The 144179-nt window shown below is 45.6% G+C and overlaps 1 protein-coding gene across 1 annotated transcript; it reads right to left on the bottom strand.

The window, feature by feature from the left end:
- Positions 1–52182: 52182 nt before the first annotated feature.
- Positions 52183–143965, bottom strand: cdh17 (cadherin 17, LI cadherin (liver-intestine)). The gene is made up of 18 exons (XM_078398495.1): positions 143855–143965; positions 121747–121816; positions 107636–107737; positions 107251–107385; positions 102937–103075; positions 101654–101809; positions 95235–95425; positions 88762–88899; positions 87323–87473; positions 86670–86900; positions 83726–83802; positions 80659–80850; positions 78989–79233; positions 73855–73985; positions 70619–70849; positions 68077–68196; positions 56199–56315; positions 52183–54463 (listed from the first exon to the last, which is right to left on the bottom strand). The coding sequence occupies exons 2-18, from the start codon at positions 121801–121803 to the stop codon at positions 54351–54353; spliced, it is 2526 nt and encodes an 841-aa protein (XP_078254621.1). The 5' UTR covers positions 121804–121816; positions 143855–143965; the 3' UTR covers positions 52183–54350.
- Between the last annotated feature and the right edge of the window lie 214 nt (positions 143966–144179).

Raw genomic sequence — 144179 nt, 5'->3', positions numbered from 1 at the left:
ACGGGGGGTTGAATGCATCCTGGTACATGATAATACTATAATTAGTTAATATTCAGAATAAAGAATATTTGATAATTTTTGTATTTGGTGGTGGGTGTTTTCGTATTCCTTTTGTAAATATTATTATAGACAATAGACAATAGCCAATAGGAGAATAAGGAGTAGGCCATTCGGCCCTTCGAGCCAGCACCGCCATTCACTGTGATCATGGCTGATCATCCACAATCAGTACCCCGTTCCTGTCTTCTCCCCATATCCCTTGACTCCGCTATCTTGAAGAGCTCTATCTAACTCTCTCTTGAAAGCATCCAGTGAATCGGCCTCCACTGCCTTCTGTGGCAGAGAATTCCACAGATTTACAACTCTCTGGGTGAGAACGTTTTTCCTCGTCTCCATTCTAAATGACCTACCCCTTATTCTTATTGTTGTAAATTAATTAATTTTTGGAAAAAAAACAATTATAGCACGGACATAGAACGTCATGTTCTTGATAAAAGGCTGGCCTACTGGTAACATCACTGCAGGAATTTAAAATCTTCACGCCCATATTTAATGTTTCTTGGATAAGTATCTTAGACCTTGACCACGAGCTGAGAGCATAATGAAGATTCAAACCATACAGCTGGAACGTAAAGGCCGTCGTAGACATTAGATTTGCCAAAAAAAGAGTTATTCAATTTTCCACAGCAACTTAAAAACAAATCATTTCCATCACTCCCACATTCACTGCTTGATAGATTGATGTGATCTGTAGATTGTACTCCTGCAGGGTATGCTTGAGCTTGTAAACTCTATCGTGTCATTGAGCCTTACATTGTGGAAACAGGCCCTTCGGCCCAACTTGCCCACACCGGCCAACAACGTCCCAGCTACACTAGTCCCACTTGCCCGCGTTTGGCCCTTATCCCTCTAAACCTGTCCAATCCATGTACCTGCCTAACTGTTTCTTAAATGTTGGGATAATCCCTGCCTCAACTACTTCCTCTGGCAGCTTGTTCCATGCACCCACCAAACTTTGTGTGAAAATGTTACCCCTCTGATTTCTATTAAATCTTTTCGATTTCACCTGAAAACGGTGTCCTCTGGTCCTTGATTCACCTATTCTGGGCAAGAGACTCTGTGCATCTACCCGATCTATTCCTCTCATGATTTTATATACCTCTATAAGATCACACCCTATCCTCCTGCGCACTAATGAATAGAGTGTCAGGCTACTCAACCTATAGTCCTGGCAACATCCAGCTCAGACCCTCTGGTCCTGGCAACATCCTCGTAAATCTTCTCTGTACCCTTTCCAGCTTGACAACATCTTTCCTATAATATGGTGCCCACAACTGAACAAAGTACTCTAAAAGTGGCCTCACCAACGTCTTATACAACTGCAACATGACCTCCCAACTTCTATACTCAATACTCTGACTGATGAAGGCCAATGTGCCAAAAGCCTTTTTGACCTCCCTATCTACCTGCGACTCCACCTTTAAGGAATCATGCACCTGCACTTCTAGATCCCTCTGCTTTTCAACACTCCCCAGAGACCTACCATTCACTGTGTAGGTCCTGCCCATGTTAAACTACCCAAAACCTCCCATTTCTCTGTATTAAATTCCATCAACCATTCCTCAGCCCACCTGGTCAACCGATCCAGATCCTGCTGCAATTTTTCACAAACATCTTCACTATCTGCAAAACCACCCACTTTTGTATCACCCTCTATTGTTAGAATGTCCGCCTGGGCCCTGAATATCCCAGATACCGGCCTGCAAAGTCGGCCGTGGAAGTCGGATATGGGAATGGATCTGCTGGCTCCGGCCGGGCTGGAGTTCCAGAGCCCTGGCCGCAGGGGGTCAAATTCAACCCACCCGACCTCCGAGGGAGGATTTCAAGTGCGTGCTCGTAATTTTGTCCGGATTCAAGGAGGTGTCGGATGACCAGTTGCTGGATAATCAGTGGTGGGACTGTATTATGTAATTATATTTCAGAGAGCGGAGAACTGCAAGTAATTGATGATCCTTTAAATAGCAATGTGAGCCACATGCACTGTATGGTCTGAATCATCAGGTCAGGCAGCATCTCTGGAGAACATGGATAGATGACATCTCGGGTCAGACCCGAAATGTCACCCTTCCATGTTTTCCAGAAATGCTGTCTGATCCGCAGAGTTACCTGGTCAATGGTCATTGGTCAAATGCTCTTTATCATCATATGTACAGTGAAATTCCTTTTTTTGCATTCAGTTCAGTAAAATATTGCCATACTTAAGCACAATCCATGATTAGTACAAAGTGCATAAAAATAGTCAACTGAGACAGCATGCAAGAGTCGCCAGGTTTTGGCGCCATTTTTGGTGGCAGGTCCGGTCCGCGCACTGGGTCTCCTGGAGCGGGGCCCGATCCAGGCGAGCCCCAGGCTGCTGCAGGGCCTCCAGCTGTCGCCTCCGTCTGGATCGTCCAGTGAGCCGTTGTCCCTCTCCTCGCCCGGCCACCGTCAGCCTACGTGCCCCGGGGTGCCTCCCACAGCCGACCTTGAGGGTGAGGAAGGAAGGTAAGAGCCCAGTTCACTCTCTTACCGGCCCTTGCTTATGAGTCCAACATCGCTGGCTCCTTCCATCTGCCTCAAGTCCCTGGAGGAGCGAAGTTGTTGGTTTACCCCATGCGTGAACCAGCATCTGCAGTTCCTTGTTTCTACCTACTACATTCTACCTATTTTCTACCTACTTTCTACTACCTACCTTGTTTCGACCTACTTTCTTTCGGGCTACACGGTGGCGCAGCGGTAGAGTTGCTGCCTTACTGCGTTTACAGCGCCAGAGACTCGGGTTCGACCCTGGCTACTACAGGTGCTGTCTTTCCAGAGTTTGTACGTTCTTCCCGTGACCCGCGTGGGTTTTCTCCAAGAACTTCGGTTTCCTCCCACACTCCAAAGATGTACAGGTTTGTAGGCTTTGGTTTGGTATAAATGTAAAGATCGTCCCGAGTGTAGGATAATGTGCGGGGGTTGCTGAGGAAAGGCAAGTTGCTTCATCTGATGAATGTGAATCACCCTGTCTGTGCCGAGAAGGATTTAGAAGCAGGACAGTTAACAAATTGATATTTGGAAGAAGCAATTATGAAGCTATAATTAAAAAAGATTCAAAAGAGACATTAGGACGATTGAGGCAATGGAAAATTGTGTAACTCCTTTTGTTGCCTGAAGCTGTGTTTTGGCATTTGGTGGGCTGGGATGTAGCCATTAGGCTTTTCTCCAAGAAGATGATACATCAGGGGCCAAGACATTTCTGTTGGAAGAAATTTCCATCAGAAATTGATATCTTTTGCTGGTTTGCGAATAGTTCCATTGAAAATGCAGTCGACTGCAAAGTCTTTCTTTTGTCACGCAAACACCGACAGTAATTAGGTGCAGGAAGGAACTGCAGATGCTGGTTTCAACCGAAGATAGGCACAAAAAGCTGGAGTAACTCAGCGGGACAGGCGGCAACTCTGGAGAAAAGGAATGGGTGACATTTCAGGTCGTGAACCCTTCTTCAGACTGTTAAATGTCCTCTGGACCTTCTAAATAGTTGCTCTTCATATTCCCTTCCCAATGGCTTTATAATCCTTTGTCTGCAGAGGTTGATTCTTACACACACACAGGGGATCATATTTCCATTCTAACTGGCCAATCCATTTGTTAACAATAATATTTTTTGCTGTATGAGCTTATTCGGAAAAAAATGCCCACGAGCAGTTTCTGTACAAATCCTTTTTTTCTCAGCTTTTAGTTGTGTGACTTGATCTGTGTTGACAAGTTAAAATTGAGGCATTGAACCTTATCAATGTTTGCATTATGGAAAGTTGAGAACTAAGTGTTTATAAAAAGAATTCCAGATCCCAAAACATCTTGCATTTAACGTACGGAAAATGTTTCCAATAACGTCTTCCTGCCCATCAGTCTTATTTTTAGAAGATAGACACAAAATGCTGGAGTAACTCAGCGCTGACAGGCAGCATCTCAGGAGAGAAGGAATGGGTGACATTTTGAGTCGAGCCCCTTCTTCAGACTGAGAGTCAGGGGAGAGCGAGACACAGAGATATGGAAACATAGAAACATAGAAGATAGGTGCAGGAGTAGGCCATTCGGCCTTTCGAGTCAGCACTGCCATTCAATATAATCATGGCTGATCATCCAAAATCAGTACCCCGTTCCTGCCTCCTCCACACATCCCTTGATTCCGTAAGGCCTAAGAGCTCTATCTAACTCTCTCTTGAAAAACATCGAGTGAATTGGCCTCCACTGCCTTCTGTGGCATTGAATTCCACAGATCCACATTTCTCTGGGTGAAAAAGTTTTTCCTCATCTCAGTTCTAAATGGCCTACCCCTTATTCTTACACTGTGACCCCCCTGGTTCTGGACTCCCCTTCCAATGGAAGGGCAAGGTGTGACAACGAGAGATCAAAGGGCACGAGGATCAAGGAAAATGTAGACTAGATCATTGTTAGCTGGGGGGAAGATGACAACGAGGCATACAAAGATACAATTTAGTCAGGAGGTCAGTCAAACTTGTCGGAGAACTAGGGTGAGGGAGGGATGTAGAGAGAGGGAAAGCAAGCATTATTTGAAGTTAGAGAAGTCAATATTCATACTACTATTTTTGGCATTTTGTCCATACACTGAAATCTTTCAAAGTATTTTTTTCCATTTGCACCGAAGATATTCATTAATTGCTTTGAAGATAACAGTTTTGCGGTCAGCAGATGTCTTTTCTGCCTTTGCTGGTTCAAATGAATGCTAATCACAAGCACATCGGAAGCCTTCTTTAATCATAAAGCATAAATTCTTTAAAGCATAAATTCTTTAATCAGAAAGTTTGACATTGCACGAAGTACAAGTTAAAACTTGTCTATTTATGGCCATCTGTTCTAAACAATAGACTATTTCTGAAAACAGGAAATTCTTGGCCAGGAGACACAATGAACTGCAGATGCTGGTTTGCAAAACAAACAAAAGGTGCTGGAGTAACTCGACGGGTCAGCCAACATGTGTAAGAAGGAACTGCAGATGCTGGTTTACACCGAAGACAGACACAAAATGTTGGAGTAACTCAGCGGGACAGGCAGCATCTCTGGAGAGAAGGAATGGGTGGCGTTTCGGGCTGGGATCTTTCATCAGACTGAGAATTTGGCAACATCTCTGGAGAACATGGATAGGTGACGTTTTGGTTCAGAAAACTTCTTCAGACTCCTTCAAAGAACATTCTCTTCTTCAGGCGATATGTTTTGCTTGTTAGTGACAACAAAATAACCCTTATGGCAATTATTAAGGATATTCTTTTAAAAAGTTGGCAGTGGTCTATTTTAGTTTAGTTTTGTTTAGTTTAAGTTTGTTTTAGTTTAGTTTAGTTCATTGTCACATGTACCGAGGTACAATGAAAAGCTTTTTGTTGCATGCTAACCAGTCAGCAGAAAGACAATACATGATTCCAATCAAGCCATCCAGAGTGTACAGATAGATGATGAAGGGAGTAATGTGAATAGTGCAAGATAAAGTCCAGCAAAGTCTGATCAGGGATAGTCCGAGAGTCTCCAATGAGTTTGAGAATAGCTCAGGACTGCAAGTTTAGGGATAAAGGGAACAAGTCCAAGCTGATGAGAAGATTACAGTGTGTGACTAACGGGCCAGCACGGTGGCGCAGCGGTAGAGTTGCTGCCCTCCAGTGCCCGAGACCCGGGTTCGATCCTGACTATGGGGGCTGTCCGTACGGAGTTTGTACGTTCTCCCCGTGACCTGCGTGGGTTTTCTCCCGCTGATCCGGTTTCCTCCCACACTCCAAAGACGTACAGGTTTGTAGGTTCATTGGCTTTGGTAAATTTGTAAAATTGTCCCTGGTGTGTAGGGTAGTGCTAATGGTTCAATGGTGCTTTATTTGACACATGTGCAACTGCACAGTGGAATTCTTTTTGCTTAAATTACACAAGTGGGCGCCGCCATGTTTTGGCGCCATTATTCAAAGTCCAAAGTCCGATCGGCCTGCGTGCTCGATGTACTGGGACAGTTCCCGCCAACCGGCGTCCCTTTCCTCTCCACTCCTCGCCCGGCCATCTTTGTGTCCCACGACACCTCCTGCAGCCGACCTTGAAGGCGCTGGAGACATTGCCCCAGTTCAGGCCCTTGCTCCGTTCGTCCATCGTCTCCAGCTCCCCCCCGGTTAGGCCAATGAGCCTTCGACGGGTTCCTGGTCCCGACCACCGATGAACCTGGCTCGTGCTGGGTCGTGTGGTGCTGGCTCGAAGGGCCAAATGGCCTACTCCTGCACCTATTGTCTATGTAACCTTTGGGATGTAAGGGGTGATCGCTGTTTGGTGTGGACTCGGTGAGCCACAGGGCCCGTTTCTGCGCTGTATATATAAAGGCTCTAAAATCTGAAAGATCTCTAGTCTACATCTGTTCCCTGGAATTCATGCTTCCTTATAATTAGGTAGAGGTTCACCTGCACCTCCTCCAACCTCATCTACTGTATCCGTTGTTCAGGATGTGGACTCTTATACATCGACGCGACCAAACGCTGACGGGGCGATCGTTTCACGGAACTCAGCCCACCTGAACCTACCTGATCTCCCGGTTGCCGAACACTTTAATTCTCCTTCCCATTCCTACACAGACCTTTCTGTCCTAGGCCTCCTCCATTGTCAGAGTGAGGCTAAACACAAATTGGAGGAACAGCATCTCATATTTTGCTTGTGCAGCTTACAGCCCAGTGGTATGATCTTGATTTCTCTCACTTCAGGTAACCCCAGCATTCCCTCTCTCTCTATCCCTCCCCCACCCAAGTCGCACTAGCTTCTCATTTTCATCCTACAAACAGCTAACAATGGCCTGTTTCCTTTATCATCGTTACTTTTTTGCATATCTTTCATTCATTGTTCTTTATCTCTCCACATCACTGTCTATATATCTCCTTTCCCTTATCCCTCACCAGTCTGAAGAAGGGTCTCGGCCTGAAACGTCACCCATTCCTTCTCTCCAGAGATGCTGCCTGTCCCGCTGAGTTACTCCAGCATTTTGTGTGCATCTTCGTTATAAGAAGCTGTGCTGCACCCAGTTACTGCAAAATGCTTTGCTCCTTGTCTTGAACCAGAGGCCAACAGCTTATTTATTTAGCTTATTTAGCAGCTGTGGCTCGCCTGCAGTCCGTTTGTCTTTTGTATTTTTTGTTGTTTTGTCTTGATTGTAGTGTTTAGATATGATGTAGTGTTATGTAGGGGGGGGGGGGGGACTGTAAAATTGTCTCTTCCGAACGTAGACCCGACCTTTGTTTTCTGGGTCATGTCTCCATTCCCGCTGCGGCCTACCATCGGCCAAACACCTGGAGCTGGCGGCCTCCAGCTGGGACCACCTGGGGCTCTGGTTTGCGGAGCTCACCATCTGCGGAGCTGGTTGCTTTCGGAGGCCGTGATGGCGCTGCGGGAGCGGCTGCGACTCGCCTTCTGAGGCTTCTTCGGCCGCGGGCCGCGTGGATATCGGACGCTCCCAAGCCCCTGGGTGGGGGCCGACATCGGGAGCTCCGGCAGCGGCAGCGTCTCCGCCCGCCCCGAATCGCGGGGCTTGGGTCGGCCCGCTGCAGACCTTACACCGTCCGGCGCGGCCTGCTTCGTGGCAACTTCAACAGCCTGACCGCGGGAGAAGACGGTAGGGGAAGAGAAAATACATTCTGGCCTTCCATCACAGTGAGGAGGGGACTGGAGGAGACTCACTGTGATGGATGTTTCTTTTTGTTTGGTGTTGGTTTATGATTGTGTGTGTTATTGCTTATTTTTATTGCTCTTATTGTTGGGACTGTGGGTAATCTTTCATTTCACTGCACATTTATGTGTATGTGACAAATACAATTGACTATTGACTATAATCTGCACAGCAAAACTGACTTGAAGCTCTTTAACGAGCAGTTTATTGTGACAAATTCTCATGTAGGAGAGAGTATGTTTCTTGGAAGCCTTTGTAGAGAAGATGAAAAGTGTCATGTAGCGCGATCAATAGGTCCTTCGGCCCAACTTGCCAACGCCGACCAATATTCCCCATCTACACTTGTCCCATCTGCCTGTGTTTGACCCATATCCCGCTAAACATTTCCTATCCATGTACCTGTCCTGATGTTTAGTTTTGTTATTTTTAGTTTAGTTTAGAGATACAGCACGGAAACAGGCCCTTCGGCCCACCGAGTCCGTACCGACCAGCGATCCCCGCACACTAGCACTCACCTACACACAGGGACAATTTACAATCTATACCAAAGCCAATCAACCAATAAAACCTGTAAAACCTGTACGTCTTTGCAGTGTGGGATGAAACCAGAGCACCCGGGGGTAAAGCCACGAGGAGAACGTACAAACTCCGTGTTGACAGCAACCTTATTCAGGATCGAACTCTACCGCTGCGCCACCGTGCTATCCCAAACGTTTCTTAAACGTTGAGATAATACCAACCTCAACTACCTCCTCCAGCATCTCGTTCCATACACCCACCACCCTTCACGTAAAAAAGTTGTCCCTCAGCTTCCTATTAAATCTTTCCCTCCTCACCTTAAAGTCATGTCCGCTGGTTCTTGATTCCCCTCCTCTCGGTAAAAGATGATGCATTTGCACTTTCTATTCCTCTCGTGATTTTGTCCACCTCCATAGGTTAACCTTCATCCTCCGGCGCTCAGAGGGAAAGATTCCTTCTAGCCGTGACACGCTTCTCAGAAAGATGGTTATAAGGCAGAAGAAATAGATCGTTCTGATGTCTGAAGAAGGGTCCCGACCCGAAACATCACCTGTCCATTCCCTCCACAGATTGTTTAGTTTAGTTTAGAGTGTGGAAACAGGCCCCTCGGCCCACCGAGTCTGCACAGACCAGCGATCCCCACACATTAACACTGTCCTACACACACCAGGGACAATTTACACTTATACCAAGCCAAATAACCTACAAACCTCTACCTCTTTGGAGTGTGGGAGGAAACCCAAAGTTCTCGGAGAAAACACATGCAGGTCAGATGGGGAACGTACAAACTCCGTACAGGCAGCACCCGTAGTCAGGATCGATCCTGGGTCTCTGGCGCTGTTAAACGCTGCAAGGCAGCAACTCTACCGCTGCGCCACCGATGCTCCCTGACCTGCTGAGTTACCCCAGTACTTTGTGTCTCTTTTCTATGATATTATGTTCAACTACTCGCGTCATATGTAAAATTCAACATTTAATCTGGTAAATATTAAGAGGAGATATCAAAGCAGCTATTTCTTCACTAATATTTAATCTTCAAACTTTCCAGAGGCATTTAAAATTCACTCATTGGATGATTGTAAATGAGTTGTACGGAACTGCCTTTATACCAGTAACTTGTTTAAAAGACATTGAAATGTCATTACTCCTGACGTATTCAAACTGGAAACGCACTTAAGATGGCTTAGATCATGCATACTGCCCTTCTATTATCATTTGGAACACATGACTAATTTACATCTACAACGTAACACATTAAAAGGTGTCAGTTTTCATGCAAAACTGCACAGCCTGGGAATAGTAAATTCATGTGATAGGAGTAGAATCAGGCCATTCGGCCCATATGGGCAGCCACGGAGTCACAGCAGTAGAGTTGCTGCCTTACAGCACTTGCAGCACCAGAGACCCGGATTCGATCCCGACTATGGCTGCTGTCTGTATGGAGTTTGTACGTTCTCCCCGTGACCGCGTGGGTTTTCTCCGAGATCGGTTTCCTCCCACTCTCCAAAGACGTGCAGGTATGTAGGTTAATTGGCTTGGTGTTTGTATAACATTGTGCGTGTGGGGAAGTGTTAATGTGCGGGGATCGCTGGTTGGTCCTGGCTCAGTGGGCCGAAGGGCCTGTTTCTGATCTGTATCTCGTAAACAAAAGTCTACTCCGCCATTCAATCATGGCTGATTTATCTCTTCCTCCTAACCCCATTCCCCTGCCTTCTCCCCATAACCCCTGACACCCGGACTAATCAAGAATCTATCTATCTCGGCCTTAAAAATATCCATCGACTTGGCCCCCACAGATGAATTCCACAGATTCACCATCCTCTGACTAAAGAAATTCCACCTCATCTCCTTCCTAAAGTAACGCCCTTTAATTCTGAAGCTATGACCTCTGGTCCTCGACTCCCACTAGTGAGTGGAAAATGATGAGTAGGGGGGTCTATTGTGACTGTTGAGATCATGTTTCTGCATTCTAACATTTGACTTGGAGGGACCATTTTAACAGTCAACAACCCACAACATGGCAGGCTTAGTGGAAACTAATGACCTGACCTTGGGACAAAGCCAGAAGCTAATTCTGTCAGAATTTAGCTGCTGGCTATTTGGACTTACGGGCTATTTTGCTACGTCACTTACTTACTGCAGCCTTCTCCTCCAATTTAGTTTGATCTGGCCTTATTGCACTTGGCTGTGCTCAATAAATGATCTAAAAACAATGTTATCTTTCTACATTTGTTCCTACTTCTTTGACAGGCATGGCAAGCTTTTAGACACAAAATGCTGGAGTAACTCAGCGGGACAGGCAGCACCTCTGGAGAGAAGGAATGGGTGACGTTTCAAGTCGAAATCCTTCTTCAGACCAACGTTTTAGCTTTGCAGAAGCAAAGAACTGCAGATGCCGGTTAATACACAAATGGACACAATGTTCACAAGTTATAGGAGTAGCGTTAGGCCATTCGGCCCATCAAGTCTACTCCGCCATTCAATCATGGCTGATCACTGCCTCCTAATCCCATTTTCCTGCTTTCTCCCCATAACCCTTGACATCCGTTCTGATCAAGAATTTGTCTCTCTCTGCCTTAAAAATATCCACTGACGGCCTCCACAGCCCTCTGTGGCAATGAGTTCCACAGATTAACTACCCTCTGACTATAGAAGTTCCTCCTCACCTTTAATATGCCCTTTAATTCTGAGGCTATGACCTCTGGTCCTAGACTCTCCCACCAGTGAAAACATCCTTTCCACATCCACTCTATCCATGCCTTTCACTATTCTAACATTTAGAGTAACTCAATAACTCAGCTGGAGTAACTCAGCGGGTCAAGCATCATCTCTGAAGAACATGGATGTGTGATGTGTATGCAGGAACTGCAGATGCTGGTTTAAACCGAAGATAGACACAAAAAGCTGGAGTACCTCAGCGGGACAGGCAGCATCTCTGCAGAGGAATGGGTGACATTTCGGATCGAGATCCTTCTTCAGACGAGTGATGTTTAGGGCCAGGTCCTTTCTTCAGACTTGTATCACATCATCAGTATTTTAACTCTGATCATGCTTTCAAATGTCAATTTTTTACCTATTGTTCTTCTGTCATCTTTCATGGAGTCATAGAGTGATACAGCATGGAAACAGGCCCTTCGGCCCAACTTGCCCACGCCGACCAACATGCCCCATTTACACTAGTCCCACCTGCCTGCGTTTGGCCCATATTCCTCTAAGCCTGCCCCATCCTCTCTCCCTTTCCCATCTTCAGATGGGAGAAAGACCCATGTACAAGGACTCCCCGACTTACATGATGGTTATGCTTCGTGAACCCTTACGGAAGTCAGACTTTATGTCATTCGGAATCACCGACTATCTCTGTTGGGGTACTTTCTGCGGCGCGCAGCCTTCTGGGTAAGCACTGCCCCCATTGCCGGTTTGTTTCCGGTGTTAACGTGAACGATCGCACAGTGCTGTGGAAATTGCAAACTGCCTTGATTGCATTGGATTAGGGCAGCACAGTGGCAAAGTGTAGAGTTGCTGCCTCACTGCACCAGAGACCCGGGTTTGATCCTAACTACTGGGGTACTGTCTGTATATGTTCGGCAGAACACACCATGGGAACTACACTCGCCCCCCTGCAGGACCTATACATCAGGAGGTGTAGATGGAGAGCAAGCAAGATTATGGGGGACCCCTGCCACCCCAGCAACGGACAGTTCCAGCTGCTACGGTCAGGCAAACACCTCCGCTGTCATGCTGTGAAAACAGAGAGGATGAGACGGAATTTCTTCCCACAGGCCATCAGGACTGTTAGCTATTTTCACTCCAGGGACTACATTTTTTTTTCTCTGAATTAATTTGAATTTTTATGCTGTAATTGTAATTTTTTTTTCTTTCCATAATCCGCAGGCGTTGCCACTTTCATTTCACTGCACATCTTGTACATGTGACAATTAAACTTGACTTGACTTGAGTTTGTACATTTCTCCCTGTGACCACGTGGGTTTTCTCCGGGTGTTCCGGTTTCATCCCACACTCCAAAGACGTACAGGTTTGTGGGTCAATTGGATTAGGTAAAATTGTAAAATTGTCCCTAGTGTGTTGGATAGTGTTAGTGTCCGAGGTGATCACCAGTCAGCATGAACTCGGTGGACTGAAGGGCCTGTTTCCTTGCTGTATCTCTAAAGTCTAAAGTCCCAAGTCAATAGGGACTGAGTACAGAATTTTTTACATACGTGTTAGTTTCAGTAAGCTGCTTAATGTGTAAGTTGAGGAGGGCCTGTATACAGCACCATCTGCCAGAGGACGTAGTTGATGCAGATATTACAAAAACATTAGATAGACACAAAATGCTGGAGTAACTCAGCGGGACAGGCAGCATCTCTGGTGAGAAGGAATGGGTGACGTTTTGGGTCGAGACCCTTTCAAGGGTCTCGACCCAAAATGTCACCCATTCCTTTTTGAAGCACGATCTCGACTCAAAACGTCACCCATTCCTACTCTCCAGAGATGCTGCCTGTCCCGCTGAGTTACTGCAGCATTTTGCGTCTATCTTCGGTTTAACCCAGCATCTGCAGTTCCTTCTTACACATTACAAAAGCAATGAAAAGACACTTGGGCAAGGACACAGATAGGAAAGATTTAGAGAGGTCAAATGGACCAAACATGGGCAAATAGATTCATAGAGTCATGGAGTGATACAGCGTGGAAACAGGCCCTTTGGCCCAACTTGCCCACACAGCCAACATGTCCCAGCTACACTAATCTCACTTGCCCACGTTTGGTCCATATCCCTCCAAACTTGTCCTATCCATGTACCTGTCTAACTGTTTCTTAAACATTGGGATAGTCCCAGCCTCAACTACCTCCTCTGGCAGCTTGTTCCAAACACCCACCACCCTTTGTGTGAAAAAGGTACTCCTCAGAATCCTATTAAATCTTTTCCCCTTCACCTTGAACCTATGTCTTCTGGTCCTCGATTCCCCTACTCTGGGCAAGAGACTCTGTATCTACCAAATGGGACCAGCTTAGATGCGGCTTCTTGCTTGGCCTGGATGGGTTGCGCCAAAGGGCCTGTTTCCATGGTTCTAATTGCACGAGATCACAGATGATTGAAGACAATGTGAAAAGAGAAAGTGATGGAGGTGTAAAAATATTCTTCATTTTTAAAAAAGAAAATTCTACAGACATTGAACATTTCAGAACAAAAATAGAAAAAAGCCGAAAATACTTGGCAAATCATCTGTGGAAAAACAGCAGCCATTGCATTGACGCTCAAATCTATGTCCTTTTTATTTCTCCTGAGATGTTGTCTGATCTGCTGAGTATTTCCATGGTTTGGGATAAAGGCTTCAGTTTTATTCATTAGAAAGAACACTAGTGGTCATGGAGTCATACAATGTAGAAGCAGGCCCTTCGGCCCAACTTGCCCACACCAAGGATGAGACAGGTTTGTAGGGATATGGACCAAACGTGGGCAGATGGGACTAGTGTGGCTGGGACATTTTGGCCGGTGTCGGCAAGTTGGGCCGAAGGGCCTGTTTCCACACTGTATCACTCTAACTATGACGCTCGGAGCAACATGTCCCATCTACATTAGTCCCAACTGCTTGCATTTGGCCCATATCCCTCTAAACCTATTCTATCCATGTTGCGATAGTACCTGCCTCAACTACCTCCTCTGGCAGCTCGTTCCATACACCCACCACCCTTTGTGTGAAATAGTTATCTCTCAGTTGCCCATTAAATCGTTCCCCCTCACCTTTAACCTATGCCCTCTGGTTCTAGATTCCCTCTGAGCTAGAGACTCTGTGCGTCCACCCGATCTTTTCCTCTCATGATTTTGTGGTTGTCTGGATAGGAGATTAAATATTTTTTTAAACAGAATCTTAATTTTGTAGCTTAAGTACCCACCGGTATTTTTTCAGCTGTAGTTTTGAATCGAGCAATGGTGAAACACTTGACTAAAATATTTAAGCGTCATGCACTCAATGAAATTGGGAAGTTTATTTAAGTATAACAAGACATGTATGAATTTCATAGAACAGTACAGCACAGGATCAGGCCCTTCGGCCCACAATGTCTGTGGTGAACATGATGCCAACCCTTATCTGCCTGCACATAATCCACATCCCTCCATTCCCTGCATATCCATGTGCCTATCCAAAAGCCTCTTAGATGCCTCTATTGTTCTGACTCCACCACCACCCCTGGCAGCATGTTCCAGACACCACCACCTTCTGTGTAAAGAAGTTTGGTGGCATGAGCAAGATGGGCCAAAGGGCCTGTTTCCACGCTGTGCAACTCTATGACTATAAACTTGGCCCGCACATCTCCTTTTGTTATGGTCTGGAAGCTCTGCAGTCAAGAACACTGCCTGACCTGCTGAGTAATAGACAACAGACAATAGGTGCAGGAGTAGGCCATTCGGCAGTGACAGCTTCAAATGTTTCAACAAGGAGTTGTCAAAATTGACAGCTGTTATGTACTTAAGACACCCGTAAAGCATTGAGCAGAGCACAACAACTCTCTTGTGTGGGTTCCGCCTGTAATTGCTGAAAACGCACACCAAACACATTAATCACTAAACATTCCCTGCACGGCTCACACATAATTGTCTCGCAAGTCAAGGCATTAAAAAAACATTTGCCTGCTTTCAACCGAAAGTGTTTTTGCAATATAAATTACAATTATTAAAGTCATTGATATTTATTACCTGTTTGTAGAAGGTTTACATGTGTTTCCATGGGATCTTTCGGGTTTGAAATAGTTTCGTTTAGTTCAGTTTCAATAAGTTCATAAGTTCATACGGTTCAGGAGCGGAAATAGGCCATTCGGCCCATCAGGTCTACTCCGCCATTCAATAATGGCTGATCTACCATTCCCTCTCAATCCCATTCTCCTGCCTTCTCCCCATAACCCCTGACGCCCGTACGAATCAAGAATTTATCGATCTCTAAAAGCTGTATCTGTAAACTAAACTAAACTAAGCTAAACTAAACTAAACTAAACTAAACTAATCTAAACACGGCTGACCTACCACATGAGTCGAGATTTGCTGAATCAGCCGAAAATGGAGTTGGGTGGGCAAGTCTCGCGTATCTCGGGTGCTGTCTGTACGGAGTGCGCATGTTCCCGGCGACCGCGCGGGTTTTCTCCAGGTGTTCAGGTTTCCTCCCATACTCCAAAATATGGCAGGTTTGCAGGTTAATTTTAGTTTAATTTTGTTTAGAGATACAGCGAGGAAACAGGCCCTTCAGCCCACCGAGTCCACGCCGACCAGCGATCCCCACACATTAACACTATCCTATACACACTACGGACAATTTTTACATTTACCAAGCCAATTAACCTACATACCTGTGCGTCTTTGGAGTGTGGGAGGAAACTGAAGATCTCGGAGAAAACCCACGCAGGTCGCGGGGAGAATGTACAAACTCCGTACAGACAGCACCCGTAGTCGGGATCAAACCCGGGTCTCCGGTGCTGCAAGCGCTGTAAGCAGCAACTCTACCACCGTGCCACCGTGCCGCTCATGAGCCACCATGCTGCCAATTGGTTTGAGTAATAATGTCCCTCATATGAAGGACAGAACTAGTGTACGAGTGTATATCTAAACTAAACTAAACTAAACTAAACCATCTTGTCCTTTGACTCTAATGTAAACACTGTGTTCTACATCAAACTGCGTGTTAAAAATATTATGATTCATATTGCATAATGCCACAAAAGCCATGAAAATAATCTCACAATGTTTTTGTACTGGGTGCAACCTTTGATGACCAATTATGAAATCGCCGTACAAAAATGTATTTAAAATACCCACTGCACTAACAAAAACTCTGGTGATGATCAGTGATAAATTGATCAACTAATCATTCGAAAGAAACATGTCGGATTAGTTTACGACGCTGGAAGTGTAATTACATGTAAAATGAGAAGAGATAACAGGATAAGAGACTGAAACTTTTCCGAAACTGATAGAACCCATGAACCAGTAAAGATTGCGGAATGTCTCCTTGAATGTGTCTCGGTGTTTAAATAGGAGAAGCCCTGTGTTTTTGTCACTCTTTATAGTTTTGTTTCTCTCTTTTATAACTTTGGATCTTACGCGAGGGTTTTGTCTAAATCGTTGTTAAACTCTCCTTGTTGATCTCCAAGTCTGCCAAGCTTTACTTCGAATGTCAGTTGACTTTATATGGAGAGCTGAGGTCAGAGTACGGCAGTATCTAGGATACGTGTTTCCAAAACAGTGGCCCACACAAATGATGGAATGGGTGATAATGCGTGTAAAAGGACTGGATCAAGATTGCAAACCTTCATCATTCAAAGTAAGTTTAAAGTGAAATACATAGAGCGCAGGCTCAGGAACACTGGATAAGGACCATGTTTGGCTTTGATTTTTTGGTCACCACCTCTCACATTCACTTATAGCATTTTGAGGACCCTAGTTCAGTTTAGAGATTCAGCGTGGAAACAGACCTTTTGGCCCACCGGGTCGGCGCCGACCAGCGATCGCCCGCGCAATAGACAATAGACAATAGGTGCAGGAGTAGGCCATTCGGCCCTTCGAGCCAGCACCGCCATTCAATATGATCATGGCTGATCATTCTCAATCAGTACCCCGTTCCTGCCTTCTCCCCATACCCCCTGACTCCGCTATCCTTAAGAGCTCTATCTAGCTCTATCCTACACATGCTAGGGACAATTTGCAACTATACCAAGCCAATTAACCTGCAAACCTGTACGCCTTTGGAGTGTGGGAGGAAACTGGAGATACCCAGAGAAAGCCCACGCAGGTCTCAGGGAGAACGTAAAATCTCCGTACAGACAGCACCCGTAGTCAGGTTCGAACCGGGACTCTGATGCTGTAAGGCAGCAACTCTATCGCTGCGCCACCGCGGCCGCCCCCTAGTTAGAAAAGTTATGCAAGCATCCTTTGTATAAAATAAATAAAATAATCAAAGACACTTACAGAAAGAAAAGTGTTTAAACCTAAGTTTAAAATCTGCTACTCACACAATGTCACCCTGTTTGTTTAGTTACATTGTGGTAATGAGGGCCTGAGCTATATGGAGAGGTTGAGCAGGCTGGGACTCTATTCCTTGGAGCGCAGGAGGATGAGGGGTGATCTTATAGAGGTGTATAACATAATGAGAGGAATAAATCGGGTAAACACACAAGAGTCTTTTACCCAGAGTAGGGAATCAAGAACCAGAGGACATGGGTTTAAGGTGAGGGGGAGGGAGATTTAATAGGAACCTGAGAGGCAACCTTTGTACACAAAGGATGCTAGGTGTATGGAACGAGCTGTCGGAGGAGGTAGTTGAGGCAGGTACTACCACAATGTTTAAAAAACATTTGGACAGGTACATGGATAGAATAGGTTGAGAGGCAGATAGGCCAAACGCAGGCAGGTGTGGTGAATGTAGACGGGGCGTGTTGGTCAGCGTGGGCAAGTTGGGCCAAAGGGCCTGTTTCCACACCGCGTGACTCTATGACATTATACCGCATCGAGTTGTTATAAGAATGTAAAAATGATTTGAATATACAATCACGATCCACCAGATATGTGGTTAGAGAAATTCCTATTTAGCATGGGTTTTTGACAGTAATTCCCAGTGGCTGATGATGTGAAACTAAAGTAAAAAATATTATTTGGCACATTGAGACTACACAAATAATTTTGGCCATCTTAGAGCATCGTCATTAGGACAACATTTATGATGTGCCTTCAAAATCCCACGTAGCCACCAGATAGATTTAATGTGCAGGAAGGAACTGCAGGTGCTGGTTTAAACCGAAGATAGACCCAAAATGCCAGAGTAACTCAGCGGGTCAGGCGGCATCTGTGGAGAACATGGATAGAATCATGGTTATGCAGCATGGAAACAGGCCCTTTGGCCCATCTGTCTCTCTGCCTCACTGTCTCTCTGTCCCTCTGTACCTCCATCTCTCTGCTCCTCTGTTCCTCTCTCGCTCTGTCTCTCTAGCTCACATCTCACATGTGGGCAAGTTGGCCGAAGGGCCTGTTTCCACGCTGAATGATTCTGTGACTCTGACTCATGAACTTATCAACCTGGTTTCATCAGCCACTGATCACCTTGGCATTCCTGGGCTTATCCTGGCAGACAAATTTCCTTCACCTCACCCATCCCTCCGCTACCTATTCTGCAACATAAATCTAATTGGACCAAGGGTCTAATTCTGACCAAGGGTCGTCGATCTGATGTCAACTCAAACCTTCTGAGTGTGTCCAGCATGCTGGAGCAACTGAGCGGGTCAGGCAGCATCTCTGGAGAAAAGGTAAGACTGATGTTGCGGGTTGGAACCCTTCTCCAGACTGGAGTAGAGGCTGTGGCCCCGCTGAGTTACTCCAGCACTTGGTGGTTTGCTCAAGATTCCAGCATCTGCAGTTCCTTGTGTCTCCAGTTAACCCAAGGTCAGTCCTCTATCTTCATATTAAGCTAATTCAGTTCAGACTTAATCCCAGTAGGTTCATTAATTCATGTTTTCCGATGTTCCACAACCCCCTTTCCCGTAAACCGATATAAAATTGGCAGCATTCAGTAGATGCAAGGTCGCTTTGGAGCTGTTTAGTGTCATTCCTGTTGATGTGTAAACCGAAAACATAAGCTGCCACCAGTGGGTCACCAGCCAGAAAGTAACAGCACTGCCAAAAACCAACAGACAGCTAACTGTGTAAAAGAACTGTGTAAGTTAAATCATAGGGTCATAAAGTCATAAGTCATTAGGCCATTTAGCCCATCAAGTCCAGTCCTCCATTCAAACATGGCTGATCTATCTCTCCCTCATAACCCCATTCTCCTGCCTTCTCCCCATAACCCCTGACACCCGTACTGATCAACCAACAATTGCTTTAGAGCCATGGAAGAGATTTTACTAGTGGGTCAGAGCTGTATTGTTGTTTCAATATTACGTGACCCATTATTTTATGTGTATGTGTGTGTATGTATATATATATATGTGTATATATATATATATGTGTGTATAAAAGTTCAATGTGTGTATATATGTATAAAAGTTCAATGTGTGTGTATATATATATATACACATTCTCACACATGCACACACACATATATATAAATGTGTGTGTGTGTGTGTGTGTGTGTATATATATACACACATTGAACATTTTTTCTTGTTTAATATATTGTTTACAGTGTACTATGTTTACATATTCTGTTGTACCGCAGCAAGTAAGAATGTCATTGTTCTATCTGGGACATATGACAATAAAACACTCTTGACTCTTGCCACTTGACCACTGTTGGTCCGGCCAAACAGATAATATGACTGGGCTCTGGAACCAAGAGTGCCGGAAAATCAGTGGCAGACCTGTTTTTGCAGAGACATTACTTTGTTATACGTTTCTCAGTTTGTGTCCTTGCTAAAGTTTTGTTGTTTATTTTAAAGTTAAAATATGGTCTGAGATGATGCTTCGACATTTATTTTTATTTTTGAATTATTGCAACTGGGTGGCGCAGCGGTAGAGTTGCTGCCTCACAGCGCCAGAGACCCCAGGTTTGATCCTGACTACGGGTACTGTCTGTGCGGAGTTTGCACGTTCTCCCCGTGACATGCGTGGGTTTTCTCCGAGATCTTCAGTTTCCTCCCACGCTCCAAAGACGTACAGGTTTGGATGTACCAGGCTAATTGGCCTGGTATAATTGTAAATTATCCCTGGTGTGTGTAGGATGGTGTTAATGTGCGGGGTTCACTGGGCCTGTTTCCGCGCTGTACCTCTAAACTAAACTAAACTTCCAAAGACTGGAAAAATCCAATGGAGATCGAGTGTCTGAAAATAATGATCAAACCAAATTAGGTGTTAGTGATCTCATACTTGCTACTGAAGCATTGCTTAGTTCCCAGAATTAAGAATTTCCTTTCGATGATACACTGCATTATCCCAGCAGTAGCTGTTACAAAAGGACTACTGTTGGCTTACTGTGCAGAGTGGGAGGCAAGTGTGGGATCAGAGAGAAGGCGGAAGACACTCCCTGTGCCAAACAAATGAGGTCCGCACCAGAACTGTGATACACCACTGTGTAGGAAGGAACCGCAGATGCTGGGTTATGCCAAAGATAGACACAAAGTGCTGGAGTAACTCAGCGGGTCGTGCAGCATCTCTGGAGGAAATGAATGGGTGCCGTTGTGTCAAAGTCTCTAATCCAAACTCGAGGGCATATGTTTATGTGGTGAGAGGGGAAAGATTTAACAGGAAGGCAGAGGATGGTGAGAAGAAAATAGACAATAGACAATAGGTGCAGGAGGAGGCCATTCGGCCCTTCAAGCCAGCACCACCATTCAATGTGATCATGGCTGATCATTCTCAATCAGTACCCCGTTCCTGCCTTCTCCCCATACCCCCTGACTCCGCTATCCTTAAGAGCTCTATCCAGCTCTCTCTTGAATGCATTCAGAGAATTGGCCTCCACTGCCTTCTGAGGCAGAGAATTCCACAGATTCACAACTTTCTGATTGAAAAAGTTTTTCCTCATCTCAGTTCTAAATGGCCTACCCATTATTCTTAAACTGTGGCCCCTGGTTCTGGACTCCCCCAACATTGGGAACATGTTTCCTGCCTCTAACGTGTCCAACCTCTTAATAATCTTATACGTTTCGATAAGATCTCCTCTCATCCTTCTAAATTCCAGTGCATACAAGCCTATTCTAAATTCCAGTGTATACAAGCCTATAATCTAAGGACGTCACCCATCCTTTTTCTCCAGAGATGCTACCTGACCCACTGAGTTACTCCAGCACTTTGTGACTATCTGCTGTGATATACCAGTCTCCATGTAACACAGTGTTACTGCAGTAACTTCAATTATAAATTTGCTTCTTTTGAAAAGCCAAGATTACTATTACATTGAATCAGTCAGCACCAAAATGTGGTTTAATTAGGCGATGGTGTCGGTTAAGTCCAATTTTTGATTCATGAAAAGTTTGAAAATATTTTTACTTGAAAGTAAAAAAGATGAAATATACATAAATCTGAAAAATATATAAATATATCAATCAACATTTGAAACATCATTGAAATATAGAACATACAGCATAGAACAGTGCAGCACAAGAACAGGACTGAAGAAGGGTCTTGACCCAAAACGTCACTCATTCCTTCTGAACAGAGATGCTGCCTCTCCCGCTGAGTTACTGCAGCATATTTTGTGTCTATCTTTGGCAAGAACAGGCCAATCGGCCCACAACGTCTGTGCTGAACGTGATGCCAAGACCAACTCTTATCTGCCTGTATGTGAGCCACATCTCTCCATTCTATGCATATCCATGTGCCCTTAAAAACCGCTCTTAAATGCCACCATTGTATTTGCTTCCACCACCACCCCTAGCAGCAAGTTCCAGGCACTGCGACCCTGTGAGAATGTGACCATTGAGATGGGACTCTTTGATCTGAGCAACTGTTTGCTACCATCTACACAAATGAATGAAGGATTTCACTTTTCAAAGGCTAATGTCATTATTATTGTCAGAAAAGGTAAACCAGCCGGCATTTATTGGGATTGCACTCAACCACGGATAATGGTTTCAAGGTTTATCAAAGTTCTAAAAGTGTGTTGTTTTAAACTAGTCACAATATTATAATCTGAAGAATCTCAGTTTAGAATCCAATATTGAAGTCACTGGGTCATTGATTGGATGGCGGAGTCGTCTTGATGGGCCAAATGGCCTAATTCTGCTCCTATCACTTATGATCTTAAGATAGACACAAAATGCTGGAGTAACTCAGCGGGACAGGCAGCATCTCTGGAGAGAAGGAATGGGTGAATTTTCGGGTCAAGACCTTTCTTCGGACAAAGTAGTTCTGTCGATGTAGCCAGGAGGAGGTGTCCATTGCCCAGAAATGTGTCGGTTGTGTTTATATGTTCGTCAATTGCTGAGTATTTGAACACAGGTTATTGCAAATTGGAGGAACAGCACCTCATATTTCGCTTGGGCAGCTTACAACCCAGTGGTATGAATTCTAATTTCAAGTGACACCCACATTCCTTCTCCCCCCCCTCCCCTCCCCTCCCCCCCCCCCCCCCACTACAATCTCTCCACCACCCTAGTCATCCTATTGGTTCTACTTAGCACATCTTCCATAGCCAACAATGGCCCATTATGGACACCATCCTTTCCAGGGCATTTATCACAAAGAGACCTGGTTGAAACTATTACTGTTGCCCTCTTCAGAGATTCTTTTGGAAACAAAGACTGACTGCAAAATTATTTCAACACTCTAGCCTGCAAAATGAGTCATTGGTGCAGAGTGCATTCAACCCAAATGTGAAACTTTGCCAAAATGTGAGAAGCTACTTGATTCTCAATATCCACAACTGTTTTCATGTCAGAAAACATTAAACAGTTTTGCACTTCCCGCATCCATTCAAATAACTTGAGCACCATCTAATCCCATGGTGGGAAACACTTCGGCTCAAGTAGCACTCCAAATGATTCCCGGATGACTCATGCTGTAGATAGCAATTTAGTTTAGTTTAGTTTAGTTTAGTTTAGTTTGGTTTGGTTTGGTTTGGTTTGGTTTGGTTTGGTTTGGTTTGGTTTGGTTTAGTTTAGAGTTACACCACAGTAACAGGCCCACCGGCCCACCGGCCCACCGAGTCCACACCGACCAGCGATCCCCGCACATTAACACTACCCTACACACATTAGGGACACGGGTGCTGTGTGTCCCGACTACGGGTGCTGTCTGCACGGAGTTTGTACGTTCTCCCCGTGACCGCGTGGATATTCTCCGAGATCTTCGGTTTCCTCCCACACTCCAAAGACGTACAAGTTTGCAGGTTAATTGGCTGGGTAAATGTAAAAATTGTCCCTAGTGGGTATAGGATAGTGTTAATGTGGGGGGATCGCTGGTCGGCGCGGACCCGGTGGGCCGAGAGAGCCTGTTTCCGCGCCGTATCTCTAAACTAAACTAAACTAAGAAGGGCTCGCTGGTGCAGACCTGCAGCATGGGCATCTAGCTATGTAGTGAAACAATCCAGTGCTGGCGTAACTCAGCTGACTGAAGCAGGCTATGGAAGGGCCCCGATGTTACCTGTCCATGTTCCCCGGAGATCCTGAGCCGCTGAATCATTACCGCACTTTGTGTCCTTGCGGTGGGTGAAGAAGGGTTCGCTGGTGCACCTTGTGAGTCGGGAGTGGGGTCAGAAGCCGGGGCTCTGAACAGGTGGGGAGGCGGTGGGAACCAGGGATGGGTTGGCAGCTCCGCCCGCTATATCCGACATCTGTTATAGGCGGGTCGTTAAAACGAAGATTTACTGCATTGTATTTACCGAAACAGTTGATGTTCGTAAGTGATAAGAGCAGAATTAGGGCCATTAAGCCCATCAAGTCTGCTCCGCCATTCAATCATCCGCTCAATCCTTCTCTCTTAGCCCCATATTCCTGCCCTCTCCCCGGTCCTCTGACACCTGTACTAATCTAGAATCTATCTCCGTCATAAAAAAATCCACTGACTTGGCCTCCACAGCCGTCTGTGGCAAAGAATTCCACAGATTCACCACCCTCTGACTAAAGAAATCCCTCCGCATCACTTCCTAAAGAAACGTCCTTTAATTCTGAGGCTATGACTGGTCCGAGACTCTCCCACTGGTGGAAACATCCTCTCCACGTCCACTCTATCCAAGCCTTTCCAATTAGGCGGTAAGATTGAGAGCCTAGTTAATTCCTTCACGACGGTGGGGCATGATCGGGAAGAGCGCTCTCCACTCACAGCGCCATCTGTGGCCACTCAGGGAATTCCAACTGAGCGCTGGGAATTTTATCCCGGTTGTAGGGGCTGAGCAGACCACCAGTTGCCGGAAAATTGGTTTCAACCTGTACCATCAAGTCAAACTCAAGTACTCGGGAGGCACGCTGGTGCGGCGATAGAGTTGCTGCCTTACATTACTGGAGGCCCGGGTTCGATCCTGACTGTGGCTGCTGTCTGCACGGAGTTCGGACGTTCCCCCCATGACCTGCGTAGGTTTTCGGGATCTTCAGTTCCCTCCCACACTCCAAAGACGTACAGGTTTGTAGGCTAATTGCAGTCGGTAAAATTGTAAATTGTCCCTCGTGTGTAGGATAGTGCGAGTGTACGGGGATCTCTGGGTTGGCGCGGACTTGGTGTGCCGAAGGGCCTGTTTCCAAGCTGTATCTCTGAACTAAACTGAACTGCAAAATAGGTAGAGCAAAGGGGAAGATACAGAGTGCAGAATATAGTTGTCAGCATTGTAGCGCACCAATTCCATAGACAATGTCCAAAGTTTACAATGGGGTAGAGGTGAATCGGACAGTATCTTAGCTTGTGACAGGACCGTTCCGAAGCCTGATAACAGAGGGGAAGAGGCTACTCCTGAGCCTGGTGGTGTGCACTTTCAAGCTTCTGTATCTTCTTCCCGATGGGAGTGGGGTGAAGAAGGAATGGCCAAGGCTGGACAAGTCATTGATTATGTTGGCTGTTTTTCTAAGGACGTGGAAAGTGTTTATTGGAATCGGTGGTAGGAAGTCTGGTTAGTGTTATGGTCAGGGGAAGAAACTGTTCCTGAGTCTGGTGGTGTGCACTTTTGAGGTTCTGTACCTTCTGCCGGAGTCTGATCGGTGTGATGGATTGGACTATGTTTACAACTCTCGGCATTTTCTTGCAGTCTTGGGCAAAGCTTGCCCCACACCAAGCTGTGATGCAACCCATGCTTTTTATGGTCATAAAGTCATAAGGTCATAAGTGATAGGAGCAGGGTTAGGCCATTCGGCCCATCCTTGCTATTGAGGCAATGCAGCGTAGGTTCACGAGGTTATTCCCCAGGATGGCGGGACTGTCACATGAGGAAAGATTGGAAAGACTGGGCTTGTATTCACTGGAATTTAGAAGGATGAGAGGGGATCTTATCGAAACATATAAGATTATTAAGGAGTTGGACACGTTAGAAGCAGGAAACATGTTCCCAATGTTGGGGGAGTCCAGAACCAGGGGCCACAGTCTAAGAATAAAGGGGAGGCCATTTAAAACTGAGGTGAGAAAAAACTTTTTCACCCAGAGAGTTGTGAATTTGTGGAATTCTCTGCCACAGAACGCAGTGGAGGCCAATTCACTGGATGAATTTAAAAGAGAATTAGATAGAGCTCTGGGGGCTAGCAGAATCAAGGGATATGGGGAGAAGGCAGGCACGGGTTACTGATTGTGGATGGTCTATCAAGTCTGCTCCACCATTCAATCATGGCTGATCTATCTCTCCCTCCTAACCCCATTCTTTTGCCTTCTCCCCATAACCTCTGGCACCTGTAGAAGTTTGTAAGAGTCATTTGGAGACATGTTGAATTTCCTCAGTGTCCGACAGAAGTAGACACTTGAAACAAAAGGTTGTTCGGAGTAGGAGGGGAGAGAAATGGTGCAACATGTGAGGAGACCAGCCCTGAAACTGAAGCAAGAAACGTCACATTGCAAAGTAAATATTACTGACACGATTTATTGCCTACACAATCAGAACCTCACACAGTAAAACGTTTTTATGTGACAGGGAGAATCGCCATGTCTCTCTGTGTCCTATAAAAACTGCAAAGTAATTAGAAACTCAAGACATTTTGAGGAGAAGTTCCTGTCAGAGTGCACGTTTGTCAAAATATGAGTTATGGGATCATTGGTTTAAACTCACCATGGTTACAAAATATATTTAGTGCAGCAAATTGGAACCATATGCAATAGGCTTCAATTTGAGAAAGTGGTTTAGTTTTTTTCTCACAAGTCACAGGATGTTTTTGGGCGGCACGGTGGCGCAGCGGTAGAGTTGCTGCCTTACTGCGCCATAGATCTGGGTTCAATCCTGACAACGGGTGCTTGTCTGCACGACGTTTGTACGTTCTCCCCGTGACCTGCGTGGGTTTTCTCTGGGTGCTCCGCTTTCCTCCCACACTCCAAAGACATACTGGTGCGTAGGTTAATTGGCTTTGTTAAAATCGTAAATTGTCCCTAGTGTGTGTAGGATAGTGTTAATGTGCGGGGATCGCTGGTCGGCGCGGACTCTAAAACGAAAAAACTACAAAACAAAACAAAATGTTAGACTTTAGAGTTTAGAGATACAGCGTGGAAACAGGCCCATGGAATCCGCGCAGAACAGTGTACACATAATGTACACTAACATTATCCTACACACACCAGCGACAATTTAAAATTCACAATTTTTACCAACGCCAATTAACCTACAAACCTGCAGTGTGGGAGGAAACCGGAGCTCCCGAGGAAAACCCACGCAGGTCACAGGGAGAACGTACAAACTCCGTACAGACAGCACCCATTCTCAGGATTGAACCTGGGTCTCCGGCGCTGTAATGCAGCAACTCTACCTCTGCGCCTCTGTGCCACGGCTAATATGGATTAAAATTTAAATGGATTTACTTCAATTTAATACACGTAATCTCTTACTTCATGAATCTGCTGTAATCTACTGTAAGTGTGGAACAATCCTGTGCATAGGTTTCTGCCAGCAGAGAAATAAAATAAATATATTAGATACACTTTAGACTTTAGAGATACAGCGTGGAAGCAGGCCCTTCGGCCCACTGAGTTCGATCACCCTGCACACTATCGGCATCCCACACCACTGGGCGCAATTTACTATTTACAGAAGCCAATTAACCTACAAACCTGCACATCTTTGGAGTGTAGGTGGAAACTGGAGCACCCGGAGAATCCAACGTGGTCACGGGGAAAACGTATAAACTCCATACAGACAGCACCCGTAGTCAGGATCGAGCCGGGGGTTTCTGGCCACTGTAAGACAGCAACTCGAGTGCTGCGCCACTCTGTTATTTAAAATACATTGTTTTAAACCTTTATTATGCAACAAACATATAACTGAGTTCCTAAAAATTAATATAACCAGCATTAAGGTGACCATGTTCCAGAACAAAGAACTGTACAGAACAGGAACAGGCCCTTCGGCCCACAATATCTGTGCTGAGCGCGATGCCCACTTAAACTCCTCCATTTCTACTTGCCTCCTATCTAGGGTTGCCAACTTTCTCACTCTCAAATAAGGGACAAAAGGTGACGTCACCGCCCCGCGCCCCACGTGACCTCACCCAGCCAGCGACCACGTCCTTCCATTCCACCAATGGCAACCGCCCGTGCCGGGAGGCGGGTCGCTATGCAACCTCCGTTAGGTGGCGCGCAAGCCTCCGGGCCCTGGGCCTACAGTGTCTGGGCCTACAGTGTCCGAGCCTACAGTGTCCGGGCCTACAGCGTTCCCCGGGCCTAATACGGGACAAGAGCGGTCCCGTATGGGACAAACCAATTAGGGACAAACCTCCTTCCCCTGCACATCCATTTGCCTATCTTAAGGCCTCTTAAAACGCGACAATCATATCTGCTTCCACCACCACCACCCCTGGCAACACACTCCAGGTACCCACCGTTCTCGCTGCCAAAAAACCTGCCCCGCGCATCTCCTTTAAACTTACCCCTTTCACCTTGAAGCTATGCCCTCTAGTATTTGGCATTACCAGCTTTGCACCACTGCCTTCTCTCTTCAATGAGTATGAACGTTCTGAGGGTAGACATGAAATGTTGGAGTAACTCAGCGGGTCAGGCAGCATCTCTGGAGAGAAGGAATGGGTGACGTCTCGAGTCTCGACCCTTCGATTTAAGCCAGCATCTGCAGTAGTTTTTTCCTTTACATGAAAGTTCTGAATCCAAGCTACCCCAAATAACCGTGAATCCCATGCATTTTAATCTTCTGAATCAGCCAACCATGAGGGACCTTGTCGAATACCTTACTAAAATCCATGTAGACAGTATCCACTGATCCACCCCCATTAAACACCACCATCTTCTCAAAGAACTCAGTCGAGATTGTCAGACATGATTGGCTGCTGACAAACCCATACTGACTGTCTCTAATTCATAAATTCATGGGCATTCATTTTAGGAGCAGAATTAGGCCATTCGGCCCATCAGGTCTACTCCACCATTCAATCATGGCTGATCTATCTTTCCTTCTCTACTCCATTCTCCTGCTATCTCCTCATAACCCCTGACTCCCAGACTAATTTGAGGAAGGACATCCTTGCTATTGAGGCAATGCAGCGTGGGTTCATGAGGTTAATCGCCGGGATGGCGGGACTGTCATATGAGGAAAGTTTGGAAAGACTGGGCTTGTATTCACTGGAATTTAGACAATAGACAATAGGTGCAGGAGGAGGCCGTTCGGCCCTTTGAGCCAGCACCACCATTCAATGTGATCATGGCTGATCATTCTCAATCAGTACCCCGTTCCTGCCTTCTCCCCATACCCCCTGACTCCACTATCCTTCAGTGCTCTATCTAGCTCTCTCTTGAATGCATTCAGAGAACTGGCCTCCACTCTCCTTCTGAGGCACAACTTTGTCTGAAAAAGTTTTTCCTCATCTCCGTTCTAAATGGCCTACCCCTTATTCTTAAACTGTGACCCCTGGTTCTGGACTCCCCCAACATTGGGAACATGTTTCCTGCCTCTAACGCGTCCAACCCCTTAATAATCTTATATGTTTCGATAAGATCCCCTCTCATCCTTCTAAATTGCAGTGTATACAAGCCTAGTCGCTCCAGTCTTTCAACATATGACAGTCCCGCCATTCCGGGAATTAACCTAGTAAACCTATGCTGCACACCCTCAATAGCAAGAACATCCTTCCTCAAATTTGGAGACCAAAACTGCACACAGTACTCCAGGTGCGGTCTCACTAGGGCCCTGTACAACTGCAGAAGGACCTCTTTGCTCCTATACTCAAATCCTCTGGTTATGAAAGCCAACACTCCATCGGCTTTCTTCACTGCCTGCTGTACCTGCATGCTTCCTTTCAGTGACTGATGCACTAGGACACCCAGATCTCGTTGTACGTCCCCTTTTCCTAACTTGACACCATTCAGATAATAATCTGCCTTCCTATTCTTACCACCAAAGTGGATAACCTCACACTTATCCACACTTATCCACTCCAGAGATGCTGCCTGTCCTGCTGAGTTACTCCAGCATTTTGTGTCTATCTGCTTATATAAAATTATACTTGTACTGAACTGTATACAAAAATGAATTTCGCTGTACCTCAGTACATGTGACAAATAAAGGGCCATTGAACCATTGGTGTTGCCAATAACAAGTATGTTACATGAATCTAACAAAATGCTATGTGTACAAATAAAGCTGTGATATATAAAATATATATTAAGGTGGATTTGGATTTGGACATAAATAACAGCAGAAGCAGGAAAGGGAATAAGGAAGCAAAATTCTGGTTCTCCCTCTACAATCTCTCCATTGCATGGTCCATGGCCTTCCTAAAGAGCTATAATAAAGATTCTAATCAGACATATTTCCCCTTCCTGATTATCGTTAGTGCAAATGAAGCAAAAGACATTTTTTAATCCTTTAACAAATGGGCCACAAATTACCTTCCAACTCTTTGATGAATTGAAAAACAGACCACTTATTGCAGCTTGTAATTCACCACTTAAGCTAAATATAATAGCATTCAAAAGATTAACCCATATTAACCCAAATCAGGATATGGAGTTTGTATTACACTTGGGACCCCAACATTTGACCCATTGAGTCTATTCCACCATTCAGTCATGAGAGATTTTTTTAGTTTTCCCTTCTGGCGATCCAGTCTCCTCCCACATCCCAAAGATGGCCTGATAGTTCAAATGGTCGCTGTAAATTACTTCGTTTATTTCAGTTTAGAGATACAGCGTGGAAACAGGCCCTTCAGCCCACCGAGTCTGCGCCGACCTGCGATCCCCGCACATTAACACTATTCTACATGAACTAGGCTTACTCCAAGCCAATTAACCTACAAACCTGTGCTTCTTTGGAGTGTGGGAGGAAACTGAAGATCTCGGAGAAAACCCACGCCGGTCACGGGAAGAGCGTACAAACTCCGTACAAACAGCACCCGAAGTTGGGATCGTACCCTGGTCTCTGGCGCTGTAAGGCAGCAACTCTACCGCTGCGCCACCGTGCTGCTTTCTGAGCATAGGTAAGTGGCAGCAGATTCAAAGGGGATTTGATGTCATGCTAGAGACTCCAAAGGGGTGGCACAGTGGCGCAGCGGTAGAGTTGCTGCCCTACAGCGCCAGAGACCCGGGTTTGATCCTGACCTCGGGTGCTGTCTGTGCGGAGTTTGTACCACATGGGTTTCCTTCGGGTGCTTCGGTTTCCTTCAACACTCCAAAGATGTTCAGGTTTGTCAGTTAGTTGGCCTCTGTAAATTGTCCCTAGTGTGCAGGATAGAATTAGTGTACAGATGATCGCTGGTCGGCGTGGACTCGGTGGGGTGAAGGCTGTATCTCTAAACTAAACTAAAAATTAAAAGGAGGAATGCTAGCGACTGGGTTGAAAGAGAGGGTTAAATTTACTGTGCAACAGTAAATAAGTAAGTTCACCATGGATAATAATCCTTGCATCTGCAAAAACAAAACTATTGAATGTCACACTTTGAAATTGCATCAATATTTTGCAGCATTTTGGAGAGCATTGTCCACCTTTAAACTCTCATCCCTCTGAAGATTGAAAATATTTACAAGTTGATACATGCATAAAAGGATTACGCCAACATTCACAATAGAATTAACATTAAGCATTCATCACAACAATGTTCTAATTCTTTAAATGTGGAGTTATTCCAGGATTTGAAAGCCGATTTAATTTTATTCTAATTGATTGAATTTGTTTAGCACGGGTGTCAGGGATTATGGGGAGAAGGCAGGAGAATGGGGCTGGGAGGGAGAGATAGATCAGCCATGATTGAATGGCGGAGTAGACTTGATGGGCTGAATGGCCTAATTCTGCTCCTATTACTTATGACCTTATACTGAAAAACTTCCAGCGTATCAACCTCTGAAAGCTAACTCTATTCTCACCAGGTACCACGAGCACTATACGACAAAGCACAGATTTTATGGTTTTATGAACATTTTTACTGATCATAGATTTCATGTTGAAGATGGATACAAAGTGCTGGAGTAACTCTGGAGTAAAAGGATGTGTGACGTTTTTGGGTCGGGACCCTTCTTCAGATTGAGGTCCAGACTATCCTTTTTCTCCAGAGATGCTGCCTGATCCACTATGTTACTCTGGCACTTTGTGTCTATGGTTAAACCAACATCTGCATTGCCTTTCCACACATATATTTCATATTCATCACTAACAGATTCTTAAATGTTAATCTGCTCACGTGATATCCTTGTGAACAGGAGTCTCTCCCAAGACTATGTTACTCCTAATCAATTAACCTATTTTACAACATCTCAGACACAAAGTGCCAGAGTAACTCAGCGGGTCGGGCAGCATCTCTGGAGAACATGGATAGGTGACGTTTCAGGGCAGGACACTTCTTCAGGCTCTTATCTGGAGGATACGGATAGATAATGTTTCAGGTCTGGAGTCTGAAGAATGGCCGTGACCTTCGGGAAAAATGTTCCCCATGTTGGGGGAGTCCAGAACCAGGGGTCACAGTTTAAGAATAAGGGGTAGGCCATTTAGGACTGTGGTGAGGAAAATCTTTTTCACCCAGAGAGTTGTGAATCTGTGGAATTCTCTGCCACAGATGGCAGTGGAGGCCAATTCACTGGACGTATTCAAGAGAGAGTTAGATACAGCTCTTCGGGCTAACGGAATCAAGGGATATGGGGAAAAAGCAGGAACAGGGTACTGATTCTGGATGATCAGCCATGATCATATTGAATGGCGGCGCTGGCTCGAAGGGCCGAATGGCTTACTACTGCACCTACTTTCTATGTCTATGTTTCTATGAAATGTTACCTATCCATGTTCTCCAGGGATGCTGCCTGACCCGTTGAGTTACTCTTAGCACTTTGTATCTTTTTTTTGTAAACCCTCCTGTGACAAACTCTGCGCCCCATGGAGAGCTCCAACCGCGGGGCCTGTGGACTTTAACATCGTGAAGCCTGCGGTCTCTGGTAAGAAGAGGCCGACTCTGGAGCTCCATGTCGGGGAGAGTGTTCCAATCCGTCCCGACGCCGGAGTTTCGATCATCCCGATGCAAGGGCTTGGACAGTCGGCAGCGGAGACTGCGGACGGTTCAACAGCCCCGACCGCGGGTGAACGAAGAGGAAGATAATTGAACTTTATTACCTTCCATCACAGTGAGGAATGTGGAATCCGCTGTGGTGGATGGCTTATGTTAAATTTGATTTGATGTGGCTTTTTAGTCTTGTTGCTTTTTACTTAGTATGGCTGTATGGGAACTCAAAGTTAATTGTAACTTAATTGGTGCATGTAACAATAAATTGAATCTTGAATCTTGAATCCTGAATCTTGAGGATTGAACCTGCGTCTGTAGCAGCAACTCTACCGCTGCGCCACCATGCCGTGTGTTCGCAGCAGTCTATCTCAAAATGATCTCCGAAGAGCGTGAGGTCTAAAATCTTGCAGGCACTGCTGTTCGGATGGTGTTGTATTGAAAATGCCCTGTTTGCTTTCTCCGGAGCATGTGAAAACATCCCTTGGCACTGTTTCAGAGAAGATCAGGGAAGATAACCCTGAGAGAGGCACACGCAAAGGACTGTAGATGCAGGAATCTTCAGTAAAACACAAATGGCCAGAGGAATTTGGGTCAGGCAGCATCACAAGGTCATAAGGAAAAGGAGTAGAATTAGGCCATTCCACCATTCAATCATGGCTGATCTATCTCTCCCTCCTAACCCCATTCTCCTGCTCCCCTTAACATCTGACACCTGTACTAATCCAGAATCTGTCTATCTCTCCCTTAATAATATCCACTGCCATGGCATCCACAGCCCTCTGTGGCAAAGAATTCCACAGATTCACCACCCTCTGACTAAAGAATTTTCCCCTCATTTCCTTCCTAAAAGACCATCCTTTCATTCTGAGGCTATGACCTCTAGTCCTAGACTCCCCCACTAGTGGAAACATCCTCTCCACATCCACTCTATCCAAGCCTTTCACTATTCTGTATGTTTCAATGAGGTCCCCCTCATTAGTTAACGAGGTCCCCCTTCATCTGCAGCAAATTGTGGATGCTGCCCAGACCATCACATAAACCATCCTCCCGTCCATTGACTCAATTTATACCACACGTTTTCTCAGCAAGGCCAGCAGCATAATCAAGGCCACTCCCTCTCCTCCCCTCTCCCATCGGGCAAAAGGTACAGAAGTGTGACTACGCACACCTACAGATTCAGGGACAGCTTCATCCCAGCTGTTATCAGGCAACTGAACCATCCTAGCACAACCAGAGAGCAGTCCTGAACTCATCGGAGACACTTAAGGAGCATTTAAGAGGCATTTAGATAGGCACATAGATATGCAGGGAACGGAGGGATATGGATCATGTGCAGGCAGATGAGATCAGTTCAGCTAGGCAGCATGTTTGGCACAAACATTGTGGGCCGAAGGGCCTGTTTCTGTGCTGCGCTGATCTATGTTCATAAGATCATGTCATAAGTGATAGGAGTAGAATTAGGCCATTTGGCCCATCAAGTCTACTCCCCCATTCAATCATGGCTGATCTACCTCTCCCTCCTAACCCCATTCTCCTGCCTTCTCCCCATAACCCCTGACACCCGTACTGATCAAGAATTCTATGTTCTATGTTCACGGGACAATGTTCTATGTTGTTTGTTTACACAAGTTCTATGTTAATCCATTTTCTCTACACATGTGCCTATGTGGTGCTGTGAGGCAGCAACTCTACTGTTGCACCACCTTGCCGCCCTGAAAGATTGAAAAGGACTTTTGAAGGGGTCACCTTTGGAGTATTTAAAACTTTAAGTCTTCTCCTGCACGGTGCTTGGCACACGCACTTTCTACTCTCTTGATAGCTATGCTTTTTCCACATTACCTTATTTAATTTCAAACAAACGAAGTAAGGATTATGAAAAGAGTCATTTTAGTACTTTTATTTCTGGTTAATACAAACATAACTTTTGGCAGTTTATTTTCCATAATACAACTTGTCTTTTTCCATTACACGCTGAATCCAGCATTCGTTTGTGCTTATCATACATTTCATCTTTAGTTTAGTTTAGTTTAGTTTAGTTTAGAGATACAGCGCGGAAACAGGCCCTTCGGCCCACCGAGTCCGCACCGACCAGTGATGCCCGCTCAATAACGCTACCCGACGCACACCAGGGACAATTTTACATTTACACCAAGTTAATTGACCTACAAACCTGTCCTTCTTTGGAGTGTGGGAGGAAACCGAAGATCTCGGAGAAAACCCATGCAGGTCACGGGGAGAACGTACAAACTCCGTACAGACAGCACCCGCAGTCAGGATACGAACCCGGGTCTCTGGCGCTGTAAGGCAGCAACTCTACTGCTACGCCACTGTGCCTCCCGGCTTCTCGAAAGTTTATGAAGGAACATATTTTACCGAGAAACATAGAAACATAGAAAATAGGTGCTGGAATAGGCCAATCAACCCTTTGAGCCAGCACCGCCATTCAATATGATCATGGCTGATCATCCAAAATCAGTACCCCGTTCCTGCTTTCTCCTCATATCCCTTGATTCCATTAGCCCTGAGAGCTCTCGCTAATGCTCTCTTGAAAACATGAAGAGAAACTACCACAATCATGTTATATCTTTCCAGTGACTGGTTAGCACGCAACAAAAGCTTTTCAATCTACCTTCTTCAGTCTGAAGAAGGGTCTCGACCCGAAACGTCACCCATTCCTTCTCTCCTGAGATGCTGCCTGACCTGCTGAGTTACTCCAGCATTTTGTGAATGAACACCTTCGATTTGTACCAGCATCTGCAGTTATTTTCTTATACTTTCAATTTACCTTGGTACACGTGACAATAAACTAAACTGATCATATGATTATTGCTATGTAATGCAAAGTCAACCTGATGTCTGGATTGTTGACTGGTTTTAGCTTTTCACTTCTTTCTGTTTCTTTGTCCAAATCCAAACTTGTAAGCTTTAACCATAATTGACTTGGCACAATCTTGCCATTTGTTCCTTACTTTTCACTGAAGATAGCGTTGGAACTTGTTGCCAACAATCAGTCAATCACCAAGCAAGAAATGCTCACCCCTGCCAGCGTATTGACATTCAAAATCTCTTTCATGTGTTGCTTTAAGTAACGTTGACATTGTTACTGAAATCTTTAACCTGACAACAACCTCACAATGCTCAAACAACTCCAGATTCAGGGACAGCTTCTTCCCGGCTGTTTTGTATTGTCTCTCGGCCGTCAGAATTAAAGGACTTTTTTTAGGATGGAGATGAGGAGAAGTTTCCTTGGTCTGAGTGTGGTGAATCTGTGGAATTCTTTGCCACAGAAGGCTGTGGAGGCCAGGTCAGTGGATATTTTTAAGGCAGAGATAGATATATTCTTGATTAGTACGGGTGTCAAAAGTTATGGGGATAAGGCTGGAGAATGGGGTTAGGAGGGAGAGATAGATCAGCCATGATTGAATGGCAGAGTAGACTTGATGGGCCGAATGGCCTAAGTCTACTCCTATTCCTTATGACATTATGACCTGATGACCGGTTAGCATGCAACAAAAGCGTTTCACAGTACCACGATACAGGTGACAATAAACTATACTGACCTAAACTAAACAATACACAAAACAGAGAACAATCCTACCAACTACTAGAGAGCAGTCCTGAGCCACTATCTACCCCAGTGGAGACGCTTGGACTATCTTTAATTGGACTTTTACCTTGCACTAAACGTTATTCACATTATTCCCTTGATCAAGAATCTGTACACTGTGAATGGCTCGACTGTAATCATGTATTGTCTTTCCGCTGACTGGTTAGCACGCAACAAAAGCTCTTCACTCTACCTCGGTACACGTGGCTATATATTAAACTGAACAATACCCAAGGCAACAGAGAAACAAAACAAAAGGACATTGCCAATTATTTTAACTCCCCCACCCATTCCCACACTGACCTCTCTGTCCTGGGCCTCCTCCATTGCCAGAGTGAGGTCACGCACAAGCTAGAGGAACTCTATTCTGCTTGGGTAGCTTACAACCCAGTGGTATGAACATTGAATTCTCCAATTTTAGGTAACCTCTAACTAACCACTCCTTTTCGCTCCCCTCCCCCCTCCCTCACCCCTCCCCTGAACCCCATCTGGATTCCCACCTATTTCTCTCCTTTGCCCCCCCCCCCCACCCCCCAGCTACTTTCCTCCTAGGTCTTCACAATTTGCATCCCCACAGCCTGTCTCACAGCTTCTGTTTTTATCACTGGCATTTGTTCCAACCATCTGCCTATCAAAACAAAAACCTTCACTTGTGCCCACTTATTACCTGCTATGCTTCGTCCTGCCTCTCCCCCCTTGCAGCTTTCATGTCCCCCTCCCCTACAATCAGTCTGTAGAAGGGGTCTCGACCCACAACGTCACCTAATCCATCCATGGTCTCCAGAGAAAATGTTGCCATTGGATCTTACAGAAACGTATAAAATTATAAAAGGACTGGACAGGCCAGATGCAGGAAAAATGTTCCCGATGTTGGGGGAGTCCAGAACCAGGGGCCACAGTTTAAGAAAAAAGGGGAGGCCATTTAAAACTGAGATGAGAAAAAACTTCTTCACCCAGAGAGTTGTGAATTTGTGGAATTTTCTGCCACAGAAGGAAGTGGAGGTCAATTTACTGGATGAATTGAAAAGAGAGTTAGATAAAGCTCTAGGGGCTAGTGGAATCAAGGGATATGGGGAGAAGACAGTCACGGGTTACTGATTGTGGATGATCAGCCATGATCACAATGAATGGTGGTGCTGGCACGAAGGGCCAAATGGTCTCCCTCTGCACCTATTTTCTATGTTTCTATGTTTCTATGACTCGGGGGCCTGAGCTATAGGGAGAGGTTGAGCAGGCTAGGACTCTGTTCCTTGAAGCACAAGAGAATGAGAGGTAACCTTATAGAGGTGTACAAAATCACGAAAGGAATAGATTGGGGAGACGCACAGAGTCTCTTGCCCAGAGTAGTGGAATCAAGAACCAGAGAACATAGGTTTATTAGGGGGGAAAGATTTAATAGGAACCTGAGATGTATCCTTTTCGCACAAAGGGTGGTGGGTGTATGGAACAAGGTGCATTTGGACAGATACGTGGATAGGACAGGTTTAGAGGGATATGGGCCAAACGCAGGCAGGTGGGACTAGTGTGGATGGGACATGTTGGCCGGTGTGGGCAAGTTGGGCCGAAGGGCCTGTTTCCATGCTGTAAGACTCTAGATGCTGCCTGACCCGCTGAGTTACTCCAGCACTCTGTGTTAAATCTATCCTGGTTCATTACGCCAACACATTTCGCATTCCAGAGGCATTATAAATAAATTACTTTCCTTCTGAATGCAACAGATTATCGGTGGTATAAGTATGGAGGAGCAGATAGGGCCTTGCATGTGGGTAATCGAGTTACAAGAGTATGTTAAAAAAAATCAAAGTTAAAAAGAACAAAGCTGTTCCACATTTTAACATGCCTCAACATTTCAACCAGTCAGAAATGATATCAGTTTTGTGGAACAGATTACAAGAGATTATTAAATGGAGAGATGAGATTAGGAAGGCATGATAGCATATGTATAGTCCCTCTGGGTCAATGGAAAATCTGCTAGAGGGTACATGTTGTGGTTGCTGGAATGACCTGAATTAATGTTGATCAAAAACCTCACGTAAGCCACGATTACTCCAAAGGTTTAGATTTCTTTCATTACGAACGTTTGCCGATGCCAGATGTCCTTTTATTGCCTTCTGTTCCCATTGAAATTGTACTGGAAACCGCATCTTTTTACAGCAAGCGAGAAACTGCAGCAAATTATGGTCGCACAAACCAACCTCCCTTCCAATGACTCCATCTACACCTCACGCTGCCTCAGCAAGGCCAGCAGCATAATCAAGGACCAGTCGCACCCCGGCCACTCCCTCTTCTCCCCTCTCCCATCGGGCAAAAGGTATAGAAGTGTGAACACGCACACCTCCAGATTCAGGGACAGTTTCTTCCCAGCTGTTATCAGGCAACTGAACCATCCTACCACAACCAGAGAGCAGTCCTGAACTACTATCTACCTTATTGGTGACCCTCGGACTATCTTTGATCGGACTTTGCTGGCGGTATCTTGCACAAAACGTTATTCCCTTATTGTAGCGACCATAGAGAATGGTCCGGGTCGTCAAACCCTCAGATTGGCCAGCGAGGTCACGTGTGAACGCGACCGTGGGGATTGGTCCAGAGAGCGACATCGCTGATTGGCCAGCGTGGTCATGTGCGCTTTTGGCGCCCGAAATGTTAGTTCGGCGAAGTCTTCGAAGAAGACAGTAAGTTTTTGATGGTTGTCCTTTACCTTGTTGTTTAACCTTGTATTCGAATATTGCGGCTGCAATAAACTTCTTCTACAACCAACAAGTTTTCGGACTCGCCATATTGGTGACCCCGACGTGATCTGGACGATCACCGACTATGCAGCAACACGACGCCTCGTTGTTGATTGCCGCACCTGGCACACCGGAGTTAAGCGCGGTAAGTGTTCACCTTCCGTTGTTTTGGACACATTCACCGCAATCTTGGTTTATCCACACCGAAGCTCAATTTCATATAAAGAATATATCGGACGACTCGACGAAGTATTACTACCTCGTCAGCGCTCTATCACCGGAGATGACCACACGCGTGATGCGTTTCATCGTTAATCCGCCTGCGGAAAGCAAGTATGAGGCAATGAAGAAAGTGTTACTGCGAACCTTCGGGTTTAATAGGCATGATTGCGCTGAAAAACTTCTGCACCTACCGGACCTCGGAGATCGACGGCCGTCCGTTCTCATGGCCGAAATGATGATGCTAGCCGGTGAGCATACGGATTGCCTTATGTTCGAACAGGCATTCCGAGAGAAGCTTCCTGAGGATGTCCGACTGCTGCTCACGGATTGTTCTTTTAAGGACCCCGAAGCATATGCAGCGAAAGCGGACGCGCTCATAGCGGCTAAAAACAAGGCAAGCGGTTCGATCAACAAGGTCTCGACATCAGTGACCACGCCGCAGCGACATCAAGATGGCGCCGCGTCTCCCGCCAGTTCTCCGAAAGCCCGCCAAAAAGATCCGCACAAGCGCGGCTGGTGCTATTATCACCTACGATGGGGTAGCGAATCCCGCAACTGCCGCTCACCTTGTACCTTCGCGGGAAATGCCTCGGCCGATCGTACATAGGGGCAGTTACGATTGGCCAGAACCGACGCCTCTACGTCCACGATCGATTCACGGACACAGAATTTTTGGTGGACACGGGAGCCATCGTCAGTATAGTGCCGCCGACCGACCTCGAAACCACAACGGGTAAGACAGGTCCCACTCTCATCGCGGTTAATGGCAGCCCCATTCGCACTTTCGGTATACGGAAGATGTTCCTTGTGTTAGGCCTCCGCACGTACGAATGGCCATTCATTATAGCAGACGTCAGACAAGCGATCCTGGGCGCAGATTTTCTCTGGGCTTTTTCACTGGTCCCTGATGTCCGCGGTAACGACCTTCGACCCTCCGCCGGCGAGGAGCCCGTCGCTCCGACAATCGCCTCCCCGCCCAGCCCTACTGTCCAGGCCGTTGTCGCGGCCCCTGACTCATATGCTGAGATCCTGGCGGAGTTTCCAGAGCTGCTCATGCAACGTTTTGACATGCCTTCGGCCAAGCACGGCGTGGTCCATCACATCCGCACTGAGGGCCCTCCCGTTTTCGCTCGGGCCAGGAGACTACCGCCAGACAAACTGGTGGTGGCACGGGCGGAATTTAGGAAGATGGAGGAAATGGGCATTGTCCGTCAGTCCGACAGCCCGTGGGCCTCGCCGTTGCATATGGTCTCCAAGGCATCTGGGGGGTGGAGACCATGTGGCGATTATCGGCGTCTCAATGCTGTCACCACGGCTGATCGCTACCCCATACCGCACCTACAGGACTTTTCGTCTGGGCTGGAAGGAGCGGTGGTGTTCTCCAAAATCGATTTGGTGCGAGGATACCATCAGATTCCGGTGCGTCCGGAGGACATACAGAAAACCGCCACGATTACTCCGTTCGGGTTGTTTGAATGGTTGCGTATGCCTTTCGGTTTAAAGAACGCGGCACAGGCTTTCCAACGACTGATGGACCGTGTGGGTCGGGGTTTACCCTTTTTGTTTATTTATTTAGACGACATCCTGGTCGCCAGCCCCTCAGTGCAGGAACACCAGGTCCACTTGCGGACTGTGTTCCAGCGGCTCCAAGACCACGGGCTCATTATCCAACCCTTCAAATGTCAATTCGGCCTCCCTTCTCTTGATTTTTTAGGGCACAGAATTACCCCTGCCGGCGCCTCCCCTTTGCCCGAGAAGGTGGAGGCTATCCGGGCATTTCCCAGGCCCACCACAGTAAAAGGACTACAGGAGTTCGTATGTATGGTTAACTTCTACCATAGGTTCGTTCCGGCAGCTGCGCGGGTCATGCGCCCGCTCTTCCAGTGCCTTGCGGGAAAACCGGTAGAGTTGATATGGTCCCCGGCCGCAGAGTCGGCTTTTACAGCAGCTAAGGCAGCATTAGCAGACGCCACCATGTTGGTCCACCCGAGCCCCTCCGCCCCCACGGCCCTGACGGTTGACGCCTCTGACGTGGCGGTGGGCGGGGTCTTGGAGCAGCAGGTCGGTGGCCGTTGGCAGCCCTTGGCGTTTTTCAGCCGGCAACTAAATTCGGCTGAGCTGAAGTATAGCGCATTTGACCGAGAGCTTCTGGCCCTCTATTTAGCTGTTCGTCATTTCAGGTATTTCCTTGAGGGCCGCCCATTTGTGGCCTTTACGGACCATAAACCACTAACATTTGCATTTTTCAAATTGTCTGACCCATGGTCGGCCCGCCAGCAGCGGCACCTGACTGCTATCTCCGAATTTACCACCGATGTCCGTCATGTCGCGGGTAAGCTTAATGCCGTTGCTGACGCCCTGTCTAGACCTGCTTTTTCCCCTATTTCGGCGGTGGACTGCGAGGTGGATCCCCAGGAGCTTGCGGAGGCACAGCTTCTAGCGGATACCGCCTCGGCATACCAGTCCACCACTTCGGGATTGAAGTTGGCTCAGGTAGCCTGCGGGTCGGAAGGCACGAAAGTCTGGTGTGATGTTTCCCTTCCCCGTCCCAGGCCGGTAGTACCGCCCTCCCTTCAGCGCCGGGTTTTTGATGCCATTCATGGGCTGGCTCACCCGTCCATCCGCTCCACCTCTGCTTTGGTAGCAGCTCGGTTTGTCTGGCATGGCCTACGGAAACAGGTAGCAGGTTGGGCGCGTTCCTGCGTTCCCTGTCAGACCGCTAAAGTCCAGCGCCATGTCCAGCCCCCCGTACAGGAGTTCGAGGTCCCAGCAGTTCGTTTTTTCCACATCCACGTGGATTTAGTCGGGCCTTTGCCTTCCTCCCGGGGCTACACCCACCTCCTCACGGTGGTGGATCGGTTCACCCGGTGGCCAGAGGCTTTCCCATTGTCTGATATTTCGTCAGCGTCTTGTGCCAGGACTTTGGCCCTCCATTGGGTAGCTCGTTTCGGGGTCCCGGCAGTTATTACCACTGACAGGGGGCCGCAGTTCACTTCGTCCCTCTGGGCCGCGCTCGCAGAACTGTACGGTTCCAAGTTACAACCCACTACTGCATATCACCCCCAGGCAAATGGACTTGTAGAAAGGTTCCACCGTCAACTTAAGGCGTCCCTCAGTGCAAGGCTTGAAGGCCCGGACTGGGTAGACCAACTCCCCTGGGTTCTTCTGGGCATCCGGACTGCTCCTAAGCTAGATCTCGGTGCGTCGTCCGCGGAGCTAGTATATGGCTCGACACTTCGAGTACCCGGAGATTTGTTTCCGGACCCCTCAGACCAGCTGCCTACAGTCCCATCAGTATTAGCATCTCTCCGGGCACGGGTGGGTTCCCTGGCTCCAGTTCCGACTTCACGTCATGGGTGTCCCATGGTACATGAACCGCCTTCCCTGAAGGACTGTGAGTTTGTTTTTCTGCGAAAAGATTCCCATCGTGCCCCGTTGCAGAGGGTCTATCAAGGGCCGTTCCGGGTTTTGCGTAAGGGAACGGCTACCTTCACCTTAGACATGTGCGGCAAGAGTGAGCTCGTCTCGGTGTCCCGGCTCAAACCTGCACACTTGGATCCGGATCAACCAGTCCTGGTCAGCCAAACCCCTAGGAGAGGCCAACCTCCGTTAGTTCCGCTCAGTCCAGGACCCCCCGTTCCGGCAGTTCCTCCAGGACCCCCCGTTCCGGAAGTTCCTCCAGGACCCCCCGTTCCGGCAGTTCCTCCAAGTCCGGAACCCCTGGCTCCTGTGGTTCAGGCTGCCCCTCTCTGTACTCGTTGTGGTCGCGAAATCAGGCTCCCTGCTAGGTTCCGTACCTCGGGTTCTGGGGGGGGGGTCATGTAGCGACCATAGAGAATGGTCCGGGTCGTCGAACCCTCAGATTGGCCAGCGAGGTCACGTGTGAACGCGATCGTGGGGATTGGTCCAGAGAGCGACATCGCTGATTGGCCAGCGTGGTCATGTGCGCTTTTGGCGCCCGAAATGTTAGTTCGGCGAAGTCTTCGAAGAAGACAGTAAGTTTTTGATGGTTGTCCTTTACCTTGTTGTTTAACCTTGTATTCGAATATTGCGGCTGCAATAAACTTCTTCTACAACCAACAAGTTTTCGGACTCGCCATATTATCATGTATCTTTTCAATGTAAATGGCTCGATTGTAATCGTATATTGTCTTTCCGTTGACTGGTCAGCACGCAACAAAAGCTTTTCACTGTATCTCACATGTGACAATAAACTAAACTGAAACTGAAACTGAAACTTTAAACTCTTGTGTCAGAATCAAATGTTTCTTGCTCAAACTTAATACGGCCAAATGCAGACAAAGATTCAGTCTGAAGAAGGGTCCTGATCTGAAACGTCACCTTTCCATGCTCATAAAGAACGCCCATCAACGCCTCTACTTCCTGAGAAGATTAAGCAGATTCGGTATGTCAAAGAAGAATCTCCTGAACTTCTACAGGTGTACAGTAGAGAGCATATTGACTGGTTGCATCACGGCCTGGTTCAGCAACTTGAACGTCCAGAAGCGAAGATTGCAAAAAGTTGTGAACACTGCCCAGTCCATCACGGCTACCGACCTCCCCACCATCGAAGGGATTTACCGGAGTCGCTGCCTCAAAAAGGCAGCCAGCGTCATCAGAGACCCACACCACCCTAGCCACACACACATTTTAGTCCTGCCATCGGGAAGAAGACATAGAAGCCTGAAGAGTGCGTGTGCGTGCGTGTACACCCCTGTCCCCTGTCTCCATCAATGGTGTGGATGTGCAGTTTACCAGGGAGTACAAATACCTTGGAGTGTACCTGGTCAGTAAACTAGACTGGTCCAGGAACGCTGAGGCCCCGTACAAGAAGGGACAGGGCCGGTGGTACTTTTTGAGAAGGCTCTGCTCCTTCGACATCTGCGGTAAGATGCTGCAGATGTTCTACCAGTCGGTGGTAGCCAGCGCCATCTCCTTCGCTGCCGTGTGCCGGGGCAGCAGGGCGAAGGCCGCGGACGCCAACGGGATCAACAAATTCATCAGGAAGGCCGGCTCCGTCCTGGGGGTGGAGTTGGATTCATGGGAGATGGTCTTGGAGGGGAGGATGCTCCTCAAACTGTGGAGCATCCTGGACAATACAGCTCACCCCCTCCATGACACACTGGTCAACCTGAGGAGCACCTTCAGCAACAGACTGGTCCCACCAAGATGCAGCACAGAACGCCACAGGAGATCCTTCTTCCCTGCGGGTATCAAACTGTACAACACCTCCCCCTTCTGTCGTGGGGTAGACTGAGACTGATTCCCCTGCTCCCCCCCCTCAATTTTTGCACATCCCCAAATCCTTTCCACTCGTCACTTTAATTCCATGTTTCATGTATTTTGTGTTTTTATGACTCTTGGCTGATCAATTACCCTCCTGGGATAAATAAAGTTCTATCGTATCGTATCGTATCATATCGTGTATGTGTGTGTGTGTGTGTGTGTGTGTGTGTGTGTGTGTGTGTGTGTGTGTGTGTGTGTGTGTGTGTGTGTGTGTGTGTGTGTGTGTGTGTGTGTGTGTGTGTATGCATGTGTGTGCGTATGTGCATGCATGTGCAAGTGTATTTTGTTTATTGTCACGTGTACCGAGGTACAGCGAAAAGCTTTATTTGCATGCTAACCAGTCCGTGGAAAGACAATAAATGATTACAGTTGAGCCGTCCTACAGATACATGAAAAAAGCAATAACATTTAGTGCAAGACAAAGTCCGATCAAAGATATTGTAGTTCGAGGGTCCCCAATGAGGTAGATGGTAGCCCAGGACCACTGTTGATAGGATGGTTCAGATTCTCTGGGTGCTCTGGCTTCCTATCACATTCCAAAGACATGTCGTCCTTTTGAGTTTCACTGTCTGTATAACTCATAGGTTATAACTGTGCATAACTAAAAGTGTATAACTCATACGTTATACCTGTATAACCTACTCCACAGCCAACAATGGATCATGGGGGGGGGGGGGGGGGGGGGGGGTGGGCTCTACCTTTCATTGAACATCATTGCTTTATGCATATCTTTCATTCATTTATTCTACATACTTTCTATATCTCTCATTTCCCTTTCCCCCTGGCTCTCAGTCTGAAGAAGGGGTCCTGACCCAAATCGTCAGCTATTCCTTTTCTCCAGCGATGCTGCCTGACCCGCTGAGTTACTCCAGCTTTCTGTGTCTATCTCAGGTTTACGGGTTGATTGGCTTCTCTGTAAATTGCCACTGGTGTGTAGGACATAGAACTAGTGTACGGGCGATCGCCGGTCGGCGCGGACTCGGTGGGCCGATGGGCCTGTTTCCACGCTGTATCCCCTAAACTAAAACTATACACTCTGATGCACAGCTGCCTTCTTAAAGGATTAAATCGATTTCAGTCCTGAAATGGAATATGCAACTGGGGTGAAACTTAGTGAGGTTGCTGTGCAGTTATCCAACAGATTACTGAAGACCCACACTGTCACGTAAAACACTTTGTATTAGTTTGTTTCCAAATCCCCATACGTTTTGGCTAAGCATTTTCCTTCGTTAATACTGGAATCCAAGAAAATGACAGCAGAAGAAGATTGAAAATCTTCTTCTGGTAAATTCTAGTGATAGAAAGCGTTATTTGAAGGATTTTCAGTGACCTGATTTCAATATTAGTAGAAATTAATAAAGATTAAGTGTGCCGTTTTATCATACTAGACATATAAATTAAAAAATGAGTTACTGTTACAGCTTAATAACTGAGGATTCTTACACTGCAGAATTTAAGTTGGTTAATCATAATACAAAATATAAATTAATTCTGATGAAAGGTGTCCATCTGAAACACCAGCTATTGTACCCTTCCAATACTTCCTGCCTTTAATTAAAACCTAGTATTCACTGAAAAAATCAATTTGAAGGGCAAAGGGAAAGAAACAGAGTGCAGAATATAGGTTCAGCATTGTATTCAATTGAACTTTGGGTATGGCATTGCACTACAATGCTGAGAACTATATTTAGCTTATTTAGTTTTGTTTCCAGCCTGTATCTCTAAACTAAACTAAACTATAAGCTGACACATCCATCAAATGTGAAAAACGTTTGCAGAAAGTAGTTTAAAAGTACTTCAGGGGCGGCACAGTGGCACAGCTGGTAGTCACTGCCTCACGGCGCCAGAGACCCAGGTTCGATCCTGACCTTGGGTGTTGTCTGTGTGGAGTTTGCACGTTCTGCCTGTGACCGCGTGGGCTTCGTCCGGGTGCTCCGGTTTCCACCCACATCCCAAAGATTTGCGCATTTGTAGGTTAACTGGCCCTCATAGGTTTAAGGTGAGGGGGGAAAGATTTAATAGGAACCTGAGGGGTAACATTTTTACACAAAGGATGATGAGTGTATGGAACGAGCTGTTGGAGGTGATAGTATCACAACGTTTAAGGAACATTTACATAGGCACATGGATAGCACAGGTTTAGAGGGATATGGGCCAAACGCAGGCAGGTGGGACCGTTTTTCTGAAGAAGATTCTCGACCCGAAACGTCACCTATTCCTTCTCTCCAGAGATGCCACCTGTCCAGCTGAGTTACCCCAGCTTTTTGTGTCAACCTTCAATAATGCTGTAAATCGAGTCTAACATTACTTATCAGACGTCAGTCTTGGTCCGCGCCGACAAGTTATCCTCCGGATTGAAAACCAACATTTTCTGAGCAAATGGAGTGTTATTTCGTCAGCAATTACGTCAATAGTTTGGTCACAAAGTCTCTCCATCCTTGCCACAGAATGCTTTCCCACAAATCCAGTCTTGAATTTTTTCTGTGTGGGAAGGAACTGCAGATGCTGGTCTAAACGGAAGATTGACACAAAATGCTGGAGTAACTCAGCGGGACAGGCAGCATCTCTGGAGAGAAGTAATGGGTGACGTTTCGGGTCGAGACCCATCTGCAGTCTGAAGAAGGGTCTGGACCCGAAACATCACCCATTCCTGATGAAGCATACTGTCGGGTTGGGCTATAGCTCGGTTTTGGAACAGCTCTGCCCAAGACCGCAAGAAATTGCAGAGAGTTGCAAATGTAGCCCAGCCCAGGGCGACACAGTGGTGCAGTGGTAGAGTTGCTGCCGTACAGCGATTACAGCGGGTGCTGTCTGCATAGTGTTTATACGTTTCCCCCCGTGTGTTTTCTCCGAGATCTCCGGTTTCCTCCCACTCTCCAAGGATGCAAATGTTTGTAGGTTAATTGGCTCGGTATAAGTGTAAAATTGGCCCTGGTGTGTGTAGAATAGTGTTAATATGCGGGGATCGCTGGTCGGTGAGGACTCGGTGGGCCGAAGGGCCTGTTTCCGCACTGTATCTCTAAACTAAACTATGTTAATGGATGTATTGGATCTTATCTAAGCAATATAATACTCAAACCACAAAAGAGAAAACGTCACATTCAAGTTTATTTCAAAAGGTTACCTTGCAGAATATAAACCCTCACAAAAGCTAAATATGCCAGAGCAGAAGATTCCGTGTTGACTTTTTACAATGACTTTGTTCCATCAGCTTTGAAACAGAGTGCACCTCCTTACAAAACTGCACAATGAAAAATTGCCCATTGGGCCAAAAGTCAGATCTGCTTATTCAAGAAACTAACAGATGGGCCCGTATTCTGTGGGCTCATCCCGTGGAGCGTCTGTAAGTTTTAAGATCAAAAATTATATCATAGCTTGCAGAAAAATTAATGTATAGGATCATGATAACCCTGGTGGCTCTGCTATTATTTATAATGCCAGTAATCCCTGAGTCACAGTAAAGGTCGGGAGTGCAGCAGCAGGAGCAAGGACAACCGTTGGCTGAAAGAAAGTAAGTGTAAATTACAGCAATTAAATTAGAAGCTTGGTAATTTGGCCAATTAGTCAATTTAATGACTGGTATAAAGGCTTGCACAAGGGGTGCGGCCCTTTCTGGTTGTGGCCCTGTCTGGGTGCGGCCCTGTCTGGGTGCGGCCCTGTCTGGGTGCGGCCCTGTCTGGGTGCGGCCCTGTCTGGGTGCGGCCCTGTCTGGGTGCGGCCCTGTCTGGGTGCGGCCCTGTCTGGGTGCGGCCCTGTCTGGGTGCGGCCCTGTCTGGGTGCGGCCCTGTCTGGGTGCGGCCCTGTCAGAAAAGTGCGAGTCTTTGGCTGCGAGTCTTCGGCGAGGAGGCTGAGGTGAGGAGGATACACTTGTTTTTAAGCCTGATCTGTTTTTGACACTAAAGTAATGGCGGACAAGTTGGTGCAGTGTGTTTCCTGCAGGATGTGGGAAGGTAGGGACACCGCTGGAGCTTCTGGGAGCTACACCTGCAAGAACTGTGTCCAGGTGCAGCTCCTGAATGGACGTGTGGTGGAGTTGGAAAAGCAGCTGGATGACCTCAGGGCCATCCGGGAATGCAAGAGTTTCCTGGACAGGACCTACTGTGAGGCTGTCACGCCAAGGGTCCAGGTCGAGCGAAGGTGGGAGACTGTTTCAAAGGGGAGTAAACATGGACCACAGGTGGCTGTGCCTATTGCAAACAAGTACACCCTCTTGGGAGCTGTCGGGGCAGAAGACGCTTCCAGTCCGAGCGGCGGACAGGGTCGGTGGCTCTAATCCAGGCAATGGGACCCAACAGGGGAGACCGAAGTCGGGAAGAGCCATAGTAGTGGGTGACTCCATTGTCCGAGGTACGGACAGTAGATTCTGTGGCGGCAGGCGGGAGTCGAGGATGGTTTGTTGCCTCCCTGGTGCCAGGGTTCAAGACATCACGGACCGACTTCAGAACATCCTAGCGAGGGAAGGCGAACAAACGGAAGTAGTTGTGCATGTGGGCACGAATGACATCGGGAGGAAGAGAAAGGAGGTACTGCAACATGAGTTTAGAGAGTTGGGAAGAAGACTGAGAAGTAGGACGTCGAGGGTGGTTATCTCTGGATTGCTTCCTGTACTTCGTACTAGTGATGGCAGGAACAGAGAGATCGGGGATATGAATGTATGGCTGAGGGGTTGGAGCAGGGATTTAGATTTCTAGACAACTGGGATCTCTTCTGGGGTAGAGGTGACCTGTACAAAAGGGACGGGTTACACCTTAACAGCAGGGGGACCAACATTCTGGCAGGCAGGTTTGCTAGTGCTACACATGTGGGTTTAAACTAAGTAGTGGGGGGGAGGGGTTGACAAATTGGGAATATGAAGATGGAGTTAAAGGGGAAGTGAATACAGGAGAAATTGCAAAGGACTCTGGAATAAATGGGAAGGAAAGTTCTAGATGGAATAAGAGAGTAAGGTCAGGGCCAACAGTGTGAGAGGGGAGGTGAATACCGAAGTTAAAGTGTTGTATTTAAATGCGCGGAGTATGAAAAATAAAGTGGATGAGCTTGAGGCTCAGTTAGACATTGGCAAGTATGATGTTGTGGGAATCACTGAGACATGGCTACAAGAGGACCAGGGCTCGGAACTGAATATTCAGGGGTATACAACCTATCGAAAAGACAGACAGGTGGGCAGAGGGGGTGGGGTCGCTCTGTTGGTAAGGAATGATAGTCACTCCCTTGCAAGGGGTGACATAGAATCAGGAGATGTAGAATCAGTATGGATAGAAATGAGAAATTGTAAGGGAAAAATACCCTAATGGGAGTTATCTATAGGCCCCCAAACAGTAGCCTCGACATAGGGTGCAAGTTGAATCAAGAGCTAAAATTGGCATGTCGCAAATGTAATGCTACGGTGGTTATGGGAGATTTCAACATGCAGGTAGACTGGGAAAATCAGGTTGGTACTGGACCCCAGGAAAGAGAGTTTGTGGAGTGCCTTCGAGATGGATTCTTAGAACAGCTTGTACTGGAGCCTACCAGGGAGAAGGCAATTCTGGATTTAGTGTTGAGTAATGAACCTGATTTGATAAGGGAACTCAAGGTAAAAGAGCCATTAGGAGGCAGTGATCATAATATGATAAGTTTTAATCTACAAATTGAGAGGGAAGGGAAAATCGGAAGTGTTAGTATTACAGTATAGCAAAGGGGATTACAGAGGCATGAGCTGGCTAGATTTGACTGGAAGGAGGCTCTAGCAGGGAAGACGGTGGAACAGCAATGGCAGGTATTCCTGGGAATAATGCAGAAGTTGCAGGATCAATTCATTCCAAAGAGGAGGAAAGATTCTAAGGGGAGTAAGAGGCACCCGTGGCTGACAAGGGAAGTCAAGGACAGCATAAAAATAAAAGAGAATAAGTATAACATAGCAAAGAAGAGTGGGAAGCCAGAGGATTGGGACTCTTTTAAAGAGCAACAGAAGATAACTAAAAAGGCAATACGGGGAGAAAAGATGAGGTACGAAGGTAAGCTGGCCAATAATATAAAGGAGGATAGTAAAAGCTTCTTTAGGTATGTGAAGAGGAAAAAAATCTGGGTGTCCTAGTGCATCAGTCACTGAAAGGAAGCATGCAGGTACAGCAGGCATTGAAGAAAGCCAATGGAATGTTGGCCTTCATAACAAGAGGAATTGAGTATAGGAGCAAAGAGGTCCTTCTACAGTTGTACAGGGCCCTAGTGAGACCGCACCTGGAGTACTGTGTGCAGTTTTGGTCTCCAAATTTGAGGAAGGATATTTGTGCTATTGAGGGCGTGCAGCTTAGGTTTACTAGGTAAATTCCCGGAATGGCGGGACTCGTATGTTGAAAGACTGGAGCGACTAGGCTTGTATACACTGGAATTTAGAAGGATGAGAGGGGATCTTATTGACACATATAAGATCATTAAGGGGTTGGACACGTTAGAGGCAGGAAACATGTTCCCAATGTTGGGGGAGTCCAGAACTAGGGGCCACAGTTTAAGAATAAGGGGTAGGCCATTTAGTACAGAGATGAGGAAAATCTTTTTCAGTCAGAGAGTTGTAAATCTGTGGAATTCTCTGCCTCAGAAGGCAGTGGAGGCCAGTTCTCTGAATGCTTTCAAGAGTGAGCTAGATAGAGCTCTTAAGGATAGCGGAGTCAGGGGGTATGGGGAGAAGGCAGGAACGGGGTACTGATTGAGAATGATCAGCCATGATCACATTGAATGGTGGTGCTGGCTCGAAGGGCCGAATGGCCTACTCCTGCAACTATTGTCTATTGTCTATTGAGAGGCAGTACATAAGAACACAGGAAATAAGTACAAGATTAGGACATATTACCCTTTAAGCTTGCTTCAATGTTTAACTTTATGACTGGTCTAATTCATCTCCATCTTCCCATATTCCTTGATTCCGATAAGATTGTTTCAAAAATCTCTCTCTTTCCTGAGATATTAACTGAGCAATCAGGGTTTACTCGTGTAGAAAATTGCAAAAATTCACAGCCATTTGAGTGAAGAAATGTCTTTTTTGATGGCGAATTCCTTACTCCGAGATCTGAACACGAGTTTGAAACTCAGGCAGGGTGAAAATATTCTCCCTGCAATCCCCCGTTGAGCACATGAATAATTCTGCATGCTTTAACAGTTCAAATTTCACTCTTCTAAACTCTTGGCATCATGACCCAAGTCTCCTCAAAGGACAACCTTCTTCTCCCCACTTTTGTTACTTAGAAGAAAGGCACAAAATGCCGGAGTAACTCAGCGGGACAGGCAGCACCTCAGGATAGAAGGAATGGATGACGTTTCGGGTCGAGACCTTTTTCTTCCATCCAGAGATGCTGTCTGTCCTGCTGAGTTTCTCCAGCATTTTGAGTCCTTCTTCGGTGTAAACCACCATCTGCAGTTCCTCCCTACACATCTGCTTACTTGGGATGGGAGACCAGAAGGCAAGCTGTATTGCGGTCAAGACCTTCGAGACCTTAAGGTAATTATAATACGGCTTTGCCCTTATCCTTCTTCAAACCCTTTGCATTGCAGACAGACACAGCATTTGTTTCCAGAATTAGTTGCAAATACCTGCACACGATTTTTTTGGTATTTATATGTAAGAACACTAGTGTTTCCCCTTTTTTTTAGATTTTAGATTTTTTTTTTAGATTTAGAGATACAGCGCGGAAACAGGCCCTTCGGCCCACCGAGTCCGCGCCGCCCAGCGATCCCCGCACACTAACACTATCCTACACACACTAGGGACAATTTTTACATTTACCCAGTCAATTAACCTACATACCTGTACGTCTTTGGAGTGTGGGAGGAAACTGAAGATCTCGGAGAAAACCCACGCAGGTCACGGGGAGAACGTACAAACTCCGTACAGACAGCGCCCGTAGTCAGGATCGAACCTGAGTCTCCGGCGCTGCATTCACTGTAAGGCAGCAACTCTACCGCTGCGCCACCGTGCCGCCCCAACATTTCGCCAAATGTTGCGCCAACATTTCCCATTTCCTCGCTATTTAAAATATTTCTATTTCTCCGACTAATCTAGACAACATTTCTGTACACTTGTTAGCAAGGAACCCATTCAACACATGATGATTACTGCAGAAAAAAAGAAATCACCTTGGCAGATAGTTGTATTCTAAAATGAACATATATAGCCACTGAACAAAATAAAAACCATGGCTACAATGAGTACATACATATTTTTTACATCAAAACAAGCAGAATAACAATTGCCACCTCAAGCCCGTTCACACCAAATTACAACCATTTCTGCTGAACCATTTCTCAAAACCTTGCCCTTCGAAACTCTCTGGAGCAAAACAAAAGCACTATCAGCATTCTTCTTCTCATGTCATTAACATTATTAACATCAAAGGAAGGACAATTTAGAACGACCGACACAAAAATATCATTCAAGCGTAATTCTTATTTACACGGTCCTTTAATTGACAGGAAGAGCCAGAAAGATTATGAGATAAACATTGTTCTTGGCCCAATGAAGCTTGACCAACTGGATTTTGGTCTTTGCACATCCCCAATCCTTTCCACTCGTCACTTTAATTTCATGTTTCATGTATTTTGTGTTATTATGACTGCTGGCAGATCAATTTCCCTCCTGGGATAAATAAAGTTCTATCGTATCGGATTGCCACTGGAGCATTAGTTCTATGGCCACAGTTTCCCCACTGCCTATCCCAAATATGATCTCCCAGGCACTGCACCCACTAAATCTCTTTCCTAATTGACGTTTCCAGCTGGCACTGAGATACACCAGCAACCATCCCCAACACTTTGTTCAGAAGCAGTCTTCGTGTGGGAACCCAGGCAGTGTTTGGCATTAGGCTGCTCACCATGATCATCATATCTAGGCCCAACAATGTCCTCGCCCAGTAAACCCTACACCGCCATTTTGTAGAGGACAATGGATAACAACCGTGAATAAGACTTCTTTCCCACTGCTCTGTTTCGCCATCCACAGATGCTGTTGCATCTTTCTGGAATTTGTTGTGTTTTTATTTGAAACTCAACGGTATCTGCACCTTTTTATTTCTTGTATGTTTCCTTATCGCAGGGCCGTTATTAGTCATGGCTACGACTGCCTGAGCTCACCTGTCAGAATGTTTCAGATCACCTGGATATACGGTGGCACAGCGGTAGAGTTGCTGCCTTACAGCGCTTACAGCGCCAGAGACCCGAGTTCAATCCTGACTACGGGTGCTTGTCTGTCCGGAGTTTGTACATTCTCCCCTTAACCTGCATGGGTATTCTCTGAGATCTTCGGTTTTCTCCCACACTCCAAAGACATAAATGTAAATTGTCCCTAGTGTGTGTAGGATAGCGTTAATGTGCGGGGATCGCCGGTCGGCGCGGACCCAGTGGGCCGAAGGGCCTGCTTCCGCGCTGTGTCTCTAAACTAAACTAAACTAAACTAAACCAAACCTCAGATCAGATCACCTATCAGGGTCAGGATGTTCACATATTGCTTGTGCGAAGACTCTTTTAGCAAGTTCCTTACAAATCAAACATAAATCACGGAAGAAAAAGAAAAAATCATATCAAATTGCATAATTTCATCATTGTGGTGACTTCATCAAAATGGAAATGATGCAACTCATGAAACAGTCATGTTCAAAAGTAAGCTGAGGCATTTAAAAAAATATATATTATAAATCCTTGATCATTTCATCTCAGAAGCCAAAAAGAATGCAGTGAGTTGAAGCCAGGCCAGTTTGAGGATTGCGTTCACTGAGAAATGTTCCCTGATTATTTAACAAGTAAAATATTTAAATGACCAATGACCGCTTTCTTTTTGGCAAGAAATATTTGGGGACAGACCATTCATCTCTCAATCCCAGATTAATTGATAATAAATCGTGCAGATCAGTCGAGCCTAACAAAACTCCAAAAATCTGCATTGCCAGTCCGAATAAGATGGAAATTTAAACTCTGGAAAATGACTCTTACACGTGATATTCCAAATGTAATGTACAGATAATAATGGCAGAAGGTAATGTAAAGATCACACACAAAGGACACAACCTTACACTCGTTCCAGGTCCTGCGAGATTCTATTCATTGATGTGTGCGCCATGGTCAAAATCGAAACATTTTTTAGTGTTTTAAACTTGTTTTCATGGTAAAAAAGAATAATCCCTGGTTGAAGTTGTAACAGGGACTTCACGAAGTTGACAAGCTGACCCTGTGAAATAATTTCTTTCCCGGGGAGTAGACATGTAAAAGTCTGCCGTTATGCAGTAGTCAGAGGCACAGCTTCTTTGTCATTTAGCTCCAATTGATATGGGTCCGTTTTTGGTTGCTTTTTCGGTTTCATTCTTAAAAACACAACCAATAGGATCAACGCTGTGGAGAGATTAATGAACACGTCAAATTACTTCTCCCCGGGGGCTTATAAAACCGTACATTTGTAACAGGAACAATGTCGGACACACACAGCTTGGGCCTTGATCAATGGGCCGCGGGGCATCACCGTATCCCACGGCAACAGGCCCGGCTCGCCAGCTGCGGAACCGGGAAACCCGCCCAGAGAGGGAGGCTGCCGTGCCTGGCCCCGAATGCATTTTGTCGGGACGCATCACAGCCGGGTTTGGGCACAGCACCATCCAAGGCCGCAAGAAATAGCTGCGAAATGCTGACGCAGCCCAGGCCATTGCACAAACCAACCTGTTGACTCCATTTACACCTCACGCTGCCTCGACAAGACCAGCAGCATAATCAAGGATGAGTCGCACCCTGGCCACTCCCTCTTCTCTCCCATCGGGCAAAAGGTATAGAAGTGTGAACACGCACACCTCCAGATTCAGGGACAGTTTCTTCCCAGCTGTTATAAGGTAACTGAACACAACCAGAGAGCAGTGCTGAACTACTATCTACCTCATTGATGGCCCTTGGACTATCCTTGATCGGACTTTGCTAGCTTTACCTTGCACTAAACATTTTTTTCTACTGCCGGACCCTGACGTGAGAGGACGCTGGCGCTATTTGTTCGCCGCTTCTCCGTCAGGATAGTTTGTCTGTTTGTTTTTATGTTATGACTGTTTTTGTAAAGCGCTTTGAGCACCTGGTAAAGCGCTATATAAAATAAATGCTTATTATTATTATTATTATCATATACACTGCAAATGGCTCAATGCAGCTTGGACGTTGGTCGTTGGAAATGGCGGCAAAACCTGGCGACTCTTACACATGGACTCAGTGGGCTGTTTCTATACCTTCAGTACCTAATCTCGGATCGTATTTACGTACGGCAATAATTTTAATGAACTGTATGCAAAAAAAGTATTATAAGAAAATAACTGCAGATGCTGGTACAAATCGAAGGTATTTATTCACAAAATGCTGGAGAAACTCAGCAGGTCAGGCAGCATCTCTGGAGAGAAGGAATGGGTGACATTTCGTGTCTGAAGAAGGGTCTCGACCCGAAACTTCACCCATTCCTTCTGTCCAGAGATGCTGCCTGTCCCGCTGAGTTACTCCAGCATTTTGTGTCCTTCTTTGATTTAAACCAGCATCTGCAGTTCTTTCCTACACAAAAACTTTAGGCGGCACGGTGGCACAGCGGTAGAGTTGCTGCCTTACAGCGAATACAGCACCGGAGACCCGGGTTCAATCCTGACTACGGGTGCTGTCTGTACGGAGTTTGTATGTTCTCCCGTGACCTGCAAGATCTTCGGTTTCCTCCCACACTCCAAAGACGTACAGGTATGTAGGTTAATTGGCTTGGTAAAAGTTTTTTTTTAATTGTCCTTAGTGGATGTAGGAGTGTTAATGTGTGGGGATCATTGGTCGGCACAGACCCAGTGGGCCGAAAGGGCTTGTTTCCGCACTGTATCTCTAAACTAAACTAAACAATCTACAAACCTGTGCATCTTTGGAGTGTGGGAGGAAACCAGAGCACCCGGAAAAAAACCCACGCGGTCGCGGGGAGAACGTACAAACTCCGTACAGACAGCACCCGTAGTCAGGATCAAACCTGGATCTTTGGCGCTATAAGGCAGCAACTCTACCGCTGCTCCACTGTGCCACTCTACCAATGTACCTTGGTACATGTGGTAATAAAGAACCATTGAACACTCACCTATAAGACCGAAGATTCCAAGCAGTAGCCCAACTGCAAGTCCAACTTTGGAATAAGAGGAATCATCATCCACTGGAATGAAACACCGTTTGCTGTCTGTGCACTTGCACACTTGAACTAAGGAGGAAAACAAAGAGACTCATATAAGATATACATGTAAGACCAATAATAGATCATTAAATGCCCAAAACATAGAAAATAGTTGCAGGAGTTGGCCATTTGGCCCTTCGAGCCAGCACCGCCATTCAATATGATCATGGCTGATCATCCAAAATCAGTACCCCGTTCCTGCATTTCCCACATGTCCCTTGATTCCATTAGCCCTAATAGCTAAATCTTAATCTCTTTTGAAAACATCTCTCTTGAAAAAATCGACGTTGTTCCTTTTGAGTGAAGAGATCACCCCATGACAGCCATGAAAATGAGAGACTGAAAATCTCCCGGGCAACATCCAAATTTTCTCTGGAGGCTCAGTGGTCGAGGGGAGACATAGAAACGTAGAAACATAGAAAATAGGTGCAGGAGGAGGCCATTCGGCCCTTCAAGCCAGCACCTCCATTCATTGTGATCATGGCTGATCATCCACAATCAGTAACCCGTGCCTGCCTTCTCCCCATATCCCTTGATTCCGCTAGCCCCTAGAGCTCTATCTAACTCTCTTTTAAATTCATCCAGTGAATTGGCCTCCACTGCCTTCTGTGGCAGAGAATTCCACAAATTCACAACTCTGGGTGAAAAGGTTTCTCTCACCTCAGTTTTAAATGGCCTCCCCTTTATTCTTAGACTGTGGCACCTGGTTCTGGATTCCCCCAACATTGGGAACATTTTTCCTGCATCTAGCTTGTCCAATTCTTTCATAATTTTACACGTCTCTATAAGATCCCCTCTCATCCTACTAAACTCCAGTGAATACATGCCCAGTCTTTCCAATCTTTCCTCATATGACAGTCCCGCCATCCCGGGGATTAACCTCTTGAACCTATGCCTCAATAGCAAGGACGTCCTTCCTCATATTAGGAGACCAAAACTATACACAATACTCCAGATGTGGTCTCACCAGGGCCCTATACAACTGCAGAAGGTCTTGATAGAAGTATATAAAATTATGAGGTATAGATAGGGTAGACAGTCAGAACCTTTTTACCAAATGTAAAATGACCAACTCTAGAGGTGGAGAACTAAACACTAGTTTAGTCTAGTTTAGTTTATTGTCACGTGTACTGAGGTACAGTGAAAAGCTTTTGTTGCGTGCTAACCAGTCAGCGGAAAGACATGATTACAATCAAGCCATTCACAGTGTACAGATACATGATAAGGGAATAACGTTTAGTGCAAGGTAAAGCCAGTAAAGTACGATCAAAGATAGTCCGTGGGTTCCTGAGGAGGCAGATAGTAGTTCAGGACTATTCTCTGGTTGTGGTAGGATGATTCAGTTGCCTGATAACAGCTGGGAAGAAACTGTCCCTGAATCTGGAGGTGTGCGTTTTTGCACTTCTGTACCTCTTGCCCGATGGGAGAGGGGAGAAGAGGGAGTGGCCAGGGTGCGACTCGTCTTAATTCTGCTCCTATAACTTATGAGTTTATGAACTTACAACTGAACCATCCTATCACTAACTAAAGAGCGATTCTGACCTCCCATCTATCCCGTAGGAGACTTTTGAACTATCTTTAATCAGACTTTACTGGACTTTACCTTGCACTAAATGCTATACCCTTTATCTGTATCTGTACACTGTGGACTGCTTGATTGTAATCATGTGTAGTCTTTCCACTGACTGGCTACCACACAACAAAAAACTTTTCACTGTACCTCAGTACACATGACAATAATAAACCTAAACCTAAACATTCTAAAAAATCTTCCAGAAATAATTGCTGGTTTTACTCTGTAAAACAGAATTCTCTGTGTTTGACGTCCGCATGCTTATATTTCAGGAGTAAATTCTTCGTAACAGCAGTCAGTAATGAAAAGAGCAACACGTAAACAACCTTTCGCATCCAAACTGATGATGAAAGGGGAGTAAGTGATAGGCATGGAATCCATGTCTATAACGTTTGGGCTTAAATTCAGCACACTTACTTAGCGCACTAGTTTTAACTTGTCTGGATAGTGCATTTCTCAATTGACAACCAAAGAGGAAATTATGAATTAGTCCCAAACATGAACTAAGGCACACATTTTTTGGTGAGGTTGAGAGTATGTGGTACACAATTAGTTTAGCCGTCCACTGATGAAGTCATATAGTCATATAGCATGTAGTAGAATAGTAGAATAGTACAGCACAGGAACAGGCCATTCTGCCCACAATGTCCCGGCCGAACATAACGCCAAACTAAACTAATCTCATCTGCCTGCATATCTAAAAGCCCCTTCAATGCCACTATCATATCTGCCTCCACCAGGAGCTAGGCAAATCATCCAATATAGTGTGGAAACAAGCCCCTCTGCCCACCGGGTCCACGACGACCAGTGATCACCCGCACACTAACCCGAACCCTAACCTAGGGATTTCCAGAAGGGATTTCCATTAACCTACAAACCTGCACGTCTTTAGAGTGTGGGAGGAAACCGGAATACCCGAAGAAAACTCACACAGACAAGCATCCACAGACGATTTTCAAAGAGATTTGCTTGGCTAACTGCAGGGATTATGGGGTTGTGCTATCATGAATGGCCAAATAAATTAAAGCTATATTCTTTGAGTTTAGAAGATTGAGGGGGGTGGGGTGGGGGGTGATCTTATTGAAAACAGCAAATCTTTAGGTGGCAATGCAAGCATTTTCGTTAGCAGGAGAACCTTGAATCACGAGAAGATAATAAGACTGTTCGATTAACTTTTTGTAACTTTGTCAGCACCAGAAAAGTGGCGACTCTTTGTGTACTGCCCAGGTGAGGTCTGCTGTATACAAAACAAAGAATTTAACTTTCGTGTTCTGGTTCTATGCCCGTATGAGACTTTGCGAGTCTTCAAGGTACAACAGAAGTCTTTATTACAGTAACTCAATGCTGGCAGCAAGACAACTAAAATGGCTGCCACCACACACTGTGTACAGCCAAGATAACTATGTACAAATCATCTCCCTTTGTCCTGTGCAGCGCCACCTGCTGCACAGGAGAAGCAACGGGTCCTCACACCGCACACAGTCCATCAAACATCACATTAACTGTACCTAGGTACATGTAACAATAAAGTATCACTGAATCACTGAATCATTGAAGATTAAGGGCAGCCATTTAAAACTAAGATGAGTAGGAACTTCTTCTCACAGGGAGAATGTACAAACTCCCTACAGACAGCACCCGTAGTCAGGATTGAACCCGAGTCTCTGGCGCTGTAAGGCAGCAACTCCACTGCTGCGTCACTGTGCCACCCTCTGCAGTAGGCCCAAGAGGTAGTTCCATACCCCGTTCTCAAAGGTTACTATGGAAGAGCGACAAATTGTTGACCCGGCCAGCCACATCCCTGACCAAATGAATAGACAATTGTCTGAAATAAATGCTGTTTTAATTTAGTTTAGTTGTTTTAGTTTAGTTTGGATTATTGTCACATGTACCGAGGTACAGTGAAAAGCCTTTTGTTGTGTGCTACCCAGTCAGCAGAAAGACTATATGTGATTACAATCGAGCCGTCCACAGTGGGCAGACACAGGATAAAGGGAATAACGTTTAGTGCAAGATAAAGCCCCTGAAGTTTAGTGCAAGATAAAGTCAGACTGAAGAAGGGTCTCGACCCAAAACGTCACCCATTCCTTCTCTCCAGAGATGCTGCCTGTCACGCTGAGTTACTCCAGCAATTTGAGTCTATCTTCAGTGTAAAGTCCCTAAACGTTACTCACATTATTCCCTTTGTCATGTATCTGGACACTGTGCATGGCTCAATTGTAATCATGTATTGTCTTTCCACTAACTGGCTAGCATGCAACAAAAAATTTCCACTGTACCTTTCGCGATACCACAACTGACAGTAAACTAAACTCAAACTCAAACTCAAATTCCAGTAAAGTCCGATTAAAAATAGCCCAAGGGTCTCCAGTGAGGTAGATAGTAGCTCAGGACCACTCTCTAGTTGGTGATAGGATGGTTCAGTTGTCTGATAACAGTTGGGAAGAAATTGTCCGTGAATCTGGAGATGTGTGTTTCCACACTTCTCTACCTCTTGCCTGATGGGAGAGGGGAGAAGATGAAGCAACTGCAGTGAGACTCGTTCATAAGGTCACTTCAGAACTGAGAGTAAAACTGTAAACCCCTGGGGTGCAGTGGTAGAGTTGCTGCCTTACAGCGCAAGAGACTCGTGATCGATCCTGACTATGGCCGCTGTCTGTACGGAGTTTATACGTTCTCCCCGTGACCTGCGTGGGTTTTCTTCAAGATCTTTGGTTTCCTCCCACACTGCAAAGACGTACGGGTTTGTAGGTTAATTGGCTTGGTATAAGTGTAAATTGTTGAGAGTGTGTGCAGGTTAGTGTCAATGTGCGGGGATCGCTGGTCGTTGTGATCTCGGTGGGCCGAAAGGTCGGCTTCCATGCTGTATCTCCAAACTAAACTAAACTAAACTATCAGCACCAACAGGCTGAAACATGATCAAATGGGCTTCAGTGATCAGGGTAGACACAAAATGCAATGTAAAAATGCAATGTAACTCAGTGGTTCAGGCAGCATCTGGAGAAAAGAAATAGGCGATGTTTCGGGTCGAGACCCTTCTTCAGTGATCAGGTTTCTCTCTACAAAGGCAAATCTTGTTTTCCTTGCACAACGTATCAGAATTCATCTTAATGCTTTGAACAGTAATTTTCATTCATACGCGTTATATATTTGGTAGACTAGTTGTGGAAAATAATGAACTATCTCACTGTTTACTACACGGCACATCATGAGAGCAAATCCGTATAATTAAATAACCATGATTCATTTTCAATTTAGTTTTAATCAGGTTTATCATAATCATGGGAATATTTTCATGTGTGTGTTATCTTTGTCATTAGCAATCTGTAATATATTTCCTTTGCAAATGTTGCATGACTAAAATTAGATCCATATTGCAAAATGGAAAACACATTTAGTTAAAAGGTTAATTCTCGAGGGACTTGTGGTTTAAAAAAAATGTAACCACTTGAACAGGCAATAAACTTAATGAATATGCATTGAAATACAAACCTTATGTTGATATTTTAGACTATAAATCAGATGAATTGAACCTATTTTCACAGAACTGAAATGGATGCAAAATATTCCAGTTTAACAGTACATCTGTCTATCCTTGAAAAGACTGTCTCAATGCAAAATATGTTCGCCCTATATGCAAAACGGTGGCACAGCAGTTGAGTTGCTGCCTAACAGCACCAGGGACCTGGATTCGATCCTGAACTTAGGTGCTGTCTGTATGGAGTTTGTACATTTGCCCTGTGATCTGAATGGGTTTCCCCCGGTTTCTTCCCACATTCTAAAGACACACAGGTTTGTAGGTCAATTGGCTTTGGTATACTGTAATTGTAAATTGCCGCTGGTGTGTGTAGGATAATGCTAGTGTGCGGGAATCGCTGGTCGGTGCGGACTCGGTGGGCCGAAGAGCCTGTTTCCAAGTTGTATTTCTCAACTAAACTAAATTAAATCTCCAAGTAGAGCAATGTGTACTGAGAATACACATAGGGTGATGGAGCATTGCTGTGGTTACACTATTTTTCATTGAATTGGAAATGACAGATTAGAAACATAAAAAACAGGTGCAGCAGTAGGCCATTCGGCCCTGCGAGCCAGCACTGTCATTCAATATGATCATGGCTGATCATCCAAAATCAATACCCCGTTCCTGCTTTCGCCCCATATCTCTTGATTTCATTAGCCCTATGAGCTATATCTCTTGAATACATCTTGAATGCAGATTATGCATTGAATACATCTTGATTGCAGATTATGCATTGAATATATCTTGAATGCAGATTATGCATTGAATACATCTTGAATGCAGATTATGCATTGAATACATCTTGAATGCAGATTATGCATTGAGGACATATTCCTTCGTTGCCAATGTTCCACTGCGTTATACTCTGCTCTGTAATGGATCAACGAAGAGAACCCGTGGACGTCTTATCTAAATGAGAAGGAAGGAACAAGAGTCCAAAGACTACCGTGATAGGTGACTCGATAGTGAGGGGAGTAGACAGGCACATTTATGGATTTAGACATGAATCCAGGACAGTGAGTTGCCTCCCTGGTGCAATCAACAAGGATGTCACAGAATAATTTCTGGCCTTTCTGAAAAGAAATGGTAAATAGTCAGAGACCGTGGTCCATGGTAGTACTGAAAGCTTATGTTAAAGTAGGGGACAAAGTCCTGTGAATTGAATTTAGGGAGTTTAGTTTAGTTTGGCTTGGTTTGGTTGTCTGAAGAAGGGTCTCGACCCGAAAAGTCACCCATTCCTTCTCTCCAGAGCTGCTGCCTGTCCCGCTGGGTTACTCCAGCTTTTTGTGTCTATCTTCGGTTTGAACCTGCATCTGCAGTTCCTTCCCACACATTTGGTTTGGTTTGGTTTGGTTTAGTTCAATAATAGTGTGGAAATAGGCCTTTGGGCCACCGAGTCACAGACCTAGAGGTTTATAGGTTAATTGGCTTCTGTAAATGATCCCTAGTGTGTACGATAATGTTAGTGTACGGGATGGTCGCTGGTCAGCGAGGACTCGGTGGTCCAGTTTCCACTCTGAATCTCTAAAGTCTAAATGCTGTATTAACTCAGCGAGTCAGGCAGCATCGATGGAGGGAATGGGTCAGGAGTCTTCTGCAGACTGATTCCATATTGGTGTTAAAGTGTTAACGACTGGGAAATATTTACAATCAACAATTTAAGCAACTTACAGATATCAGAAGAGGATAACTCGGGCTCATGCGACCAAAGGTTAACAGAAGCATGGCGACGTACAGGTTTGTAGGTTAATTGTGTTGGTAGAAATGTAAATTTATGGTATATCTCTGAACTAGCCTAAACTGAAGAAGAGGCATTTAATTACATCTTTGCAGAGCAGGGGAAACTAGTTTTGCTGGAATGGGAATTTGGCCCAGAGACAAGATGGGCATGAATGTGCAAGGTCAGGCAGATAAATGAGGTTGAGTTAAACAAAAAACGTGGATCAAACGGTTAATTAGACTCAATGCCAAACTGGGCCGACCAATGCCGCAGTCAACAACAGACTACAAAGCCTCCTCAGTTACATATATCAGTGGAAATAGTCATAAAACGATATGGAGCACTAGTCAGACCGCACCTTAAATATTTCATCAACTTCGTCTCTTCAAAGAAAACACGACAAGCAAATGAACGGCTGCAAGATGAGCAGAGACAAAAGGGCGCGGCTGATGTGTAGTATCGAGGGTTTGAGTTTGTAGATTTGCAAGGAGGTAATTTATTCAGTGTTTTTCGTTTAGAGACACTACGCGGAAACAGGCCCTTTCGGCCCACCGAGTCCGCGCCGACCAGCGATCCCCGCACACTAACACTAGCCTACACACACTAGGGACAATTTACAATGTTACCAAGCCAATTAACCAGCAAACATGTGCGTCTTTGGAGTGTAGGAGGAAACCGAAGATCTTGGAGAAAATCCACGCAGGTCACGGGGGGAAAGTACAAACTCCGTACAGACAAGCATCCGTGGTCAGGATCGAACCCGGGTCTCTGTCGCTGTGAGGCAGCATCTCCACCAGTGTTGCTGCTGGTGGTACAATTAGTCTAACTCTATCACTTTCTCTATCACTTCCTTCCCCAGTATATTGCAAACAACTTATGACATTGCATAAATGGTTTAACATTAATATTTCTCAGTCGTCAATAATTTGGATTATTATAGGATAATAATATGGATACAGACTGAAGAAGAGGCCCAACCCAAAACGTTGCCCGTCCATTCCCTCTTGACTCGCCGAGACACTTTGAGCTTTTCATATTGGAAGGGTATTATTGATTCTGCATTAATACCTCTTTGAATTAAAGATTTCAGATTATCATTTGGTGCATAAAATAAATTCTCATCTCTCTTGATAGACAATAGACAATAGGTGCAGGAAGAGGCCATTCAGCCCTTCGAGCCAGCACCGCCATTCAATGTGATCATGGCTGATCATTCTCAATCAGTACCCCGTTCCTGCCTTCTCCCCATACCCCCTGACTCCGCTATCCTTAAGAGCTCTATCTAGCTCTCTCTTGAATGCATTCAGAGAATTGGCCTCCACTGCCTTCTGAGGCAGCGAATTCCACAGATTCACAACTCTCTGACTGACAAAAGTTTTTCCTCATCTCAGTTCTAAATGGCCTACCCCTTATTCTTAAACTGTGGCCCCTTGTTCTGGACTTCCCCAACATTGGGAACATGTTTCCTGCCTCTATCGTGTCCAACCCCTTAATAATCTTATACGTTTCGATAAGATCTCCTCTCATCCTTCTAAATTCCAGTGTATACAAGCCCAGTCTCTCCAGTCTTTGATTGAACAGTGGAGTAGACTTGATGAGCCAAATGTCCAAATTCAGTTCCTAGAACTTATGAAGTTATGATTTATGAGGACAAGCAAGATGAATATCTCGGAAAAAAATGCATCTAAAAAATATTATTAGTGCAAAAAGGATAGTAAATAGTATTCATAGGACTGAGCCGAACTATTGTGCTAGATTAAAGTAATTTAATGTAGTTTAACGTCCATTTACATTTAAAGTAATTTAATGTAGTTTAGTTTAGAGATACAGCATAGAAACAGGCCCTTCGGCCCACTAAATCCGTGCCGACCATGATCCCCGTACACTAGCACTATCCTACACACTAGGGGCAATTTACAATCTTTATCAAAGCCACTTAATCTTTAACAAAGCCTGTACGTCTTTGGAGTGTGGGAGGAAACCAGAGCACCTGGGGAAAACCCACAATGAGAATGTACAAACTTTGTACAGATAATACCCATAGTCAGAATTGAACCCGGGTCTCTCGTGCTGTAACCCGGGTCTACCACTGCCCCCACTCTTCATCTTCTTTTAGGAAGGCGGTGAGGAGAAATTTCTTTAGTCAGAGGGTGGTGAACCTGTGGAATTCATTGCCACAGAAGGCTGTGGAAGCCAAGTCAATGGATATTTTTAAGGCAGAAATAGATAGTTTCTTGATTTGTAAGGGAGTCAAGGGATAAGGGGAGTAGGCAGGAGAATGGGGTCAAGAGGGAAAGATAGATCAGCCGTGATTGATTCACGGACTAGACTAGATGGGCCAAATGGTCTAATTCTGCTCCCATCACTTATGAACTTATAGCTCTGCTCAATCCACAGCTCAACACTTCATATTAACAGGTACCTTATTAGTTAATGGCATTTACAAGTAGAGTCATAGAGTCATCCAGCATGGAAACAGGCCCTTCGGCCCAATTTGCCCATGCCGACCAATATGTCCCATCTACACTGGCCCCACTTGCCTAATTTTGGCCCATATCCCTCTAAACCCATTCATGTATCTGTCTAAATGTTTCGTAAACATTGCGAAAGTACCTGTCTCAACTACCTTCTCCAGCAGGTTGTTCCATAGGCTCACCACCCTTTCTGTAAAAAAACTTACCCCTCAGGTTTCTATTAAATCTCCCCCCCCCCCCCCCCACCTCACCTCTCCCCCATCTCCCTAACCCTAAACGTTTCCCCGCTTTTGCATCCACTCCCTACACACTAGGGGGAATTTACAGAGGGCCGATTAACCTACAAACCCGCACGTCTTTGGATTGTGGGAGGATAAGGCAGAGATAGAGTGGATGTGGAAAGGATGTTTCCACTGGTGGGAGAGTCTAGGACCAGGGGTCATATTCTCAGAATTAAAGGGCGCTCTTTTAGAAAGGAGGTGAGGAGGAACTTCTTTAGTCAGAGGGTAGTTAATCTGGGGAACTCATTGCTGCAGAAGGCTGTGGAGGCCAAGTCAGTGGATATTTTTAAGGCAGAGAAAGACAATCCTCTGGTTCTCGATTCTTCTAGTCTGGGCAAAAGTCTCTGTGCATCTACCCGATCTATTCCTCTCATGATTCTGTACGCTTCTATAAGATCACCCCTCATCCTCCTGCGCTCCAGGCAATAAAGTCCTAACCTGCTCAGCTTCTCCTTGTAGCTCAGGCCCTCGAGGCCTGGCAACACCCTCGTAAATTCTGTGGTAATGTCTGTGACCGGAGCAAGCACTAGGTTGCATTGCTGAGGTCAAGATATAAAGTACATTCCCTCACACCTTTTGTCCCACTTCCTTCACTCCCTTCCAACTCGGTGTATTTATTTTAGTGCAACCGGACGGTGCCAAAGCCCCAAAGCCATGGCGAAAAACCTTTGGTTTCTGCCCCGTAATTTCCTGTCGAGGTTAGAAACTTTTCGGGAAAAAACAAGCAATGAGAGAATTATACTAACTGGAATAAATCAACAACAAATGTATAAGAAGTTGATCATCTCTTTGGAAATCTCTGGCACAGAGATCTGCCGACCATGCACTCCTACGAGAGATATTGCCTGTGCATGTCGCAATGTTCTTCCCCACATGGCCCCCAATCCATCTCACACCAAACTGTACGCAAGTAACCCAGAGGCCACAGAAAGCAAACAGTAGGGTAGTATCACAGTTTAGTCTGGGAACAGTTCTGCCCGAAACCGCAAGAAATTGCGGAGAGTAGTGGATGTAGCTCAGTCCATCACGCAGACCAGACCTCCCACCGTTGACTCCATCTACACTTCACGTTTAGAGATACAGCATGGAAACAGGCCCTTCCGGCCCACCGTGCCACACTGACCATCGGTCACTAGTTCTGCGTTTCCCCACTTTTGCATCCACTCCGTACACACTAGGGGGAATTTACAGAGGGCCGATTAACCTACAAACCCGCACGTCTTTGTAATGTGGGAGGATAAGGCAGAGATAGAGTGGATGTGGAAAATATGTTTCCACTGGTGGGAGAGTCTAGGACCAGGGGTCATAGTCTCAGAACTAAAGGGCGCTCTTTTAGAAAAGAGGTGAGGAGGAGTCAAAGGGTAGTTAATCTGTGGAACCCATTGCCGCAGAGGGCTGTGGAGGCCAACTCAGTGGATATTTTTAAGGCAGAGATAGACAAATTCTTGATTAGAACGGGTGTCAAGGGTTATGGGGAGAAGGCAGGAAAATGGGGTTAAGAGGGAATAGATAGATCGGCCGTGATTGAATGGCAGAGTAGACTTGATGGGCTGAATGACCTAATTCCACTCCTATAACTTGTGAACTTATGAAAATGGAAATACGTGCAAACTCCACGCAGACAGCACGTGAGGTCAAGGGCCACGGTGGCGCAGCGGTAGAGTTGCTGCCTTACAGTGTTTGCAGCGCCAGACAGCCGGGTTCGATCCAGACTAAGGGGACTGTCTGTACGGAGTTTGTACGTTCTCCCGGTGATCGCGTGGGTTTTCTCCATGATCTTCAGTTTCCACACACACTCCAAAGATGTGCCAGTTTGTAGGTTAATTGGCTTGGTGTCATGTGTAAATTGCCCCCAATGTATGTAGGATAGTGTTAATCTGTGGGGATCACTGGCCGGCGAGGACTCGGTGGGCCGAAGGGACTGTTTCCGCGCTGTAACTCTAAACTAAACTAAAAGATGGAACCCGTGTCCCTGCCTCTGTGAGGGAGTGGCACTATGATTGCTTTATGAGAAGGCAATTGATGCAAAATTGCACATGAATAACCCCATTTACTTTAATTACATCACAGTTAGTACAGGTGTCAGGGGTTATGGGGAGAAGGTGGGAAAATGGGGTTAGGAGGGAGAGATAGATCAGCCATGATTGAATGGTGGAGTAGGCTTGATGGGCCGAATGGCCTAATTCTGTTCCTACAACTTATGAGCTCATGAACCCTTACCTGTCATGAAATCATTTCCTTGCAGAGGAGGGGTGCCACCATCAGAAATCGTCACAGGAATCTTATATTGCGTTTCATCCTCATGTTTGCCAAACTTCAATGTGACGGACGCGTGAGTATCTGGAAAGACAAACTCTGTGGTGATTTTTGTTCATTAAGGGAAGTCCAAAATAGATCAGTCCCTAATGTTAATTCATTACAAATGGTTGAAATGGGAAGTTAAAATATGAGATTTGAAGCATTATTTCGAAGTAACGTAGAAATTATTTGCTGATGTGATTTCTTTAAGAACCTGAATATCAGATGTTTTCAAGAGAGTTAGATACAGCTCTTAGGGCTAAGGGAATCAAGGGATATGGGGAAAAAGCCGGAACGGGGTACTGATTTTGGATGATCAGCCATGATCATATTGAATGGCGGCGCTGGCTCGAAGGGCCGAATGGCCTACTCCTGCACCTATATTCTATGTTTCTATGTTAACATTGAAAAAATGTTTGGATAAAGTAAGACTGTGTTTACACTCAAGATCTAAGTCAAGAAGAAGACTGTGCAACTGAACCATCCTACCATCAACTAGAAAGCAGTCCTGTCTGAGGTATCTCAGCAGTCCTATCCATGTACCTTATTGGAGATCCTCGACTATCTTTAATCAGACTTTACTGGCCTTTATCTTCCATTAAACGTTATACCCTTTACCCTGTATCTGTACACTGTGGACGGCTCGATTGTAATGATGTGTTGTCTTTCTACCGACTGGATCGCACGCAACAAAAAAGCTTTTCACTGTACCTCAGTACACGTGACAAAAAAACCCAAACTAAATGAGACTGAGATTTCCAGCCATTGGGCCAAGCCAAAGGAACACAGATTCCAGCAATTTAAGATATGCCGACTAAACATAATTTGTCGTATGAAGTCTCTCAAATTGCTGCCATGATATGCACCCAAGCAAAACGACTGACTTTAAAATGCAGTTTAGCTTCTAACAAAGGGCCATTTTCAAAATGGAGGCGGACGGCGGAGAAGACCGGCGCCGCCAGGACAATGGGCCTCTAAGGCCAAGATAAGCCTGCACTTCTTAGAACTTTGGAACTTTGCTCGCGCCAGAAATGGTGAAGTCTACTATTACACTGCAATCATTGCACTTTTGTACTTATCTATGATTGTGCTTATCTACAGCGTCTACAACATCTTCCTGAGGTGCTGTGGCCGCGATGCCTGCGGTCGGCAGATCCTCGCAGTTGGCGGCACCTTGCACGAAGGGTCGGCGTAACCGGGAGGGAGCTGGAGAAGTCAGGCGTGAGGAGACTCTTGCCACATGGAACTCATTGCCACAGAGGGCAGTGGAGGCCAAGCCAGTGGATATTTTTAAGGCAGAGACAGACAAATTCTTGATTAGAACAGGTGTCAAGGATTATGGGGAGAAGGCAGGAAAATGGGATTAGGAGTCAGAGATCAGCCATGATTGAAAGGCGGAGTGGACTCGATTGGCCGGATGGCCTAATTCTACTCAGCAAGTTGATTTGAGTATAGGAGCAGGGAGGTTCTGCTGCAGTTGCACAGGGCCTTGGTGAGACCGCATCTGGTGTATTGTGTACAGTTTTGGTCTCCTAATCTGAGGAAAGACATTCTAGCCTTAGAGGGAGTACAGAGAAGGTTCACCAGATTGATCCCTGGGATGGCAGGACCTTCATATGAAGAAAGACTGGATAGACTAGGCTTATACTCGCTGGAATTTAGAAGACTGAGGGGGGATCTTATAGAAACATATAAAATTCTTAAGGGGTTGGAGAGGCTAGATGCGGGAAGATTGTTCCCGATGTTGGGGAAGTCCAGAACCAGGGGTCACAGCTTAAGGATAAGGGGGAAGTCTTTTAGGACCGAGATGAGAAAACATTTCTTCACACAGAGAGTGGTGAGTCTGTAGAATTCTCTGCCACAGAAGATAGTTGAGGCCAGTTCATTGGCTATATTTAAGAGGGAGTTAGATGTGGCCCTTGTGGCTAAAGGGATCAGGGGGTATGGAGAGAAGGTAGGTACAGGTTACTGAGCTGGATGATCAGCCATGATCATATTGAATGGCGGTGCAGGCTCGAAGGGCCGAATGGCCTACTCCTGCACCTATTTTCTATGTTTCTATGTTTCTATGTTACTCGTATAACTTGTAAACTTATGAGCATGGGGCAAGTAGGAGGGTGAACCGGGGTAATGCCTCCAGCCACTTTAAGGTCGGCTGCAGGACACAAAGAAGGCCGGATGAGGAGAGGAGAGGAGAGGAGAGGAGAGGGATGTTGGTTGGCGGGAACTGCTCCAGTACATCAAGCGCGCGGGCCGACCGGACTACGGGCTTTGAATAATGACGCCAAAACATGGCGGCGCCCACACGTGTGATACACGCACAATGAATTTCACAGTGGAATTGCACATGTCACAAATAAAGCACCACAGAACTATTGAACTATAGGCAATGGAAAAAACTGTGACAACAAGCAGAATGACATTATTAGAAACAAACAAAGCCGAGTTTTGAGAACCTACTTACCATTTATTGGATGAATTGTCAACTGTTTACCATGTACTTGACCCAAAGAAAACTTGAATGGAGGACCTTGTTCTGCATCATCATCAACAGCATGGATAGTCACTTCCTTTTCTTCATCGCCTGGGATGCAGATGAAAAATGAAGAGGAATCTTCCGCTAATTTAGGGCGGTTGTCATTAACATCTTGTAAATGAACAAAGATGTCCACCGTAGATTTCTTCCTCGGGTCATCTGTAAGAAAACCAAAAGCAAAAATTTGCTTCGCGTGAAACATTGAGGAGGTTTTACGCGAGAGGTGACTTAAAACACAATTTCCTAGGCCGCACGGTGGCGCAGCGGTAGAGTTGCTGCCTTACAGCGCCAGAGACCCGGGTTCGATCCTGACTACGGGTGCTGTCTGTACGGAGTTTGTACGTTCGCCCCGTGACTTGCGTGGGTATTCTCCGGATGCTCTGCTTTCCTCCACGCTCAAGACATACAGGTTTGTAAGTTAATTGGCTTTGGTAAAGTTGTACGTTGTTCCTAATGTGTGTAGGATAGTGTTAGTGTGCGGGGATCGGTGGTCGGCGCGGTGGGCCGAAGGGCCTGTGTCCGTGCTGTATATCTCTAAACTCGAATTTATTTTGGTCTTGGATGGCGCTGTTCCCAAACCATGCTGTGATGAATCGCGATAAAATGCTTTCTACGGCGCATCTGTAGAAGTTGGTGAGAGTTGTTGGGGTCATGTCAAACTACCTAAGCCTTCTCAGGAAGTTGAGACGTTGGTGTGCTTTCTTGACCTTTCATGGGGTTTCTTCAGACTGAACTTTAGTAAATTGTTTTATTATTGAAACGAATGACTTCCTGGAGTTTTGGCAGTACTGATCTTTGTGTACGGTACATGATTAGTACGGGTGTCAGGGATTATGGGAAGAAGGCAGGAGAATGGGGTTAGGAGGGAGAGATAGATCAGCCATGATTCAGTTTCAGTTTCAGTTTAGTGTATTGTCACGTGTACCGAGGTACAGTGAAAAGCTTTTGTTGCGTGCTATCCAGTCAGCAGAAAGACAATACATGATTACAATCGAGCCATTTACAGTGTACAGATATATGATAAGGGAATAACGTTTAGTGCAAGGTAAAGCCAGCAAAGACCGAACAAGGATGGTCACCAAAACGTTAGACAGTAGTTCAGGACTGCTCTCTGGTTGTGGTAGGATGAATGGTGGAGAAGACTTGATAGGACGAATGGCCTAATTCTGCTCCTATCACATGAACTTATAAGACTTTGGTCCAGATTGTCACCTGAAAGGTGGGGGTAGAGGAAATGGGAGCCGCATGAATGAAGCTCTGAAGTCACGAGGGGTTAATATCCATCTTCATTGATTGGACCGTCACTTTGAGGACCCATATTGTTTGCCTGTCATCCAATTGTATGAAGATTTAACAGGCTCCACATGATCTGGTTACTCAGTGGGATTGGAGTCGATCAGCAATAATTCTTCTGACAATAAGAAGGTTGCCAGGACTTGAGAGCCTGGGCTATAGGTTGAGGAGGCTAGGGCTTTATTCCTTGGAGCACAAGAGGATGAGGGGGTGATCGTCTCGAGGTGGATAACATCATGAGTGGAATAGATAAGATCAATGCGGCACGGTGGCGCAGCGGTAGAGTTGCTGCCTCACAGCACCAGAGACCCGGATTCGATCCCGACTACGGGTGCTGTCTGTACGGAGTTTGTACGTTCTCCCCGTGACCTGCATGGGTTATCTCCGGTTTCCTCCCACACTCCAAAGACGTACGGGTTTGTAGGTTAATTGGCTTCGGTAAAAATTGTAAATTGTCCCTCGGGTGTAGGATAGTGCACGGGGGTGATCGTTGATCTGGGGGGCTTGGTGGCCGAAGGGCCTGTTTCCGCGATGTATCTCTAAACGAAATGCACAGAGCCTTTTTACCCGGGGGTAGGGGGATCAATATCCAGAGGCCATAGGTTTTAGGTGTGAGATGCAAGAATTAACAGGAACCTGAGGGGCAACACTTTTTCTCAGAGGGTAGTGGGTATATGGAATGAGTTGCCAGAGGGGGTAGGTGAGGCAGGTGCTACACTTCCCTGTTCATCACAGGTACTGACCTCCCCACCATCGAAGGGATCTACAAGAGGGATCTCAAAAAGACAGCCAGCATCATCGGAGACCCACACCACCCTGGCCACGCTCTCATTTTCCTCCTGCCATCAGGAAGAAGGTATAAGAGTCTGAAAATAGTAACATCCAGGTTCAGGAACAGCTTCTTCCCAACAAACATCAGGCTATTAAACACTACGAACTCCAACTAAACTTTGAACTACGAGCTAGCTGCCTGTGTAATTTTGTACTTTACATTTTTTGGCACATAAACATTTTGGTAAATTAAAGGGGATTATCTCTCATTCCTCTAAACTCTGGAGAATATTATCCTCATCCATTGCATCTCTCCTTAAACAGCAAACCTGCAAACCCAGAAACCAGCGTGATGATTCAGCATTGCACTCCCTCAATGCCAATACATCCTCTTTTAGATAAGGAGAACGAACAATTTATGAGAATGACCCCAGGAATGAATGGTTGACAGCACTGGGTCTCAACTTGCTGGAATTTAGAAGGATGAGGGGGACCTCATTGGAAGTTACTGAATAGTGAAAGGCTTGGATAGAGTGGATGTGGAGAGAATGTTTCCACTAGTGGGAGAGTCCAGGACCAGAGGTCACAGCCTCAGAATTAAAGGACGTTCTTTTAGGAAGTAGATGAGGAGGAATTTTGTTAGTCAGAGGGTGGTGAATCTGTGGAATTCATTGCCACAGAAGGCTGTGGAGGCCGTCAGTGGATATTTTTAAGGCAGAGGTAGATAGATTCTTGATTCGTACAGGAGTCAGGGGTTATGGGGAGAAGGCAGGAGAATGGGTTTGAGAGGGAGAGATAGATCAGCCACGATTGAATGGCGGAGTAGACCTGATGGGCCGAATGGCCTTATTCTGCTCCAGCAACCTATGAACTTAAGATCAAGAGTGAAGAGTCGAGAATGTTTTGTTGTCATAAGTCCCAAAAAGGAACAATAAAATTCTTACTTGCAGCACCACCACATATTACTCTGTAAAACCCATAATAAACAACAAAGAAAGATCAATATGTAAAAAAACTCAATGGGCCGAATGGCCTAATTCTGTTCCTATGTTTTATGAAGTTATGAACATTACACTTGTAGAATTAATTTCAGTGCTTACCTTTCTCCATTGCAGTGACCACAATTTTGTACTGTTTTTCCTTCTCTGCATCAAGATCATTTTTTACAAAAATCTCCCCAGTTTTGGCGTCCATCTTGAACCATTTGCGTGGATCGTGTGTTAGCTTATAACTAAGCAAAAACAGTCCATTAGCATCAGTGCACAGGCAGAATAACTTACAGTTCCTCACATAGGCCACACTGTGTAATTAATAAACACTGGAACTTCTTGTAGAAAGCAATTTATGCTGAAAGTTTGTCCAAAGTCTACTTTGACTTGAAGTAAAACAAAATTACTGTAAATACTCAATGTGTCAGGCAGCAGCTGTGGAGAGAGAAAGTTAATGACACAGGACAATTACCTTGCATGGGAACTCAAGATATATCATCAATATCATAAGACAATAACTGCAGATGCTGGTACAAATCGAAGGTATTTATTCACAAAATGCTGCAGTAACTCAGCAGGTCAGGCAGCATCTCAGGAGAGAAGGAATGGGTGACGTTTCGGGTCAGTTTCGGGTCTTCGAAGAAGAGTCTCGACCCGAAATGTCACCCATTCCTTCTCTCCTGAGATGCTGCCTGACCTGCTGAGTTACTCCATCATTTTGTGAATAAATATCATCAATATCAAATCTTTTTAAGCTTTAATCCATATGTAGTCATACAGCACGGAAACAGGCCTTTCAGCCCAAGTCGCCCAAGCCGATCAACATACCCCATCTAAATATCCCTTTTGGCCCATATTCCTCCAACGATTTCCTATACATTAACCTATCCAAATGTCATTTAAATGCTGTTCATAACATAACATAACATACCATAACAACACTTTATTGTCACTCGGCTTTTTACACCGAACGAAATTTCAGCAGTCACCTCAATTACCTCCTAAGACAGCTTATTCTATATACCCACCACGCGCTGTGTGACAATATTGCCCCATTAGGTTCCCATTAAGTCCTCACTTACCCAGCCTCTCCCTATAGCTCAGGCCCTTGTGTCCTGGCAACATCCTAGTAACTATTCTCTGTGCTCATTCCAGCTGTCCAGTCAATCCACAAACCCGCACGACTTTGGGATGTGGGAGGAAACCGGAGCACCCGGAGGAAACACACGCGGTCACAGGGAGAACGTGCAAACTCCACATGGACAGCACCCGAGGTCAGGATCGAACCCAGGACTCAGCAGCTCTACTTGCTACGCAGCTGGGCTGCCCTAACTTCCAACTGAACAGATTGGCAAATGGTTTATTTTAGTAGTGGCTTGTTTTAGAAACAAATGGCTTAATGGACAATTTTACTAATTTAGGGTTATCGAGTCATAGAGTCCTACAGTGTGGAAACAGGCCCTTCAGCCCAACCTGCCCACACTGGCCAACATGTCCCATCTACACAGGTCTCACCTCTCTGCATTTGGCCCATGTTCCTTTAAACTTGTCCTATCCATGTAGCTGTCTAAATGTTTCTTAAATGTATCTGCCATAGTACCTGACTCAACTATTTCCCCCGGAAGCTTGTTCCATACACCCAACACCCATTGCGTGAAGAAGATACCCCTCAGGTTCCTATTAAATCATTCCCCCTCACCTTAAACCTATGCCCTCTGGTTCTCAATTCCCCTACTCTGAGCAAGAGACTCTGTGCGTCTACCCGATCTATTCATCACATCATTTTGTACGCCTCTATAAGATTACCCCTCATACTCCTGCGTTCCAAGGAGTCCTAGCCTGCTCAACCTCTCCTTACAGCTCAGACCCTCGAGTCCTGGCAACATCCTCGTAAATCTTCTCTGTACCCTTTCCAGCTTGACAGCATCTTTCCTATAAGATGGTGCCCAAAACTGAACACAATACTCACCAAGGTCTTATACAACTGCAACGTAACCTCCCAACTTCTATACTCTATACTTGGCAGCCTTGTTTTTAACATTCACATGTCGGGACCTGCCACCAGCAATCTATTGCTTCGGGACTCGAGTTTCAAATGCTTCTTTTACTGGTAACTCCCTCAATGGAAATTGAAAGCACCTTCAATAATATTAAGCAATAAAACCCACACAGCTTACTGGCACAGCCATCTGCTATGCCACACATTGCATTTCCAGCTATAATCTTTTTGCCATTCATTAAGAATCTTAGGGTAGCACAGTGGTGCAGCGGTAGAGTTGCTGCATTACAGCGCTTACAGTGCCAGAGACCTGGGTTCTATCCCGACTACGGGTGCTGTCTGTACGGAGTTTGTACGTTCTCCCCGTGACCTGCGTGGGTTTTCGCCAAGATCTTCGGTTTCCTCCCACATTCCAAAGACGTACAGGTTTGTAGGCTAATTGGCTTGGTACCAATGTAAAATTGGCCCTAGTTTAGTTTAATTTAGAGATACAGCGCGGAAACAGGCCCTTCGACCCACCAAATCCGTGTCGACCAGCGATCCCAGCACATTTACACTATCCTACGCACGCTGTGGACAATTTACACTTATATCGAGTATACAAACCCAAGCCAATTAACCTACAAACCTGTACGTCTTTGGAGTGTGGGAGGAAACCGAAGATCTCGGAGAAAACCCACGCAGGTCACGGGGAGAACGTACAAACTCCGTACAGACAGCACCCGTAGTCGGGATCGAACCGGGGTCTCTGGCGCTGCAAGTGCTGTAAGGCAGCAACTCTACCGCTGCGCCACCGCGCCGCCCTAGTGTGTGTAGAATAGTGTTAATGTGCAGGGATCATTGGTCGGTGCGGACTCTGTGGACCAAAGAGCTTGTTTCCGCGCTGTATCTCAAAACTAAACTAAACTAAACTAAACTAAGATGAATCAAATGAAAGGCATCCTATCCATCTATCCCACCAGAACCCCAACAATGAGCCTGTTTCCACAATTAAAATCAGCATTGCGCTGGAAATCACTTGCTTTATGTATTGTATTCAAATGTGTAATAGAGGAATGATTCATATCCTTTAAACCATTCATAAGCACATCAACCCCTTAATTAAAAATACCTCCTCGCTCCACAAAGATAATACTGCTCTCCTGCAGTCACCCCTGCTCCAGAGATATTGTCATCAATAGCCTTTGTCACAAATATTAATAGGACACTCACCAGCTCACCAGCAGTCATGCTAATGGGTGATAGGAACAGAATTAGGCCATGTGCCCATCAAATCTACGATCAGCCATTCAATCATGGCAGATCTATCGTTCCATCTCAACCTCAATCTCCTGCCTTCTCCCCATAACCCCTGACACCCTTTGCCCTCCCCTTCCTCTCACCCAGCTTACCCCCCCCCCCCCCCCACCACTATAAGACTGAAGAAGTATCTCGACCTGAAACGTCGCCTATCCATGTTCTCCAGAGATGCTGCCTGACCCGCTGAGTTACTCCAGCACTCTGTGTAATTTTTTAGCACAGTAATTCATGTCTCCTCTTTTATAATTCACTAGGTGATACTGGTCTATTTCCTACTGTCAACCTACTGTGTATCCAAGTTTAGTTTAGTTTAGAGATACAGCATGGAAACAGGCGCTTCGGCCCACCGAGTTTGCGCCGATCAGCGATCCCCGCACACTCGTTCCATCCTACACACTGGGGCCATTTTATAGAAGCCAATTAACCTATAAACCTGCATGTCTTTGGAGTGTGGGAGTAAAGCGGAGCTCCCAGAGAAAACCCACGCGGTCATGGGGAGAACGTGCAAACTCCGTACAGACAGCACCCGTAGTCAGGATCGAACCCCGGACTCTGGCGCTGTAAAGCAGCAACTCTACCGCTGCGCCACTGCGCTGCCAAGATGAAAATATCACTCCACATCAATAGCTAATGATCTCACTTTCTGATTTATACCAGTGATTGCTTCCACTGATACCAGTTTAAATCTATATCGTAATCTTAATTATTCTTTTCTGCAGTGACTGTGATTTTTGGATGATAGAGGATTTAAGTGTTATGTGAGGGGTTTTCCAGGAAAGTTAAAGAACAAAACAATGATCAGGTCATCCACGATCTTATTGAATGGCAAACTGGTTTGAAGGTTCCTGTTCTTATTTATTTTGTTCTTATCTACATGGTGATTTCCTTGCCAAGTGTATCAATGACTTCGTAACCGCATGTTATTTTAACTACAGAAAGATCATTCAACTTCTTTCGGTCTTTACGCAACAAAGTAATAAGTAATATTATTTCATACACTTCCTGTTCTGTCTGCTATACAAAATTTCAAACCAGGTATAGAGTCTTAAGAAGGGTCTCGACCCGAAACATCACCTATCCATGTTCTCCAGAAATGCTGCCTGACAAGTTGAGTTAGTCCATCATTTTGTGTCTACGGACCCAGAATACCCGATCAAAAGGTCAATATTTCTATTTTATTCTACTATAAATTCCATTACAGGCACTGACATCATCTTGACAAAAATGGAGTTATTAAAATCTTGTTTGTGCCTATAATTTTCAAAGATATTTACAAATCAATGGGAACACCGATTCCTTTTAGCAAAGTAATCAATATTCTATTAAGTACCTTTAGTGGGAGTTGTGTTCCAACTTTTTTTTAATTGACCCATTTTTAACCTTCAACAACAATTCAATAAAATCTTGAATCCAAACTACCTAAATGAACTGTTACCAATATTTATGTATATATGTGGGTGTGTGTATATATATATATGTGTGTGTACTGTATATATATATGTGTGTATGTATTTGTCTATGTATATGTCTACACATATGTACGCGTTTATGTGTATATATGTGTGTATGTGTGTGTGCATGTGCGTGTGTATATATGTGTCTATATATATCTCTGTATATCTGCATATCTCTGTGTATCTATATATACTGTATATATACATTTGCATATACACATATGTGCGCACACACATATATACATATACGCATACATGCATACCTATACATATGCACATATATACACACAGGTGTATGTATGTGTAAATGTCTAGGCATACATATGTATGTATATGTGTATACTGTATATGTATATATACATATATATATATGTGTGTGTGTGTGGATGTGTATATATATATACCTGTGTGCATGTATCTCCATGTAATACACACAGGTATATATATAAAATTATAGGCACAAACATGAAAATAAGTCATAGCTGTTTAGTACCTTACGTTACCACCTTCAGGATCAATAGCTTCCACCTTAAGCAAGAGATCTCCTCTGGAGGCATTTTCAAATATCCATTTTCGATACAAAGGCTCCATGAAACATGGCGGTTCATTGTCATCGGTCACATTAACAAACAGTAAAGTGAACGAGCTGATGTTGTAGTATACTCCATTCACCAACGGCTCGGGGTTTGTTGCACTGATGTTTAATGTATAAAATCGATGTGTTTCGAAGTCCAGTCTCTGAAACAACAGAGCAGTAGAAATGAATGGCTCAAAAGAGACTTTTACTCATTGACTAATTACTGCTATCTTTAAGATTCACATAGCAAATGATACTGATGTAGTTGCTGTGTGATATTAATAAATGTAAATAATATCCATGCAACAAACAAACATTATTTTTTATCTAAATGATGCTTTATTTCATTCACCTTTTAGTGTTTAATTTTAGCTCTAGAGGTACAAGTGTGGAAACAGGCCCTTCGGCCCAATGAGTCCGTGCCGACCATCTATCACCATGCACTCGTTCTCTCCTGCACACTCGGGACAATATACAGAAGCCAAATAACCTACAAACCTGCACGTCTTTGGAATTTGGGAGGAAACCAGAGCACCCAGAGAAAACCCAGTTAGCTGCAGGGAGAACGTATGTACAGACTCCATATAGACAGCACCCATAGTCAGGATCGAACCCGGGACTCCGGCACTGTAAGACAGCAACTCTACCGCTGCGCTGCTGTGCCGTGCTTGTATAAATATTAGCAAAGCCTGTATTGCTGAAATATTCTTGCATTTTTGCCCTCTTGCCCTCAAAAACAAAACTTACCTTGCACTGTCCTTATTTTTCCTTTCAATGGTTCAATGACGATTTATTGTGACATGTAAAGTGAATTTTATTCAGATATACTCTTCAGTGACAAGCCATCTACACTTTAGGCACAATCATACCAAGTGTAAGAGTGTAAGATAATAGACCAAACTGGAGTCAGTTCAAACCAATATAAATGCCTCTATGTCCCAAAGACTATCAATTTCCCAAGGCACATCCTTTAACATTCAACTCTATCATTTATCAAAATCAATGTATCATATACCATAATTTGCGATATAACTTTACCTGATGTATCACACAGTAAGACTAACTTCACTGGATGTGTAGGAAGGAACTGCAGATGCTGGTTTACACCGAAGATAGACACAAAATGCTGGGGTAACTCAGCGGGACAGGCAGCATCTCTGGATAGAAGGAAGGGGTGACATTTTGTATCAAGACCTTTCTTCAGACAGGGTCTCGACCCAAAACATCACCCATTTCTTCTCTCCAGAGATGCTGCCTGTCCCGCTGAGTTATTCCGGCGTTTTGTGTCTATCTTCATTTGATAGTTGTCAAACAGAAATAAAAGATTGATATAGCATTCCCCAAACTGTGTTATGCACAAGCTATGTTAATCTCGCATCATGTGGAAGAAGGAACTGCAGATGCTGTTTTAAACCGAAGATAGACACAAAAACCTGGAGGACAGGCAGCATCTCTGGAGAGAAGGAATAGATGACGTTTCGGGTTCTCTCCAGAGATGCTGCCTGTCCTGCTGAGTTACTCCACCAGCTTTTTGTGTCTATCTTTAACCTTGCATCACTTTTGATGATCATGTTTTCAGTACTTACCTTTGATAATCGTACAAAGCCCCTATTGGTACTTTCTTCGGTTATTATTTTGAAAGTCCCATTGTCATCTCCATCCACAACTGTGTACAATATTTCCGAGCTTCCTGTTAAAGGCTCGTCGTCATCTGCAGCCTGAATTTCCATGAGAAGGAAGTCCATTGGAGTGGTTTCTGGTAAAGTGACGGAACCATACTAGGACACAAAAAACATAAAACAGATAAAGCTGAGGCTCTAGAAGGCGCAGGTCAGACCACATTTGGAATATTATGAGCAATTTTGGGCCCCATATCTGAGGAAGGACGTGCTGGTGCTGGAGAGAGTCATGGGGAGGTTTACCAGAATAATCACAGGAATGAGTGGGTTAACATATTAAGGCCGTTTGATGGCACTGGACCTGTACCCGTGGGAGTTTAGAAGGATACGGGACCTCATTGAAACTGACCGATTAGTGAAAGGCCTGGATAGAGTGGATGTGAAGAGGATGTTTCCACTGGTGAGTGAGTCTAGATCAGAGGTCATATCCTCAGAATAAAAGGACGTACTTTTAGGAAGGAGTTGAGGAGGAAGTTCTTTGGTTAGAGGGTGGAGATTCTGTGGAATTCTTTGCCACAGAAGGCTGTGGAGTCCGTCAATGGATATTTTTAAGGCAGAGATAGATAGATTCTTGATTAGTACAGATGTCAGGGATTATGTGGAGAAGGCAGGAGAATGGGGTTGAGATGGAAAGATAGATTAGCCGATTGAATGGCAGAGTAGACTTGATGGGCAGAATGGCCTAATTCCATACCTATCACTGATGAACTTGTAAAAACATTGTTGCATGCATCATCAACAACAAATTGCTTTCATAAGTTCATGTTCATGAGAGATAGGATCAGAATTAGGCCATCCAGCCCATCAAGTTTACTCCGCCACCCATTCATGGCTGATCTATCTCCCTCCTAACCCCATTATCCAGCCTTTTCGCCATAACCACTGAAACTGCTTTCTGCTGTACCTTTTAGACTGCAAGTACCTACTGCAGGCTTGATAGGGCACATGCAAGGATGATGTTTCCCCTAACCAGGGTGTCTCGAACCAGGTGTCACCATCTCAAAGTTGTGACATATTGAGAAGTCAAACCAAGGTAGGACTTTCGGAACAAATGCTAAAGAGCAGGGGAGAGGTGTAGAGCAGAGGGATCTCGGTGTATCTCCAAACCAATAGTTCTTGGTGTACAACTACATGGTACCCTGAAAGTGGTATCACAGGTGGATAGGGTGCTGAAGGCGGCTTTTGGTATGTTGGCCTTCGTCAGTCAGGGCATGAAGTATAGAAGTTGCAACATTATGTTGCAGTTGTATAAGACGTTGGTGAGGCCACACTTCAAATATTGTGTTCACTATTGTTCACTCTGCGATTGGAAAGATATCATTAAGCTGGAAAGAGTATAGAAAGGATTTATGAGGATGTTGCCTGGTCTTGATGACTTGAGTTATAGGGAGAGGTTGCAGAGCCTAGGACTATATTCCTTGATGGAATGGGTTTAGAAGAATGAGGGGGAACATCATTGAAACGTACCGAATAGTGAAATGCTTGGATAGAGTGGATGTGGAGAGGATGTTTCCACTAGTGGGAGAGTCTAGGACTAGAGGTCATAGCCTCAGAATTAAAAGACGTTCTTTAGGAAGGAGATGAGGAGGAATTTCTTTAGTCAGAGGGCGGTGAATGTATGGAATTCTTTGACACAGAAGGCTGTGGAGGCCAAGTCAGTGGGTATAGTTAAGGCAGAGATAGATAGATTCTTGATTAGTACAGGTGTCAGGGGTTATGGGGAGAAGGCAAGAGAATGGGGTTAGGAGGGAGAGATAGATCAGCCATGATTGAATGGCGGAGTAGACTTGATAGGCCGAATGGCCTAATTCTGCTCCTATCACTTATGACCTTATAACCTTATGATGGGTAGGAACTCATAGAGGTGGGCAAAATCATGAGCAGTATAGATAATGTGAATAGGGTGAATATTTTTCCCTGGGTCGGGGAATTAAGAACTAGAGGGTGCAGAGTTAAGGTGAAAGGGAAAAAACTTAACAGGAATCTGAGGGGCAACGTTTACACCCAAGAGGTGATATGTGTTTGGAACAAGGTACCAAAAGGAATGGTTCAGATGGATGCAACATCAAGGTTTAAAAGACATTTGGGCGGGGTATACGGATAGGTCAGCTTTAGAGGAATCGGTGTCAAATGTGGGCAACAGGGACCAGCTCAGATGAGGCATGGATGAATTGGACCGAAGGGCCTGTTTCTGTGCTGAATGACCTGAAGACTCTATGACTGTAACACATCTTTAGATATGTAAAAAGGAAAAGATTAAAAAGTGGGGGAGTCCAGAACCAGGGGTCACAGTTAAAGAATAAGGGGTAGGTGTCATTTAGGACCAAGATGAGCAAAACATTTTTCACCCAGAGAGTTGTGAATCTGTGGAATTCCCTGCCTCAGAAGGCAGTGGAGGCCAATTCACTGGATGTTTTCAAGAGAGAGTTAGGGCTAAAGGAATCAAGGGATTTGGGGAAAAAGCAGGAAAGGGATATTGATTTTAGATGATCTGCCATGATCATATTGAATGGTGGTGCTGGTTCGAAGGGCCGAATGGCCTACTCCTGCACCTATTTTTCTATGTTTTTCTGTTTCTATAAGGGGACGAGGAGATGAGAAGAAATTTCTTTACTCGTAGAGTAATGAATCTTTGGAATTCTCCACCCAACTGGGCTGTGGAGATAGAAATAAATAGATTTTAGCCATCGGGAGAATCAAAAGATATGAGCTCAGTTCAGTAAAGTGGCATTAGAGGACAAGACCAGCCACGATCCTCTTGAATGGTCAAGCAGCCAAGAAGGGCTGAATGGCCTACTCCTTCTTTTGTTTCTTACGTTGTTACGATCAATGTGTGGCCTGAAACAAAAACATTAATAAACTCTGGTTTACAATCAGGCCGTGCCTTACATTTAGCTGCATTACGCCACGACATCGCAAACCTTTCATTATCCAGTGGCTATTTCAAATAAGCTTAGATTAATTTTACATTTACCTCCATTTTTTCAAAGATAGGGATCTTGTCGTTGATATCAATGACGGAGATATTGACTTCGCATATGGTGCTTAGACCTAGAAATATTTTAAAAATTAAATTACAAAATAGTCCAAATTTAGAATGGGATAAATTCTCCATGAAATAGAAACCGCCCTAAATTAACCTGGTGTTTTGCCAATATTTGAGCATCCGGATGCAGAAGAATAATGGCTTCAAACCCAGACCAGGATTCAAGGGCAGAACTATTGATTTGGAGACAAGATTTCAAATCTTAGCATGTCATCTGAGGAATTTACGTCCAATTAGGTGGGGTTTGCTCCTGGTACTTGGGTTTCGTCCCACATTCCACAGACAAGTGGGTTTGTAGGTCTGAAGAAGGGTCTCGACCCGAAACGCCACCTAGTCCTTTTCCCCACAGATGCTGCCTGACCCACTGAGCCTTTTTGTGTCTGTCTTCAGTTTAAACCAGCATCTGCAGTTCCTCCCTGCATGGGTTTGTAGATGAATCAGCTTCTGTAAATTGACACTTGTGTGTGTAGGATAGAACTAGTGTACGGTTGATCGCTGGTAGGCACAGGCTCAGTGGGCCAAAAGGCCTGTTTCCGCATTGAGTCACTAAACTGAACCAATCTGATAAGGGAGATAACACCCAAGGGGGGTTTTTTTGGTCACGCTGCAGTGAAGGAGTTGGATATGGTGGAGGATGATCCAGTGAATGCAGACGTTGGTGTAGTGGAAGACTATGATTCCCTTCAGTATTCACCCAAGTAACTGCAGCCTGGATTAACCACCGTCCTTGCCAAGGAACATTGAAAAGCGAGACCTGAAAGCTCCACAAGGGTTATTCTTGGTTGCCAGCATATGAAGCAAGATGCAAACGCATGCTGTTAATTCCCAATCCACAGCTCTCTCCTGGTCAGTAGCAGCTCCAACCAAAACAAGCTAAAATTGGCTGCCTGAAACCACAGTAGGGTTGCCAACTGTCCCGTATTAGCCGGGACATCCCGTATTTTGGGCTAAATTGGTTTGTCCCGTACGGGTCCGCCCTTGTCCCGTATTAGGCCCGGATGGTGTTGTAGGCCCGGACACTGTAGGCCCGGACACTGTATGCCCGGAAACTGTATGCCCGGACACTGTATGCCCAGACACTGTATGCCTGGACACTGTAGGCCCGGACACTGTAGCCCGGGGGCTGCTGTAGTCCCGGACAGTGTAGGGCCGGGCACCGCCTAACGGAGGTTGCGTAGCAACCCGCCTCCTGGCCCGGGCAGCCGCCATTGGTAGAGCGGGAGCACGTGGCTGCTGGCTGGGTGAGGTCACTTGGGGCGCGGGGCGGTGATGTCACCCTTTGTCCCTTATTTGGAAGTGTGGAAGTCGGCAACCCTAAACCACAGGCAAAAAATAAACAGGGCGACTGTAACACTTAAACAAGTTTAAGAAACATTTAAGATAGACACAAAATGCCGGAGTAACTCAGCGGGCCAGGCAGCATCTCTGGAGAGAGGGAATGTGTGATGTTTTGGGTCGAGACCCTTCTTCAGACTAATTAAGAAACATTTAGACAGGTATATGGACAGGGTAGGTTTAGAGCGATGTTGGCCAAACGCAGGCAGGTGGGACTAGTGTCGATGGGGCATGTTGGTCGGCATGGGCAAATTGGGCCGAAGGGCCTGTTTCCACGCTATACGACTCTATGACTCTAAGAACAGCCCCAAAAGGAAATGGCTCCATTTTGGGATCCATTCAACCAATTTGCCAAAGGAAGGATGCGGGGGAAAAAAATTATATTTGATTATTGTGCTTTTAAGTAACATAGATTCGTATTGTGAAGGAAGAACACCAAGATATAGGTATTAAAGCGTGAATCATTTTGTTCTGCTGAAGTATTCCAGGAGACGATAAACGATAAGTATTTTATTACTTTGTCTCATTGATCAATAATCTTTTCATGCCCACTGTTTCGGGAGATCCCTGGTCACTGGCATTTTAAATGGAAGATGGATGATCAATGGTTAGCATGGACTCATTATATCTCTAAACTAAACTAAACTAAACTAAACATCTCCAGTTTATTTTTCCCTACTTTGTGCAGATCAAAACATGTGCACAATCAGGCATCGTGCAATAAACATGATGATCAACACTTTGCAAACCCTGATTTCTGAAAGAAATCTCTCCAACAACACCTTTGAGGAGAGCCTTGAGATTCTGGGATGCAATGCTAATATACAGACATCATTGAGTCATAGGCATTTATTCACAAAATGCTGGAGTAACTCAGCAGGTCAGGCAGCATCTCAGGAGAGAAGGAATGGGTGACGTTTCGGGTCGAGACCCTTCTTCAGACTGATGTCAGGGGGGGCGGGACAAAGGAAGGATATAGGTGGAGACAGGAAGATAGAGGGAGATCTGGGAAGGGGGAGGGGAAGAGAGGGACAGAGGAACTATCTAAAGTTGGAGGTCGATGTTCATACCACCGGGCTGCTTCAGGGGGGCGGGACAAAGCAAGGATATAGGAGTCATATATTGAGTCATAGAGTCATACAGCGTGGAAACAAGTCCTTCATCCCAACTTGTCCACACCAAACAACATGCCCCATCTACACTGGTCCCACCTGCCTGCATTTGGCCCATATCCCTCTAAACCTACCCTATTCGTGTACCTGTCTAGATGTTTCCTAAACATTGCGATAGTCCCTGTTTCAATAACAGCTCGTTCTATGCACCCACCACCCCTTGTGTGTAAAAAGGTTGCCTCTCAGGGCCCCTTTCCGCCCCTTTCTTTAAACCTATGTCCTCTGGTTATCGATTCCCCTACTCTGGGCAAGAGACTCTGTGCGTTTACCCAATCCATTCCACTCATGATTTTGTACACCTCCGACAAGTTACCCCCTCACCTCACATACCATACTAATTTTAGGTAGTTGAGATTCATACAAACCTTTCGCATCTCCCAAATTATCTGTGGCTTGGACTCTTAGAATGTAGCTTGGTGCATTTTTCTTTTCCAGAATCCCATTGAAACGTTGGATACTACCATCAAAATTATCAATCTTGAACATGTCAGGTGTAGGAATCTTTGGCTCTTGATCAACGATTTCGTACTTCAGCTTGGAGTTCCTTGTCCCTTCTTCATCAAAGTCTTTCACCATTACAGTTCCAATAACGCTTCCTGAATTTAGAAAATGTATACTTCATTAAAGCTCACCTTTTACTTAGAGTGCAGAACATAGGCCTGGATAGAGTGGATCTGGAGGGGATGTTTCCAATTGTGGGAGAGCCTAGGACCAGAGGTCACAGCCTCAGAATTCAAGGACGTCCCTTTAGGAAGGAGATGAGGAAGAAGTTCCTGACTAGAGGGTGGTGAATCTGTGGAATTCTTTGCCACGGACGGCTGTGGAGGCCAAGTCAGTGGATACTTTTTAAGGCAGAGATAGATAGATTCTTGATTAGTACGAGTGTCAAGGATTATGGAGAGATGGAAGGAGAATGGGGTTGAGAGGGAGAGATAGATCAGCCATGATTGAATGGCAGAGTAAAATTGATGGGCCAAATGGCCTAATTCATCTCCTATCACTTATGATTTACACTCACCTCTTTGTTCATTTTCTTGCACCTCAAGGAATGTCACTTGTTTTGGACAATGTGGTCTGTTGTCATTTATATCCTTAACAATGACCATAATTTCCAAAGGGTCTTCCAGCTGCACTCCATTATCATCCAGAGCATATGCCAACAGCACATACTAAGCACATAACAAAAAATTAATACACTCAATGGCGAGGATTATTAAACCAGTAGATGGAAAAAATATAAACATGTTGAGATCACAATAAACATTTTCTTTTGTAAATAATCGAGCAAGATATAATTGTCTTATCGTGTAAATTCATAATGCCATGCTGGCATGGTGGCGCAGCGGTAGATTTGCTGCCTTACAGAGCTTGAGACTTGGGTTCAATCCTGACTACAGGTGCTGTCTGCACAGAGTTTGCACATTCTCACCGTGACCTGCGTGGCTTTTCTCTGGGAGCTTCGGTTTCCTCCCACACTCCAAAGACTTAGGTTAATTGGCTTCGGTAAAATTGTAAATTGTCCCTGGTGTGTGTAGGATAGTGCTAGTGTGCGGGGATCGCTGGTTGGTACGCCGAAGGAGCACTATTCTCCACACACTAGGGACAATTTGCATCTATACCAAAGCCAATTAGCCTACAAACCTGCACGTCTTTGGAGTGTGGGAGGAAACCAGAGCACCCGGAGAAAACCGATGTGGTCACAGGGAGAACGTACAAACCCCGTACAGACAGCACCCATAGTCAGGACCGAACACGGGTCTCTGGCACAGTAAGGTAGCAACTCTTCCGCTGCTCCACTGTGCTGCCATTAAAGAAAATCCTCGATGACAAAATTTATTATTGTATCCATTGGAATTGGTGAGTTAATTTTATACTCAGGCAGGAGCCTTGCCTCCTATTTTTCAACACCTATCTTATCAATATCTATGTATTTTCTAAACTCTAGGTTAGAGTTAAGTGGCTTCCATAATAGCTAGATTGACTAGGTTAATTGGCTTCAGTAAAAAAATGTAAATTGTTCCTAGTGTGTGGGACCAGAGGTCATGGCCTCAGAATAAAAGGATGTAGCTTTAGAAGGGAGATGTGGAGGATTTTTTTTAGTCAGAGGGTGGTGAATCTGTGGAATTAATTGCCACAGAAGGCTGTGGACGCCGTCAAAGGATATTTTTAAGGCGGGGGTAGACAGATTCTTGATTAGTACGGGTGTCAGGGGTTATGGGGAGAAGGCAGGAGAATGGGGTTGAGAGGCAAAGAGCGATAAGCCACGATTGAATGGCGGAGTAGACTTGATAGGCCGAATGGCCTGTTTCTGCTCCTCGAATGTAAGAACATGAACTGCCATTCTTGAACTTCCTATGAAACTTTGCTGCAACTCAGAGAGTAGTTGGTCCTGTGACACAGTCCACAAAAGAGCAAAGGATTAACGTAACAGTTTCATCTCCATTTCCAGGTACTTACTTCACTAATCTTTTCTCTATCCAGTGGTCTTGTCACAGTAATGTTACCGTTGGCATCAATTGCAAATGGAAAGTCGGGACCAAACTTCTTGTCCTTTGGCTTCAGGTTAAAGATTGCACCAGGTTTATTCCACTGCACCTAAATTGAGAAAGAAACAATTAAGGACTTCTCCAACTTCAGATAGCTCCTCTGTCCCTCCCTTCCCCTCCTTCCCAGATCTCCCTCTATCTTCCTGTCTCCACCTATATCCTTCCTTTGTCCCACCCCCGACATCAGTCTGAAGAAGGGTCTCGACACGAAACGTCACCCATTCCTTCTCTCCCGAGATGCTGCCTGACCTGCTGAGTTACTCCAGCATTTTGTGAATAATGCTTTCATTTTCCTCCTTAGTGGAAGAGTAGCAAATAGGAGATGGACACAAAATGCTGGAGTAACTCAATGGGACAGGCAGCATCTCTGGATAGGAGGTGTGGGTGACGTTTCGAGTCGAGACCCTTCTTCGGCTCGACTCGAAACGTCACTCATTCCTTCTCTGCCGCTACCTGTCATGCTGAGTTACTCCAGCATTTTGTCTCTATCTTGTGGTTTTAACCAGCATCTGCAGTTCCTCCCTATAACAGTAGTACTCTGAGGATCCTTCATTGCTTCTACTCTGGGGCTGTAGAGAGCATTCTGTCCAGCAACATTACAGTCTGGTTTGGGAACAGCTCTGCCCAGGACAGGATGGCCCTGCAGAGAGTAGTGGGTTCGGCAGAACGCACCATGAGAACTACACTCGCCCCCCTGCAGGACCTATACATCAGGAGGTGCAGATCCAGAGCAAGCAAGATCATGAGGGACCCCTGCCACCCCAGTAACGGACTGTTCCAGATGCTACGATCAGGCAAACGCCTCTGCTGTCACGCTGTGAAAACGGAGAGGATGAGACGGAGTTTCTTCTCACAGGCCATCAGGACTGTCAACTTTTATAACCCCAGAGACTAAATTTTTGTCTACACTATAGTAACTTATTAACTTTATTTATATGCTGTAACTGTAATTCTTTTTTGTGCACAATCCGCAGGCATTGCCACTTTCATTTCACTGCACATCGTGTATGTGTATGTGACAAATACATTTGACTTGACTTGACTGGTAAATAGGAGATCAGTTCAGTTTAGTTTATTGTCAGGTGCACCAAGGTAGAGTGAAAAGCTTTTCTTGCGTGCTAACCAGTCAGCGGAAAGACAATACATGATTACAATTAAAGGTAGACACAAAATGCTGGAGTAACTCAGCGGGTCAGACAATTTACAATTTTTACCAAGTCAAGTAGCCTAAAAAACCTGTACGTCTTTGGAGTGTGGGAGGAAACAGGAACACCCTGAGAAAACTCAGGTAGGTCACGGGGAGAACGTACAAACTCCGTACAGACAGGACCCGTAGTCAGGATTGAACCCGGGTCTCTTGCGGTGTAAGGCAGCAAATCTACCGCTGAGCTCTACCTATAATAATGTATGTGGGTGGAGTGAAGAAAGCAAAGAATTGCCCCCTGTTGTTTGATTGGAAAATGTTATGAACAAAATATATTTGGGAATTAAAAGTTGTTCCACGTCCAAATGAATTTACGTGAAAGTCCACATTACAGTGTTAAGAATAACCAAACCTCAGTAATCAGACTTGGATTGTTTTCTCTGCAATGCCAGAGGTTAGGAGGAGACCTGATGGAAGTATATAACATTCTGAGAGGCATAAATAGGGTAGGCTGTCAGAATCCTTTCCACAGGGTTGAAATATCAAAGATTAGAGGCCATAGCTTTAAGGTCAGAGGGTCAAAGTGTAATGGAATTGTGTGGGACAAGTTTTTACACATTGGAGTGTGGTGGTGGTGATAATACGATGGAAGGCTGTGGAGTCCGTCAATGGATATTTTTAAGGCAGAGATAGATAGATTCTTGATTAGTACAGGTGTCGGGTTATGTGGAGAAGGCAGGAGAATGGGGTAGAGAGGGAAAGATAGATCAGCCATGATTGAATGGCGGAGTAGACTTGATGTGGCGAATGGGTTAATTCTGTTCCTATCACTTATGAACTTATGATAGTGGCATTTATGAAGCTTTTGGAGGGATATGGATCATGAGCAGGTAGACGAAATCAGTGTGTATTGACATCATGATCATTGTGGGCTGAAAGGCCCGTTCCTGTGCTCTACTGTTCTATAGTTTATATTCCATTGTAATTAAAGTCCCATCTGGGGCATTTTAATTTTCATCTGCCCAATGACATACTGCTTTGCTCCTAGTTTGATTGTAGGTTAATAACCAAGATTGTACATTAAAGTGGCATAATTGAGTACTATGCATGTTGACAGTGTCATTACATGTGCAAACAACACTGAGGGGGGGGGGCATAAGATTAGCTACCAGGACAATGTACACACAGAACTGTATAAAGAGAAGGTGGGACTGGGTTTGGTAAACAGCGTCCATTACACACTCAATGATTAGAACAACATACCAAAGGCCAGCCTATTAATAGAAGAAGCAATGATAAACGCAAGGCAAGTATGACTGTGCTAAACCAAGGCACATCTACAGAGCAAACCCCCTACTGAGGAAGAGAAGAAGACAATGATGGGCATGTAGTCTGAAGAAGGGTCTTCATCCAAAACGGCACCCATTCCTTCCCTCCAGAGATGCTGTCTGTCCCGCTGAGTTACTCCAGCTTTTTGTGTCTACCTTCTATGCTGGAGGAACATTCCAGATTGTAGAGGAGGTGGATACTGGTTTGCCAATGGAGACAGACTACTTTACGCTGCCTCGGCCAGGCCAGCTGCGTACTCAAGGACCAGTCACACCCTCTTTTCCCCTCTCCCATCAAGTGTGAAAACGCACACCTCCACATTCAGGGACGGTTTCATCCCAGCTGTTATCAGGCAACTGAACTATTCGCTCACCAACTTGAGAGCATACCTGACCTCCCATCTACCTCATCAACCCTCGGACTATCTTTAATCGGATGCTACTTGACTGTATTACAGCTGGATTGTAATCATGTAGAGTCTTTTCGCTGACTGGATAGCACGCAAACAAAATGCTTTTCACTGTACCTCGGTGCACGTGACAATAATAAACTACACTAACATAAAGATGGGTCCAGTTGACTATCATTGTTAGTTTAGTTTAGTTTAGTTTAGTTTAGTTTAGTTTAGTTTAGTTTAGTTTAGTTTAGTTTAGTTTAGTTTAGTTTAGTTTAGAGATGCAGAGCGATAACAGGCTCTTCGGCCCACCGCGTCGACCAGTGATCCCCTTGCACTAACACTATCCTACACTCGGGAGCTCCGGCTGCGGCAGCGACAGCGTCTTCGCCCGCCCCGAATAGTGGGGCTTGGGTCGACCCGCCGCGGGCCTTTCACCGTCTGGTGCGGCGTTTCAATGTCGGGAGCCCTGACCGCCCCGATGTGGCAACTCCAACAGCCTGACCGCGGGAAGAAGACGGCAGGGGAAGAGAAAAATACATTCTGGCCTTCCATCACAGTGAGGAGGTGACTGGAGGAGACTCACTGTGATGGATGTTTCTTTTGTTTGGTGTTAGTTTATGATTGTATGTGTTATTGCTTATTTTTATTGCTTATTTTTATTGGTCTTATTGTTGAACTGCGGGTAATTTTTCATTTCACTGCACAGTTATGTGTATGTGACAAATAAATTGACTATTGACTAGGGACAATTTACAATTTCACCAAGCCAATTAACCTACAACCGCGTATGTTGGTGGGGTGTGGAAGGAAACCGAAGTTCTCGGAGAAACCCATGAGGTGACGGGGAGAACGTACAAATGCCATACAGACAGCACCCGTAATCGGGATCGAACCTGGCTCTCTGGCGCTGTAAGGCAGAAAATCTACCGCTGCGCCACCGTTAACACGATAATTGGCTTGGTATAAATGTAAAATTTGTCCCTAGTGTAGGATAGTGTTAGTGTGCAGGGATCGCTGGTCGGTGCAGACTCGGGGGGCCAAAGGGACTGTTTCCGCGCTGTATCTCTGAACTAAACTAATTGTTTTCCCTCTTACCTAGATTGACCTAAAATTTTAAAATCTGTTTCACTTTCCACAGACGCAGTGCCCAACCTGTTAAATTTATCAAGCATTTTCTGTTGTTGTTTTTGCTACATTCTGAAATGAGTCATTCTCAGATGCAGTCACATAAATGTTGACCCAGTTAGTTTACACAACCTGTTATCACCACTGTCCCAGGGCTGTACTGATCTATGTTCTATGTTCTATGTGTCATCCATTATTTGTCTTGGTCTCCAAGGCCCCAGCTCTTTCTCTCTCTACAAATCTTTAGTTTTTAGTTTACTTTAGAGATGCAATGTGGGAGCAGGCCCTTCAGCCCACCAAGTCCACGCCGACCAGCGATCCCCACACATAAACACTATCCTACACACAATGGGGACAATTTACATTTATACCAAGCATATTAACCTACAAACCTGTGTGTCTTTGGAGTGTGTGAGGAAACCGAAGATCTCGGAGAATACCCACGCAGTCACGGGGAGAACGTACAAACGGCGTACAAAACAGCACCCATAGTCAGGATCGAACCTGGGTCTCGGCGCTGTAAGGCAACACCGCTACCACTGCTCTTTCTTTCTTTGCTCTTAGGTCTAAGTTGTTTCTCTCTGTACAAATGCAGCTGAACTGATGGGCGGTACGGTGGCGCAGCGGTAGAGTTGCAGCTTTACAGCGAATGCAGCGCCAGAGACCCGGGTTCGATCCTGACTACGGCTGTACGGAGTTTGTACGTTCTCCTCGTGACCTGCGTGGGTTTTCTCCAAGATCTTCAGTTTCCTTCCACGCTCCAAAGATGCACAGGTTTGTAGGTTAATCGGCTTGGCAAATGTAAAAATAGTGGGTAGAGGATAGTGTTAAAGTGTGGGGATCGCTGGTCGGCGCGGACCCGGTGGGCCGAAAGGGCCTGTTCTAAACCAAACTAAACTAAACTAAACTGCTGAATATTCCCTGAAAGTTTCAGGCTTTTGCCTTGTTAGGTCGCCTTGTTTGTGCAAGTTTTAATTTAATTTTAGAAATATTTACCAAGATTGCAGCAGGCTGATCCTTATCACTGTGAGAAATGGGATAAACGCCTTCATAAAGGACGATGACAAATAAAATAATGACTTGAGTAAAGTCCCCAATAATGCAATTAATTCTAAAAGATTAATACCCCTCACTATACTTTTTGCACTTTGGAAGAAGGCAGTTTAATTGACAATCATGAATAATAATTTTATTTTAAAGTACGTAATCTGGTAATTCGCAGACAGTTTAATTACTGTGTAACTGCAGCAACCATAAAAAATTGTTGGGAAATTTACACAAAATTGCTTTTCTTTGGGTTCCTCCCCTTTGCCTTACAAATACTCATAATTTAGGGCGAAAATATACTCAGAAATTATTATTTTTTCAGGACATTTTTGACTGAAGTTATTTCAGAAAGTTACTTTTCAGAGCCACTTTTAATTATGATGTTGTATATAACCTTCAGTCAGTATGGCAAAATTAATCTGGAGACCATTAATGGAGACCATTAATGGTGAAGCTGTATTTGGAGTATTGTGTTCAGTTTGGCACCCTGTTTTTGGAAAGATGTTGTCAAGCTGGAAAGGGTGCAGAGGAGATTTACGAGGACGTTGTCAGGACTTGAGGGCCTGAGCTACAGGGAGAGGTTGAGCTGGCTGGGACTCTATTCCTTGGAGTGTAGGAGGCTGAGGGATGATCTTACAGAACTGTGTAAGATCACGAGGGGTATAGACAGGGTGAGTGCACAGTCTTTTACCCAGGGTAGGGAATCCAAGAACCAGAGGACATTGGTTTAAGGTGAGAGGGGAACGATTTAATAGGAACCTGAGGGGAAACCCTTCTCGCTCAGAGGGTGGTGGGTGTATGGAACGAGCTGCCAGAGGAGGTAGTTGAGGCAGGCACTGTAACAACATTTAAAACACATTTGGACAGGTACATGGGTAGAGTCATAGAGTGATACAGTTTGGAAACAGGCCCTACGGCCCAACTTGCCCACACCGTCCCAGCTACACTTTTTCCACCTGCCTGCGTTTGGTCCATATCCCTCCAAATTTGTCCTATCCATGTACCTGCCTAACTGTTTCTTAAACGTTGGGATAGTCCCAGCTTCAACTACCTCCTCTGGAAGCTGGTCCATACACCCACCACCCTTTGTGTGAAAAAGTCAAACCCTCAGATTCCTGTAAAATCTTTTCCCCTTCACCTTGAACCTATGTCCTCTGGAAAGATTTTGAGAGATATGGATCAAACACAGGTATGTGGGACTTGCGCAGATAGGGCATCTTGGTCAGTGTGTGGGCAAATTGGGCTGAAGGGCCTGTTTCCGCGCTGTATGACTCGATTCTGTCCATTTGGATCTGATGGTCATGGACACAACTCACTAATTCCCAGCAGTCGAAGGTCTTACCTTTGTGATTGTCTGGGGGAATGGATCAGTAGAATTCTCCAAAACATCTATTTTTCCAGGTGACTTCCACAGATTCTCCTTTACGTCAATAGTTATTACCATGTTTGTACTGAGAGGTAATTTGGCAGAATCCTGTGCAGCAACTATCACCTCGTACTTCTTCACCTTGGCTGGATCAAGTGATTCATATCCTGCAATGAAGTATTTTAAGAAAACATTAAGCCACAGGTCAAGTCAAGCCCAAATCAAACGAGCTAAGAGTCAAGAGTGTTTTATTAGGTCACAAGGTCATAAGGAATAGGAGTAGAATGAGGCCATTCAGCCCGTCAAGGTGGCGCAGCGGTAGAGTTGCTGCTTACAGCGTTTGCAGCGCCTGAGACCAGGGTTTGATCCTGGCTACAGGTGCTGTCTGTACGGAGTTTGTACGTTCTCCCCGTGGGTTTTCTCCCACACTCCAAAGACGTACAGGTGTGTGGGTTAATTGGCTTGGTAGAGTGTACAAATTGTCCCTAGTGTGTGTAGTGTTAATGTGCGGGGATCGCTGGTTAGGATCCCACTCGGTGGGCCGAAGGGCCTGTATCTCTAAAACTAAAAACTAAAAACTAAAAAGTCTACTCCGCTAGTCAATCATGGCTGATCTATCTCACCCTCCTAACCTCATTCCCTGCCTTCTCCCCATAACCCCTGACACCCGTACTAATCGAGAATCTATCTATCTCTGCCTTAAAATTATTCACTGACTTGGCCTCCACAGCCGTCTGTGGCAATGAATTCCACCTTGGTGTCAAATGTCCTATGTCCTGAAATGGAACAATGAAATTCTTACTTGCAACAGCACAACAGGTATGTACACATCATACTCTACAAACTCTAGAGTAAACAACGACAAAAGTTCAGTATTTATATATAAGAAAATAACTGCAGATGCTGGTACAAATCGATTTATTCACAAAATGCTGGAGTAACTCAGCAGGTCAGGCAGCATCTCGGGAGAGAAGGAATGGGTGACGTTTCGGGTCGAGACCCTTCTTCAGACCCGAAGAAGTCTATATATAGTATTTATATATTATATATATATTAATTTTATGTATAATTTTAGGTATTTATTACATAATATATAAGTATACATAATACATATGTATATACAGGTATACATGTCTGAGGAAGGGTCTCGACCAGAAATGTCACCTATTCCTTTTCTCCAGAGATGCTGCCTGACCCGTTGAGTTACTCCAGCACTTTGTGTCTATCTTTGATGTAAAACAACATCCGGGTTCCTTCCAACACACCATGGGTTTTTTTCTTCAGCTTTGTAGTTGTTAATTTAAGTTTTTTTGTATCATATATTTAATCATGCATTCAAGAGAGAGCTAGATAGAGCTCTTAAGGATAGTGGAGTCAGGGGGTATGGGGAGAAGGCAGGAACGGGGTACTGATTGAGAATGATCAGCCATGATCACATTGAATGGCGGTGCTGGCTCGAAGGGCCGAATGGCCTCCTCCTGCACCTATTGTCTATCTATGTATTCCATTTACAGGCCTGTTAAGCTGCTGCAAGTAAGAATTTCATTGTTCCATTGTCAATACAATTAAATACACTTGGCTCATGACAGTATAACAACCAAATCAAAGGTATACACAAAATGCTGGAGTAACTCAGCGGATCAGGCAGCATCTCTGGAGAGAACGAATGGTGATGTTTCGGGTCGAGCGGCACGGTGGCGCAGCGGTAGAGTTGCTGCCTTGCAGCGCCAGAGTCCCGGGTTCAATCCTGACTACTGGTGCTGTCTGTATGGAATTTGTACTTTCTCCCCGACTGCGTGGGTTTTCTCCGGGTGCACCGGTTTTCTCCGACACTCTAAAGACCTACAGTTTTGTAGATTAATTGGCTTCGGTAAAATTGTGAATTGCCCTTATTGTGTGCAGGGTAGTGTTAGTGTGCTGCGTGATCGCTGGTCGGCGCCGACTTGGTGGGCAGAAGGGCCTGTTTCCACGCTGTATCTCTAAAGTCTAAAGTGTCTTGACCAGTTGCAATCCAGAGGTTCATGAAGATAGTGCTGAACTCTCAAAGCCTAATCGTGATGGCTAATAAATGCCGGTGTGGCCAGTAGCACACTCATCCCTGACTGCATTGAAAACATAATCAGTCAAAAGCAAACAAAATGTGTAGGAAGGAACTGCAGATGCTGGTTTAAACCAAAGATAGACACAAAATGCTAGAGCAACTCAGCGGGACTGACGCTGAAGAAGGGTCACGACCCGAAATGTCACCCATTCCTTCTCTCCAGAGATGCTGCCTGTCCCGCTGAGTTACTTCAGCATTGCACATCAGTCAAAAGCAGCTTGATTAAGTATACCAGTAAAAGGCAAGTAACTTCAATTGATTTCTAGTGCACAGTGGTATGGACACGTACCTCCTTCAAAGGCAGAAATCAAAGAGAAGGAATGAACACATTTTTTTTATGGGTTGGCAAAAGTGTTATTCGAGAGCAGCTACAGGAATCATCTTTGAGCCTTCACTATCTACGTAGATGATAGGGCAGGAAGCAATATGTCCATACTTGCTGATGATGTGAAGTTGGGTGGGCAAGTGAGGAGGTCTAATGGGAAGTGGATGTGTTTGGGCTTAGTGGGTGGGCAAGAGCATGGAAGGCAAAGCACCCTCTTCTCCCCTCTCCCATCAGGCAAGAGGTATAGAAGTGTGAAAACCAACACCTCCAGATTCAGGGACAGTTTCTTCCCAGCTGTTATCAGGCAACCGAATCATCCTATCAACAACTAGAGACATGTCCCAATCTACATCTACCTCACTGGAGACCCTCGGACCTCAATCAAACTTTACTGGACTTAGTTTAGTTTAGAGATACAACGCGGAAACAGGCCCTTCGGCCCACCGAGTCCGTGCCACCCAGCAATCCCCGCACATTAACAGTCTCCTACTCACACTGGGGACAATTTACACATACACCAAGCCAATTACCAATTAACCTACATACATGTGCACCTTTGGAGTGTGGGAGGAAACCGAAGATCTCAGAAAAAAACCCACGCGGTCACGGAGAGAACGCACAAACTCCGCACAGACAGCGCCCATAGTCGGGATCGAACCCAGGTCTCTGGTGCTGCAAGTGCTGTAAGGCAACAACTTGATCACTGTGCCACTGTACCTTGCACTGAACGTTATTCCCTTTATCATGTATCTGTACACTGTCAATAGCTCGACTGTAATCATGTATAGTCTTTCCGCTGACTGGTTAGCACGTAACAAAAGCTTTTCACTGTACGTTGGTACATGTGCCAATAAACTAAACTAAACTAAACTAAGCATTGTGGCAGAATGTGAGGCGGTACTCTTTGGTAAAAGGAAGGTAAAAGCATAATTTAAATGGTGAGAAGCTTGGAAATGTTTGGTATTAGTACAACAAAAGAAAAAGACACAAAGTGCTGGAGTAACTCAGCCGGTCAGGCAACATCTCTGGAGAACATGGATAGGTGATGTTTCAGGTTGAGACCCTTCTTATTATCATGTGTACCTTAATGCTGTCGATGACAAGCCTCTTCACTTTGCTGACATTGAGGGAGAAGTCATTGTAAATGGATTGATTGTAATCATGTATTGTCTTTCTGCTGACTTGTTAGCACGCAACAAAAGCTTTTCACTGTACGTCGGTACACGTGACAATAAATTAAACTGAACTCATAAGTTCATAAGTTCTAGGAGCAGAATTAGACCATTCGGTCCATAAGGTCTACTCTGATCTATCTTTCCCTCGCAACCCATTCTCCTGCCTTCTCCACATAATTCCAGACACCCGTCCTAATCAGTTTTGAGGGATGTGGGTCAAACATGGGCAGGTGAGACTAGTATAGATGGGGCATCTTGGTCGGTGTGGACAAGTTAGGCTGTAGGGCCCGTTCCCCCACTGTATGACTATGCGGGTGTTTTCAACTATTTGAAGATATCAGTCATACTCAAGCTCAGTGCCAGCTTTGATGGCCTCCAGGGTCACATGCTCAAAGAAACTGCTCTACAATAGATACCCTTCTTCCAGTAAGAAGATTATACTCCATATACAAACTAGAGTGTCTAGCCAGTCTAGTTTGGTGTAGAGATACAGCGTGGAACCAGTCCCTTCGACCCACCAAGTCCGTACCGACCAGCGATCACACAAACACCAATTCTATTCTACACACGAGGGACAATTTATTGAAGTTAATTAACCTACAACCAGCACATCTTTGAAATGTGGGAGGAAACTGGAGCACCTGGTGAACACACATGCGGTGAAAGGGAGAACGTACGAACTCCCTACAGACAACACCTGAGGTCAGGATCGAACCCAGGTCTCTGGCGCTGTAAGGCAGCAACTCCAGAGCTGTGCTGCCCTAAAGTCAGTGGGAAACATGTCCAATTAACGTCAATAAAGTTGAAATATGCTGTGTCAAACTCAAAAAGAAAGGTGAGCATACAGGAAAAAAGGAAATAATGAAAGAATTTTCAATCTAATCAAATATTGCCGAAACAAAAGGTTGTAGATAGTTGCAGGTAACGGACAGGTGCAGTGCGTCGGCAGGAGCAATTCAGAAAGATATGACTACATGACTCATGCTACACATTCTCAAAGCATTAGTGTAGGAAGGAACTGCAAATGCTGGTTTAAACCAAAGAGAGACACAAAAAGCTGGAATAACTCGACGGGTCAGGCAGCGTCTCTGGAGAAAAGGAATGGGTGACGTTTCGGCTCGAGACACCTTCGTCAGACTGATAGTCAGGGGAGAGGGAGTCACGGAGATAAGGAAGTGTAAGAGATCAAAAGAGATGTAGCTCAAGGAAAATGTAGAATGGACCATTGTTAGCTAGGAGAAAGTAACAACAAAGAAAACAGAGATACAATGTAATCAGGGACCGTCAGACTGGTCAGAGAACTGGGAAGGAGGGAGGGATGGAGAGAGCGGGAAAGCAAGGGTTACTTGAAGTTAGAAAAGTCAATATTCATACTGCCGGGGTGTAAGCTGCCAAAGCGAAATATGAGGTGCTGTTCCTCCAATTTGCACTGAGCCTCACTCTGACATTAGTTTTGAGTGGCACGGTGGCACAGCAGTAGAGTTGCTATCTTAGAGCACCAGAGACCCGGGATTCGATCCTGACTACATGTGATCCTGAGTACGGAGTTGGTACGTTCTCCCCGTGACCTGCGTAGGTTTACCCCGGGTGCTCCGGTTTCCTCTCACACTCCAAAGAAGTACAGGTTTGTAGGTTAATTGGCTTTGGTAAAAATTGCAAATTGTCCCTAGTGTGTGTAGGATAGTGTTAGTGTGGAGGGATCGCTGGCGCACGGACTCGGTGGGCCAAAGGGCTTGTTTCTGCTCTGTATCTCTAACTAAAATAAGAAATGTGTTGTTTCCAACACATTTATTTAATGACGAGTCAACAACAAAGAACATGACATAGAAATTCACGTTGGATGGTAATAAAAAAGAGACATTATTGTCTCAGCTGTCCCATTCCCTGTGTTATTTGACTAACATTAATGGCTGATTGTGTGCGTTACTGCCCGAGATATGAATCCGGAAAGTCACCCACTCCTTCTCTCCAGAGATGCTGCCTGTCCCGCTGAGTTACTCCAGCTTTTTGTGTCTATCTTCAATGATCCCGCTTCTGGCTACCAGTATGATCCAGCCCATATCACAGATGCATGATTGAATACGTATGATGCAAAAAAAAACCACAACTAATAAATAATAAGCTTTCATGATGTTTATATTCTAACCTTGCCAGATACCTTCTGATATCTCCAACAATGGGGGGACCTAAAAAATCATGCTTTGGTTTAGTTTAGTTTTAGAGATGCAGCGTGGAAACAGGCCTTTCAGCCCACCGAGTCCACACCAATCAGCAATGACCTGTATATTAGTTTCATCCTGCACACCAGGGACAATTTACAGAAGCCAATGAACCTCCAAACCTGTACGTCTTTAGAGACCCGGAGAAAACCCACGCGGTCAAGGGAAGAATGTTACAAACTCTGTACAGACAGCGCTGGTAGTCGGGATTGAACCAGGGTCTCTGGCGCAGTAAGGCAGCAACTCTATGACTGTGTCACTGTAGAGAAATGTTCTGAAATATATATTAGTGTAAGAAAATAGCTGCAGATGCTGGTACAAATCGAAGGTATTTATTTCACAGAATGCTGGAGTAACTCAGCAGGTCAGGCAGCATCTCAGGAGAGAAGGAATGGATGACGTTTCGGGTCGAGACCCTTCTTCAGACCAATAATACAGTCTGAAGAAGGGTCTCGACCCGAAACGTCACCCATTCCTTCTCTCCTGAGATGCTGCCTGACCTGCTGAGTTACTCCAGCATTTTCTGAAATATATATTGCAACATTAGCACTGAAATGCGTTTTGGGTTAACATACCTTCTTCAGTTGTGGAGATTGCCCCAGTTTCTTTATTGATCTGGAAAAAGAGAATTCCACCACCGGGCAGCTGCTGTGAGATGCTGTATTGTATTTGAGCATTAGGAGTATTGGGGTCATCCAAATCCTTGGCTTCTATCTTCATGAATGGCTTGCCTGTGAATACATAAAAAAGAAAATGTCTTTGGGTGATAAATTATGGGTGAGGGTCTGAAAAGGGGTCTCAACCCAAAATGTGACCAATTCCTTCTCCCCAGAGATGCTGACTGTCCCACTGAGTTACTTCAGGATTTTGTGTTAAACTAATTTGACTCTCCCAAAACCTCTTCATACTTTTTTAAAATCTGACATAAATACTAATCCCACCCCATCTTCTCCACCATGACTCCAACAGGACAGTCTCATTGATATTTAGTGGACAATGTTTTTTAAATCTATCTTAAAGGGCGGTACGGTGGTGTAATGGTAGAGCTTGTGCCTTAAAGCGCCAGAGACTCTGGTTCGATCCTGACTACGGGTGCTGTCTGTACGGAGTTTGTACGTTCTCCCCTTGACCTGCGTGGGTTTTCTCCGCGATCTTCGGTTTCGTCCCACACTCCAAAGGAGTACAGGTTTGTAGGTTAATTGGCTTGGTATAAATGTATAAATGTAAAACTGTCCCCAGTGTGTGTAGGGTAGCGTTAATGTGTGGGGATTGCTGGTTGATGCAGATTCGGTGGGCCGAAGGGCCTGTTTCTGCACTGTTCCAGGTGTCCACTTATCTACATCGGCGAGACCAAGTGCAGGCTCGGCGATCGTTTCGCTGAACACCTCCGCTCAGTCCGTCTTAACCTGCCTGATCTCCCGGTGGCTCAGCACTTCAACTCCCCCTCCCATTCCCAATCTGACCTTTCTGTCCTGGGCCTCCTCCATTGTCAGAGTGAGACCCAGTGCAAATTGGAGGAACAGCACCTCATATTTCACTTGGGTAGTTTACACCCCAGCGGTAGGACCATTGACTGCTCTAACTTCAGATAGTCCCTGCTTTCCCTTTCTATCCCCTCCACCTTCCCAGTTCTCCCACTAGTCTTCCTGTCTCCGACTACATTCTTTGTCCTGCCCCCTCCCATCAGTCTGAAGAAGGGTCTCGACCCACACCTTCTCTCCAGAGATGCTGCCTGACCCGCTGAGTTACTCCAGCTTTTTGTGTCCACCTTCGATTTTAACCAGCATCTGCAATTTTTTCCTACACTGCATCTCTAAATTAAATTAAACTAAACTAAATTATTCAAAACATTACTGACCAGGTCTGGATTTCTGCCACACGACCCCATTATACGCGGCCTCCACAAATAAAGGTTGGTTGTCATTTATGTCTTGAACTATAATCGTCACCGTGACAGGCCCTTCAACCACCTCTTGTTTCTCATTGAGGCCTATTATCTGTATACAAAGAAACCAAGACAGCAATGATTAAATTCTTCTATTGACCAAAGGAATGACAGGGGATAAGGTAGGAGTGGATCAACCACATGCATGCATTAGCCAAGAAGGCACACCCTCCTGGGGTTAGGAGGGAGAGATAGATCAGCCATGATTGAAGGGCGGAGTAGACTTGATGGGCCAAATGGCCTAATTCTGCTCCTACTCCTTATAACACTTCTACTTCCTTAGGAGACTGACAACATCTGGCATGTCTCCAACGACTCTCACTAGCTTCTACAGATGCACTACAGAAAGCATACTGTCGGGTTGCATCACAGCTTGGTTTGGGAACAGTTCCGCCCAAAGTTGTGGATGTAGCCCAGCCCATCACACAGACCCGACTTGCCAACATTGACTTCATTTACACTTTACGCTGCCTCAGAAAAGCAGCCAATGTAATCAAATCCTTGTCCCACCCCGGTCATTCTTTCTTCTCCCTGCTCCTGTCAAGCGGAAGGTGCGGAAGCATGAAAGCGCGCATCACTAGACCCAGGAACAACTTCTTACCCTCTGTTATCAGGCTTCTGAATGGTCCTTCCATAAGCTAGGCTACTGTCCAATTCACCTCTACCCTTTTTATAACATTGGACTTTGTCCATGAACCTGACACACTGCAATGCTCAAAACTATATTTTTAGTCAGAGGGTGGTAAATCTGTGGAATTATTTGCCACAGAATGCTGTAGAGGCCTAGTCAGTGGATATTTTTAAGGCAGAGATAGATAGATTCTTGATTAGTACAGATGTCAGAGGTTATGGGGAGAAGGCAGGAGAATGGGGTTAGGAGGGAGAGATAGATCAGCCATGATTGAATGGAGGAGTAGACTTGAAGGCCGAATGGCCTAATTCTACCTCTATCACATGGCCTTATGACATATTCTGTACTTTGTACCTTTCCCTTTCTTCCAACTATTGTACTTGAGTTTGACTTTGATCATATACAGCATAGTAGTTGCAGTTTTGTTGTACAGTCTTCACAAGACATTTATTTCATTTCCAAGACAAACTTATGAACTTCCAACAAAGAGATATTGAGTGTCCAATTAAGTTTCTGCAACAGAACAACATGTATGGGACACCCAAGCATCTAAATTAAAAATACACTAGAGTGATAGAGTGATACAGTGTGGGACAGGCCCTTCAGCCCAACTTGCCCACATCGGCCAACATGTCTCAGCTACACTAATTCCACCTGCCAGTGTTTGGTCCATATCCCTCCAAACCTGTCCTATCCATGTACCTTTCTAAGTGTTTCTTAAACATTCGGATAGTCCCAGTTTCAACTACCTCCTCTGGCAGCTTGTTCCATACACCCACCACTCCTTCTGTGAAAAGGTTACTCCTCAGATTCCTATTCAATCTTTCCCCCTTCACCTTATACCTATGTCCTCTGGTCCTCGATTCACCTACTCTGGCAAGAGACTCTGTGCATCTACCCAATCTATTCCTCTCATGATTATATAGACCTCGAGAAGATCACCCCTCATCCTCCTGCGCTCCAAGGAATGGAGTCCCAGCCTAATGAACCTCTCCCCATAGCTCAGACCCTCTAGTCCTGGCAACATCGTAAATCTTCTCTGTACCCATTCCAACTTACAATATTCCCAAGAATATTATTATTCATCTCCAAACCATGATAATTGCTCTAATTTCTCTTACGTAACATCAGGGCATAGAGTCTTACATCACAGAAATAGGCTCTTTGACCCAACTCGTTGATGCCAACCAAGATGCCATATCTAAGCTGGTCCCAATATAACATTATGTTATAAATTCAAGTATTCACATCTCCTTTTGGAGATTTTGTTTTCACAAAGCCTATCGCAACTAGTTCATGCCCCAATTTGGCACCTATTGACATAATAAGCATTATTTTTGCATAATATCGGTACACATTCTGTGAAACAATGCTGCAACATATTTTAATAAGAAAGAAAAAAGATTATAATCACCACCATTTCAGTTTTAATGCAAAATGGTTCTCAATCTCCCAATTTTTACAAGCCTCATTTACAGTCTCAGCAAAACTCACAAAAGCCAACCACTCCCTTCTAGGCATTCACGCACAACTTCAAATTCACAAATGTATAAAAGTTGCAACATCCCCAATTATATTATCTTTACACCACCTATTCTTGGGTTGGAATTAGAAAGGCGAACCCTTCTGCCTGAGAACTTTGCACGCTAAGTCGTCCACTTTCAATGAAAAATAAAACACAAAGGAAAATTTGGGGTGATATAGAGTCATGGAGTCATACAGTCCATACGGCCCAACTCATCCATACTGACCAAGATGCCCATCTAAATGAGTCAAATTTCCTCTGTTTGGTCCGTATCCGTCTAAACCTATCCTATCCATGTAACTGTCCAAGTGTCTTTTAAATATTCTTATTGCACCAGCCTCAACTACCTTCCCTGGTAGCTCATTGCATATACCCACCGACCTCTGGGTGGAAAAGTTGCCCCTTGGGTTCCAATGAAATCTTTCCCCTCTCACTTTAAACGTAGGTCCTTTAGTTCTTGATTCCCTGACCCTATGCATTCACAGTATCTATGGCCCCTCTTAATTCTATAAACTTTTATACAATGACCTTTCAGTCTCCTGTGCTACAAGGAACACAGTCCCAACCTCTCGCCATATCTCAATCCATCAAGTCCTGTCACCATCCTCGTGAATCTCTCCTGTACTCATTCCAGCTTAAGGAAAACGTTCTCAGAGCAGGGTGACCAAAACTGAGCACAATATTCCAGTTTCAGCTTCACCAATGTCCCGTGCAACTCAAATATAATGTCCCAACGTTTATTTTCAATGCCCTTACTGATCAAGGCCAGCATTCCAAAAGCTTCTTCACCATGCTGTTCACCTTTACACAACTTTCAGGAAACAATGTACTGGTACTCCGAGGTCATTGTGACTTACAACACTCCCAGGGCATTACCAATCACAATGAAAGTCCATCTATGATTCGACTTCCAAAAATTCAAAACCACACACGTAGGTGTATTAACCTCCATGTGCCATTCCTTGGCCCACATACTTCGTTGATCAAGATCTCCTGTAAATTTTGCTAATCTTTCTCACTGTCTACCTGCCTTAGAGTCAACTGCAAACTTACTAACCACCCAGCACTAACATGCCAACCTAAACCTTCGCCAACTGATCAATAAAATCACTTCTGCCTGACTAACCATATTTTTAGATCTTTTATAGATTTTTTATATTTAGAGATACAGCGCGGAAACAGGCCCTTCGGCCCACCGAGTCCGCGCCGCCCAGCGATCCCTGCACATTAACACTATCCTACACACACTAGGGACAATTTTTTACATTTGCCCAGCCAATTAACCTACATACCTGTACGTCTTTGGAGTGTGGGAGGAAACCGAAGATCTCGGAGAAAACCCGCGCAGGTCACGGGGAGAACGTACAAACTCCATACAGACGGCACCCGTAGTCAGGATCGAACCTGAGTCTCTGGCGCTGCATTCGCTGTAAGGCAGCAACTCTACCTCTGCGCCACCGTGCCGCCCGGTGTTTTGTTTTGGAAGGAACTGCAGATGCTGGTTTACACCAAAGATAGACACAAAATGCTGGAGTAACTCAGCAAGGCAGGTAGAATCTCTGGATAGAAGGAATGGGTGATGTTTCGGGTCGAGACCCTTCTTCAGACTGAGAGGCAGGGGAAGAGAACAAACCACATTTGTTCTCAGTGATTTGGTATAGGTCAAAAGGTCAAAAGGTCATAAGTGATAGGAGCAGAATTAGGCCATTCAGCCCATCAAGTCTACTCCACCATTCAACCATGGCTGATCTATCTCTCCCTCATAACCCCATTCTCTTGCCTTCTCGCCATAACCCCTGACACCCGTACTATTCAAGGACCTCTCTATCTCTGCCTTAAAAATATCCACTGACGGCCTCCACTGCCTTCTGTGGCAAAGAATTCCACAGATTCACTGCCCTCTGAGTAAAGAAATTCCTCCCCATCCCCAGCTTAAAGGAACGTCCTTGGGGTTGGGGTAGAAAAGAATAGGTTTGCTGTTCGACATTCCATATAATATTTTCAATAACCAAAAAAAAACACCCTTTCAAATAATAATTATTTTTCCTCATAAGATCTCTGTCCATTTTACCTGTAATTTGTATAACGCTTGAATTTCACGATCCAGGGACTTATTGATATACAATAGATAGTCCTCAATTCGTAAGGCGTCTTGGGTTTCATCCGTGATATTAAACGATTTTACAGCACTGTTAGTTGTTTGAAACTACAATAAAAAGAAACTTGGTAGTAAATGCACGAATGATCACAATTTTCTTTGCCATCCAAAGTACAAGTGGCAAGAAAAAAAATCACTGTTTCTGTATGTTCACTTAATCGGCACACGTGACAATAAACTGAACTCAAACTCTAAATGTGCAGCAATATATTTACATACTATTGTAATATTTATTGTCACTGGTTAGATTTGCTTTTGCACAATTTGACCACATTGATTGAAATTCTGAGAGATTTACCAGATATATCATCAAAGGGAAAGTGGTTTGCTCAAGAACAGTCAGATTCATTGTCTTCAAAGGTCCTTTTGGGAGGGCTCCATTAATTTCCATAAGCAGTGCCTGCAGCGAATAGAAAGTAATTAATCATATACAGTAGGAGGCGACATTGATAATGATGAGCTACTGCAAAATCAAAATGACACGTCTTAAAAACAGGGATTATGTCTTGTCATCTTGAATTGGTGAGTCATAGTGAACAGGTATCTATGCTGCAGGAGATCTGACTGCTCCTATTTACATTAATCATAATCATCATAGTCACAATCATTTATTTCACAAAATGCTGGAGTAACTCAACAGGTCAGGCAGCATCTCAGGAGAGAAGGAATGGGTGACGTTTCGGGTCGAGACCCTTCTTCAGACTGATGTCAGGGGGGCGGGACAAAGGAAGGATATAGGTGGAGACAGGAAGATAGAGGGAGAACTGGGAAGGGGGAGGGGAAGAGAGGGACAGAGGAACTATCTAAAGTTGGGGAAGTCAATGTTCATACCGCTGGGCTGTAAGCTACCCAAGCGAAATATGAGGTGCTGTTCCTCCAATTTCCGGTGGGCCTCACTATGGCACTGGAGGAGGCCCATGACAGAAAGGTCAAACTGGGAGTGGGAGTGGGCGTTGAAGTGCTCAGCCACCGGGAGATCAGGTTGGTTAAGGCAGACTGAGCGAAGGTGTTGAGCGAAACGATCGCCGAGCCTGCGTTTGGTTTCGCCAATGTAAAGAAGTTGACATCTAGAGCAGCGGATACAATAGATGAGGTTGGAGGAAGTGCAGGTGAACCTCTATCTCACCTGCAAAGACTGTTTGGGTCCTTGGATGGAGTTGAGGGGGGAGGTAAAGGGACAGGTGTTGCATCTCCTGCGGGTGTAGGGGAAAGTGTCCGGGGTTGGGGTGGTTTGGGTAGGAAGGAACGAGTGGACCAGGGAGTTACGGAGGGAACGGTCTCTGCGGAACCGGGGAGGGGATGGGAAGATGTGGCCAGTAGTGGGGTCCCATTGTAGGTGATGGAAATGTTGGAGGATGATTTGTTGGACACGCTGACTGATGGGGTGGAAGGTGAGAACGAGGGGGATTCTGTCCTTGTTGCGAGTGGGGGGAGGGGGAGCAAGAGCGGAGCTGCGGGATGTAGAAGAGACCCTAGTGAGAGCCTCATCTATAATGGAAGAGGGGAAGCCCCGTTTCCTGAAGAATGAAGACATCTCTGATGCCCTAGTGTGAAACACCTCATCCCGGGCGAGGATGCATCGTCATCTCCATCACAGGAGACAGACTAGTGACTGACATCTACTATAAACCCACTGACTCGCACAGCTATCTGGACTACACTTCTTCCCACCCTGTCTCCTGCAAAAAGTCTATCCCCTACTCCCAATTCCTCCGTCTACGCCTCATCTGCGCCCGGATCTATTGCATTCGCTGCTCTAGATGTCAACTTCTTTACATCAGCGAAACCAAACGCAGGCTCGGCGATCGTTTCGCTCAACACCTTCGCTCAGTCCGCCTTAACCAACCTGATCTCCCGGTGGCTGAGCACTTCAACTCCCCCTCCCACTCCCAGTCTGACCTTTCTGTCATGGGCCTCCTCCAGTGCCTTAGTGAGGCCCACCGGAAATTGGAGGAACAGCACCTCATATTTCGCTTGGGCAGCTTGCAGCCCAGTGGTATGAACATTGACTTCTCCAACTTTAGATAGTTCCTCTGTCCCTCTCTCCCCCCCTCCCACTTCCCAGTTCTCCCTCTATCTTCCTGTCTCCACTTATATCCTTCCTTTGTTCCGTCCCCCTGACATCAGTCTGAAGAAGGGTCTCGACCTGAAACGTCACCGATTCCTTCTCTCCTGAGATGCTGCCTGACCTGCTGAGTTACTCCAGCATTTTCTGAAATAAATACCTTCGATTTATGAGTTCTGAGCACCATGTTATAGGAAAGATATTGTCAAGCTTGAAAGGGTTCAGAAATGATTTACGAATATGTTGCCAGGACTAGAGGGTGTGAGCTACAGGGAGAGGTTAAGTAGGCTGGGTCTCTATTCCAAGGAGCGCAGGAGATGAGATGAGATCTAATAGAGGTGCACAAAATCATGAGAGGAATGTGCTCATGAGAGGACCAGAGCACATAGGTTCAAGGTGAAGGGGAAAAGATTTAATAGGATGGATGGCGCTGCTGGCTCGAAGGGCCGAATGGCCTACTCCTTCACCTATTTTCTATGTTTCTATGTTTCTATATTTCTACCAGGTCCGCGCCGATGAGCGATCACCCCGTACACTAACACTATCCTACTCACTAGAGACAACTTACAATTTTTCTGAAGCCAATTAACCTACAAACTGTAGGTCTTTGGAGTACGGGAGGAAACCGGAATACCCGGAGAAAACCCACATGGTCACAGGGAGAACATACAAACTCCATACAGACAGCACCCACAGTCAGGTTTAAACCCAGGTCTCTGGTGCTGTAAGGCAGCAACTCTACCGCTGTGCTACCGTGCTGTAGCGGTAGAATTACACTTTTTGGTATTTAGCTATGATTGTGCTTATCTATGGTGTAATCTTACCGGATTATACTCTTGCCAAGAGTAGGTGAGTCGAGGACCAGAGGACAGAGGTTCAAGGTGAGGGGGGGAAAATCTAATAGGAATATGATCGCAAAGGTTGGTGGGTGTACGGAACAAGCTGCCAGAGGAGGTAGTTGAGGCTGGGACTATCCCAACGTTTAGGAGACGGTTAGACAGGTACATGGACAGGGCAGGTTTGGAGTGATATGGACCAAACGTGGGTAGGTGGGACTAGAGTATCTGGGACATGTTGGCCGGTGTGGGCAAGTTGAGCCGAGGTTTATTATTGTCACTATGACTCTATGACTCTGTATGCAAAACAAAGAATTTCACTGTGACAATAAAGTATCATTGAATCACTGAACTTCTTCAGACTATCTACAACACATTACGCATCACACTGGCTCATCTTGAAAGTACTCCCTTTGTTTCCCGACTGTGCACTTCAACACATCCCAAAACATGATGCTCATCTTTCTGCACTGCTATGGCCCTCCCTCACGATGAACGTTTGACCGGACTGGGCCTGTACTCGCTAGAGTTTAGAAGAATGAGGGGGAACCTCATTGGAAGTTACCGAATAGTGAAAGACGTGGATAGAGTGGATGTGGAGAGGATGTTTCCACTAGTGGGAGAGTCTAGGACTAGAGGCCATAGCCTCTGAATTAAAGGACATTCCTTTAGTAAGGAGATGAGGAGGTATTTCTTTAACCAGAGGGTGGTGAATTTGTGGAATTCTTTGCCACAGAAGGCTATGGAGGCCGTTGATGGATATTTTTAAGGCAAAGATACAGTAGATAGATTCTTGATTAGTACAGGTGTCAAGGGTTATGGGGAGAAGGCAGGAGAATAGGGTTAGGAGGGAGAGATAGGTCAGCCATGGCGGAGTAGACTTGATGGGCCGTCTAGCCTATTCTGCTCCTATCACTTATGACATGACCTTATAATCATAAAGAACTTGGCATCAGATTCGGTACGGACATTGTGGGCCGAAGGGCCTATCACTGTGCTGTACCTTCCCCTCATCCACTAATGGACCATTGTACCTATCTTTGATAATCGTCTGCTTAGATCTGGTCTTTTCACACCATACATGTTCTTTGTACTTCCACATGTCGTTTCCCTCTCCCCTGACGCAGTCTGAAGAAGTGTGGCTCGAACCGAAACGACACACATTCCTTCTCTCCAGAGATGCTGCCTGAGTTGTTGAGCTACTCCAGCATTTTAGAAACATAGAAACATAGAAAATAGGTGCAGGAGTAGGCCATTCGGCCCCTCGAACCAGCACCACCATTCAATATGATCATCCAAAATCAGTACCCCGTTCCTGCTCTCCATATCCCTTGATTCCGTTAGCCCTAAGAGTTATATCTAACGCTCCCTTGAAAACATCCAGTGAATTGGCCTCCACTGCCTTCTGTGGCAGAGAATTCCACAGATTCACAACTCTCTGGGTGAAAATGATTTTTCCTCATCTCAGTCCTAAATATCCTACCCCTTATTAAACTTTGACACCTGGTTCTGGACTCCCCCAACATGGGGAACATTTTTCCTGCATCTAGCCTGTCCAATCCCTTAAGAATATTATATGTTTCTATAAGAACCCCTCTCATCCTTCTGAATTCAATGTGAGCCAGCATCTGCAGTTCCGTCCTGTGTTGGACTATTCTGTGTTCTCGATCACTGTCGAGGCCTTCATTTAGCCGGAGATGCCCCGCAGCCAAACCTGATGCTACACAGGTGCAAGTGAAGCGGCCTACAGTGTGGTCTTCCCTGATGTTCCATAGCCCTGACAACGTCAGAAAATGCTGGAGGCACTCCACAGATCAAACCCAAGATGAGGAGAGACAAGGACCCTTCATCAAAACTGGAAATGTGAGAAAACCAGCAATGATGAGGGAATGTCTGTAGGAGAGGGCAAACTGGATAGCCTAGGTAACGAGAAATGGCTGTTCTGACAGCCCAAAACAAATATTGTCCTTTTTAGTTTTAGTTTAGTTCAGAGAGTACAGCACGGGAACAGGCCCTTCGGCCCACCGGGTCCGTGCCGACCCGCGATCCCCACACACCAATACTATCCTACACACGCTAGGGACAATTTACAATTATACCCAGCCATTTGACCGACACACCTGTACGTCTTTGGAAATGTGGGGGGAAACCGGGGCACCCGGAGAAAACCCACGCAGGTCACGGGGAGAACGTACAAACTCCATACAGCCAGCACCCGTAGTCAGGATCGAAAACGGGTCTCTGGTGCTGTAAGGCAGCAACTCTACAGCTGCACCATTATGGGAATACCCAAAGGCCAACTCTTCTGCTAACACCTCAAACATAGTCACCATTTGCACATAAGTCAAACTGACCTTTCAGCTGACAATTCTGATTACTGGGTGTTTTTCTATATTAAACTGCATTGGCAATTTCTTGACCCACTGATCAAGCCTGCCAAGATCCTTCAGTGCATATTGGAGTTTATCATTACAGCGCTATATTCCCTGAGACTTTGTATGCACTGAACATGGATGCACCAGAGAAAGCACACTGTCACGTCGCCTCACAGCCCGGGTAACAGCTCTGCTCAAGACTGCAAGGAATTGCAGATGTTGTAGATGTAACCCAGTCCATCACACAGACCAGACCAGACCAGATTTCCCATCATTGACTCTCCCTATACTACGTAAGGTCATAAGGAATAGGAGTACAATTAGGCCATTCGGCCCATCAAGTCTACTCTGCCATTCAATCATGGCTGATCTATCTCTCTCTCCTAACCCCATTTTCCTGCCTTCTCCCCATCACCTCTGACAATACATGTTGTAACGAGTGATGGCTCCCACTGATTGTCGCCGGAAGCTTGTGTCTTTTCAAGACGGACGATGACAGCGATGTCAATATTTGAAACATGGATGATGGACATGAAAGAAGATCACCTCTGACACCGATGCTAATCAAGAATCTATCTATCTCTGCCTTAAAAATATCCACTGATGGACTCCACAGCTTCTGTGGCAAAGAATTTCACAGATTCACCCCCCTCTGACTGAAGAAATGTTTCCTCATCTCCTTCCTAAAAGAACGTCCTTTAATTCTGAAAGGACTACCTCAGAAAAGCAGCCAACATAATCAAAGAACTTGTCCCATCCCAGTCATTCCTTCGTCTCCCCACTCCCATCGGGCAGAAGGTTCAGGAGTTTGAAAGTCCACACCACCAGACTCAGGAACAGCTTCTTTCCCTCTGTTATCAGGCTTCTGAACGCCCCTTCCATAAGCTAGGGTACTGTCCGATTCACCTCTACCCCATTGCGGACGTTGGACTTTGTCAATGGAACTGATGCGCGACAAAACTGAAAACTGTATTCTGGTCTCTGTATTTTCCCCTTGTTTAGTTTAGAGATGCAGCATGGAAAGTGGCTCTTCGGCCCACCGAGTCCACTTCGACCATCGATCACCCGTTCACACTAGTTCAATGTTATCCCACTTTCCTACTCCCTACACACTAGGGACAGCTTGCGGAGGCCAATTAACCTAAAAACAAGCACATTTTGGGGATTAGGGGAGGAAAACGGAGCACCCGGAAAAAACCCACACGGTCACAGGGAGAACATGAAAACTCAGCAGCCGAGGGCAAGATCGAACCCGGGTCTCTGGCGCTGTGAGGCAGCAATTCTACCAGCCGTGCCAATGTGCCACTTGTTCCTTATGAATAGAATGTTTTTATTGGAAAGCATGCAAAACAAAGCTTTTCCTAAACCTAAACAGAAACATTTCCTTCCTACCGAAGAAAAGCAAGATTTCTTGGTTTGGGAACAGCTCCATCCAAGGCAGTAAGAAATTGCAGAGAATTGTGGGCACAGCCCAGACCATCACACAAACCAACCACCCTTCCATTGACTCCATCTACACCTCACGCCGCCCCGGCAAGGCCAGCAGCATAATCAAGGACCAGTCTCATCCCATTCACTCCCTCTTCTCCCCTCTCCCATCAGGCAAGAGGTACAGAAGTGTGAAAACACACATCTTCAGATTCAGGGACAGTTTCTTCCCAGCTGTTATCAGGCAACTGAACCATCCTAGTCACAGCTGGAGAGCGGTCCTGACCTACCGTATACTTAATTGGAGACCCTCGGACTATCTTTAATCTGTCTTACGAGATAGAGCTCTTAAGGATAGCGAAGTCAGGGGGTATGGGGAGAAGGCAGGAACAGGGTACTGATTGAGAATGATCAGCCATGATCACATTGAATGGTGGTGCTGGCTCGAAGGGCCGAATGGCCTACTCCTGCGCGTATTGTCTATTGTCTATTGTCTATTGTCTATTTACTGGACCTCATCTTGCACTAAACATTATTCCCTTCATCCTGTATCTGTACACTGTGAACGACTTGATTGTAATCATGTATAGTTTTACCGCTGACTGGATAGCGCGCAATAAAAAAGCTTGTCACTGTACCTCGGTGCAGGTGCCAATGAATTACACTAAATTAAATCATTTACAATATTTATGCATAAGAAATGCAGCATGGTGGTGCTGGGCAGAGTTGCTGCCTACAGTGTATCTATACACTGTAAATGGATTGATTGTAATCATATATTGTCTTTCTGCTGACTGGTTGGCACGCAACAAAACATGTACCTCGTGTCAATGAACTAACCTGAACAGTGCCAGAGGCCCAGGTTTGATCCTGACTATAGGTGCTCTCTGTACGGGACTTAGGCGTTCTCCCCGGAAAGACTGGATCTCCAGAAAGACTGGATAGACTGGGCTTGTACTCGCTGGAATTTAGAAGACTGAGGGGGGATCTTATTGAAACATATAAAATTCTTAAGGGGTTGGAGAGGCTAGATGCGGGAAGATTGTTCCCGATGTTGGGGAAGTCCAGAACCAGGGGTCACAGCTTAAGGATAAGGGGGAAGTCTTTTAGGACCGAGATGAGAAAACATTTCTTCACACAGAGAGTGGTGAGTCTGTGGAATTCTCTGCCACAGAAGGTAGTTGAGGCCAGTTCATTGGCTATATTTAAGAGGGAGTTAGATGTGGCCCTTGTGGCTAAAGGGATCAGGGGGTATGGAGAGAAGGCAGGTACAGGTTACTGAACTGGATGATCAGCCATGATCATATTGAATGGCGGTGCGTACAGGCTCGAAGGGCCGAATGGCCTACTCCTGCACCTATTTTCTATGTTTCTAAGTGAGCTGCTCCGGTTTCCTCCCACACTCCACAGACGTACAGATTTGTAGGTAAATTGACTTCGGTAAGAATTGTCAATTGTCCCTAGTGGGTGTAGGATAGTGCTAGTGGACAGGGATCACTGGTCGGTGCGACTCGGAGGGCCGAAGGGCCTGTATCTGTGCTGTATCTCCCAGCTAAACTAAACTAAACTAAACTAAATTAAACGAAACCCAACTAAACTAAACTAAACTAAATTAAACTAGGTGACACAAACGTTTATGAATCCATTGCAGAATACGTTTAATGGCATAACAAAGTCGCCAAAGGCAAGTGCAATGGTCCAGATCGTTTCTTGCGCATTGGTAAAGATCGTTATAAGAACATCGAGAGTTTAGGGGCACTTCGCTTGCAGGTTTAAATGCATCGCAGCAAAGATGCCAATTATATGCCTAGAGATTCCTGCAGCACTAAACGCCCCGAGGCAAAACTTTATGAGAACTCTGAGAGAGGTGAAATTGTCCTGAAGGAGATGCCAAATAAACATGCCCGTTCTTGAAGAAAGAAGCATTTTAGCTTCCAGGGGAAATCGGTGCATAATTCCCATGAATTAAAAATTACAGTAAAGGAGACAATAAATATCAAGCAGCAAAATGTTCGCCTTAGCTCAGAGGGTTAATCTCTAATCATGGAGTGTGTAAGAAGGTATTGCAGCAGCTGGTTTAAACCAAAGGTAGGTAGAAGCTTGCCACAGAAGGCTGTGGAGGCAAAGTCAGTGGGTATATTTAAGGCAGAGATTCTTGATTAGTACAGGTGTCAGAGGTTATGCTGAGAAGGCAGGAGAATGGGGTTAGGAGGGAGAGAAAGATTCATGATTGAATGGCAGAGTAGACTTGATGGGCCAAATGGCCTAATTCTACTCCTATCACGTGATCTAGACACAAAAAGTTGCAGCAACTCAGCGGGTCAGACAGCATCTCTGGAGTAAAGGAATAGGTGACGTCTCAGGTCGAGACCCTTCTTCAGACCCGACCAGAAACGTCACCTGTTCCTTTACTCCAGAGATGCTGTCTGGCCTGCTGAGTTACTCCAGCCGTTTGTGTCTATCTTTGGTATAAATCAGCATCTGCAGTTCCTTTGTTCCTCCATTGGTGCACAACCATTGTCTCAGCAACTTAATCTTGCCTGACACCTGGAGAGTGGATGACAATGTACCTGGTGACTCAAGCCCTGGCTTGATTCCAGCATCTCCCATGCAGGTGGAAATTGCACCCGCCTGAAGCTAGCAGGTCTCTCATTAAATGTATGCATCAAAGCACATTGGCATCAGCGAGAACAAACCAAAGCTTTAACCCTTGACATTGAGTCCAGCATCTCGCAATGGATGAAATCAATGGGAAGTGGAATTAATTGCCAGTGGACGCCAAGTCAATGGATATTTTTAAGGCAGAGATGGGTAGATTCTAGATTCTCGATTAGTACAGGTGTCAGGGGTTATGGGGGGAATGCAGGAGAATGGGGTTAGGAGGGAGAGATAGATCAGCCATGATTGAATAGCGGAGTAGACTTGATGGGCCAAATGGCCTAATTCAGCTCCTATGACTTATGAACTTATGAACATGAACTTGAACTTGAATAGGTTTAAGGTGAAGGCCAGAGGAGGTAGTTGAGGCTGGGACTATCCCAACATTTAAGAAACAGTTAGACAGGTACATGGATAGGACAGGTTTAGAGGGATATGGACCAAGTGCAGGCAGGTGGGACATGTTGGCTGGTATGGGCAAGTTGGGCCGAAGGGCCTGTTTCCACGCTGTATCATTTTATGACAATGACTCTAACATGAACTTATGAAGGGATTTAAAGGCGGGAGTTTAAAGCTGTTGTGCAATATTTTTTTTTAACACAGTGGGTGGTGGATGCCTGGAATGCACTGCCAGGGGTGGTGGTGAAGGCATATACGATAGTGGTGTTCAAGAGGATATGGATCACCTTCCAGGCTGATGAGACTTCACAAAACGACACAAAGTGCTGGAGTCATTCAATAGGTCAGGCAGCATTTCTGGAGAACAAGGATAGGTGATGTTTCGGGTCGAGATCCTTCTTCCCACTGATTGTAGGGGGGAGAAGAAAGCTAGAAGTGGGGTGTGGCAGGTAAATAGGTGGGCACAGGCGAGGGAGGGGGGTAGGGAGTTGATAGGCAGATGGTTGGAGCAAAGCCCAGGGATAAAAGCAGGTGTGAGACAAGATTGGAGAGTTGCGAAATGTGAAGCCAGAAGATGGAAAATGGCAGCGGGGGGGGGGGAAGAATTAGGTGGGACCAGACAGGGCCCAGAGGAGGGGAGGGGAGGGGAGGGGAGGGGAGGGGAAGGGAAGGGAGGGGAGGGGGGAGGGGAGGGGAGGGGAGGGGAAGGGAAGGGAAGGGAGGGGGAAGGGGAGGGGAGGGGAGGGGAGGGGAGGGGAGGGGAGGGGAGGGGAGGGGAGGGGAGGGGAGGGGAGGGGAGGGGAGGGGAGGGGAGGGGAGGGGAGGGGAGGGGAGGGGAGGGGAGGGGAGGGGAGGGGAGGGGAGGGGAGGGGAGGGGAGGGGAGGGGAGGGGAGGGGAGGGGAGGGGGGGGAGGGGAGGGGGAGGGCTGGGGAGGGGAGGGGGCGTGTGAGGGATTTATTTAGAGGTGACCTAAAGTTGGAGAATTCAATGTTCTTACCGTTGGGTTGTAAGCAACCCAAGCAGATTATGACGTGCTGTTGCTCCAATTTGCGTTTGACCCTCACCCAGGCAATGGAAGAGGCCGAGGGGAGAAAGGTTAATATGGGAATGGGAAGGGGGGTTAAAATGGTTAGCGACCGAGAGATTCAGGAGGTCTTGGTGGACTAACGGCCAGTGGGCCTGTTCCTGTGCTGTGCTGTTCTATGTTCTATGTAAGTGGCTTCTTAACCTAAGATTACAGGTTTCTGATATAAAATTATAGAATAATATAAAATATAATCAAATAAAAATCCACAACATTATGAAGGGCATAGATAGGGTAGACAGTCAGAACCTTATTCCAAGGGTGGAAGAAGCTTTAAGGTGAGAGGGGCAAAGTTTAAAAGAGGCGTGCGGAACGGGGTTTTTTGCACAAAGAGTGGTGGGTGCCCGGAAAGCACCTCCACCTGGTGGAGACAGATACGATAGTGGTGTTTCAGAGGCTTTTAGATAAGCACATGGATGTCCAAGTAGTGGAGGGATATGAATCACGTGCAGGCGGAGGAGATTCATTTAACATGGCGATATGCGTAGCACAGACATTGTGGGCTATACTATTCTATGTTCTGTGATATAACCCAAGACCCTATGCTTGCCTGAATGTTCCTGCTGACATTTTCAACTACTTTCTGCAAAATCCATGTGAGAATTTACCCAATGAGTCATTTTGATTGGCACGGTGCCACTCCACAAAGCTGGAAGTCTAACACGTTCTTACACCATTTCCATAGAAACATAGAAACATAGAAAATAGGTGCAGGAGGTAATTTGGCCCTTCAAGTCAGCACCGCCATTCATTGTGATCATGGCTGATCATCCACAATCAGTAACCCGTGCCTGCCTTCTCCCCATATACCTTGATTCCGCTAGCCCCTAGAGCTCTACCTAACTCTATTTTAAATTCATCCAGTGAATTTCATCCAATTCATCCAACTAAAAATCTGTTTGTTTAGTTTAGAGATACAGCACTCAAACAGGCTCTTCGGCCCACTGCGTCCTCGCCAACCAGCGATCCCCGCACAGTGACACTATCCTACACACACTGGGGACAATTTACACTTACACCAAGTCGATTAATCTACAAACCCGTACGTCTTTGGAGTGTGGGAAGAAACCGAAGATCTTGGAGAAAACCCACGTAAGTCATAGGAAGAAAGTACAAACTCCGTACAGACAGCCCCCGTAGTCAGGATCGAACCCGGGTCTCTGGCGCTGCAAGCTCTGTAGGGCAGCAACTCCACCACTGTGCCACCGTGCTGCCCCTTCTGCAAGTTAATCCCTCCTCCCCCCACATCTTCTCCAACAGAATGTGTAAATCAGTCTCATAAATCAAGGACACTCCCTTATCGATACCGGAACAGACTGACTGAATGAAAAACTTTTAATTTTTAACCTTCTCTACAATGGCCATTGGTTGCTGTGTGAGCTTACTAACCTAACCTCATTTCCAAGTGATAACCAAGTCATTGCTGTTTCACTTGTGAAAGAAGTCATGGTAAATAATATTTATGAATGTATAACATATAGATAGATGTGCATAATTAGGGCTTTTCTTTCGGTGTTTCATTTACTTTAGTGTAGTTTAGAGATAGAGCGCGGAAACAGGCCCTTTGGCCCACCGGGTCCACACCGACCGGCCATCCCCGCACACTAATCCTACACACACTACGGACTATTTGACATTTATACCAAGCCAATTTTACATTTATACCAAGCCAATTTTACATTTATACCAAGCCAATTAACCTACAAACCTGTACATCTTTTAGTTTGGGAGTAAACCGAAGATCTTGGAGAAACCTCATGCAGGAGAATGTGCAAACCTGGAGAATGTACAGACTCCGTACAGACAAGCACCCATAGTCATGATCTAACCTGAGTCTCTGGCGCTGTAAGGCAGTAGTTCTACCGCTGCGCCACCGTGCCGCCTAATATTGTCCTAAGGATGAATTAGTCAAAATGTCTGCAATGTCTCAAATAGATGCCAAACAAACGTCCATTCTTGAAGAAAGACAAAACGCTTAATAATTACCCCGGTTATAAATAAAGCCTAATTTAATGGGAAAAACACTCCTGTTTATTGCTGGGTGAAAGTATAATTCAAGGTGTTTATTAGTGGCATTAAAAAGAGATCAGTATCACATTTTCGCTGTGGGTCCAAGCACAGAACCAACAGTCAATTGTTGTTTTGTGAAATTGTTTCCTCGGGCAAACTGTGTCTCAATTGTTGTCTATCTGGGACTGAACAAAGAAGACCTGTTTCTGAATTTAAATTCCGGTTATGCAATCCGTACCTGGCTCCCAGTGCTGAAGGTGTGGCAGAAAGGTGATTGGGTAAATATTTGTGCAGAAGCCAGGCGAGAGGAGAGATAATTGCTTGTCTTTCTTTGTCCCTAAAATCCTGAGAGCATTGGGTGCTGCAACATCATTGACCAAAAATAAATTAATTAAATTATCTCACATAAATGATCATCGTCAGACTAATTAGGGTTGATCTTAGACAGTAGACAATAGGTGCAGGAGGAGGCCATTCAGCCGTTCGAGCCAGCACCGCCATTCACCATGATCATGGCTGATCATCCACAATCAGTACCCCGTTCCTGCCTTCTCCCCATATCCATTGACTCCGCTGTCATTAAGAGCTCTATCTAACTCTCTCTTGAAAGCATCCAGAGAATTGGCCTCCACTGCCTTCTGAGGCAGAAAGTTCCACAGCTTCACAACTCTCTGAAGTTTTTCCTCATCTCCATTCTAAATGGCCGACCCCTTATTCTTAAACTGTGGCCTTATAGACGTGCACATAATTATGAGAAGAATAGATCGACTAAAGGTCTCTTGCCCAGAGGGGAATCGAGAGCCAGAGGACGTAAAGCCCTGTGCCAACAGTGTGGAAACAGGCCCTTCGCCCATACCAACCAACATGTCCCATCTACACTCGTCCCACCTGACTGCATTTGGCCCATTTCCCTCTAAACCTATCCCATCCTTGTACCTGTCTAAATGTCTCTTATACGTTGCGATAGTCCCTGACTCAACGACCTCCTCCGGCAGCTCATTCCATGCACCCACCACCCTTAATGTAAAAAGGTTACCCCTCTGGTTCCCATTAAATCTTTCCCCCCTCACCTTAACCAGAAGACATAAGCATTAACTTTTTTCATGCAAAGGTTATTGAAGTGTGGAAAGAGCTGCCAGAGGAGATAGTTGAGGCAGGTACTATTGCAACATTTAAGAAACATTTAGACAGGTACATGCATAGCACAGGTTTAGAAGGAATATGGGCCAAATGTAGGCAGGTAACACTATTGTAGATTGGGCACTTTGATTAGTATGGGTTCTTGATTAGTCCGGGTTTCAGAGGTCATGGGGAGAAGTCAGGACAATGGGGTTGAGAGGGAAAGATAGATCAGCCATAATTGAATGGCAGCGTAGACAAGATGGGCCGAATGGCTTAATTCTGCTCCTATCACTTATGAACATGAACTTATGCTGGCCAGCATGGATAAGTTGGGCCGAAGGGCCTGTTTCAGCACAGTCGACTCTATGCTCTATGAAAAATTAAATATTAATTGCAAAATAAATACTGATACAAGATTTTGCAAAACTTACTAGTGCAACAGAAAGTAGAAGCAGTTGGTCACGGTGTCGATGATTGTAATTCTTCATGGTTCAGCTGTACCTGTAGCAGAGATAAATGAATAATAAGACTTCTCATTGCAAAAAAGAGAGAGCATAGTAAAAACAGTTTATTGTATTTCCCTGGAAGATTTTAAAACATTCCCTGCAGAAATAGCAGATAAACATGTATAAATTGTGGGTGGCATGGTGGTAGAGCTACTGTCTTACCCAGAGACCCGGGTTCGCTCCTGACTAGGGGGGCTTGTCTGTACGGAACTTGTACATTCTCCCCTTGACCTGCGTGGGTTTTCTCCAAGTCTTCAGTTTCTCCAAGTTTCAGCTGGCGTCCTGGTGCCATCGCAACAACCTGGAGCTCAATGCTCTTAAGACAGTGGAACTGATTGTAGACTTTCGAAGAGCTCCCCCTCCTCTCCCCCCACTCACCATCAACAACACCATAGTCACATCTGTGGAGTCATTTAAGTTCCTTGGAACCATCATCTCCAGGGACCTTAAATGGGGGGCCACCATCGACTCCACTGTCATAAAGGCCCAACAGAAGATGCACTTCCTGCGGCAACTGAGGAAACACAATCTCCCACAGGCAATGATGGTCCAATTCTATACTGCTATCATTGAGTCCGTCCTCACCTTCACCATCATGATCTGGTTTGGCTCAGCCACCAAGCACGACATCCGGAGGCTGCAACGAATCATTCGATCAGCTGAGGTTGTTGGCTGCAACCTTCCCCCCATTGACGAACTGTACACTGCAAGGGCCAGGAAGCGAGCGGGCAAGATCATCTCTGACCCCTCTCACCCTGGCCACATACTCTTTGAAGCACTTCCCTCTGGAAGGCGACTCCGGACTGTCAAAGCAGCCACAGCCAGACATAAAAACAGCTTTTTTCCGCGAGTAGTAGCTCTACTCAACAACCAAAAGTCTGTAGTCTCTTTTTGCTCTGGTTTATTTCACTCACATGTTTAAACTGTAATGTTGCATTCTTAATGGTTTAATGTTTTATGCTTTATTCTTAATTGTTTACTGTATGTTCGTGTTGTTACTTGCGAGCGGAGCACCAAGGCACATTCCTTGTATGTGTACATACTTGGCCAATAAACTTATTTATTCCTTCAAAGGCGTACAGGTTTGTTAGGTTCATTGGCTTAGTATAAATGGAAAACTGTCCCTAGTGTGTGTAGGGTAGTGTTAATGTGCAGGGATCGCTGGTCGGTGCGGACTCTGTGGGCTGAAGGGCCTGTTACTGCGCTGTCTCTGAACTAAATTAAAATAAGACTAAACTAACTGTGAAATCATTTCAATACTGAGTCCGCATTTCTCTGTAGTGTGAAAATAATTATTGCCAATGATTAAGTTGTGATTTAAGAGTAAATTCAGGCCACTTTGCTCATTAGGGCGGCTCCATTAAGATTATCGCTGATCTGATTGTAACCCAACTCCACATTCCTAACTATCACTATTTACTCCTTTCCTTATCAAAAAACTATTTGCCTCTGTCTGTCTTAAAAATATTCAACGATGCTCCTTCCACTGACTGAGGAAGAGACTTCTAAAGATGTAGGGCACTGCAAGAGATAAAATATGCCTTACCTGTGTCTAATGTGCATTTTATCTACATCCACCTTTGCGAATTTAAGGACGTGAGGTCATAAATGATAGGAGCAGAATTAAGCCATTTGGCCCATCAATTCTACTCTGCCATTCAATCATGGCCGATCTATCTCTCCCTCCTAACCCCATTCTCCAGCCTTCTCCCCATAACCCCTGACACCCGTACTAATCAAGAATCTATCTATCTCTGCCTTAAAAATGTCCACTGACGTGAATTTCACAGATTCACCACCCTCTGACTCAAGACATTCCTCCTCATCTCCTACCTAAAAGAACGTCCTTTAATTCTGAGGCTGTGACCTCTAGTCCTGGACTCTCCCACTAGTGGAGACATCCCCTCCACATCCACTCTATCCAGGCCTTTCACTATTCCGTATGTTTCAACGAGGTCCCCCCCCCCCATTCATCCTTCTAAACTCCAGCGAGTACAGGCCCAGTGCCGTCAAACGCTGATTTTAAGATTTCAAACAAGCCACCTCTCATTCATCTCCAGCAGGTGAAGCCACGATTATCCCAGCTTTCTTCATAAAACTGCCCATCCATTTCAGGTATCAGCTTACTCAACCTTTTCTGAAATGTTTCCAACTCATCTCCTTATAAGGAGAGCAATGCAGAGTTGAGTCAGCCAGAGATTGTGTCACCAATGCCCTATATAATTGGAGCATGACACGCTTCCTTTGCTTTTTTTAGTTTCGAGATGCAGCGGGGAAACAGATCCTTCGGCCCAATGAGTCGATACCGACCAACGATCGCCTGTGCACCAGCTTTATGTTATCCCACTTTTGCATCCGACACACCAGGGGCAATTTACAGAAACGTATTAACCTACTAACCTTTGGGATGTGGGATGAAACAGGAGCATCCGGAGAAAACCTACGTGGACACGGGGAGAATGTACAAACTCCGTACAGACAGCACCCGTAGTCAGGATCAAACCCAGGTCTCTGGCGCTGTAAGGCAGCAACTCTACTGCTGTGCTGCCCAGCCTTACAATGGAACAGATCAATTGTGTAAATATGCCCTGTGCAATTTTGATTCAGTAGACTTCCTTGTAAGGTTCAAACAATTTTCTTTGCATTGCAAAGCTTTGGTGTCCTCCCACATTCCAAAACCGTGCAGGTTTGTAGGTTAAGCTTCTGTAAATTGTCCCCTGTGTGTAGTTATAGAACTAGTGTAAAGGTGATCATTGGTCAGCATAGACTCGATGGGCCAAAGGGCCTCTTTTCACACTGCATCTCTAAACTAAATCAGAAAATGAAGATAGTTCACAAGTTATAGGAGGAGAATTAGGCCATTCGGCCCATCGAGTCTACTCCATCATTCAATCATGGCTGATCTCGGCCTCCTAATCCCATTTTCTTGCCTTCTCCCCAGAACACCTGACATCCGTTCTACTCAAGAATTTGTCTATCTCTGCCTTAAAAATATCCACTGACTTGGCCTCCACAGTCCTCTGGGGCAATGAGTTCCACAGATTAACTACCCTCTGACTAAAGAAGTTCCACCTCACCTCCTTTCTAAAAGAGCGCCCTTTAATTCTGAGGCTATGACCTCTATCTATGCCTTTGTAAATGTAAAAATCGTCTCTACTGTGTGTAGGATAGTGTTAATATGCGGGAATCGTTGGTCGGCGCGGACCCAGTGGGCCAAAGGGCCTGTTTCTGCGTTGTATCTCTAAACTAAACTAAAACTCATTCCTGGGATCATTCTTGTAAACCTCCTCTGGACCCTCTCCAGAGCCAGCACAGATATGGGGCCCAAATTTGCTCACGGTACTCCAAATGCGGCCTGACCAGTGCCTTATAGAGCCTCAGCATTACATCCCAGTTTTTCAGTTCCAGTCCTCTTGATATAAATTGAATTTGCCTTCCTTACTACCGATTCGACTTGCAAATTAACTTTATAGGAGTCCTGCACCTACACTCACCAGTTCACCAGTTATTGTGTTACATAACGAGATGTGGACTGGATAAGGGAAGAGGCACAGGAAGCAAGAAATCGGAAAATGAACAGGCCGTTCGGCCCTTCAAACCGATGTGATATTGAGTGACTTCGTCTTTCAATTTCACCACTTTCCAACTGGTACACCCAAAACCCTATACACCAAAACACTCTGTACACATAATAGTATCCACAATCTATCGATCTCTGCCTTGACATCAGCAACCAAGTATAAACAGGCTTTTGGGGTAGAAAATTCCAACATGTCAAGGATTTAGTCTTCTGGTTGGCCAGCCTTATTCATGGCGTGCAGGGGACTGAGGGGCTATCTTATAGAGGGGCACAAAATCATTTGTGGAATAGATAGGGTAAATGGACGCAGTCTTTTACCCAGAGTAGGGGAATCAAGAACCAGAGGACATAGGTCTTAGGTGAGACGGGAAAGATTTAATAGGAACCTGAGGAGCAACATTTTCACACAGAGGATGGTGGGTACATGGAACGAGCTGCTAGAGGAGGTAGTTGAGGCAGGTACTATAAAAGCATTTAAAAGACATTTGGACAGGTACATGGATAGGAAAGGTTTGACCAATGTGGGCCAAGTGTGGGCAGGTGGGAGCAGTGCAGGAGGGATCTTGGTCAGCATGGGCAAGTTGGACCGAAGGGCCTGTTTCCCTGTTGTATGACTATGATATCTGTATACAGAAATCTATTCCCATCTCAGTCCCACGTGGTCAGCTTCTTGATCTATGTTGAATCTGAGTTCTCTGGTTAGTGAAAATAACCTCATTATTGAGAGGGACGGACTGATCAGCCATGATTGAATGGCACAGTGGACTTGGTTTAGTTTAGTTTAGTTTCACTTAGTTTAGTTTAGAGATACAGTGCACAAACAGGACCTTTGGCCCATCAATTCTATGGCAACCAGTGATCCCCACGTACTAACACTATCTTATATGCACTAGAGACAATTTACAATTAACCGACAAACCAATTAACCGACAAACCTGTAGTGTCTTTGGAGTGTGGGAGGAAACCGGAGATCCTGGAGAAAACCCATGAGTGTCACGGGGAGAACGTACAAACTCCGTACAGACAGCACCCAAAGTCAGGATCGAACCCGGGTCTCTGGCGCTGCAAGGCAGTGACTCTACCGTTGCGCCACTGTGCTGCCCTGTCTTCCTTCAAATGTTAACTGGTACTCCACCTGAGGCCTTTGCACTGCTGAATCTCCTTACACCAAGCTCGTACGCGGGAAGGATTGGCTTGACTGCCCCTTCTATTCTGGCCCAGGAGCTCTCGATGGGCAGGTTCTTCAAGTCAGCGAGTCCAGGTGGGATAGCATCTTATCATAGAGTCATAGAGTGATACGGTGTGGAAACAGGCCCTTCGGCCCAACTTGCCCACACCAGCCAACAATGTCCCAGCTACATTGGCGTCACATCTTACACCACATCGTTGCATCACGTCTTGAATTGGGAACAGCTCTGCCCAAGTCCACAAGGGCGGCACGGTGGCGCAGCGGTAGAGTTGCTGCCATACAGCACTTGCAGTGCAGGATACCCGGGTTCGATCACGACTAAGGGTGCTGTCTGTACGGAGTTTGTACGTTCTCCCCGTGACCGCATGGGTTTTCACCGGGTGCTCCGGCTTACTCCCACACTCCAAAGACGTACAGGTATGTAGGTAAATTGTCTTTGTATAAGTGTGAATTGGCCCTAGTGTGTCGGATAGTGTTAATGTGCGGGGATCGCTGGTCGGCCTGGACTCAGTGGGCTGAAGGGCCTGTACCCGCACTGTATCTCTAAACTAAACTATGAGTTGTGGACGTAGCCCAGTTCATTATCACTGACCAGACTCCCCACCATCGACTCCATCTGCACTTCACGTTGCCTCAGGTAAACGGCCAAAATAATCAAGAAGCATTTCCACCCTGGTCACTCCATCTTCTCCCCTCTCTCTCCCGTCAGGCAGAATGTACAGAAGCTTGAAAGCATGTACCATCGGATTCAGGAACAGCTTCTTCTCCACTGTTGTCAGCCTACTGAACCATCCGCCATAAGCTAGGGTGTAGTCTTGATCTTCCAGCCTACCTTATTACAGACCTTGGACTTTTTCTCTGTAACTGTTACATTACAGTACTGTAACTTTTGAATCTGCACTCTGGTATTTTTCTTATTGCAGTCTCTATGTATGACTCAAGTGTACTATGACAACCAACCTCCCTTCCACTGACTCCATTTATACCTCACGCTGCCTTGGCAAGGCCAGCAGCATAATCAAGGACGAGTCGCACCCTGGCCACTCCCTCGTCACCCCTCTCCCATCGGGCAAGGGGTATAGACATGTGAAAACTTGCAGATTCAGGAACAGTTTCCAGGCAACTGAATCATTCTACCGCAACCAGAGAGCAGTCATGAACTAACATATACCTCATCGAAGACCCACAGACTATCTTTGATTGGACTTTACTGGACTTTATCTTGCACAAATCGGTATTCCCTTAACATCGAGTCATAGAGTGATACAGTGTGGAAACGGGCCCTTCGGCCCAACTTGCCCACACCGGCCAACATGTTCCAGCTACACTAGTCCCACCTGCCTGCGCTTGGTCCATATTCCTCCAAACCTGTCCTATCCATGTACCTGTCTAACTGTTTCTTAAATTTTGGGATAGTCCCAGCCTCAATTATCTCCTCTGGCAGCTTGTTCCATGTACCCACCAACCTATGTGTGAAAAAGTTACCCGTCAGATTCCTATTAAATCTTTTCCCCTTCACCTTGAACCTATGTACCCTGGTCCTCGATTCCCCAACTCATGGCAAGAGACTCTGTGCATCTACCCGATCTATTCCTCTCATGATTTTGTACACCTCTATAAGATCACCCCTCATCCTCCTGCGCTCCATGGAATAGAGACCCAGCCTACTCAACCTCTCCCTATAGCTCACACCCTCTAGTCCTGGCAACATTCATGTGAATCTTTTCTGAACCCTTTCAAGCTTGACAATATATTTCCTGTAACGTGGTGCCCAGAACTGAACACAATATTCTAAATGTGGTCTCACCAACATCTTATACAACTGCAACATGACCTCCCAACTTCTATACTCAATACTCTGACATGAAGGCTAATGTGCATAAACCCATTTTGACCACCTTATCTACCTGCGACTCGACCTTCAAGGAACCATGCACCTGCACTCCTAGATCCCTCTGCTCCACAACACTATCCAGAGGCCTACCATTCACTGTGTAGGTCCTGCCCTTGTCCGACGTCCCAAATTGCAACATTTCACACTTCTCGGCATTAAATTCCATCAACCATTCCTCTGCCCACCTGGTCAATCGATCCAGATCCTGCTGCAATCTTTCGCAACCATCTTCACTATCTGCAAAACCATTCACTTTTGTATCATCAGCAAACTTGCTAATCTTGCCCTGTATGTTCTCATCCAAATCATTGATGTAGATGACAAACAGTAACGGGCCCAGCACCGAACCCTGAGGCACACCACTAGTCACAACAGGCCTCCAGTCTGAGAAGCAACCTTCCACCATCACCCTCTGCTTCCTTCCTGACGGGTACCCGTAAAAGGGACCACATCACCCCGATTCTGGCCTCTCTCCACTGGCTCCCTGTACGGTACAGAATCAACTTCAAGCTCCTCCTATTCTCGTATAAAGCCCTAAATGGACACTCCCCCCCCTACATCAAAAATCTTCTAACCCCCCTCTCTAACTCCAGGTCCCTCAGGTCGGCCGACTTGGAGCTACTCACTATCCCGCGGTCTAGGCTTAAGCTCAGGGGTGACCGCGCTTTTGCGGTTGCAGCTCCTAGACTGTGGAACAGCATCCCTCTCCCCATCAGAACTGCCCCCTCCATCGGCTCCTTTAAGTCCAGGCTCAAAACCTATTTCTACTCCCTAGCGTTTGAGGCTCATTGAGGAGGCGCTGTGAACTGTTTGCGTGCTACTGTATGTTTCATTTTTTTTTCCCATTGGAACCTAATCAGATGTACAGCACTTTGGTCAACGTGGGTTGTTTTTAAATGTGCTATACAAATAAAATTGACTTGACTTGACTTGACTTCCATGGAGCCAGTTTGCTAGCCATTCAGCTATCTCTCCTTGGATCCCATGCGATCTAACCTTCCAGAGCAGCCTACCATGCGGCACCTTGTCACGTACCTGTATGCTGTGAATGGCTCGATGTAATCACGTATTGTCTTTCTGCTGACTAGTCAGCATGCAACAAAAGCTTTTCACTGTAACTCGGTACACATGACAATAAACTAAACTGAACTGAACTGAACTGATTTGATTTGATTTGACTGCATAGCACACAGACAAAAGTATCAGTACACATGACAATTATAATCCAATACTTACACCAATGAAGACTCTATGTTTCCCATAGTCTCCTTGTAAGAAAAGCCTTCATTGCAAGATTCAATCAGGTAAATTTCCATTCCAACGGCTAGAAAAATTCAACTTTTTACTTTAAACTTTAACCTCCTTTAAGTGCAGAGACTAATACTTCACACAATGCTCAGAGTGTGATCTCACCGACACCTTAAAGAGTGACACAGCAGCACAGTGGGCAGAGCAGCTGCCTCACAACGCCAGAGACCCTTGTTCGATCCTGACCTCGGTGCTGCTTGTGTGAAGTTTGCACGTTCTCCCTGTGACCGCGTGGGTTTCATCCGGGTGCTCCGGTTTCCTCCCACATCCCAAAGTTGTGCGGGTTTGTAGGTTAATTGGCTTCTGTAACTTGCCCCCTAGTCTAGGGAGTGGATGAGGAAGTGGGATTACATTGAACCCAAAATGGCGGCCCTGCCCTAGCAGCTGCGGCTTACCTGCGGTCCGTTTGTCTTTGTGTTTTGTTGTTTTTTTTGTCTTAATTGTAGTTGTGATGTCGTGTTTTTGTGTTTGTGTACTATGTGTGTATGTGGGGGGGGAGGGAGGGAACTGTAAAATTGTAGATGTGTCCCTTCCGAACGGAGACCCCACCTTTGTTTTCTGGGTCGGGTCTCCGTTCCTGCTGCGGCCTACCATCGGCCCAACTCCTGGAGCTGGCGGCCTCCAGGGCTCTGGTTCGCAGAGCCCGCGGACCGGACTCACCATCAGCGGAGCCGGCCGTCCTCGGAGGCTGCGGGAGCGGCTGCGACTCGCCTTCGGCTCGGGCCGCGTGGATGCTGACATCGGGAGCTCCGGCAGCGTGTTCGCCCGCCCCGGATCGCGGGGCTTGGGTCGGCCCGCCGCAGACATTTCACCGTCCGGCACGGCCTGAAATAGGCCGCGAGATATTTCTCTGCTCGGCGGGGGCTTCAATGTCGGGAGCCACGACCGCCCCGACGTGCAGCAACAGCGGCAGCGACAGCGTGTTCGCCCGCACCGGATCGCGGGGCTTGGGTCGGCCCGCTGCGGACCTTTCACCGTCCGGCGCGGCCTGGAACGTGGCAAGGACACCAGCCTGGCCGCGGGAGAAGACGGCAGGGGAAGGGAAAATACATTCTGGCCTTCCATCACAGCGAGGAGGTGACTGGAGGAGACTCACTGTGATGGGTGTTTCTTTTTTTTGTGTGTTGGGTGGGGTTGTGTAATTTGCTTGTTTTATTGCTTTTATTATTGGACTGTGGGTGACTAAATTTCGTCCAAAAAACTTGTTTTTTGGATGACAAATAAAGATATCTTGAATCTTGATTCTTGAATCTTGAACTAGTGCGAACAGGTAGTATAAGGGTTAGGGTTAGGGTTAGATGCTGCCTGACCTGCTGAGTTACTCCAGCATTTTGTGAATAAATAGTGCGAACAGGTGATCGATGTGCGGCGTGGGCTTGGTGGGCCGAAGGGCCTGTTTCCATGCTGTATTTCTAAACTAAACTAAACTAAACTAAACTTTGTACCTTTTCAGCTAGACTCTCCTCATCTTGCATCCTAGCCCCCCGTAATTCAAACTAATATATCATTTGCCTTCCAAATCACTTGTTGCATGCTAATATCTGTCTTTCTCTGCAGGGATATGCCTGAACAGCAATGGGTACTAGTTTCCAAATAATATCTCTTTAATTAAAATCTGTTTTTGTATTGCTACCACTGAAATGAATAACACAAAGTGCAAGAGGAACTTGGTAGGTTAGTTTGAAGAAAGGTCACATCCAGAAACGTGACCAATCCACATCCTCCAGAGATGCTGCCTGACACGCTGAGATTTAGTTTAGTTTTCGAGATGCAACGTGGAAACGGGCCCTTCGGCCCACCAACCGCACCGTTCAATGATCACCCATTCACTAGTTCTCATCCAACGCACTAGCAACACTTTACAGAAGCTAATTAACCTACAAACCTGCACGTCTTTTGAATGTGGGAGGAAACCGGAGCATCCAGAGAAAACCCACGTGGAGAACGTACAAACTCCGTACGGACAGCACACATAGTCAGGATCGAACCCGGGTCTCTGGCGCTGTGAGGCAGCAACTCTACCGATACACATTTGCACCACCCTTGTGCCTTACTTCAGCACTTTCTGTTTTTTTGTAAACCAGCATCTACAGTTCCTAGTGTCTCTAACCTCATGTTACACTCCATTTGTCATTTTCTTGCCCATTCATCTAATCAGCTGTAATCAGGCAACTGAGCCATCCTACCAACTAGAGAGTAGGCCTGAGCTATTATCTACTATTATCTGTTATCTATTTGCCCAGCGCAAATTGGAGGAACAGCACCTCATATTTAGCTTGGGCAGTTTACACCCCAGCGATATGAACATTGACTTCTCCCACTTCAGGTAGTCCCTGCTTTCCCTCTCTATCCCCTCCCCCTTCCCAGTTCTCCCACTAGTCTTACTCTCCCACTACATCCTATCTTTGTCCCGCCCCCTCCCCTGACATCAGTCTGAAGAAGGGTCTCGACCCGAAACGTCACCCATTCCTTCTCTCCTGAGATGTTGCCTGGCCCGCTGAGTTACTCCAGCATTTTGTGTCTACCTTCGATTTAAACCAGCATCTGCAGTTTTTTTCCCTGTTATTTACCTCATTGGGGATCCCCGGGCTATCTTTGATCGGACTTTACTGGACTTTAACTTGCACTGAAGATTATTCATGTTATTCCCTTTATCATGTATCTTTACACGGTGGATGGCTCAATTGTAATCATGTATAATCTTTCCGCTGACTGGTTAGCACGTAACAAAAGCTTTTCGCTGTACCTCGGCACACGTGACAATAAACTAAACTCATACTCCTTTGTCTTCCCTTTGTTTCTTATTCATAGTTAATTTCCCATTGGAAAATGTATATACAATACACTGTCCCTTCCTTACATGGTATGTTCAGGTTTAGGAGCGCTGCACAGCACAGCACAGCGACAGGCCCTTCAGCCCACAATGCCTCTGCCAACCATGACACCAATTTAAGCTGCACATCAGTGCAGTGAGTATAGAAGTTGGGAGGTCATGTTGCAGTTGTATAAGATGTTGGTGAGGCCGCATTTGGAGTATTGTGTTCGGTTCTGGGCACCATGTTATAGGAAAGATGATGTCAAGCTGGAAAGGGTACAGAGAAGATTTACGAGGATGTTGTGAGGCCTAGAGGGTGTGAGCTATTGGGAGAGGTTGAGTAGTCTGGGACTCTATTCCTTGGAGCGCAGGAGGATGAGGGGTGAGCTTATAGAGGTGTATAAGATCACGAGAGGAATAGATCGGGTAGATGCACAGAGTCTCTTGCCCAGAGTAGGGGAATCAAGGACCAGGTTTGAGGTGAAGGGGAAAAGATCTGATAGGAACCTGACGGGTAACCTTTTCACAAAAAGGATGGTAGGTGAGTGGAACAAGCTGCCAGAGGAGGTAGTTAAGGCAGGGACTACCCCAACATTTAAGAATCAGTGTACAGGGCGTCCCGGCTTATGATGCTTCGACTTGCGATAGTTCAACTTTGCAATGGTGCAAACGGCAGCGAGCAGCAGCTGGCTTCCGGTCACGTGATCGCGTGCATTAAATGCATTTTGGGCTTCTGATGGGTTTCTCGGAACGGAACCCCATCGTAAGCTGAGGAGCACCTGTGTACAGGTACATGGATTGGACAGGTTTCGAGGGATATGGAGCAAATCTTTCCACACTCTATCACTCTATGACCCTATCACTATAAGAGCCAGGTTATATTTCTGAGGTTACCGATTGAAGATTGACTTTGAAGAGGTCACAGTGGAAATCTTTGCCGTCATTCCATTGTTTGTCTTTATTGCCACAGTTACTCGCGGGAGAGTCCAGCACTAGAGGCCATACCCTCAGGGTGAAAGGCCATGACATTAGAAATGAGATAAGGAGGAATTTCTTCAGTCAGAGGGTGGTGAATCTGGATGCCGTCAATGGATATGTTTAAGGAGGAGATTGACAGATTCTTGATTAGTACGGGTGTCAGGGGTTATGGGGAGAAGGCAGGAGAATGGGGTTGAGAGGGAAAGATAAATCAGCCATGATTGAATGGCGGAGTAGACTTGATGGGCTGAATGGCCTAATTCTGCTCCTGTAACTTATGATCTTATGAAGTAGGACTGTGTGTTGTTGTAAACGATGGAGATATCGTTTGTATTCCAATCCAGAATTGTTCCCATTTTGAATGGTTGGTTTTGCAGAATCAGTGTGGAGGCCTTACTTTGTGACTAAAGCATTGCTCCATTCAAACCTACTTTATTTGAAGAAGGGTCTCGACCTCAAACGTCACCCATTCCTTCTCCCCAGAGATGCTGCCCGACCCGCTGAGTTACTCCAGCATTTTGTGTCTACCTTAGATGTGAACTAGCATCTGCAGTTCTTTCCCACACACTTTATTTGATGCTGTTCTGGTTGTTTTAGTTCAGTTCAGTTCAGTTTAGCGTATTGTCACGTGTACTGAGGTACAGTGAAAAGTTTTTTTTGCGTGCTAACCAGTCAGCGGAAAGACATTGCAAGATTACAATCGATCCATTTACAGTGTATAGATGCATGATAACGGAATAACGCTTAGTGCAAGGTAAAGCCAGCAAAGTCGGATCAAGGATAGTCTGAGGGTCACCAATGAGGTTGATAATAGTTCAGCACTGCTCTCTGGTTGTGGTAGGATGGTTCAGTTGCGTGATAACAGCTGGGAAGAAACTGTCCCTGAATCTGGAGGTGTGCGTTTTTACACTTCTATTCATTTCGCCAGAGGGGAGAAGAGGGAGTGGCCAGGGTGCGACTCGTCCTTGATTATGCTGCTGGCCTTGCCGAGGCAGCGCGAAATGGAGTCAATGGAAGGGAGGTTGGTTCGTGTGATGGTCTGGGCTGCGTCCACAATTCGCTGCCATTGCTTATGAACTTATGAAGTAGGACTAGATTTGAGTTAGTGTTGTTGTAAGGGACGGTGATATCTTCACTGTCCATTTGCGTTCCAATCCTGACTTGTCCACATTTTGAATGATTGGTTCTGCAGAATCAGTGTTGAGGAACTTTAGCATTGCTCCATTCAAACCTACTTTATTTGATGCTGTTTTGGTTGTTGGAATCTCTCACGGGCGATACCCTTGATTTGTTTTGCAATTCTAGCAGCCTCCTGACCTGTGATGCTATTGAGTACGACAGGTGTGCTAAGATTCAACTGTCGAGGCACAACAAAGACCTTGTTCCTACTGTCTAGGGGAGGCGTGTATCAGGTGCTGGGATAATGGTGCACACGGCCATGCTCAGCTGCACACCTGTTGCCTCCGCACGGTGACGGTTTATATCCCGCAGTGAATTACACCGAGGCCAAGCACGTTATTTACAAGGGTCTTTATTCTGGCATCGTACAAACAAAGGCTTGTCCCACCTCAGCCATTCCTTCATCTCTCCGCTCCCATCTGGCAGAAGGTGCAGAAGCTCGAAAGCGCGCACCACCAGACTCAGGAACAGCTTCTTCCGCTCTGTTATCAGGCTTCTGAACGGCCCTTCCATAAGCTAGGCTACTGTCCGATTCACCTCTACCCCATTGCGGACATTGGACTTTGTCTGTGGAACTGGTGCGCTACAATGCTGAGAACTATATTCTGCACTCTGTATCTTCCCCTTTGCTCTACCCATTGTACTTGAGTTTAAGTGTATCTGTGTATATTATATCTGATCTGTCTGGACAGCATGCAAAACAAAGCTTTTCACTGTACCTCGGTACACATGTCAAGAAAGAAACCTAAACCTAAACCTATAGCCATGATCGCATTGAATGGCGGTGCTGGCTCGAAGGGCTGAATGGCCTACTCCTGCACCTATTGTCTATTGTCTATTGTCTATTGTCTATATATTGCAGTTTCCACGGTGGGTTTGCTTATGTCTTCATTGTTTCTTAGTGGCATGTGCTGAGGAAATTATTCATCCATTCTCTTTGATATTTCTCAGAGACCATTGACCCAGGTACTCCCCAGAGAGTACTTCTGAATAAGGTCATAAGATCATAAGGAATAGGAGTAGAATTAGGCCATTCGGCCCATCAAGTCCAGTCTGCCATTCAATCATAACTGATCTATCTCTCCCTCCTAACCCCATTCTCCTGCCTTCTCCCCATAACGTCTGACACCCGTACTAATCAAGAATCTATCTATCTCTGCCTTAAAAATATCCACTGACTTGGCCTCCACAGCCTTCTGTGGCAAAGAATTCCACAGATTCACCACCCTGTGACTAAAGACATTTCTCCTTATCTCCTTCCAAAAAGAACGTCCTTTAATCCTTTACGGTAACTTTATTGTCAAAATGGAAGCCTGCTGCTGTTTGAATGCATTTGGATGTAATACCACTTGCTTAGAGTGGAGGGCAGAGCTTTAAGGTGAAAGGGGCAAAATGTAAAGGAGATGTATATGGCAGGTTGTTTACAGATAGAGTGGTGGGGCCTGGAGCGCACTGCCAGGGGTGGTGATGGAGGCAGGTACAATGGTGGTGTTTAAGAGGCTTTTAGATAGGCAAAGTTTAGAGGGATTTGCGCCAAATGCAACCAAATGGGACTAGCACAACTCTTTGTAATTTATTGGACGGCATGGACGAGTTGGGCTGAAGGGCCTGTTTCTGTGTTGCATAACTCTCTCTCTCTCTCTCTCTCTCTCTCTCTACAACACATGAATCTGCAGGGATTGGAGGGATATGGTTCCCGTGCAGGCAGGGCAGGTCAGTTTAATTTGGCATCATGTTGGGCACAGTCATTGTGAGCCAAGGGGTCTTTTCCCGTGCTGTGTTGTTCTATGTTCTAAGGATGTCTTTCACACAACATTTTGGGGGTTTAGAAGGTACGTCAGAAGCTGAAATCCAGGTGCTGCTGGGACAAATGTTAAGGCCAATAAACTTTAAATTCTTCCATTCCTCTCAGCTCCACCCTTCAACTTTGGCACATCTAGTTGGATTAGCTCAACGTCGCAAACAATAATCTAAAGCCAGAGGCAAAACTGAGCTGCCATGGAATATTGTTAAGACAGTGGCCAATACTGTATATATCTATGATAACCAAGCCAGGAAGAAATGCACATGACATGAGGGGAAGAAAGGTAAATCATTTTCAGTATGTGCAGGAAAGAACTGCAGATGCTGCTTTACATCGAAGCTAGACACAAAATGCTGGAGTAGCTCAACATCTCTGGAGAGAAGGAATGGGCAACGTTTCGGGTCGAGACACTTCTTCAGTTTGAAGAATCTGCAGTTCTTTCCTACACATAGAACTAAGAACATCGAACTTAAAACATGGAACATGGAACAGTGCAGCACAGGAACAGACTCTTTGGCCCACAATGTCAAACATGATGCCCAAATAATCTAATCTCCTCTACCTGCATATTTCAAAAATTAAGCATATCCACTATGCCATCGGCAGTAGATTTACGTGTAAACGGGTGACGGATGGTCGGCATGGACTCAGTGGGTCGAAGGGCCTGTTTCCATGCTGTATGTCTAAACTGGTAAAATCAACAATTTGCAGTAACTACAACGAGGCCTCAACACAAACTACTTCTGAATTAGTAAAAAGAGTACACGAGATTCCTGTTGATTCGCTGGAAGTTGTTGAAGACCAGAGTTACCTATTTTAAACTACACGGAAGCTTCCATAATGGACTAACTCGACTGTAACACCACATGGTGTAGATGGTTCCGTCTACGTGCTCTTATTCCAAAGAACAACCATTTTGCGGCTTTCCATAAAAACAGAAACCTAACCTACATTTCATTTTACTTCCCTGTTTCCATTAATACATCAAACATCACTGAACACGTGAAGGAAATGGCAGCGCTGAAAATCGATATAAATGAATGAACCAAGCGATCACGCTGCCTGCCTCACCACTCCCCTCTCGGGCAGAGGCCTACCAAACCGATATCCACCTTTCGTAAACTTTAAGCCAAGCCTTAGTCCTTGTTCTGAAAACCCATCGCGATATTACATGAAATTGAGAGTTTAAATGCAAATGTAAAGAAATCAATTTTCAAACAAAACTATCCCGAGGTTTTGACAATCTGTGTAACGAGCGAAATATTTAGAAACGCAGTAACAGAGTCAGAAAACATAAACCTGAAAGCAATTAATCCTGAACATGGTAATTACACTGCTCAAGGTCTGGGTAATGCTGTGCTCGGTTTAATCCCATTTTATTTTATTTCCTGTTTTACTGGAGACACTAAACGTACTTTTCCTTCATGACAAATCCATGTAAAATCATTCCTACTCTTTCTTAATGCGAGCTGGTCAAGAAAATCGGACAATCATGCTAAATGCTACAGTACAATAATATACCAGGATCATGGAAAGCTCTGCGTTTTACACGTTAATGTGGAGAAGGTGTACCAATGATAAAAGTAAGACTGCATGCAGAAGCATGTACAAAAGAAGGGAGAGAGACCGGCTGTTGGAAACTTGTCTGACCAGATTGCAACAGGTTGTATTAATTGGGTGGGGTCTCACCAACTACCACATACAGTCACCATTTTTCTTTACATTTATGGGAACTCATTACTAATCCTTCCCTTTCAAAAAAATGCCTAACTACCGTCAGAGTCGTTAAGCAGCAAACAAAAATAGCAAAAAAAGTCAATCACCAGGGATGGCGGAACGAAAACATGAAACAAGAGCTCATGGAATTGCATTTTCATCATTCTCGTGTCACTGAAAATATTTTCAAGGGAAATTAACGAAATGCTTTCTCTTTGCATCTGTGATTCCATATCGGCAGGTAAAGCCATTTTAACAAACAAAGATTTCAAATCAGCTACAGAGACATTTTCTTTCTGCATTATAAGTTTAAACGTGAGCTTGCAACCAGCTGTCAATTGCATAACATTAGCCAAACAACACAACCCATAGACTCTATAGATTAACGCAAAGATTTAGTTTTAAGAGCCAGCCCACGATTTCCAATGCTCGCACGGCTGAGTGTTCGTCCCACACGCGCGCATGAAGTGAGCTTTCAGTTACCTGTTGCTCAGGTGGCTGCCTCTTGCTTTATCTGCCTTCTGTTCAGAGTCTGAGAATAACTGGGCCAGGCGCTGATTACCAGTTCGACTTTGGCAAACTTTAACCGTCACTTTACTGCAGCTAATGATCTGCCCAGGCGCACAGCTCGTAAAACCCAAATGACATGCTTTGACAAACAAGGCAGAAAAAAGGTCCCTGGTTCAAATGGTTTCAGACATATGCAAAAGTGCAGCAACAGTCAGTCAGCCTGCCGAGCTGCCACACCTACAGTGCAAACATCAATGGATGCAAAGACACACCTCCTTGCCGTTACCATGCCCCCTTTTGAATTTCCATATCATTTAAACGGTTGGGATTTTTTTTTTTTAATCCAGCTGGGGATTTGCATTATCCATTTATTCCCAGCGCAACAAAGAGGTGTCTCAGCCTCGAAAAGTCACCTATTCCTTTTGCGTCTATCCGCGGTTTAAACCAGCACCTGCAGTTCCTTCCTACACCTACCTGTTCCTTCTCCCCGGAGATGCTACCTGACCCGCTGAGTCACTCCAGCATTTTGCGTCTATCTTCGGTTTAAACCAGCACCTGCATTTCCTTCCCACACGACAAGCAACGAATAATCCTCCTTTTTCCACCGGGAATGATATTTTTTTCAAATAAATATCATTGCTTCGATATCCATGTGCGTGTGTTTTATTTTGCTGTGGCGCCTACCTCAGTTTACCCTCACCAATAATCTCTCGTCCACTCCTTGTTTGAAAGAGACTGCGGATTGGAAAATTCCTGGGTGGTCCAGTGTGCCTGGGCTTATTTGGACCAAGGGAGAATTTCTTCCTGCCCATTGAGGATGCGGAAGCCGTGAGATGTGAACTGCGATATCCGAGATCCCAGGGGGTTCGGAGACATTACATGTACTCTTGGCAACTTCCTGGCCTTTTCCTTGAGCATCTCGGGGGAAATTGGTGGCGAGCTTGGGGGGAATGGGCGAGAGTCCAGGAAGGGTGAGAGCAGGGTGGAGGAAAAGTCACTGCAGTACCTCGTTGCATCACTAGTGGGCACACAGGTACACATCGACTCGTAGAGCCACACAGCGTGGAAACAGGCCCTTCAGCCCAAAATGCTCACGATGACCAACATGCCCCATCTACAGCGGTCTCACCTGCCCACGTTTGTCCCATATCTTTCTGAACCTCTCCTATCTACCTCATAGGTGATTCTCAGAATATCCTTGATCAGACTTTGCTGGCTTTACCTTGCAAGGACTTTTTCTGCAGAGAGTTGTGAATTTGTGCAATTCTCTGTCACAGAAGGCAGTGGAGGCCAATTCACTGGATGAATTTAAAAGAGAGTTAGATAGAGCTCTCGGGGCTAGCGGAATCAAGGGATATGGGGAGAAGGCAGGCACGGGTTACTGATTGTGGATGATCAGCCGTGATCACAATGAATGGCGGTGCTGGCTCAGCTCAAATGGCCTCCTCCTGCACCAATTTTCTATGTTTCTATGTTTCTAATAAACGTTATTCCCTTATCATGCATCTGTACACTGTAAGTGGCTCGGTTGTAATCATGTATTGTCTTTCTGCTGAATGGATAGCACGCAACAAAAGCTTTTCACTGTACCTCGGTACACGTGACAATAAACTAAACTGACCTATCCACGTACCGTTCCAAATGTTTAGTTTAGTTACTTTAGTTTAGTTAGCTTATTGTCACGTGCACCGAGGTACAGTGAAAAGCTTTTGTTGCGGAAAGATAATTCATTGTAATGGAGCCATCCACAGTGTACAGAAACATGATAAAGCGATTTAAATGTTGTTATAGTACCTGCCTCAACTACCTCCTCTGGCAACTCGTTCCACCAACCACTGTGTGAAAAGGTTGCCCCTCAGGTTCCTATTAATTCTTTCCCCTCCAACCTTCAATGTATGTCCTTCATTTAGTTTAGTTTCGAGATACAACACGGAAACAGGCCCTTCGGCCCACCGAGTCCGCGCCAATCAGCGATCTCCACACATTAACACTACCTTACACACACACTGGAGACAATTTACATTTATACCAAGCCAATTAACCCACGAACCTGTACGTCTTTGGAGTGTGGGAGTGTGGGAGAAAACCAAAGGTCTCGGAGAAAACCCACATTCTCATGTCCTCTGGATCTTGATTCACCTGCTCTGGGTAAAAGGAAGCTCAAATATTTATTAGCTTTTTCTGCCATTTTCAGGATGCAAGAAGCTAATTGAGAGATTTTTACATTTTCTCGCCAGTTACGCTAACTAATGTTAACTCTAATCACTGAGATTCAGACCATTAAATGGTCGGTGCTCCAGTAATTAGTTGTGCACTTTCTGTTCAAAGAGTACTTGGTTTAGTTGAGGCGGCACAGTGGCACAGTTGCTGCCTTCCAGCGCCAGAGACACGGGTTCGATCCCGACTACGGGTGCTGTCTGTACGGAGTTTGTACGTTCTCCCCGTGACCTGCGTGGGTTTCCTCCGGGTGCTCCGGTTTCCTCCCACACCCCAAAGACGTGCAGGTTTGTAGCCTAATTTCCTTGGTAAAATTGTAAATTGTCCCTAGTGAGTGGAGGATAGCATTATTTGTGTCTATCTTCCACATAGAACGTAGATCAGTACAGTACAATAACAGGACATCGGCCCACAATGTCTGTGCCGAACTTAAAGCCACTTAAAAACTAATCCCCTCAGCCTGCATATGACCCATATCCTTCCATTTCCTGCATATCCTTGTGCCTATCTAAAAGTCTCAAAAGCCACTTTTGTACCTGCCTCCACCACCACTCCTGGCAGTGAGTTCCAGGCCTCTGTGTAAAGAAAAACGTGCCCCGCACATCTCCTTAAACTTTGTAGGAAGGAACTGCAGATGCTGGTTTAAATCGAAGATAGACACAAAATGCTGGAGTAACTCAGCGGGACAGGCAGCATCTCTGGAGAGAAGGAATGGGTGACGTTTTGGGTCGAGACCCTTCTTTGGACTTATGTTCTATGTGGATCCACTTTAGTTTAGTTTAGTTTAGTTTAGGTTCGTTTATTGTCACGTGAAAAGCTTTTTCTTGCTTGCGAACCAGACAGTGGAAAGACGATACATGATTACAATCGAACCATCCGCAGTATAGTTTAGTTTAGTTTATTGTCAGGTGTACTGACGTGCAGTTGAAAGCTTTTTGTTGCGTGCTAACCAGTCATCGGAGAGATTATACATGCTTATAATCGAGCCGTCCACAGTGTACAGGTACATGATAAAGTGAATAATGTTTAGTGCAAGGTAAATGCCAGTAATGTCCGTTTAAAGATAGTCCGAGAGACTCCAGTGAGGTGGACAGTAGTTCAGCACTGCTCTCTGGTTGTGGTAGGATGGTTCAGTTGCCTGTTAGCAGCTGGGAAGAAACTGTCCCTGAATCTGGAGGCATGCATTTTCACACTTCTGTACCTCTTGCCCGATGGGAGAGGGGAGAAGAGGGAGTGGCCAGGGTGCGACTCGTCCTTGATTATGCTGCTGGCCTTGCCGAGGCAACGTAAGGTGTAGATGGAGTCAATGGAAGGGAGGTTGGTTTGTGTGATGGTCTGGGCTGCGTCTACAATTCTCTGCAGTTTCCTGCGGTCTTGGATGGAGCTGTTCCCAAACCCAAACGTACAGGTTTGTAGGTTAATTGGCTTTGGTAAAATCCTTAGTGTTTAGGATAGTGCTAGTGTTTTCTACTGGTGGGAGAATATAAAACTAGACCCAAAACAATTTCAGTTTTACTGTCAAGGAAGCTAGGGTGGGGCAAGCATTCACAGAATTTAGCTTATCATATCATATCATATCATATCATATATATACAGCCGGAAACAGGCCTTTTCGGCCCTCCAAGTCCGTGCCGCCCAGTGATCCCCGTACATTAACACTATCCTACACCCACTAGCGACAATTTTTACATTTACCCAGCCAATTAACCTACATACCTGTACGTCTTTGGAGTGTGGGAGGAAACCGAAGATCTCGGAGAAAACCCACGCAGGTCACGGGGAGAACGTACAAACTCCTTACAGTGCAGCACCCGTAGTCAGGATCGAACCTGAGTCTCCGGCGCTGCATTCGCTGTAAAGCAGCAACTCTACCGCTGTGCTACCGTGCCGCCCTGAAGTTTAGAGATACAGCATGGAAACAGGCCCTTTGGACCACCGAGTCCACGCCGACCATCCATCACCCGTTCACACTAGTTCTATGTTATCCCACTTTCTCATCCACTCCCTACGCACTAGGGGCAAGTTACAGAAGCCAATTAACCTAAACACCCACGTGTCTTCGGGATGTAGGAGGAAACCGGAGCACCCGGAGGAAACCCAGGCAGTTCGCAGGGAGAACGTGCAAACTCCACACAAACAGTACCCGAGGTCAGGATTGAACCTGGGTCTCTGGCGCTGCGAGGCTGTAGCTCTACCAGCTGCGACACTGTGGCCCGTCCCTCCCCCCCACCCCCATTTTATATTCATATGAATTGCACTATTATGACTTTCCACCCATAATTTGGTGTAATCACGAGTGCTTATCTATTCCACAATTTCTCCAAGTCTGAAGAACTGAACTGAAGAACTCTCAGTCTGAAGAAGGGCCTCGACCCGAAACGTCACCTATTCCTTTTATCCAGAGATGCTGTGATTTACTCCAGTTTTTTGTGTCTATCTTCAGCGTAGAAGTCTTACTGATTGCTGGAACTGTCTGCCAACCATCTGAAACATTCGGTAGAATAAAATTTCCAAATAAACACCCGCACGTTTTGAACAGTTATATTTTACTTTTTAGTCTTAGTTTTTAGTTTTAGAGATACAGCGTAGAAACAGGCCTTCGACCCACCGAGTGTGTGCCGACCAGCGATCACACGAACACTAACACTTTCCTGCACACCAGGGACAATTTACAGAAGCCAATTTACCTACAAATCTGCATGTCTTTGGAGTGTGGGAGGAAACCGGAGCACCCGGAGGAAACCCACGCGGTCACCGGGAGACCGAACAAACTCCACAGACCAGATAGCACGAGAAACTGTTAGCCTCACGCCAACCGGTTCACTAGATGCGAAAGTACTTACAATTTTAGACTTCTGTTCCCAGTCTGCTGTTGGTTTGTTTGTCTGTCGTGTTAGGCCGAGGAAGCATTGGTAGTTTGATAGTTGAAATCTCTGTTAGTTTTGGACCCTCGAGTCACCAAGAAGCGTGAAGTAAATGGAAAGACCATTCGCTCCACAAATCCGGAAAGAGTTGAAGGGCTGGAGCTTCTCAAAGATACAGAGGGTGCAGAGTAGAAGGGGGCGGAAGGTAATGCTGAGAGAGTTCTGGGCGACTGAAACAGCCTGCTGCAGTCACCGTAGCAGTGTTGTCGGTTTCTGTTGAACTTGTGACAGCAGCTGATAACAA

This window comes from Rhinoraja longicauda, chromosome 4 (assembly GCF_053455715.1).
Source record: "Rhinoraja longicauda isolate Sanriku21f chromosome 4, sRhiLon1.1, whole genome shotgun sequence".
Lineage (NCBI taxonomy): Eukaryota > Metazoa > Chordata > Chondrichthyes > Rajiformes > Arhynchobatidae > Rhinoraja > Rhinoraja longicauda.
The sequence above is the reverse complement of the archived record's forward strand: the minus strand, read 5'-3'. Positions and strand labels throughout refer to the sequence as shown.

Bases quoted from the DNA above. Each gene is read 5' to 3' on its own strand.
- cdh17 (XM_078398495.1), bottom strand. From the start codon at position 121,803: ATGAAGAATTACAATCATCGACACCGTGACCAACTGCTTCTACTTTCT. The intron at 101,810-102,936 runs GTCAGTAATGTT...ATGTATTCACAG, and splicing joins GTGGCAGAAATCCAGACCTG to GCAAGCCATTCATGAAGATA. The intron at 88,900-95,234 runs GTAAGACCTTCG...TTCTCAATTTAG, and splicing joins TCCCCCAGACAATCACAAAG to GTGCAGTGGAATAAACCTGG.